Genomic DNA, 144,179 nt, shown 5'->3' on the forward strand with positions numbered 1-144,179 from the left:
CCAGCACCTCCCCGAGGGGGATCTCCTGCAAATTGTGGCCGGACCACTGGCAGCGCTGCTGGTAGCCAGCACACAGCAGCAGCGCAGGACCAGCAGCATAGCCCCTGCGCTGCAGACCCTCTCCCAGTTGGAGCGGCTGCATCCCATCTTGGTGATCTGGCGACGTTGGAGCTGTCCCACCAGCACCGATCGGGGGGAACCGCCGCGTGCTGGGGGACTAGGACAATGACCGGTGGCTGCAAAACCTCCGGATGACCCAGCAGACATCCAAAGAGCTGTGCCACTGGCTCGCCCCGCTCTCCAGCAGTGGGACCCCAGGATGCAGCTCACAGTCCCCCTGCATAAGAGGGTAGCCATTGCCCTCTGGAAACCTGCCATCCCAAACAGCACCTGCTCCATTGGACATCAGTTTGGGGTGGGCAAGGCCACTGTCAGGGCACTCCTGATGGAGGTAAGCCAGGATGGGGACACATATCCCACATGGGGGGGCGCCCAGTGAGGGGTGGCCCTATACAGGGTTGGGCGGGGCAGCCCTGCATGGGGCCAAGGACCATCGGGCCACACACTCCTGGGTGCATCCCTCTGGTATGCCAGACAGGTCATTTGGGCAGTCAACACCCTCCTCCTCCGCCCATTGTTTACTATCAGAGACCTGAACATCACCCTGGCAGGCTTCGTGGACCTGGGGTTCCCCCCTGCTTTGGCTCACTGGACGGCATGCACATTTTGATCCATTCCTCGGAATGTAGCGCCCGGGCCATAATATAAAGAAAGGATTAGCACTCTGTGATCCTCCAGGCCCTTGTGGATGCTAACGGCCCATTCATGGACATCTAGGTGGGATGATCCAGCAAGGCCCATGATGCCTGAGTGCTCAGGAACTCGTGTCTCAGACTCAGAATGCAGGAGGCAACCTATCTCCACCCATGAAGCTCCCAGTAGGAGACCTCACCATGCCCCCCTGCATCGTGGCTCATGCCACGTACCCCTGGCATCCTGGCTCATGAGGCCCTACACTGGCTGCACCACCCACCTCCCAAGACCACTTTAATGTGCACCTGAACCATGTCAGGAGCTCCCTGGAGTGGGCGTTCAGATGGCTGAAGGGGCAATTTTAGAGGCATCCTCATGAGGCTGCAGGTCAGCATCCTGAACATGCTGGTGGTGGTCATGGCCGCTGCGCTCTCCACAATATCATGGAGAGCTAATGGGAGCCCTTTTTCCATGCCTGGGCTGCCGAGACTGCCACCGGGTATGACCAGCTGCCTGGTGTCTTGCACTGTGAGGTAGAAAGGGATGGGCTGTGCATCAGGGAGGCCTTGTGGGAGGCCTTCGACGGGGGCCTCCAACGACCCTCCCTACCCACCCACCTTCCCCACCCCACAAGAGGAACACAGGGTTGGGGTGCAAGAACGTGTATTTTCTTTGTGCAAAATAATCTTTAAGAACATGTCATCGTGTGAAACTATTTACATGAGGGAACTATGTACAACAGGGATTCTGGTGTGGCATTGGGATGGGGGACTGAACTTGGAGAGGGTGCTGGGATGAGGGGCTCACTCATGCACAGGGGTGGTGGCTGGGATCTGTGACAAATGCAGGCGCCCCTGCCACCCCAGATCCAGAGACCCCTGTGGAGCAGGGATGGGCTGTAACTACAGGGGGGCGGACAGTTGTGTGGAAGGGGTGCGACAATATTGGGAACAGCAGGGGGCATGGAAGGAGTTGCAGGGGTCAGCTCATCCTTGGTCACGCTGGCCACCAGCCACTCTGCCAGTGCCAGGTGGGTGGCAGGTGGCTGGGCCTGGAAGTCAGAGCCTGCAGTGGGGACTTCAGGGGAGGCTGCTGGAGGGGCTGTCGGGGGGCAGGGGGCGGCTGGTGTCGGGGGGAGGTTGGGTGAGGTGTGTGATGACCACCTCGGTAGGGGTCTCCAGGCAGTTGGCCATCAGCAGCCAGGTCTCCCATTCCCTTGCCAGACAATCTCACACCACAGCTGTCAGCTCCCGCAGGGGGCTGTATGTGTGGCTGCCTCTTCCTCCCCCCATGCGATGGCAGTTTCCAGGCTGGTGGTGACTCCGGTGGGGGGTCAGGCTGAGGTGGGGTGCTGGCCTCCTGGACTCACTGCCTGAGGGCTGGTCACATTGGGCCCTGGGTTGGCTCCGGGATGGTAGGCCTGTGGAGACAGATGGGGATAGGGGAACAGCCCCATCAGTCATGCATCTTGATCCTGTGGCTCTGGGTCCCCGCTCTCTTCCCACATTGCCAGGTGGTCTGGGGGCCCCATGGGATACTGGTTGCAGGAGGGTCCCCATATGGTGCGGCTGGAGCGAGATTTGCTGTGCCCCTCTATACCCTTCATGGGTGAGTACCCTGCGGAGCTAGGCAGGGCTGTAGACAATGTGCATCGGCTGGAAACGTGGCCCCCGCTGCCTGTGCCAGGGGCATGCTGCTCCTCCCTGGGCCCTGGGGCATTCTGAACACCCAGTGGCTACCTGCAGGTACCTCCACACACCTGGGGGACACCTGGCTGGATTGGTCCCAGCTTGACGGCTCAGAAGGGAGAGTGATGACGAGATTCTCACTGCTGGAACCATCATCATCACTCCCTGGCTCGGTCCCCTAGTCTCTTGGGTGGGGGATGGTGTCTCTAAAGGGTCCTGGCTCCTCAGCAGTCACCACCCCAGCTCCATCTCCTCCTCTGGCTCCGGTGGGGGTCCAGTGGTGTCTATCACATATGTGGGGGCTGGACCTCCTTGGGCCCCAGGAGCTGGTGGAGCTGCTCATAATGGGGGCAATGGGTGGGCCGTGCTCCTGAGCACCTGTGGGAGTCCCTTGACTGGAAGTACAGCTCCTGGAGCTTCTTGACTTTAATCCAGATGCCCTCCCCAGTCTGAACAGGGTTCCTCTGGGAGACAAGCCCCCTTGCCAGGCGCCCGTAGGCATCGTCATTGCGGTGCCATAACCACATCTGCAGCAGGACCTCCTTGTTCCCCCACAGGGAGAGAAGGTCCTGCACTTCTGTGTCACTCCATGAGGGGCCACTCTTGGGACACCGCTTCGCTAGCTGCTGAGATCCCGCAGGGGACTTGCTGGTGGTCTCTGTGGGCTCAGAGCGCTCTGGGGGGCATGGTGCCAGGGCTGGCTGGGGGTGCAGGTGGCAGCTGTGGCTAGTGGTCCCCCTGCTTATGGCACACTCTCAGCTTCCTGCCTGGGAATTCCAGTGAGCTGTTTCCTGTCAGGTGTTCGGCAGGGACCATAGACCCCTGCCTGGGCTGTCCAGAGTGTCTCCATCCTCTCGGGGCTGCCTCCTTGGCGGACCTCTTACTTCGAAATTGTGAGTGCCGAACACCTACACAGGTCCATTCCTGGGAAGGGAGTAGTGCCTTCAGAGTTAGCCTCCCTTACTTTGAAGTTAACTTCGAAGTAAGGAGAGGTGTGTGTAGATGCTCTGTATGCTAGCCCCTTACTTTGAAGTAAGTTTTTAGTGTAGACACAGCCTGAGAGTAAACCTCAGAAAGAAGGGTTTAAGCTGGTGGGATGGGAAGATAATGAAAGCAGTTGGTTGGGAGCCTAAGTGTTCCCTTCCCCTAAATGTTCCTTACCCCTTTTTACTGCTAATTTCTACCCCAAACCGCCTGTGAAAACAGAAGAACCCTGTAAGAGTTGCTTGTGTAATTCTGCTGCACATGTAAGAAATCATTGTCCAGAACTGAAAACAGGCCAGCCACAAAAAAGGTGATGTGCATGCTACTGTCCTTAGCACAGAAACCTGTTGGTCACTTGTCATTTATCATATTGGTTTTGAGAGATTAGCCTCTGAAAAGCCAGACATGGAGCACAGTAAGTTTCTCAGGATTAATGGCAAGGAATGCTTAGGGTGGAATGATACAGGAACACATATTTCTCTGGTTAAGCAGAATGTGTCCCCAGATGCCAGATACCTAGTCATATGCCAGATATTTTGGAGCATAAGCTTTCATGGGCAAAGACCCGCTTCATCAGAGGACTTCATGTAGTTCTTGAGGATACAGACTAACCCGGCTACCTCTCTGATACTAGTCATAGGATAGAGATTCTAGTTGTGGACAGAATCAGATTCTTTATGCCACTAGTTAGAACTCATGTGGCGTGGGAAGATATGGAAAGTGTTTTGACTGTGGGGATGATGGATTGTCTCCCTGGTGGACATGCTTACTGCTAATGATGTTTTGCAGGTAGCTCAGGTTGTTAAGATGTTTGCTAGCAGCAAAAAGGGAGTATTATGCTGGGACTTTAAAGCAGCAATGGGGAACCCAAGCTACAGAGTGGACTGCATGAGTAGGGTTCCCATATCTGAACATTTAAAAAAGAGGACACCCCTGAGAAGTAGTGTATCTGTATCAGGATCTACCAACTCACCTTGTATTAATGTACTAGATAAACAATAACACATTAATACAACTTGAGTTGGTAGATATTGATACAGTTACACTCCCTCTCAGGGGTGTCTTCTTTTTCAAAAGGTGAAAGATGGTAATCCTACACATGAATGGCCCTCCACCTCAGTGGGCTGCAAGGTTTGTAACCAAGATAGTCTCCCAGGACAGGGTAAGTTTGCTAACTGTGCTTATGTATCTAGATTTGCAGCGTATGCTGAGTGACCTATAGCTAGAGTCCTGAAAATCTAGGGATATCCATGGGTATCCCCACCGATGGGTGAGGATGCAGATATTAGTGGATCATTTGTGCAGATGCAGCTACAAATTTTGTATCCAGGGCTCTAAGCATATTGGTGTGCTGCTTAGATACAGAGGGAGTGCCAGGCTCTCAAAATTAATGTTGTATGTAATCAACATGCACCTCAGTTCACATCACATGCCCTTGCTTTATGTGTGTGTCACTTTGGTAACAGGAAAAAATGGTCGGAAAAAACTATGCAGACCTTCCAGGATTTTCCTGATGATCTAACAATTGTTCAGTTGCTCAAATTATGAGCCTTTTGTTACTTAATTACCCTGTTCCTCTCTCTTTATAAACACACTGTCTGGTCCAAAGATGAACTGTTGCAGTTAAGAGCTGCCTCTGGAGCTAGGACATGCACTTTGAGCAGACCTCAAGTATCAAATCCAGGGATTCTAACTTTAGGAGGGCTACAGACCCCTCTTAGTTACTCATAAATGGCATCCTTGCTACCCAAGCAGCAGGTTCAGAGAGGAGACTGTGAAATTAACTTCTTGGACTGCAGCCACACTGCTGACTTCTTGAAGGAGAGAAAAGAGGGTGATGGGAGGTACCCTAATCTGAGGTCTGGTTTTCCAGGGCACCATTATTTGACTTTGTAGAAACTGACTGTCTCTTTTTCAGACCAGATATAGATTCTACTGAGGAGGAGGGTGCTTGTGGGCATGCAAATGACCTTGCTGGCAGGTGACAGAGAGCAACTGAAGAAATGTTGGCAGAAACAGAAACATTTTATCAAAGATTAGACAGAGAAAACAGATCATAACCCCCTCGGAAAACGGGGCAGGGAGTGTCCCAGTGCTGGAAGTGGCGAATATAAGGTAGTGTAAAGAAGGGAGATGGATTTTATTATTTTTTTTTGAAAATGTACAGTCCTAGGGTTGGGAGACAGCTCCACAAATAGTCAGCCAATATGCAGATCCCACTGGACCCTTACCTCACTGAATCCTGAGTTACCAACATCCCAGACATATGCTCCGATTAAAAAGCCAGGCACGTGGGAATGCTGGAGGGAAAGAAAAGCTAATAACTGATTACATGCACAAGTTGTGGAGCCAGTTAAATGACACACCAATTCATGAACAAACCAAACCGAAAACTAGACTGCCTGAAAAGGAGTTGTCCGATAAAAAATATTTGTAAATACTCATCTGTGATTTAAAAAAATTGTACTAATGCTTATATCCATGGCTATCACATTCCATGGATGTGGATGCAGATATCTGTGGATTATTTCTGCAGATGCAGCTATAAATTTTATATCCACATAGGGCTCTAACCATGTTGGTGCTTTGATTGGATGCAGAGGGAGTGCAAGACACAGTATGGACAATTTGGGGGGAAAAGCCTTTGGACATGCTAGGAATGGTAATTGATAACACCTATAATGTTAGGAAATCTTAGGTAATGCTGTTTCCCAGCTACTACCTGTGAACAGACATAAATTTCATCATGGTAGAGAAACCATAATAAATCTGGTCTGCTGTGTGGAAAGGGAAACAAAAGCACACTACCTCATGGCTTTGATGGCTGGTTTTCAAGCTATCTGCATATTGGAAAACATTAATGTCTACATTGAGTTAACACTAGTTGGGAAAGCGGAAGTATCAACTAAGATACATATAGATGCTTTATATCAACACAGAGAAAAGCAAACTTGAAACCCTTTGAGATCCTAGACCAAGGTTTCCCAACCTGTGGGTCCTGACCCAAACATGAGTCACCATTACATTTCAGAAGGGTCATTGGTTGTTACTGAAATGTATTGTCAGCTTGGAGTCATCCACTGCTAGTTCGTGATCCGCACCCAGGCATGCATTCAGCACATATTTCTCACCCAAGGCCGTGTCTACACTAGCCAAAAACTTCGAAATGGCCATGCAAATGGCCATTTCGAAGTTTACTAATGAAGCACTGAAATACATATTCAGTACTTCATTAGCATGCGGGCGGCCGCGGCTCTTCAAAATTGATGTGGCTCGCCGCCGTGCGGCTTGTCCAAACAGGTCTCCTTTTCGAAAGGCCCCACCTACTTCGAAGTCCCCTTTTTCCCATCTGCTCATAGGAATAAGGGGACTTCAAAGTAGGCGGAGTCCTTTCGAAAAGGAGCCCTGTCTGGACGAGCTGCATGGTGGCGAGGCATGGTGAATGGAGGTCAATTTCGAAGTGCCACGGCTGCCCACATGTTAATGAAGCGCTGAATATGTATTTCAGTGCTTCCTTAGTAAACTTCGAAATGGCCATTTGCATGGCCATTTCGAAGTTTTTGGCTAGTGTAGACATAGCCCAAGGGATTTATAAATAAGGATTTACAGTTCTGTAAGAGTCATACAAGCCTCTCTCTAGCTAAATGCTATGAAGGTAATTGCAAAATGCTATGATATAACAACACCCAGCAGCACTTGCCTGGGCTAGCATTTTCCAGGTGCAAGAACTGAAGGTATAAAATAAACAATGATGGCATCATCTAATGATCTTACTCCTCCCCCACCTACATTGAAAGCAACAAGAACTCTGGCACAAAAAGACTCAAACTGAGGAAAATGGTTCCAGACTGAAAAGGGAAGCCTGAATGTTCATGACTGTAAGGTATGTGCAACAGCCTGTGGGATGCAAACCACTCTCTCCCACCTGCTTGATTCAAATACTGATTAGTCATGGGAAGTTTAGGATAATCAGCATGCATATTTTTCATTCTCTTTTTTAAACAATTTCTGGCCTTTATACCTATCACTTAACATCTATCTTTCTGTAGTTACAAACTTTTTTCGCCATTTTAACTTTGCCAGTGCATTTGTCTGGAGTGCTTCGGAAATCTGTTCAGGTTACAAAGGCGCTGCTTGTCCATCTGGAGTACCTCATATCAAAGGAGGAAGTTGACATAATAGGCATCTCAGAAACATGGTGGAATGAGGACAATCAGTGGGACACTATCATACCGGGATATAAATTATATCGGAAAGACAGAACAGGTCATGCGGGTGGCGGAGTGGTACTATATGTGAAGGATAATATAGAATCAAATGAAGTAAAAATCCTAAAGGAATCAAAATGTTCCATAGAATCATTATGGATAACAATTCATTCCTCTAATATGAATATGGCATTAGGAATATATTACCGACCACCTAACCAGGACAGTGATAGTGATGCTGAAATGATAAGGGAGATTAGAGAGGCTATCAAAATAAAAAACACAGTAATAATCGGAGATTTCAATTATCCCCATATTGATTGGGTGCATGTCACCTCAGGACGGGATTCAGAGATTAAATTTCTTGATGCCTTAAATGACTGCTTCTTGGAGCAGCTAGTACAGGAACCCACAAGGGGAGAGTCGATTCTCGATCTAGTCTTGACTGGAACGCAGGATCTGGTCCAAGAGGTAACTGTTATTGGACCGCTTGGAAATAGTGACCACAATATAATAACTTTTAATATTCCTGTGTTGGGAAGAACACCGCAGCGGTCAAACACTCTGGCATTTAATTTCAAAAAGGGGAATTACACTAAAATGAGGAAGCTAGTTAAACAGAAACTAAAAGGTAGAGTAATTAAACTAAAATCCCTGGAAGCTGCATGGAAACTGTTTAAAGACACCATACTAGAGGCCCAACTTAAATGTATACCCCAAATAAAAAAACACAGTAAGAGACCTAACAAAGAACCACCATGGCTTAACAGCCATGTTAAAAAGGCAGTGAGAGAGAAAAGGGCAGCTTTTAAAAAGTGGAAGTCAAATCCTAGTGAGGAAAATAGGAAGGAACATAAACACTCCCAAATTAAGTGTCATAATGTAGTGAGAAAAGCCAAAAAAGAGTTTGAGGAACAGCTAGCCAAAAATTCAAAAAACGATAGTAAAATGTTTTTTAAATACATTAGAAGCAGGAAGCCTGCTAAAAAAGCAGTGGGGCCCTTGGATGATAAAGATATAAAAGGAGTGATCAGGGAAGACAGTGCCATTGCGGAGCAATTAAATGATTTCTTTGCTTCAGTCTTCACGGCTGAGGATGTTACAGAGGTTCCTAAATCTGAGCCAGACTTTTTAGGTGACAAATCTGAGGAACTCACTCAGATTGAAGTGACATTAGAGGAGGTTTTGGAATTAATTGATAAGCTAAATAGTAACAAGTCTCCAGGACCGGACGGCATTCACCCAAGGGTTCTGAAAGAACTCAAATGTGAAATTGCGGAGTTATTAACAGTGGTTTGTAACCTATCCTTTAAATCCACTTTGGTACCAAATGACTGGAAGACGGCCAATATAACACCAATATTTAAAAAAGGCTCTAGAGGAGATCCTGGCAATTATAGACCGATAAGTTTAACATCAGTACCAGGCAAATTAGTAGAAACACTAGTAAAGAGTAAAATTGCAAGGCACATAGAAGAGAACGAATTGTTGGGCAAAAGTCAGCATGGTTTCTGCAGAGGGAAGTCGTGTCTAACTAATCTACTAGAATTCTTTGAAGGGGTTAATAAACATGCGGACAAGGGGCACCCAGTGGACATAATATACCTAGATTTCCAGAAGGCCTTTGACACGGTCCCACACCAAAGGCTTTTATGTAAATTAGGTGGTCATGGGATAGGAGGAAAGGTCCTTTCATGGATCGGGAATTGGTTAAAAGACAGAAAACAAAGGGTGGGAATAAATGGTAAATTTTCACAATGGAGGAGGGTAACTAGTGGTGTTCCCCAGGGGTCAGTCCTGGGACTGATCCTGTTCAACTTGTTCATCAATGATCTAGAAAATGGTATAAGCAGTGAGGTGGCAAAGTTTGCAGATGACACCAAGTTGTTCAGGACAGTCAAAAGCAAAAGGGATTGTGAAGAACTACAAAAAGATCTCAGCAAACTGAGTGATTGGGCAGCAAAATGGCAAATGAAATTTAATGTGGGTAAGTGTAAGGTAATGCATGTTGGAAAAAATAACCCAAATTACACGTACTACATGATGGGGTCAAATTTAGCTACGACAGATCAGGAAAGGGATCTTGGAGTTATAGTGGATAGTTCTCTGAAGACATCCATGCAGTGTGCAGCGGCAGTTAGTAAGGCAAATAGGATGTTAGGAATTATTAAAAAAGGGATCAATAATAAGACAAAAGAGATCATACTTCCCCTATATAAAACTATGGTACGCCCACATCTCGAGTACTGCGTGCAGATGTGGTCTCCTCACCTCAAAAAAGATATATTGGCATTAGAAAAGGTTCAGAAAAGGGCGACTAAGATGATTAGGGGCTTGGAAAGGGTCCCATATTGGGAGAGGCTAGAGAGACTGGGACTTTTCAGTTTGGAAAAAAGGCGATTGAGGGGCGATATGATAGAGGTATATAAAATCATGAATGGTGTGGAGAAAGTGAATATAGAAAAATTATTTACCTTTTCCCATAATACAAGAACTAGGGGACACCAAATGAAATTGATGGGTAGTAGGTTCAAAACTAATAAAAGGAAATTTTTCTTCACACAGCGCACAGTCAACCTGTGGAACTCCTTGCCCGAGGAGGCTGTGAAGGCCAGGACTCTATTAGGGTTTAAAAAAGAGCTTGATAAATTTTTGCAGGTTAGGTCCATAAATGGCTATTAGCCAGGGATAAAGTATGGTGCCCCAGCCTTCATAACAAGGGCAGGAGATGGATGGCAGGAGATAAATCACTTGATCATTGTCTTCTGTTCTCCTTCTCTGGGGCACCTGGCATTGGCCACCGTCGGCAGATGGGATGCTGGGCTCGATGGACCTTTGGTCTGACCCAGTATGGCCATTCTTATGTTCTTATGTTCTTATCTTCCTTGGACAAAGTGACGGACTAAATAATGATCTTGCACTGTTCAAGAGAAGATGTTGAGCAGTGGGTGGCAGTATATTTCTGAGGTGGGAGATTTGCTGGTGTTTCCATGTGCATAGTTCATGAATGGTTTGGTTCATGTAATTTAGCTGGCTGTGCCTCTGCAAGACAATGGCTGAGTGATCACAGTGCCTGGAGGGGGTTACCACTTGTCACTGGCAAAACACTGTGAGAGACTGGAAAGTTAAATGGTCCCATCATTTCAGGCCATATCCCAAGGCCCTTCTGGGTATCAGTCATCCTAACAATGAAGACGTATTTGCACTTTTGGTATCTATTGCTTTGGCAGAGTTTGGTGCCTCTCTGGATAAGTATTTCCCTCGTTCCTCATGAAAAACTCAGCAACTTTGAGGGGTTGTTTGAAAGCCAAAAGATAGGATGGGGAAAAATTTCTTTTAGAATATATTCCTCATCAAGTTTGCAATTGTTTGATGATGTCCAATATAGTGTTTAACACAGGGAGTAGTAGTGGCATTTGACAACTAGGTATGACACTTAGGTATAGATTCTCTGCCAACATCCCCAGCAGAGGAGCATAACTGATGGTCTGTGGCTGCTGCAGCTGCAACAGTTAGGGAGTAAAGTGGCCATGAAGCCTAGATCTAGCAACCAAGACCATCAGCATAGATCCATGTCTACTTCCCCTGCCAGACAGAGCCCACTCCTCACTCCAGCTTTTCATTATGCCCCTATCCAGTCTTTGTGCATGCTAACAATCTTATTGCACCCCACCAGGAGGCTGTGTCCCACAGTCTGGGAAACTCTGTGCTACAGAACATTGAGTCAGTAAATCATGGGACCCATTCTGCATTACGATAGCCGTGTCTACACGTGCACGCTACTTCGAAGTAGCGGCACTAACTTCGAAATAGTGCCCGTCACGGCTACACGTGTTGGGCGCTATTTCGAAGTTGAAATCGACGTTAGGCGGTGAGACGTCGAAGCCGCTAACCCCATGAGGGGATGGGAATAGCGCCCTACTTCGAAGTTGAACGTCGAAGTAGGGCACGTGTAGACGATCCACGTCCCGCAACATCGAAATAGCGGGGTCCGCCATGGCGGCCATCAGCTGAGGGGTTGAGAGACGCTCTCTCTCCAGCCCCTGCGGGGATCTATGGTGACCGTGTGCAGCAGCCCTTAGCCCAGGGCTTCTGGCTGCTGCTGCTGCAGCTGGGGATCCATGCTGCGTGCACAGGGTCTGCAACCAGTTGTCGGCTCTGTGGATCTTGTGTTGCTTAGTGCAACTGTGTCTGGGAGGGGCCCTTTAAGGGAGCAGCTTGCTGTTGAGTCCGCCCTGTGACCCTGTCTGCAGCTGTGCCTGGCACCCTTATTTCGATGTGTGCTACTTTGGCGTGTAGACGTTCCCTCGCAGCTCCTATTTCGATGTGGTGCTGCACAACGTCGAAGTAGAACGTCGACGTTGCCAGCCCTGGACGACATGTAGACGTTATTCATCGAAATAGCCTATTTCGATTTCTCCACATCGAAATAGGCTACTTCGAAGTAGGCTTCACGTGTAGACGTAGCTTATATTGTCTAATTTTACACACTTTCTAACACTGGAAGATAAGCATAATGGAGAGTGCTTACCCTTCACTTGACGAGAAAGGGTCAACCCCACAATTTGGGCAGAGGAAATCCCACCCCATTTTGTTCTGGGCATGCTCCCACTGCTGTTCCAGTGTAAAAGGGAGTAGTCTAACTCAGCCTAATCTGACCACCAAGAAGGAAGAATGCCTGGTGGAGACTCCAGCACAGAAGCTTCCACAGACCCTGACTGCCTGTGTCAGCAATCCCAAGAATAAGACCAGAGATCTGTTGCTGGCAGCCGACCAGCTGGAGTCAGAATCCCAGGGACCTAGTTGTGCTGAGGAACCTGGAGACACACTTGATATACAGATCAAGGCTTCAGAAGATAGGGTAGGAAATACCCCTTAGAGGGGGAACTAGGTGAAATCCAAGCAGGACAAAAGCAGGCTTCTCCAGTCCAGCAGTATCCATGCGCTTCCCTGCTCCGTGGATTCCTGCCCCACCACCTCCTATGCAGGTTGTCATGGCTCCTTCCCCACTCTAGCAAGATAAATGCAGAAGTGGGGGCCAGCAAAAGTACCTCCAAAACCTTATCTAACAGGTTTTGGTAAAAACTTTCCCCAAAAATCCTAAAAACCTTAGATTTTGGGATAAAATTCACTGCCACCACCCAAGTAATAATAAGGAAATCAGGGAGAGACTACTTGGGAAATCTCACCCCCAAAAGTAAAAACCAGGACACAAACATTAACCAATACCAGGTTAATAAAAAGAGAAAGACAGAACTTTTATTATGACAACAATATTCGTGTTGCAAGCCTCGTGACTAGATGGAAGAGTCATAAAGTAAAACACATGGGGAGTCTCCACCATGGGCCTAGAACTTAGTTACAAAGAGAGTAAAAGAACATTTCTAAAAAGTGCACAGACATCAGATCCCACTTCCCAAACCATAAAACAATAAAGACTAACGGATCTATCTAAACTTCCCCTACTTACAGAAGATTGGAGGGCCTGTTCTTGTAGGGAGATATTCTGTGTCTCTCCGTCATGGCTGGAAAGAAGAAGGAACAGAGAACAGAAGAAGGGAGGAGCCAAAATTCAATTCTTACCTACATTCCTATAGGCCAACCCCACCTGGCTAAGGAGGTTAACTCTTTTACTCCCAGGCTGCCGGCTAACCATCATGATCATGACACAGGTCCTTGGACTTTCATGCTTTGTCCTCTTGTTCAGAAGCCCAAGAGCCTTTCTCCTTGAGACTGGGCTGTTATTGAGGCAGGCTCCCCCCGAAGTATTGAGAGACCTAATTCTATTGAAGTTTAAAATTCTAGTGAATACTTAAAATCTTCTCAGGATGAGAAAACAGTTTCTCTCTTAGTTCAGTTTAAATTTCCCTTTATCTTTCTTCATTTGGCAGCTACATGAGAAGCCTGTTATCAGCCTCAGGTTTAAAGAAGATCATTAAATTGCAAACCTTTGTCTCAAATAGAAACCAAGGAAAGAGCTATAATCCTTGTCAGTTTGCCAGTCAGGGAGGAAACCACCCACAACTCTTGGCTGAACTTAGGCCCTCCAATTGCAGCTACTTAATGTTGTCTGAGAATCTCCCACTGTACAGAGAGTAGAGTGAATCAGTGCACACAGACTGGCATAGTCCCATCCCTATGAGTCTTGAAACTTCATATTTTCTTTTGTTAAACTCCCTAAATGCCAAATGTCCTTAAGCTATTCGATCTTCTGCAGCTCTTTGGAGCCTTAAATCTCCAAGGGATACACAATGACCTCACGCCATAGGATACTCTTTTCACCTGTTCAGTTTTGCTTGCAAACGTACAAAAATCTTATCAGACGATACTGACCAGTGGCCATGGAGTCACTTGCAGATTGATTGTGTATTTTTTCATGACAAACATCCAGCAATATTAGATCTTTGGCAATGTGCCACATCAGAACAATCAAATTCTTTACCTCACTAGGCAAGTCTCTTACAGCTCCGCACCTTCCTCTTAAAGGGAAGTTTGTATTGCACATAGTGCAGGTAAAAGGCATAATTGCTGCCTTTGACACATTCAAGCTCAAAGAGATTGCTCCACCTGCAGTCTTGATGTCTGTTCCAAAGAGGTGTATTGGAACTAATGCGGGGAAGCAACATCCTGTACACATCTGCGACTGAATAAGATTCACTACCAGGAAATATACATATATATGTACAGAGAGAGAGAGAGAGAGAGAGAAAATGGTCTCGTGGAGAAGATTACCAGGTCTCTTTCCAACTGTGCTGATTCTTGTATCCACTGCGAATATCTTCCTTGTGTTTTACACGAAGAGTGTAATACAAGAACTGAAAAAGGAAAGCCATAGACACTTTGAGGCTCGTTCCTCATCTTTTAGCCACGAAGATGCAGTAATTGAGCGGCTGGACCATTTGGAGATGCACATTCACAACATCTGTAAGTAAAATGCCTTGCTGTTCAGCAGCAGATTTAGAACACCTAAGTACACTAGAATTCCATCTCTGGGATCTTCTGCTCTGGAGGTACTTTTGTAGCACTTCAGAAGTACTTTATGTTTTCGTGTGTTTCTTAGGATTTGTCTGGACACATTTTCTCTGCAACATTCTGTTTTAAGAAAAGACTTGAGGATTTCTCTACCATATCTCCAGGGAATAGCCTCTCACTGATAGCTATTCTTACCTGCTTTACTTTCTAGGCTGCTATCATCAACAGCTCTTTTAGAACTGGACAAGGTTTCATCATTTAGGAATTAATAGACATATATGTTAGAAACATCAAGATTTGCTATGTTAGAAGGAAGCAATTAAGATGAAATATGAAACAGTTGGCAGAGCTGCTCATACCAGCAGATTAATCACAAGGGGAAAGAATTTCTTAGATTGTATTGTTATGTAAGAAATCTGTTGTGAGACATGTGCCTGTTTTGAAAGGAAGGGAGGTCTTTCCTCATTTTACCTAGCCTGTGCTGTCCTGGAAAGCAAAGGATTTGTATGTGAGAAGCCATAACCAGGTCCTATCTTTGTTCTTCTCAGTCCTTGAACTGGAAAATGCTGGCAATGGTGCTATGATACAGGTGAGTTGCTGAGACTGGTGATACATGCTGACTGACCTGTGTACAAAAGCAGCACCAAAGGAGAGCTAAAGGGAAGATTGTTCAACCCTGAGAACAAAGAATAGGTCAAGAAAAATCTAAGGGTCTGTCTCCACTGTACTTGGAGATGTAATTTTCAGCTTGGGTAGATATATCTGCAGCAGATTGACCAAGCATGCAAAACAGAGCAGTGCAGCTGCAGGAGGGGCTAGTCACCCTGAGCATGATCCCATCTGAAACTCTCAGTGCATATTTGGATGGCTAACCTTTCCTGCTGCTTATGTGTGTATGAATATGTGTTAGGGTAAATTTGTTTAATGTGAAATTTTAAAATGGCGGCCAGTAGGCTGTCAGTAAGGACTCCATTTTGTTTAAGATGACTCAGCAATTTACCTCAAAAGAAAAGGCGGGAAGAAAAGGCAGGAAAACCAGGGTCAGGTGACCTAGGGTCCCCCTGGTAACGATTGGTTATAGAAGGAGGTAGCACCATCCATCTTGGTCTCTCACTCTCCCCTGACACGTTGTGACTGGATTGTTGTAATATCAAAGGACAGTAAAATTCAAAACTAAATATACACATGCACTCTACTTGACATTGAGGGGTGTATATTGGTCCATTCTTCACATAAGTTCAGTTTTGTTATACAAGAAGTTATAAACTTACTTGCACACAGAAATAATTTCTTATAGGCATACACCACGCAGGACGACATGTCAAATATTAAAAAACTAAAAAAACTAAAAAAAAAGAAAAAGAAAGACATTGCGGGCTCGTCCATAGATCAGCCTGGCATCCCACTTAAAACCTACCTAATCTAACTCGTGGTATAAAATACTTTGGGTGGGGTCAGTCTGTGTAAATTCTTGTATATAAATATATGTTTATTTCATTATTTTTTTGACAACCGGATTGATAGTTAAGTTTACAGTATTGTTATGTTAGTAAGGTTAACTAAATTAAATAAATAGTTTTATAGTTTGGTGACTGCTGATGGGAATAAGGGGACTTCGAAGTAGGTGGGGTCCTTTCGAAAAGGAGCCCTGTCGGGATGAGCCGCGCAGCGGCGAGGCGCGTCAACTTCGAAGTGCCGCGGCCGCCCGCATGCTAATGAAGCGCTGAATATGCATTTCAGCGCTTCATTAGTAAACTTTGAAATGGCCATTTGCATGGCCATTTCGAAGTTTGGGGCTAGTGTAGATGTAGCCTGAGTTTGTTAAATAGCAATGTCGAAATAGAAAGAGCGCCACGGTTTTCTTGCTTGCCGTATGCTTTACAGATAGAGGTCCAAGAACATATGTGTCCTCTCCCCTGTAATAATGTCAACAAAGAAAGTTCTCCATTAAAACTTCAAATTAAGTACCAGTCTATTTTAGATGCTAAATTAATAATTTGGGTCACAGATGGTAGCTGTTATTATAAAGAGGGCCATCCACGCGCAGAGTGTGCTGCCTTCTGCCTGAGTTTGGGGAAGGTGCTGCAGGGCACTGTAAAACCATTAGGCTCAAGCGACTGAGTTGGTAGCAATACTAGCTGTCCTGCACTATAAAAATTTAACATCTAATAGTTGTATATGTTCTGACTCAAGTTGGGTGATTCAGGCATTATCTAAATGGCTACCAATTTAAAAAGCTAGAAACATGTGATCAGCAGATGGGCATCTTATAGCGCATACTAAATATTTATTGCATGCGTGGGACCTGGCACAAAACCAAGAAGGAGGTACTTATTTGTTTAAAGTAAAGGCACACAAAAAGGATATAGAAAAACTTTCAAATTAAAACAATCATGTTAATTTACCAACAAAAGAGGCAGCAATAAAGACCGAAGATTCTTGATGGACCTTATCCGATAAACAAGTAAGCAAAGTAAAATCAGGTCCAATAAAGAACATAAAATACCCAAATATTAAGGAACGGCAAAATAAAGACAAAGAGATTCAGCAATTATTAAAAAAGGCACCTTTAAAAATTATAAGATCTTTAAAGACAAATCAGGTCTAATAATGGCAATTAAAGATGATGTCAGAGCTCTTCCTCTAATCGTGTTCCCAACTTGTTTAAGGGGAGAATTAATTATAATAATACGTAACCAAGCACATTTTGGTGTGGATAAAACCATACAAAAAGTAATCAGTACTGCATGGTGGCCTAGCTTGGTACAGGATGTGATACGTTGCATCAATAATTGTCTAAAATGTGCAGCAAATAACCCAAATCCTCAGGTAAACAAGATTCCCTTAAGACATCAAACTATAGGAGGCCCTTGGACAAGACTGCAGGTAGACTACATTGGACCCTTACCTGTAACAGCTAAAGGACACAAGTATTGTTTGGTAGTAGTAAACTCCTTTACTAAGTGGGTGAAGACTTACCCTACTAAATCTAATACAGCTAACATTACCCCAAAATTTTTGTTGAAGAAGGTATTCTCAAGGTTCGGATTGCCTAAGATAATAGACTCCAATCAAGGTCCTCATTTTACGGGTTCTGTAGTAAAAGCATTATGCATAGGAGTAAAACAGGAATTTCATATAGCAGGTCATCCACAAAGTTCAGGACTGGTGGAACGTACCAATAAAGTGTTAAAAACAGCATTAAAAAAAGTAATAAATTGTCAAAAAAAAATTGGGACCATAAGCTTCCACTAATACTCATGGCATTAAGATCTGCGGTCGCATCACATGGGTATACCCCACATAAGGTAATAACTGGAAAATTAATAAGGCTTCCAGAACATTGGTGGTTGGAAGGAATACCCCCTAATAATTTTCAGCCTAAATTGCAACTCAAGCAGTAGATTAAAAAAATCTTAAAAAATATTACTAACATTCAATATAAGGTTGCAATACAGTTAAGAACTAATATTAAAAATATGAACCAAAGACTAAATCATGGGCTAACTAGTAAAAAATAAAAAATTTGGTGTTGTATAAATACTGTTCTAAAAAGGGTCACATTTTAAGTCCCAAATGGGTAGAACCAGTAAAAATTATAAACAAAGCAAGTCCTACAGTTTATAAGGTAAAAATCTGCATAAAAAATAAATTTCCAAATGGTTTCATGCCAGTCAGCTAAAACCATGGAAAGGGGCTAGTATTCTTAATAAGATGCAAAATGTAATAATGTAAACCTAATTAATGTCTTTCTATTTTCTCAAATTATAAAGTGCCCATACAGCCCTTGTCATCGGTTCTACTTAACAAATTATTATGTATATAGTTTAATATGTTTAAGGTTAAGTGTTGCTCTTATTGTAAACCCTGGTAATTACTATTTTTGTACCATCATTCCAGATCCAAATTTTTAAAAAAAATTACCAGTTAAAACATATGAAGATGATATATAGTTTCCTTCTCGTAATACAAAGGTACAAGGTCCCATATCCATTTATGCATATACAATTATGGGAAGGTGTGGACTTCAGTGGAAGGATAAAATAGGTAATAAAGCTCACTCAATTCTGGCAAACATGCCCAATGCCTGGAAAAAGACTATTCCTCCTCTAGGCAGCGTAGAGACAATTAGGTCTTCGTGTAAATGGGATCTAACAAATCCCAACATAACTAAATGCAAAGAAGGATTAGTGACAGACAGCCATAAACAATGTTCCTGCATTGACACCAATTTGCAGTATAAAATCCAGGAGGGGAATGTAAGCATTGCCATATATTCAAATGGGCAATTTTATTCTAAAACTCAATTAATAAGGTTACACACACCAGTAAAAAGTGTATTTATTAATCTAAAATGCAAAGATGGTTATCAACAGTGGTATAATGCTTCTGGGAAGGTAAATAGTTTATGCAGCTTAGTGGTTTCATATTAATAAAACAAGTTGTATAGGTTGGTTTAATACTACACTAAAAGTAAATTATTCTAAAATGTAAATTATTGCTGGAACATTTGGATCCTGATATCAAAACAGGTATTAATATTGCCAAAGCCATATAGCAGCAAAATAGAACCCATAGTCGTAAAACAAAATTCAAAAAGGTTAATCGTTGCACACCCACAGTATGCATTAAAAAAGATAACTGTAAACTTGCAACTTTCCATAAAGGATATACAGATGTGGTCCTTTAATAGCACCATTGTTGCAAGGATGGGATACATGGGTAAGGGATGTGTTATCTGCTGTAAAAAGGAAAAAACAAAATTTAAAAGCAAAAATTTTAGGTGGGGCAGGCACAGGACTGGAAATCATAAATACCTTAAATGCGAAGTCATTGGCCCAAAAATTAAGTAATATGGGCCATAAGCTGTCATCACTAAAAGAACCTTTGTCAGATTCCCTTAACAAAATAGCAAAATTCAATTATAAGTCTATTACCACTTTGGTAAATTGGTACCAAAATCAAGAGAGAGATTGAAATAAAATCATAAAGGCCATAAACAAATTTCAATATAATACTTCATGGGGGTTAAGATGCATCCAAATTCAATCGTGGTTACAATTTGTTATGCAAAATATTGTTAAATCAGGTTTCAAAAAAATTCTCCCATTAAAAATAAAAGGCTTAATTTTAAAAGATGTAACCCCTTTTAAAAAGAAACATCAAAATTTGTAAAAAATGGTAAACTTTAACTTTAATCCTAAATTGTCCCAAATTACTACCCACCTTCTAACTATAAAAAAGGCTAAGCCCCAATGAATTATTTTCAAAAGAGCCCCACCTACACCACTTTTTTCTTTCGAAAGAATCTCTTCTGAAAAAAGATTATGCAAATGAAGCACAAGATATGTAAATAGGTGCCTCATTTGCATTTTCAAATTCCCTCATTTGCATTCCTCTTTTGAAAGAAGAATGCAAGAGTGGGTACAACCTCTGTGTTTTAGCAGCTTTAAAGCATGAACTCTTTGCATCTCAACTTCTCCTGTCATTACATATTACCAGACATCCTTCCATAATTTCCCATAGCTTTGAAATTATAAACAGACAAAAAGCTTAAAACATATTACACAAAAAAGTTATTAAAAAGGTGCTTTCTACCAAGCTTTTTTATGAGCCAGAACAGCAGGGGTTAAACACTGCAGAGGGGATGGCGGACAGCCTATATTCCCATTAAATTCCTCTGAGTTTAAGTGCCTCATTGAAACCGTGAGTCACAACAATCACACCTCATCCAGAGAATGAAGAAGGTTTGCAGATTAAGATGGAAGCAACGAAAAATCCTTATTAATAATCTTGTTACAAGAATAACACTGTGCTCAAAGGTCAGAGAGCTTTAAGAAGGTACCTGACCTGAGAAATTTCAGTTTACTAATAAATACAGCTTGTAGGCTGGGTCTACATGTGCCCCTTCCTTTCGAAAGGGGCATGTTAATGAGTAGGTTCGAAATATGCTAATGAGGCGTTGCAATGAATATGCAGCACCTCATTAGTATAATGGCAGCTGCGGCGATTCGAAAGTGTGGCTTTTCAAATTGCGTGCCGCCCGTGGAGATGGGACCTTCTGAAAGACCCCCCCAAGTTTTCAAAAGCTCTTTTTCCTATTTGGTGATCGGAAGAAGGGCTTTTGAAAACTAGGGGGGGTCCTTTCGGAAGGTCCCATCTCCACGGGTGGCGCGATTTGAAAAGCCGCACTTTCAAATTGCCGCAGCCGCCATTATGTTAATGAGGTGCTGCATATTCATTGCAATGCCTCATTAGCATATTTTGAATGTGCTCATTAACATGCCCCTTTTGAAAGGAAGGGGCACATGTAGACCCAGCCGTAGTGAAAACATAAACAGAACCTGAGGGTGTGGCTAGGTCATTAAGAATTGACTGAAAGGTAAATGTGTTTCAGCCATCCCACCAGGCATCACCCACTGTGATTCATTTCCCTAGGGGACTCCTGGGAGACCTGATTTGAGTAACAGTTATCTCTTCTTCATCCACCCACCTGCCACACATTGGGGAAGCAGCAGAAGCAGCAGCCCCCCCATCCACCCCCAAAAAGTGAGCAAAACTTCTAAGCCAGCCAGGGAATCATGAAGACAGGAAGACCAACTGCTGGAAGGGGAGGGCCACAATTAAAAGGTTCCTACCTCAAAACTCAAGTGTCATACCCCACTCCCCAGTTTGTAGCCCAGTGTTTCTTCTTCGTCCCACAGTGAAGCTTAGGAGGAAAAGGGGGTGAGGGTGGACCCAGATCTGCTCCCCACTGACACACACCCAGATAGCAGGGTTACTCCAAATCCCAATCAGTCAGCATTCTCTCTCTCCTCCCACAAATGCCAGCCAGCCAGAACAGAGAGAATCTACTTACGCTTCTTCAACCCTCAGCCATCCACCCTCAGCCTCTTCTAGCATAGCCTACCCCACTCTCTTCCCATAGGGCTTCTGCAGGAGGACCCTCTGTCCCAGGGAGAATGGGGATCCCCTGCCCTGGGCATCCACCTTGCAGCTTCTCCCACCAGAGCAGAGACGGAGACTTACCTGAGACGGATTAAGTGCTGCTGTGCTCCCTCCTGGGTTTCCCTTCCTGACTGGCCTGCGGATAGAGTCAGATGAGTCTCTTTATGTGCACACCCTAGGCACATCACCTTGGGCAACAGCCTTGGTCACTAGGGATGGCAGATACCCCATAAATACTGTATTTGAATGAAAAAATGTTGATACAAGTATTTAAAAGCTATTGAAAAGGTTCTTCTTGGGCAGGGTCATTGTGCTTGTTGGTTTTTTGAAAAACATTGTCACTGCATGATGACTGGATAACAGCACGTGCAGCCGTGCTTCAGCAGATTGGAAGACTGGCTTGTGGGGTGAGGAAAGTAGTGAGTAACTAAATACTTTTGCAAATGGTAGGTGAGTAACATATACGGTATTTTCTAAAAAAATACTTAAGTGAAAGTACAAGTTTCATGAATGTTAGTTACTTGAATAAAGTACAAATCCTGAGAAAATGTACTTGGGCAGTGTGATGAAGTATTTCTTCTTTACACCTCTGCTAAGAAGAGATCAGGGATTTAGGACTGACGATACAGGAAATCCCTGTGCCTTAAATATTGAGTCTGTTCTGGTAAGGCAATGGTCTGAAGAAGTGGGTCTGTCCCACGAAAGCTCATCACCTAATAAATTATTGTGTTAGTCTTTAAAGTGCTACTGGACTGCTTTATTGTTTTGATAGGAAATCCCTGTGTCAGGAATTCATGCTAAGTGGGATTTTATTTGGAAGGGTGTCACAAGGTAGCTGGTCCCTGTGGATAGGATAAACATGGCTCCTCAGAACCAGAGCAGCTGAGTTCAGTCCAGCCAGTTAAAGAGGGCTGAACAACACCAGCACCCATAAGCTGTGTCTACACATGCACGCTACTTCGAAGTAGCGGCACTAACTTCGAAATAGCGTCCATCACAGCTACACGTGTTGGGCGCTATTTCGATGTTAACATCGACGTTAGGCGGCAAGACGTCGAAGCCACTAACCCCATGAGGGGATGGGAATAGCGCCCTACTTCGATGTTCAACGTCGAAGTAGGGACCGTGTAGTCATTGCGCTTCTCGCAACATCGAAATAGCGGGGTCCGCCATGGCGGCCATCAGCTGAGGGGTTGAGAGACGCTCTCTCTCCAGCCCCTGCGGGGCTCTATGGTCACCGTGTGCAGCAGCCCTTAGCCCAGGGCTTCTGGCTGCTGCTGCTGCAGCTGGGGATCCATGCTGCATGCACAGGGTCTGCAACCAGTTGTCGGCTCTGTGGATCTTGTGCTGTTTAGTGCAACTGTGTCTGGGAGGGGCCCTTTAAGGGAGTGGCTTGCTGTTGAGTCCGCCCTGTGACCCTGTCTGCAGCTGTGCCTGGCACCCTTATTTTGATGTGTGCTACTTTGGCATGTAGACGTTCCCTCGCTGCGCCTATTTCGATGTGGTGCTGCCCAACGTCAATGTTGAACATCGACGTTGCCAGCCCTGGAGGGCGTGTAGACGTTATTCATCGAAATAGCCTATTTCGATGTCGCCACATCAAAATAGGCTACTTCGATGTAGGCTTCACGTGTAGACGTAGCCATAAAGGGCTGCTGAGAAGCAGCTGGTAGATGGATGGAGACAAACAGTGCCATGGGGAGGGAAAGCAACACTGGAGTGGAGTGAGCCCCTTGGGGTGGAGTTGCTCCAATAAGGGAGCCAGAGTTAACTACAACTGCACTATTGCCAAGGAACAGGAGTGCCGGAGACCCTTCAGAGTAGTTGCCCTGAAGCCAAAGAGTAAAGAATGAGCTAAGACTCTGTTTGTTTGCTAATCTCCATCAAGGAAATAAACAGTCTTGCAAAAAGCTAGACAGGGCAGCATATGCTTGGCACTGAATAGACATCTGACCCAGTGACACGTGATACCAGAAGTTAGGTTGCCAAGCTGCCCTGGAATAAGGGGAAAGATGGAGGCAGTTAATGGCAGGATAGCAGCAGCAAACCAGGCCCTGCTGATACAAGTGATGGAAAACCAACAGAAACAGCGGGAGGCCCAGTTTGCTGCACAGCAGCAGAGGTGACAGGAACTTATCTCCAAAAACAGGACTGAACATAAAAAAGTGGAGGCTGAGCCACATCTGGTGACCCTGCTCCTGTTGGGACAGGGGCTGGTTGATCCCAGCCCTGTAGAAGCTTGGAACAGAAGATGATGCTGTGGTCACTTTCTGAACATTTGCCTAGGTGACAAAAGTAGTAGACTGTATGGTGTTGACTGGGGGTAGCTACATAGCACCTTCCTGGTGGGTGAGGTGCAGGCAGCTTACATAGCGGTAAGAGATAAGCCAGGGAACTCCAATCCAGTGGTGAAGGCTGCCATCCTGGACTGATTATGGCTGAATTCTGAGGCATATAGACACAGGTTGTGTGTAGTACCATTCCCACAAGGTGCCTGATGGCTGGAGCCCAGTAATTATTCTACCTTGTGACACTGAAGCTCTGCCCCGAGACAGTTCAGTGAAGAAAGTCTTGGATCAGATCATGTTGGAGCACTTACTGAAAGTTCTACGCAGGGGGACACAGAGCTGGCTTTAGTGGTGGAAGGGGTGGAAAAATCTGAAGCCGAATTTGATGAGAAAGGAGACAAGTGGCCAGGGCACTATTGTAAACAGAAGAATTCACTGGGGGAAGCTCACAGTGGAGAAAGACCCTGAGTGACCAAAACTCAGTGATACACAGGACCTAAAAAGGACACAGATAGCCACACAGTTAATTGCAGGTATTGGTGAGAGGGAACCAGAGGGTGCCGTGATTTGCTTTATGTGTAACCAGTCAGTCACAGTAAAACTGCAGGTAGCAGAAGTTAGGGTGTGGGAACAGTAGATGAGGGATTTTTAGACTCAACTTGTGGCTGCACACTCGTTTAGGAAGAACAAGTAAGGTAAGCAGCTTAGACCAGCTCCTCACTGAATCCATGGAAGGACTTGCATCTCTCCCACTGCAGAAGTTGAGCTGGTGTTTTGGGGTCAAAGAGCTGGATTGAGCACTGCCATGGGCAGAGAGGCCTGTCTTTGTCCACAGTTTTATGGTGAAACTGGATGGAGTTCCTAACTCTCAAACAACGAGGGCTAGAAAACCATCCCAGGATCAGAAGATTTGACATTTACTAGGAAAAGAAAGAAGAGAATTAGAGACTGGAGTAAAGATGGCAAAGGGAGACCAAGGGAGAGGTTGCAATCTTCCCTAAGGACTCGGGGATTAGCTTAGAAAGTATCATTGATCTGGAGGACAGGCTGGTTTGTACTTTCAGCAAGTTCGCAGATGACACTAAGTTGGGGGAAAGAGGTAGATACGCTGGAGGGTAGGGATAGGATCCAGCATAGCTTAAATAAATTATAGAGTTGGTCCAAAAATTTGTTGCTTAGCATGGACAAGTACACAGTCCTGTTCTTATGACTGAAGAATCCCAAACACTGCTCCAGCTTGCGGACTCACAGGTTAGGCAGCAGTTGTATAGAAAAAGCCTTGGGGATTACAGTAAATGAGAAGCTGGGTGAGAGTCATCAGTGTGTTCCTGTTGGCAAGAACACTAAGGCGTACTGGGCTGCATTAGTAGGAGCACTGCCAGGAGACTGAGGGAAGTGATTATTCCCATCTATTTGACACTGGGAAGGCCACATCTGGAGCAGCGTGTTCAGCTTTGGGTTCCCTACCACAGAAAGGATGTGGGCAAATTGGAGAGAGACCACCAGAAGTCAACAACAATGATCAGGGGCTGGAGCACATGACAGAGGACCAGGGAACTGGCCTTATTTAGTCTTCAGAAAAGTGAGCAGGAATTTGATAGCTACTTTTAACGACTTGAAGGGGGTTTACAAAGAGGATGGAGCCAATCTGTTCTCAGTAGTGGGAGATAACAGAACAAGAAGCAACAGTTTCAAGTTGCAATAGGGGAGATCTAGATTGGATATTAGGAAAATCTATTTTGATAGGAGCGTGGTGAGGCACTGGAATGGGCTGGCCAGAGAGGTGGTGGAATCTCCATCTTTAGAAGTTTTTAAGGCATGTCTTGACAAAGCCCTGGATGGAATTATTTTAATGGGATTGGTCCTGCTTTGAGCAGAGTACTGGACTAGGTGACCTCCTGAGGTCTCTTCCAACCCTAATCTTTGATGATTCTATATTAAGAGGTGGACAATGTAAGCACCTCATGGGGGAAAGTCATCACCCACCTGGTTAGCTCACGCTCAGGTGAAGTTTGAGGAGGAAAAGCAGCAATGCTTATCTTTGCAGGAAGAATTAATACAGGCCCATTTGAAGAAAACTCAGGAGGGTATCTCAGAGACCTAGATCAAGTCCCAGGCTCAGCAAGCTGTTGTAGACACCCACATGTGAACCCTGGCTTGGTGGGACACTGGGGGTCAGACACGAATGAAATCTCAAATGATCCGGGGGGACCCCAAATAAAATCCCAAATTCAACAGGGTACCACGCAGGCTGTGGCTGAAATACCGGTAAAACACACCTGCCTGAGGACACAGACAGGACTACACTACCAACAGAAAGAGGTCACCATTGCAAGGAAAAAGGTATCAAAGATGTCTTTTATAGTTCTCCTACAAAAGCCTGGTGAGCTCCTAGAACAACTGGAGTTAGTGGAAAGCAAACTGCAGAACCTCAAGTTCAAGAAAGAGCAACTGACTGCTGATCTGCAGTTCACGGAGGAGATCAGAGAATGTTTACTCCCCTTTGCTCATGAACTTGAGCCTGAAGTAGAGAATCCACATGCAGAGATGAAAAAGCCTATTTACAAAGTGACTCCAAAATCTAGGAGATAGAGATAAGATTGTGCAAGGACCACAGCATGGGACGTGTGGGAAACGATCACTGAAATGTTGATATTTGGGTAAATCACAAAGGGGAATATTTGGAAGGATTAAGAAAAACTGTCAGTCCCTGACAAGGTGTAAAGTAAATGCTGCTGCAGAATGTTGAGGCACAACAGTTTCTGCACTGAGTTTTGGGAGGCCACTCTGCAAGAAGGAAAATATATATAAATTTTTTCACCTGGAAAGGGGTGCAGGGAAAGTCACAGAGTACCTGGTCCTTGTGAACAGCCTAAACCCAGTGTTCTGGATGCAAGTGCATCCAGTTCAGCAAAATAAAGAGTGCTTGGCCTATAAAGGGCTGTTAGGATAGGTACGGAGACAGACAATCCTGGCTCGTGTTCCCTCTATTTTTTTCCACCCATGGGCAGAATAAATTCTGTTATGTGCTCCAAAGCACGTGTGGATGTGCACCTCCAAAAGAAACACATGCTGTCTATTGTGGGTGGTTGCGGGTGCTTTGCAACTCAGCTGAGTGGCACCTGAATCTCTCCTGGTTGGCCATCCAGGCACTCAACTCCCAGCCCCAGAGCCAGAGGGTAAGGAATGAGGGAAGATTGGTTTTTCTTTTGTTTGTTTGTTTGATTTGGTAACTTAACGTTAAGTAAATGAACCTCCTTGTGATAGATTGGGTGCAGCCGTGAAGGCTCTGTTAGCCGATGGCCAAGGATGTTTGGTGAGGTGCCAGCTATGCCCGTTTTATACCATCCGTGACTTTAACTGCTAGAGCTCAGAGCCCCTTCGCAGTGGGCAGTCAACACTGACTGACAGGTGCCCCAATGGCAGCACTAAGAGCCTTTCCACACCCGTGACTTTAACTGCTAGAGCTCAGAGCCCCTTCGCAGTGGGCAGTCAGGATTGACTGACAGGAGCCCCAAGAGTTTGCCCCGTGGAGGCGGCACAACTCAACGCTAGGCTCTTAGTACTCTCACCTAATGGCCAGGCTTTATAGCCAAAACGGCTGAGGTTCTTTAATTGTGTTGGCTGCTTTACAGTAAACCAGAGAAACAAGTCAGGCTTATGCACAAATGGTTACCAAAATTTATTAAACTAGATTCTAATCATGTGGTTACAAAATTGCTAGTGCCTACTTATTTAAATGTAGAGATGTTACACACACAAACAAGTTACAAAACTGAAGCCACCATCCCAAAGAAAGAAAACAAAGTATAGAGCTCTATTTCAAAATATGTGTACACTAAAGATAGGAGATCAGGTGTGGGTGCTTCTTACCCTCCTTGCATCTCTCGATTCCAGCGGTGCCAAGCCAGGATCGGTCACTCAATTCCGCGGAAAGACGAATAAGGGACAAGGCTCAGGGACCCTCTTAGCTACAGAAGCCTTGGGAGGCTGTCACTTACCTGACCAGCAGATAGATAGTGAAAAGCACTCAAAAACCATGGTGCTGTAGGTCCCATACTTATACCTCTGTACTCCTTTATTCTCTTTCTCCTTTCTTATGCAAAATTGGGGCTGGTCTGTCTGGGCGACGCCAGCTCTTGCAAGAGTAGTTTACACTTGCAAGGGAGAGAAACAGTAAGTTTCGACTACTGGACATTCCTTTTATTAAGGTAAATATTTTCCCACCTAGGATGTTGGTGTGCGTGCATCACGTTATTTAGTAGGGGCTAAGAGGCATGTCTGTCACAGCTTCTCTGTCTGCTGTGAGCCTAATCGTTGTATATGTTCCCAGAGGCACATTGTAGCAGCACACCTGTGCTTCTCACAGCTTCAAAGGCTGTGCTGGAATTTATGTTAAGTGCCCTGTTGTTTTGGCTCCCTTGTGTTCCCAGCAATGCTGGTCTGAGAGGGGGCTGGCTGTCTGGCTACAGGCTCTGAAGCTAGGGAGAAATCCATCCTTGTGACAAATGGGTACAGTCCTGTAGCCTTACCTAATGAGGTGTGGCACTGAAATCACCTGACTAAGTGCTGCAGTATCAGGCCTTGCAGTCAGTATGATGCCTACTCCCCTCTTCCCGCCCCAGCCACCGGCCTATCCTGTTCCATCATACTTGAAGCAATGGTGGGAATGGCAGAGCAGCCAGGGCGCTGCCAGCTGCCATGGTTTTATCGTCAACATGTTATCTAGAGCAACATTTCTCAAATGCAGCCAGCGGGGATTGGTGTCCTGTGGCACACGTTGCCTCCATGGGGCTTCCAGGGAGTGCCTCTGGAGTCATTTGGGGCCAGGGGCTACGTCTACACGTGCAGCCAACATCGAAATAGCTTATTTCGATGTTGCGACATCGAAATAGACTATTGCGATGAATAACGTCTACACGTCCTCCAGGGCCGGCAACGTCGATGTTCAACTTCGACGTTGCTCAGCCCAACATCGAAATAGGCGCAGCGAGGGAACGTCTACACGTCAAAGTAGCTCACATCGAAATAAGGGTGCCAGGCACAGCTGCAGACAGGGTCACAGGGCGGACTCAACAGCCAGCCGCTCCCTTAAAGGGCCCCTCCCAGACCCAGTTGCACTAAACAACACAAGATACACAGAGCTGACAACTGGTTGCAGACCCTGTGCCTGCAGCATAGATCCCCAGCTGCCGCAGAAGCAGCCAGAAGCCCTGGGCTAAGGGCTGCTGCCCACGGTGACCATAGAGCCCCGCAGGGGCTGGAGAGAGAGCATCTCTCAACCCCCCAGCTGATGGCCGCCATGGAGGACCCGGCAATTTCGACATTGCGGGACGCGGATCGTCTACACGGTCCCTACTTCGACGTTGAACGTCGAAGTAGGGCGCTATTCCTATCCGCTCATGGGGTTAGCGACTTCGACGTCTCGCCGCCTAACGTCGAAGTTAACTTCGAAATAGCGCCCGATGCGTGTAGACGCGACGGGCGCTATTTCGAAGTTGGTGCCGCTACTTCGAAGTAGCGTGCACGTGTAGACGCAGCTAGGGTGTGCAGTACTGGAGGTGACTGTCATCTGTAGAGGAGGGTCACCAGAGTACTCCCCTAGGCAGCTCCCCGACTCCCGCCTGCCCATGGCACAGGGAATTCTGAGGCCTGGGCTCTGCTAGAAGATTAGGCCAAATTTAACTGACTGAGGTTGGTGTTCTAAACAATCAGCTCACACGACAGGGTCTTCTCTGCTGACTTTAAAGGCTCCTAAGGTCAACCATTTTGTACTCCTGCTTTTCATGAGGAGTAATGCCAAAATTAACTCCACCGTCGACTTGAGGGTAGTGCAGATGGAACACTGTGAAATTCAATATTTTTGGCCTGCTGCAGGTGTCCCATAGTGCCCCAATGTGACCACTCTGGCTACCACTTTGAGCTCTGAGGATCTCCAGGTGTGCAGGAAATGGCCCAGAAAAGTTTGAATTTCATTTTCTGTTTGGCCAGTGTGGCGAGTGGAGAAGGCAGCATACCTCAACAGCACATCTGGCCGTGAATTGCCAGGGTTGCAGACTAGCTCCAGCACAGAGTGTGCAGGAGATCCTGGACCTTATTGCGGGGTGGTGGGGGGCAGTGGTGGGGGGAGATGAAGCTGTACTAGCAGAACTATGAAGCAGCAAAAGAAACACAGACGTCTATGGCAAGATCTCACAGGGTGTGGTGGAAAAAGGATACACCAGGGATGCCCAGCAGTGCCACGTGAAAATAAAGGAGCTCAGACAGGTGTACCAGATGACAAAGGAAGCAAACAGATGTTTTGGCTCATTGCTGCAAACATGACACTCCTATGAGCAGCTACATGGGACTGTAAGTGGGGGACCCAGCCAGCTTCCCCAAACAGTCCATGGCCACCTCCCAAGAGATTCCTCAGGCAGTCTCTGGCTACAGCAGGGAAGACATGGAGGAAGAGGAAGAAGACAACAAGGGTCAGCAGGTGAATGGAGCAGCTGACCTCACATACAGCCAGGTGATTTTTTTAACTTTGGACCTCATGCCCTCCTCCCAGAACATTTTGCAGCTGGACCCTGATGGCCGGGAGGGCACTTCTGGTGAGTTCTCATTTTTAATAATGCTACAAGGCACTGTAGCGGGTGCTGCATGCAGCCTGCCTCTGCCCCACCAACAACTTGTTAACGTGTGAGGACAGAGCAGCAATCCTCTCTTCACATCTTCATAAATCTCTTGGATGGATACTCTTTAATTCTTCTCATGAGGTTTCTGGGGAGACCTGCCTTATTATGACCTACACAATAGAACACCAAACCAGCAGTAAGTAATCTGAGAGCAATGCAGCATACTAACCAGCCTTCTGCCTGCATTCAGACAGCATCTGTTCCTTATCAAAGTGTATTATTCTAAGGAGGCTGCTATTTCTTTTTGCAACCCAGAGGAAGCAGGAGAAGGTGCATTAAGCTATGATAGTGCAAGCTGTTCTGTAAAGCCTGGATTATGCCCCTTCCTTGCCCTCCCTAGGTTTCTGGGGGCAGGGGGGAAGAGAAACTTTCATGGTCTTGACAAAGAGTGGGGGAAGCATACGGTGATCACAAGCACCACACACACAGCCCTGATGAGGAAAATGCAAGCCACACTGTCATGCCTTGCCACCCCCCAGGCTCCTTGGGGAAGGGAAACTTTCACCATCCCAGCCAAAGTAGGGGGTAAACGTGCAGCAATCATGACAGCCACACAGCCCCAATAACACAAGTCATACTTCCATGCCTGCCCCTTTTCTTTCCCTTTTCATTGGCCCCTGGGGAAAGGGAAACTCTTTAAGCTCCAGCAAAGCAGGGAGGGGAAACACACAGTGACTGTGACAGCCACAACCCTGGAAGACACCATGCCTCCATCCTGCTTGCAGCATGCACAGCTGCAGAAATTACTTTTGGCATCACAGGCTTGAAATCATGCTCCGATCTGTGCCTTACCATGACTGAAAGTGAACTGAGTCAAACAGGGTCCTTAAAATCTCTGTGTAGTATCTGGTGCACAGAGGATGCTTAAAAGTCAGAATTTGTCCTTGTGTATAACACATCCCAATTGTTTGCCACACAGGCTCTTTCCTGAAATTCCTTTGCATGTTGTAAAGCTTAGCTCATCTACAGTAAAATATCTCCCAAACGTCTGGCCTTCATTTGTGTTTTATTGCACTGTGCTCAACAATGGACTTTTTGACCACTGCTGCCTACCCTCCCAGAGCTACTAGACTGGCACAGATCCGAAGGAGAAAACAAACCTGCTAAGATTTGGTCCTAGAGCGCATGCAAGGACAGGGCACAGTTAAAAGCATGGAGGAGAACCACGCTGGAGGAGAGGAGAACAGATTGAAAGAAGAGAGCACTCAGAGCATGAAATCCTGACCCAGGATATGTTGAAGATGATGATGCAGCAAACGGAGCTCCTAAGGTGCCTGGTGCAGGAGCACAGTGCCCGACTGCAGCCCAGAATGAGTACTCGAGGGAAGCCATGCATTCCACTCCTAGCGATGCTTCTGAGAGTAGAAGGCTGACATTCCCCCACCAGAGTTAGTAAAATGCCTCTTGTCCTAGCTAACCCACCTCTGAAGCCTCTGCCATAAACTCCTTTACTGTGTGTTACATATTGTCCACTAAATAAAAATGATTAAGCTCTCAGAAACAGTGTCTTTATTGTTTGTGGTACCAAGGGGGAGGGTTTTGCAAGCCAGCACATGTCATACAGGGAACAGCTTCTTAACAGCAATAGGTGTGACTGTCTTGTCCCTGACTAGTCATTCATAAATCTGTTTTTCAAAGCCTCCCTGATTAGCAGTACCCCTCACTGCACTCTCCTTATTGTTCTGATGTCTGGCTGTTCATAATTAGTGGCCAGGTGGTCTGCCTCTGCCCTCCATCCTGGCATGACATGTTCTCATCTAGGGAGTGGAGCACACAGCAGGCTGCCACTATGATGGGAATGTTGCTTTAGCTGAGGTCTAACCAAGTGAGGAGGTTCACAACCCTGGGTTTTAAATGGCCAAATGAACATTCTACTACCATTCTGCACTTGCTCAGTTGGTAGTTGAGCAATTCCTTACTGTGGTTCAGGCTGTCTGCGTATGGCTTCAAGAGCCAATGGAGCAAGGGGTAAGCTGGATTCCCAGGATTACTGCTAGCAACTCCACCTCTCCAATGCTGATTTTCTAGTCTGGGAAGAAAGTCCCACTCTGCAGCTTTCTGATCAGACCAGTATTCCTAAAGATGCATCATTCACCTTTCCCAACCATTCCATTATCGATGTCAGTGATATGACCCTTGTGATGTCTGCAACATTACTGAGAAGTACCCCTTGCAGTTTAGGTGTTCTGTGGCAAGGTGGTCTGGTGCCAAGAAAGAGATGTGTGTTCTGTCTATCGCGCCACTGAAGTTAGGGAACCCCACCCTGGCAAAACCATCCACTTTGTCCTGCACGTTTCCAAGAGTCACAGTCCTTCACAGTAGAAGGGTATTAACTTGCCTTGTCTAGCTGGATGACAGCAGCACCCACTCTAGATGTGTCCACTGCGAATTGATTGCCCGCTGACTGGTAGCTGTCTGTCACTGTAAGCTTCCACAGAGCTATTACCACTCAGGTTTGAACTGTTAGAACTGGTCTCATTTTGGTATCACAGTGCTTCAGGGAAGGAGAAAGCAATTCACGAAGTTCCATGAATACGGCTTTATGCATGTGGAAGTTTTGTAGCCACTGCTGATCATCCCATACCTACAGAACAATGTGGTTCCATCAGTCTGAACTTATTTCATGCACCAGAACTGGCACTCCAGTGTGTACAAAGCACTGGGTGCAACCAGCATCTCCCCTGTTTCTTCTCTCCAGTGTTTCACATTTGTGTATGTCCATGTTCTCCTCAGAGTCTTCATCACTCTGAGGCTACATCTACACGTGCACGCTACATTGAAATAGCTTATTTTGATGTAGCGATATCGAAATAGTCTATTTCGATGAATAACGTCTACATGTCCTCCAGGGCTGGCAACGTCGACGTTCAACTTCGACGTTGGGCAGCACCACATCGAAATAGGCGCTGCGAGGGAACGTCTACACGCCAAAGTAGCACACATCGAAATAAGGGTGCCAGGAACAGCTGCAGACAGGGTCACAGGGTGGACTCAACAGCAAGTCGCTCCCTTAAAGGCCCCTCCCAGACACAGTTGCACTAAACAACACAAGATCCACAGAGCCGACAACTGGTTGCAGACCCTGTGCATGCAGCATGGATCCCCAGCTGCAGCAGCAGCAGCCAGAAGCCCTGGGCTAAGGGCTGCTGCACACGGTGACCATAGATCCCCGCAGGGGCTGGAGAGAGAGCATCTCTCAACCCCTCAGCTGATGGCCGCCATGGCGGACCCCGCTATTTCGATGTTGCGGGACGTGGATCGTCTACACGTGCCCTACTTCGACGTTCAACTTCGAAGTAGGGCGCTATTCCCATCCCCTCATGGGGTTAGCGACTTCGACGTCTCGCCGCCAAAAGTCGATTTCAACTTCGAAATAAAGCCCAACACGTGTAGCCGTGACGGGCGCTATTTCGAAGTTGGCGCCGCTACTTCGAAGTAGCGTGCACGTGTAGACACAGCCTGAAGGTTGCTTAGGCTCTGCACATATGGCAGCACAATGCATGAGGTGCTCATAATACTTGCCACAAAAGTTTGAAGAGGGATGGATTCCATGCTAGCTTTCCAATGGCGCCTGCATGGATAAAGGGCACAAAAACACTTTTTGCTGCTGCTTTCCAAAAGGAGAAGGAGGAGAGAAGTTCATTATAGGAGGCTGATGCCAAATGCCCAGAACCACACATGGCACTTTTTTGTCCATCAGACACTGAGAGCTTAACCCACAATGCAAGGGGGCAACAGGAACTGTGGGATAGGTACCTACAGGGCATTGCTGACAAAGTTGTATTTGTCTACCCCAATGGAGATGCATTCCATCAACTTCCTGTGCTACTGTGGACATGCACCTTTGACTTTACAAAATTGGTGTTAAAAACAGGGGGGGAGACAGCTTGGTGGTTTGTGCATTGGCCTGCTAAATACAGAGTTGTGAGCTCAATTCTTGAGATGGTCTGGGGCAAATAAATTTGTGTGTGTGTGTATATATATATATCTGTCAGGGATGGTACTTGGTCCTACCAAGAGGGCAGGGGACTGGACTCAATGACCACTCAAGTTCCCTTCCAGTTCTCTGAGATGTGTATCTCCATATATTATATTACTAAAAAATCAAGTTTAACAAATTTGACTTTATCTCCAAGTGTAGATGTACCCCGAGGCTCTGCAGGGGGCCAGTGAGTTCCCAACTCACTTCCTCTGCATGAGCTTTCACTTGAGGTCCAAGGGCAATAGGGATATAGAGATAGATTGGTGTTTCCCCTGCTTGCAGTTATGCTCTCTGTTTACATTTGCTCAGGGGTTCTGGGTTGTTGATTGGCAGCTCCCCAGCAAGGTGAGGGACTCCTGCTCTGTGACACACTCAGAGCAAAAGAATAGAAGCAAAATCCATGTATGCTGAATGGGGAGCTTTACTTCCTACCACATAAATAAATGACAATGATTTGGGTGTGCATATGTGTGTTTTGATTTGTTTTTTCCCTTAAAATTAATTACTTACTTTACTTTACAAACTGCCTTGTGGATTATCCTGGGAAGGAGCAAGGCTAAGGGAGTAAACCCTGACAGAAAATCCAGAGGGGAGTCCTAAGGCAGTTCTGTGCCAACTTCTGTCATTGACCCGGCAACTCCTGCAGCTGAGCTGGTACCAGATGTAGAGGTTATCCTCTCCTTTGGACTATATCAGTAAAGCCAAGAGGGGGACACTGGCGTCTGGGCAGCCCAGGGTCCCAAAAAATTGCCCAGGCTCATGCCTGGAGAGGTACTCCAGCATCGCTTAACAGTGTTGAACCAACACCGGAGGTAACAGATACCGGTTATAAGTTCTTGCTCGATTGGCGTAGAGAACGAGCACCAGGGATTGCCTTCAATGGTGGGAGAGATCATTGCATCTCAGTGGACAGTCACTGCCCACCTCAAGCCACCTCAAGCCACTGCCCAGCCAGAAGGGTACTGTCCCGCCACAGTTCACCTGCCTCACTGGGTGTGTGAGGCTTAAGGTTCCCAAACTTGACAAGTGACTGAAATTTGAGCACCAGGCAAACCAATAAGAAAATCAACAAGAAAAGGCAACCATCAAAGTTTTAAGCTTGCTTGCTGGAATGTGCGGACCATGCTGACCGGTTTGACTGAAGATCTTCAGGACATCAGCGACACCCGAAAGACCGCTGTCATAAATGAGGAACTGAAGAGACTCCAAGTTGACATTGCTTCTCTGCAAGAGACGCGACTCACAGATTCGGGATCTCTAAAGGAAAAGGACTACACCTTTTTCTGGCAGGGTAAAGCCCAAGATGAACCCAGGGAGCATGTTGTTGGCTTTGCCATCAGAAACACCCTTCTACAAATAGTGGAATTAGTTATGGGCAAATCAGAAAGACTCCTTCAGGTCATACTTCAAACTTGTGCCGGTCCTGTCCACCTGATCAGCGCTTACGCTCCAACCCTGTACGCCACACCAGAAGTAAAAGACAAGTTCTATGACATGCTTAGTGCTGCCATAGCGCAAATACCTGCTTGAGAACAACTCTACATTTTGGGTGACTTCAATGCAAGAGTTGGAGCCGATCGTGACTCATGGCCTTCCTGCTTAGGCCACTTCGGTGTTGGAAAAATGAATGAAAACGGACAGCGTCTTCTCGAACTTTGCATGTACCACAATCTGTGCATCACAAACACATTTTTCTGAACCAACCCACAGCACAGAGTGTCATGGAGACACCCATGCTCAAAACACTGGCATCAACTAGAGGTGGTCATCACTAGACGTGATAACCTCAAAAACGTCCTTCTGATACGCAGCTATCATAGTGCCAACTGAGATACAGACCACTCGCTAGTTTGCTCCAAACTCAAGGTGAGACCCAAGAAGCTGTACCACTCTAAACCAACTGGAAGTCCCCACATTGATGCCAGAAAGACAGCAAACTCAGAGAAAGCCAAAAAGTTCAGAGTGACCCTCGAGGAGAATCTGTGCAGCAGCCCTAGGGGTGCCAACGTGACATCCAGATGGCAGCATCTGAGGGATACAATGTACAACATGGCCTTGTTGGTGTTTGGAAGAGGAGCTAGAAACACAAATGACTGGTTCAAAGCTAACTCCGACGAGATGATTCCAGCCATCGAAAAGAAGCGCGCTGCACTCCTGGAGTACAAACGCTCACCGAGCCAGACTACCCTGCAAGCACTCAGAGCAGCCAGAAAAACAGTACAGCAGACAGCCAGGCACTGTGCCAACAACTACTGGCTCGAGCTATGCAGCAGCATCCAGACCAGTGCTGATTCTGGTAATCTCAGGGGAATGTACGAGGGCATCAAAAAGGCATTAGGACCCAACCAGAACAAGATGGCACCTCTGAAATCCAAATCTGGTGAAGTCATCACTGACAAAGCCAAACAGATGGAGTGCCGGGTCGAGCACTACTCCGAGCTGTACTCACACGAGAACATTGTGGTTGACGCAGCCCTCAATGCTGTCAAGCTCCTACCAGTAATGGACAAACTGGATCAGGAACCAACTGTGGACGAACTGAAGAAAGCCATTGACAGCATTGCAGTAGGAAAGGCCCCAGGCCAGGATGGTATACCACCAGAGGTAATCAAGTGTGCTGCGGACACCCTCCTGGAACCCCTACATGAGCTACTGTGCCTGTGCTGGAGAGAGGGAGAGGTTCCACAGGATATGCACGACGCTAACGTTGTAACCTTGTATAAGAACAAAGGAGACAGAAGCGACTGCAACAATTACCGTGGAATCTCCCTCCTAAGTATCACTGGTAAACTGTTTGATTACATCATCCTTGGCAGACTCCAGAAGATTGCTGAGAGGGTGTATCCTGAATCACAGTGCGGATTCCGTGCAGAGAGGTCTACTGTTGACATGGTCTTCTCTCTGAGGCAGCTGCAGGAGAAATGCAGGGAGCAGAGGAAGCCACTCTATATTGCCTTCATTGACCTAACCAAGGCCTTCGACTTGGTCAGCAGGGATGGAATGTTCACACTGCTCCACTAGATAGGCTGTTCGCCACGGTTACTCAAGATGATCCAGTCTTTCCACGAAGACATGAGAGGAACCATCCAATATGACGGCACGTTATCGGATATTTTCAGCATCAGGAGCGGCGTCAAACAAGGATGTGTCCTTGCTCTGACATTGTTTGGGATCTTCTTCGCACTCCTCCTGAAGCACGCCTTTGGATCTTCAACAGAAGGCATCTTTTTGCACACAAGATCTGAAGGGAAACTGTTTAATCTTGCAAGGCTGAAAGCTAAATCTAAGGTGCAGGAAGTCCTCATCAGAGATATGCTGTTTGCAAATGACGCTGCTGTAGTGTCACACACAGAAGACCGGCTTCAGAAACTGCTGCATCAGTTCTCCAAAGCATGCAAGGACTTCGGGCTTTCCATCAGCCTAAAGAAGACAAATGTACTTGATCAGGACGTTGCTGAACCTTCATCAATCAGCATTGACAACTATACCTTAGAGGTCATCCATGTGTTCGTTTACCTTGGGTCCACCATCACTGACACCCTGTCATTGGAGACTGAGCTAAATAGGAGGATCGGAAAAGCAGCCACAACTCTGTCCAGACTCAGCAAGAGAGTGTGGAATAACATCAAGTTGTACACCCACACCAAAATGCAAGTCTACAGAGCCTGCATCCTCAGCACCCTCCTTTATGGCAGTGAGTCTTGGACCCTGTACGCCTGCCAGGAAAAGAGGTTGAACGTCTTCCACTTGAGCTGCCTCAGGCGCATCCTTGGAATATCATGGAAGGACAGAGTGCCCAACACCGCCATCCTTGAGCAAGCTGGAATCCCAACCATGCACACCTTCCTCAGGCAGCGGCGGCTCTGCTGGCTTGTCCACGTCCACAGGTTGAATGATGGAAGGATCCCAAAATATATCCTGTATAGTGAGCTAGCCTCTGGCAAAAGACCTCCTGGACACTCCCAGTTGCGCTACAAAGATGTCTGCAAGAGGAACCTCAAGGAGGTAGACATCAAGCCGGACAGCTGGGAGGAGCTGGCAGACAATTGCAGCAGATGGAAGCAGGAACTACACACGGGCCTTCAGAAGGGTGAAATGAGGATCAGACAGCTAGCAGAGGAGAAGTGAGCCCACAGAAAGCACAGTAAGGACCTGCCAGACACCCATTACACATGCAACAGATGCAGCAAGGACTGTCACTTTCGTGTGGGCCTTCACAGTCACAGTCGACGCTGCAAATGAGGATCCCAAATGGAACTACGAAGGGCGCGATCCACAGTCTATGTAGACTGAAGGATGTTACTAGTACTACTACTACTTTAGGAAAAATTGTCAGAGTAGCCAGCAGTTAGAGCCGACAGCTGCACACTGATGCCACCAAAATATTCATTGTGAGAACCCATGGTCTAGACTTGTTCTGCAGTTTGATGGGCTTGTGTGTACCTGGGAGAGGGGATATAGACCAGGGATATACAGCACTGCGTCAGCCAGAGGTGAAAAGAGCCCTTAGGAAGCCCTGGGAGTGACTCAGTATTTGTGGTTTCCCTTTTTGTCCGTGCTTCTTCAGCTCTAATAAATATCACAGCCCAATGACCACATCACTCTTAGGGACAGAATATGATTTCAGTTCACCTGGGCACCTGCTGCTTTGAGTGACTCAGACAGTTGCTTTGTATAGGTATGAAAAGTAACAGGTGGTGTTTCAATGTTACATTGTTTTCTCTTGTCAATAGACCCTAAATACATTTTATTTTTAAGCAGCAAATTCCATGAAAAAGCACTTTCATAAAGAAAGAGTGAAACAGAAAGATGACGTAAAGCTGCCAGAGGAGTCAAAGGGTGAACTGCACCAGGCCGAGAAAGCAAAGGAGGAAGACAAGATGGAAAAGGAAAAGAAAGTTGTGCACAGAAAGCTGTTCCCAGATTCACAGCTGTTCAAGCGATGGGGTGAAGATTTAACAGAACAGCAACAAACCACCGCTCAGGATCTCTTCACTAAATATGGGTATAATGTTTATCTCAGTGACCGTCTGCCCCTGGATCGGCCTATTCCAGACACCAGATACCCCAGGTGCAGTATGAACCCCATATACATTGATAGACAGAGGTATGAATTTACATGTGTGTTATTTAAGGCCTCAAGCTGATGTGGAATGGAAGGTAATAAGGAATCCATGAGCAAATCTAGCTTTGTGCTACATTTTTTTTCATTCACTTCCTTCTGTATTTTACAAAAAGCAGTGGGTAATTCTCTATGCACACAAAATGCACGTTGCTGGTAGGAGAGTGTGCAAAAAATATAACAATGATACATAATGGCACGTGCAGGCCAGCTGAGAGGCATTTAGGGCCCCAGGGCAGCACAATCCTCTCCCTGAGACAGAGTCACAAGCCCCTCACCCCATCCCACCCAGGGAAACCCCAAGCACCCCCCCACTCAGAGCCCCCTCCCCAGTCTGTTGCAACCCCATTCTGCACCTGCCTGGAGGTGCACCCCTTGTCCTTCCCTATCTACCCACCATCAACCCTACCCAGCTCCACTGCCCAGCAGTCTTCTGCCAAGCTTGACTTTGTCCTCCTCTGCCCCCCGCAGCATGGTTCTGTTCCCCAGCCCTTCTGCGCCCAGCTAAGCCCCTACCTTCTCTGTCACCCCTCAGCCACAACCTGCCCAGGTCTGCCCCCACCAGGGGTTCTGTGCCCAACTCAGCCCCTTCCCCTCCCTGCCCCCCAACCCACTTTTGGCCCCCAGCTGTCCTGTGCCCCTCCCCACTTGCCTCCTTTCTTCCAACTGTCCCTGCCTACCTCTGCCTCCGACATCTTCCCTCTTTTTGCCCCCAAGTCCCATGTCCAGCTCTACGCCAGAGCTCGGTCCCTCTTTGTCTTCCCAGCTTGACTCTCCTGTCCCCACTCACTCATGTAATTTCAACCTCCAGGCCACCCTCCTACCCTACAGCTGCATGGACCCGAGCTCAGGGGCTCCCCACTGTCCAATCACACTGCTATGGCAGTGCTATTTAAAAGGGCCTGGGCAGGGATATAGCTGCTGTGATGGCAGTGACAGCCCTGCCCCCCACTTAAATCCACTGGGCCCCTATGCAATTGTCCCCTTTGCCCCCTCTGTCAGCGGGCCAGAGCGCAGGGAAAAATCAATATAGCATTCCAAAGGTCTTTGATCCTGTGCTATGTTTAAGCTCTAGCTGAGCTCTGGGAAATTGTCCCGTGCTCAGCCCCTGCTGATGGAAGAGGAAAGCTAAACAGGACAAGGAAGCTGTGTCACAGTTACACACAGCAGCCCATCTAGGGCACTTCCTGGCTGTTGGGCAATCTGAATTCCATGCCAGTGATCAACTGTGGGCTATCGTGCAAGCCACTGAGACCTTCTGGTTCTCCCTTTTCCCACATCATTGTCTATGTAAAAACTTAATACACCACATACCTATTTTGTAATGTGCTTGGGTTAAGAGATTAATGACTCAGCTCTAACTCTTTTGAACATTGGGAAAGTTCAGAGATGGAGCTAAATGAAAATCTTGACATCCAGTTCCTACCTCAAGAATGGGCCAAAACAAAGCAATGCTGAACAGCAGCAACAATTAATTAATTCTGTGCAAACTGGTTATGTGCATCTTTGGAAAAGAGATAAATGCTTTCTTACCTGCTTAGGGAAATCCTTCAGCTACCACCCCAGCACTTCACACTCATTATAACTTGATTACTTCACAGCTTTGGCCAGATGGGAAAGATTTGCATCCAAAGACCTAAACTGAGCCAGCTGAAGTGGGTCCCCAGTGTTCCCTCTAAATTTTTTCCATCCGTGAGAGGAATAAATTGTTATATGCACCAAGATGTGCGGATGTGCCCTACCAATAGAAACACTTTTCCTAATGTGAGTGGTTGTGGGAACTCTGCTAATCATCTGGGTTGCACCTGAATCTCTCCTGGGCAGCCATCCAGCTGGGCACAGCAAACAACTGAAATCTTCCTCCAAAAAAAGTAATGGAATGAAGAGTGCATAAACAATATAAGGTGCTGTGTTGTACTGCAAGTGACGGTATTTGAAGGATATAGAGGAACCAGTGAAGCCTGTTTTATGAAGGAGAAGGCTGCCAGGTTTGCATACAAAATAAGCCTCTTGTGTTGTCTTGTGGAGTTAGAAGGAAACGGTGCAGTCCGGGTTCTTAGAACTAAAACAGGATTGCGCGATGCTTTTTTTTCTAGAAAAAAGGGTGCTGGAACTTCCTGCAGCCCCAGACCATGCCCCCATCCCAAGCTTAACTCCCTCACATCCCCAAACTGCCCTGCCCGCCCCCAGACTTAACCCCCCACAATCCCAAATGACCCCGCTTGCCCCCAGACTTAACCCCCTTGCAGTCCCAAACTGCTCCCTTGCCCCCAAGGCTTAATCCCCCACCCCACAGCACCACCCCCTCTGTTCTCCCACAGGTTTAACCCCCTCACAGCCCAAAACTGCCCCTCTACCCCACAGGTTAACCCCGTCACAGCCCCAAACCACATCCCCTGCCCCCAGACTTAACTCCTTCACAGCCCCCGACTGACCCCCCCACCCCAGGCTTAACCCCTCTTAGCCCCAAACCATCCTTAGGCTTAACCCCTTGCATCCCCAAACCACCCTCCCCTCCACAACCCAGGATTCACTTACTTACCTAGGAGTTCCACGTGGTAGTGGCTACCATCTTCTCTTCACCATGGCTGTGTGGCTCCCCCCAGCCTTCCGACTCGCCCCATGTATAGCACGGCAGGGGCAGCTCCCAGCACCCTGCCATGATGAAAGAATAGGACTCGATTTAATTGGTTTAACAGATAGATGCCCTCTCCTGGCCATTATACCAATTAAATCGAGTCCTACTCTTTGAGTGTGGCAGGCAGGGAGCTGGAGGAGTGAACGGCAGCAGCACCAAGAACCACGTGCAGCTCAGAGCCACCCAGCTGGCTTCCAAAATGGTGGTGCCGGGAAAAAGGGTGCTGGGACTCCATTGCAGTGCATTCCACCAGAACAAAAGCCCTGGCAATTACATAGACAAAGGAGGGCAGTGTGTTCCTCTCTGCCTGTGTTGTGAAGCAAACTCTACACTGCTTCCAAGGTCTTCCTAGCTCAGTCTCCTTTTTTAACATGATATAAATGGACAGAGCCAGATTCTTGCTTCAGTTCCACCTGTGTAAATCTGCAGTAGCCGTTTGAGCCAAGCAGTGTTGATCCGAATTGACACTGGCATATCTGAGAGAAGACTATGGACCATATATGGTAGGTGTAGGATAATGTAAGATGCGACAAATGTATTAAATTTCAAGAAAACAAGTTGCAGGTAGAACTAAGAAATGTAATGCACATGATGCAATTAACACAGAAAGTTCAAGCAAGAGACTTTCAAGATGCAATCACACAGAAAGTGTCAGCTGCATGACTGCCCACTGTGCTTTTGAAAATCATCCTCCAGATGAGCAGGGGCTGAAAGAGTTTATAGTGTCCTCAAAGATGTCCAGACCTAGACACAACTGGCTACAGTGTCTCTGGTTACAGCTTATCATGCAGAAGACCAGGTGTCACTGGGCACACCTTAGGCTGTGTATATACTGCCCATTGCTGGTGCCAGCCTATAGGGCATATGAAACTGCAAAACTGCAGTCAACAGCAGGCTGTATCCATGCTCTGGTTCATAGCTATCAATGTCTGTGAAAGACTCTGGCAGAGAAAGGCGGGTGGGAAAGACTGAAAGTGCCAGAGACTTTCTCTGCTGCTGTAATCTTTCCATGTTAAAATCAAGTATTAAGGAAACCTAAAAGCAGAAAAAATATGTTGAGAAGGCAGTCCTGGAGGATAAAAGTATCTCCACCCTTATACCCTTCTATGCATGCATGAGGAACTTCACATTCCATTTCGACGTCTGCTCAAGCTCACTGACACATGCACATCTATGTGGGATTTATGTATGCCTGAAGAAATTTAGAATTAAAGCAAAATGGAATTACTCTGAATCTATTCAAACAGAGGTAAGAAATCAGTTCTTTAGATTTCACTGCCTGTGTTTAAACACTCACATTTTCCTCTGGCAATGAATACTTTCATTTCTGGAGTGGGACAAGATTTTTGCAATGCTCTCACCTTATGTTTACTAAAGACCAAGTCAGGGTTACACTTATATCGATTTTTTAAATACTGCCATTGAATCAAACAGGAACTGAGCTTTCTCCCAAACACACATGCTCATACACACCTATACTCATACACTTTATGCAAATGAAGAGTTGCACAAAGACAGCAAGAGGAGCCAGAGCATAATGGGTCCAGTGTGTTTGCCCACAGTCATGAGTCTGGGCTAGTGAACTGATCATAGGATCCACTGTCTCCACGCTCTTTTATTCTGTTGAACTGGTCAGCTCCTGTTGTGTGCATTGAATTCTTCTCTGTGTCATCACCGAGAAGCCCACCCACGTCTTGTTCTCACCAAGTTCTCCTTTGACCTTCGTGGTGCCTCTGTGTTTTCTTCAGTCATGCCCAGGGCAGAGTATATGAGACACCCCCTGGCTCTGGGTTCTATTGTTTTGCCATTCAGACACACACATACTCCCCTATTCGCACTCTCTTGCACATTATGGCATGTTACAAATTCCAACGGTTATACAAGTAATAACTGGAAGTTACAAAGCTTGCAGAAAGTTAAGAAACTTAAAAACTTTCACTTGCAATGACAGAAAGTTACAAAACTTATATCCACACATTATACTGGATTGGGTGGAGGCTTTTCACAAGGACCTGGTTCTCAGTTCTGCGAAAAGCCTCTTTACACAGAATTAGGCCTTAAAGGCTCTTTTTCATGGGTAGCCAGTATTCAGAACAAAGTATTCTCCACCTTGTACTAGTTGGGCTTAACTTCTGATTTGTGTCTTTTCAGGAATCCTGCTAATCTTCTTCTCATTTTACAGCTGCAAATCGAAAAAATATCCCCAAGATCTCCCAACACTTAGTGTTGTTCTCATATTTATGAATGAGGCAATGTCGATCATCTTACGTGCAATTACCAGCATTATTAACCGAACGCCTTCACATTTGCTGAAAGAAATCATCCTGGTAGACGATTACAGTTCAAATGGTAAGTGATACACCAAAGATGGAAACGTATTTGTTTGCTTCTGTGTGCTTCTTGCATATTAACTGAAAGCTATTGGCCCAATGGAGCAAGTTTTAAACAAAAAACACCAAGATGGTGGGAATGAGGAGAAATGAAGCCATGTAGCTGGGTAAGAGACAGCCACAAGGAGAATATGTTGGTTGTCTACAAGTGACTTGGAGGGTTTAGCCATTGAGAAGAAAGAGGATTTACTTTGTATGAAGTGTGCGTTCTGGAATTTCTCTGGGCCCAACATGTGCGGCAGAGTTCTTCGGTATTCAGTGACCAGTTAAAAATGTCCCAGCATAGCAGAGCTTCTGAAGCAGTGGTGGTGGGGCTCTGGGCCCTCTCAGACGGGTCATGGTTTCTGGCAGATGGGGTGGGATGGGGACTAGCTTTCCCCCGCTGGCCATTCAAGCAACAGTTTAAGGGCCTGTAGTGGCAGCAGCAGCAGGGAGCCCTGGGACTTTTTAAATTGCTGGGCCCTGTGGCAGCTGCCCTCTTCTCTCACTTCCCCTCCAGGGTGGCCTCTTCTGTTCCTTTATAAATATGCAAATCCCCAGTTCTTCTGATATCAGCCTTTAAGCTTCGAAGCATTCTAGTTCTATGCTTCCTATTAAACAAAAAGTCTTCAAGTGACACCACTGAAGTTAAGTGCAAAGTGCTTGTTTCTGCAGCAGCTTTATTATGTTAACATTTTTAGCCAACCCACTGGGACTTGCTGATAGCTGTCTAAACCTAAACTGCACTGGAAATGATGTAAACTCATGTTCACTGAATTGCAGTCCTATTGTCAGGCACTACTCTATCAGAAATCACATGTCTAGCAAAAACAGAGATAACACTCACCTGTTTAGCCATAGTACCTTACAGTAAGGCTATATCTGAAGTGAGAGAAATTATTTAGGACAAATACATAGTTTTATTTTTTTCCCCAGTCAGCATAGACAAATCTGTGCTGATGGTGCTTCACGGTGCTTGTTTTTCTTGTGCTATCAGTATGGCTTTTTTTGTTTGACTTGGCTTGTATTTCTGGCATAGGGAATAAGCCCTAACAGATTCCCCACTATTGCAGGACATTTGAAGACAGTATAAATGGTCTCTTATCCTTCTCTTAGATTTTTTTTTCAGTCATTAAAAGACCACCATGTAATCTTTTAAAACTAATTTTTCTGGCACAGTTCAGTAATCCTGCCTAGAACTGAAAACTTCCCTCGAATCAATGAAAACGGCTGGAACATGCTGTCCCAGCCAATAGCCTTAGTTGTTTTCGTCAGTGTGTCAACCTGAGCAACAGCTCTCGCAATCACAATCTACATTTTATGTGAGATTGTATAGGGTAGCTTTGCTTTTCAAACAGATCGATCTTTACAAGGCCTAGTTCTAGTCTTGTTCCACTGCATTTTTATCGCATGCCTAGAGTGTGTGTACCTCTGCAGAAACCAAACCTCTCCCAGTTTTGTACCAAATTACAAAGCAAGTGTCTGTAGCAGAAAAAAAAACGTTATCTTTGTATTTTCAGGGAGTTTTTTGCTAGGCTCTGCTGGGCTTTTTTCTGGACAGGTGGTAATTTGAAATAAGCCCTTAGAAGGAGGTCACAAGCCTCCTAAGCACAGATCCCAGGACCCAGACAGTCCCCTGCTGCAATCCCAGGCAGGAGAGCTCTACCCCGGTTCTCACTAGACCCCTCCCGAGCCTCCTAGCGGGAAGTGGCTGGCACGGAAGGGCGAGACCAAGGACAAGGCAGTGATGGATGAAAACAAAATAACTAGTTTATTAAGATAACACTATCAAGTAACAGACTATTTGTACTAAAACTTAACAACAACTACAGACTCACTATATACATTGTCTCCTTGGTGTGTTTCCTGGGTAGGTTTATAATTTTTATTTGACTGGAAGGCAAAACGGTAAATCGTTAATAAGGGGAAGGTAGAAGGAATGAGGATATTTTTAAATCCCTTCCCAAGACTTGATAGGTGGAGCAGGAGTGCTACTCCCCGCTTCCAACTGGGGGCAGGGTGCTGGCCTGCCCCAAAAAATTGGCCCCGGAGCTGGTCAAGGTTACTCCTCTTAATTTGTGGGAGGCCTCCTGTAACTCTCTATGGGGTTCAATAGTAATGTGTTCCCGAGAGGCCCTTTGGCTCTTTACGGGACACAGAGGGTCAACGGAATATGGGAGGCGGGGGGCTATGCCTTCACCCACAATTATGTATAGAGAAATATAGGTATAAAGAGTATGGAATAAAACCTTCCTCGTAAAGGAAACTATCACTAGAAATATATACTTAATGATGATAATAATAATAACGTTAACTAATTAATAAAATTAATAATTAAATGTGCCATGTAGTTTTCCTGGGCAAATAGGCCAGGCCCTGAGGGTCAGGCCCTCGGGTCCTGTACTAACCCCGTTGGGTTTAGTACACCGTAGGGGCACGACCCCTACTCTCCCACTGGGGGCCCCGATGTCCCAAGGGAATTTTTGTGTATGTGTGCAATGTTAGTCCAGATAGATAAGTTACGTGTCTTGGAGAGAGCTTTGAAGTCCAGTCTGGTAGAATAGGTCATATCCAGGTAGAGTGAAAAGCCGGTGGTCAAGATGGTGGCGCTGGTGAGGTGGGTGCAGAGGTGTTAAAGATGGTGGCCTCTGGGTTTGGCAGCCAGGAGCGCAGTACCTGCCTGACGGCGGGCCAGTTCGACACCTAGCTGCTGCCCCGCAGAGACCGCTTGCCGCCACTTGGGAGAGGAGCTGCTGCTTGAGGGCGCAGTTGCTGCTCGAGTCCAGTCAGCACCGCAGGTGTAGTGGAGGCGCTGAAGTGATTCAGCTCAAAGATGGTGATTTTAGCTGATCTTTGCCGCTCTGGGCTAGCTTAAGGGCTCGGCGGATGCAGCAGATGCAGCCAACTCCTCCCTATACAGGGGCACAGAGTCCTTGTCTGCACTCCCCAGGGCCACAGAATGGCCTGAGGCACCTGCTTATATGCAGGGAGTCCATACATAATTCATGATTCTAAATGAATATTCATGATTGTACCTGTGGTTTTTAATTAGGTCCTCTGGGGTGTGGAAGGTGCTAGAAGCTCCCACCTTTGCCCAATCAGAGGCCTAGAATTCAAACACCTTGTTATGAGTTCAGGTTACCGGGGAAACCAACTGACAAAAAGTGACCGTTGGTAATGCTGCCAAATGGCAGCCTGTGAGACTTTGGATTTTTCATGTGCCTGCACTGATTTTTCATAACCAAAGGTGTGTATTCCCTGGCCCACGGGGACGATAATGTCCTTAGATGTTATAAAATCATGGCAGGGTCCTCTTAGCAACAGCAGCAAATGGTACATGGCCAGTTTCAGCTAATACCCATATCCCATAAAAATATACATGAAACAAGGACAAGTGCAGAGGATCCCAGTCACTGCTACAGGCTGGGGACTATGATAGACAAGACGCAGCAGCAGGCTAAGCAGGCTAAGCAGCAGTTCTGCAGAAAAGGACCTGGGGACTAAGATAGACAAGACGCAGTCGACATACAGAGTGTCTGCCAGAGAGAATGTTGACTGCAGAGCCATGGGTTCTGCATTGCTAAAGAAACCTGACAGAATTCTGCTGACATGTTAAGCATCGGAGACTATTTGGCAAAACAACCATCTCTTCAAAAATCTCTCCCTTTATATGTCGTGGAAAATGTTCCCTTTCAACATATTTTTTTAAAATTATTCTGGGTCTGTTCGTAAGTGAAGGATTCCATCATTTTCTCTTCAATGACCAGTGAGTGTACAGATTCCAGTGTGCCCTATTTGCTGTATGAGACTCAGAGCAACAAGCCCATACATCTCCTTTCTTAGCTTCTGCCCCTGGGGTGGTGGGGCATTTACTAGGGGTGTGAATTATGGCATGGTTGGGCTCTTTCAGTTCTATTGTGTACTCTGCTGAGAGCTTTCCTATCCCTCAAAGGCATCCCCAAACTGTGCCTCAGTTGTTTTGGTCTCTGTCTCTCCAGTGAGTGCACCCTCTGAATGGGACTAAAGGTTTGCTATGTTCTTACCCAATAACGTGCTATTTTCTCCTGATATTATTGCAAGCTATATCTTTTCCAGTTTATTTACCCATACACAAAACTTGTGTATTCTGCTAGTGAGAGTTGGCTCACCATTGTAGAACCTTTGTTTTACAAGCTGAAAGGAACAGACATTCAATAAAACGGATTCCTCAGTATTGCAGGTCATTTGCAGGCAATAAAAGATATTGCCTCATTTCCCTTATCTCCAACGCTTTGGGACAGACAGACATGCAACACTGCAAATAGCTGTGTTCAACCTGTTCATCTTTCACTACCTGTGATTTCTTAAAGTGCTGGTAATGCTTTCTGGCAATGTGGCTTGTGAAAAGTATCCCGCTTCAATAGGTAAATGTCCCACTTGTCTGCAGGCTGACAGCCCAAGAGTCTTGTTTTGCAATGGTTTCTATTGTTCCTATGAAAATTTCAGCTGAGTTAGTTGTGCTGCCAATGTTGTCCTTGTCCATGCTATGCACCATAAGCGGGCAGTCGCAACATGGTGTGAGGTACTGCAGTGCTGGCACCTTGTGTTGGCTGTCAAAGGGCACGCAGCTCCATGTGCTGTTTTTGCAAGACGTTGAGTTTAAGCACCATGTGCCTTTCTGCCTCAAGTTTCTTTTCGTGTGCATCATGGGGTCTGCTCACCAAAGGTGGTGTCTTCTCTGGGCTGCTCTGAGGATTAGTTGATGCTGTGTCCAATGCCTGCTTTCTGCATCTTGCTGTACACTCTGCCTTCTCTTCCTGGCTTTGAGAGAGACAAGATGCTCTGTGTTCGTGGCTTAGCTTTCCAGTAAAGTTGCTTGTGTCCTCCCCTTCTGTGGTATCAAACTCTTCCAGAGTGAACTGTCCGAGGCATTCTGCCCTCCACTGCTTGATGTATATCACTTCTCCAGTGGCTGGTAGGGGATCTCAGACCTGCTATTTGCTCCAGGTTTCAGGCCAGCAACTTCTAGCCAGCACTCAAGGACAGTTCTATCCCAGACCTAGCTCCTTTTTCCCCTGAGCTTTTTCTTGCTTTATGGCTTTTCCTCTTTCCCTGGGTTTGACAGTTCCATTTTCTAGGGATTACCTATAGGTTACTTGACTCTATAACTCCAAACATACCTCCCATCTCCTAGGGAGTGACTGCCGACTACTTCCATGAAGGCCTTTTCTCCTGCCAACTTCCTAGCTTATAGAACCGTCACCTGTTCCTGCACAACTGATATTTCCCTAATTAGGGTCTTCTTTTCAGCCTTAATTCTTCCATCTTGCAGCCGAATAAGTTAATTGGTCCATCTGTCCTCCATTAACACCTTCAGGATAAGTGTTGGGTGAAACATCAGACTACAGTTGGTGTCTGACGCCTCTCTCACTATTATTTCCCATCGTTCCCTTTCCAGTGCAGAGTGGCTGAGTTTCTGCAAGGCTTAATCTTGGATCTCCCAGTATGTCTCTTCTACTTTAGTTCAGCTGCAAACTCTTCATAGTTTTACATTCTTTCAGGTTAAAAACATCTCTTCCCGATGTCTCATTTTCCATCGAATGAAGAACACCTCAGATTTCTGTGCTACAGCTTCTTACTTCGTCCTCTTTGTTTGCATTGAACACGGTTGTGATATACTTGATGCATTCAACCTTCTATTGTCAGAAATAAGGCTACTTTCTGTCTCCCTTTTCACAGGCCTTCATTGCTTGCCGATACACAGTGATTTAATTCCTTTCTGATTGACTTCCCTTTTCTTAGAGAGTTTTAACTCCGGTGGAGCTTTTAACTGCTTCAATCTTTCAGCCAGCTGTTTTTTTATTTTTTTTTTTCAATTTCTATTTGTTTCTGGCACCATGTGACATTCAGGTATTGCTCGGAGCTCAGAGTGCTTGAAAGAAATCCTCTGTATTTAGTGCTCAGTTGCCTCTGGGCCATCTCTGCACCCTGCAAATTGCCTGTGTTTGAAGCTAAAGGTACAGTTCCCAACACCATATGATATACTGGTAGATGGCTATAAGATGTAACCAAAAATGTGAAGATTTAAACTTATTATCAGGAGAAACCTCCTAGTACTGTACTTTAAGGAGGCTCTTACCTAGCCTGGAGAGGTAATCGATATCTCATAGCTCTTAAAAATTGACTGGGCGAAACATTAGAAAATCTAGTGTGGGGAGCAATCCTATACTGCGGTAATGGGGAGGGAGATGGACTGGATTATCCATAGATCTTTTCCAGGGTAATCATAGTTTCTTATGGTGGATACGGGACACCTGGTAAAATTATTCTGAGTTCAACAGCAATGAGTCAGAACTATGCAGTACAAATGTTAAGTTAACATCAAGTTGAGTTCTCATTAAAAAGAAAACAAAGCATACCTGGAGTCTTTTTCATTACCTTTTATTTTTAGTGTTTGCACAGGGAGAGGAGGTACTCATGCTCCAGCACACCTCTCTCATGGGGGGGATGGGAGTGGGAGTGGCTGACTGACCTGTCCCAGCCCTTCCTGCCTGGTGCTTTCCACTGCCTGGGTGGGCCTCCAGGATGGACTCATCCCTGTTGGTAGCTGGTACTATTTTTTTCTTGAGGCAACATGCGGTGGGCACGCAGGCTTATGGTCCTGTTCCCAAGATTTCTGTGAGAGTTCACACCGGAACATGGCCAGCAGCAGCCTTTCGGCACATTGCAGGATGGAAAGCATGAGAGCTGCTTCCAGATGGTGTGGGTGGGTGTGGGAAGTAGGGTTGACTTGGCCCATGTCTTTGCAGGGGTCATCTCTTCTCTTTCCTCCCCTCTCCCAAGCTCCCCTATGTGTAGAAGCAGCTTATCCCTTCCTGCCCATAGAAAGGCAGCTGGCACCTCCAAGCTGCTGGTGACGCCTGACATAACTCAGCCATCTCCTGTCCCTGGGTACAGTGCAGGCTGGAAGGGGTTAATCCCCAAGGATATGTCGCACACTGGGACCCAGGGAACCTGGCTGCAGGGGCTTCAGCCAATCCAGCCTGAGGTGGCTCAGCAGGGGAAGGTGCCTTGGAGACAGAGGAGACCCACACTGCCTGGGGGCAGGAAGTAGGCTGGGGCAGTGTGTGAAGAGGGTACTGAGCCCCTGTCTGGAGGGCTGCTGTGGAGACTGCAGGGTTGGGGACCTGACACAGAGATGCTTCTCTGCCCCACAGCAAAACTTTGCAGTCATTTCCTCCCCACCCAAGCAGAACTTAGCTGAGGGGCGGAGAAGCTTCCCCTTAACAGTGCTGTGCAGGGCTTTGGCGTATGCAGGATTTGGCTCCTCCTGGCCAGTGCCCAAAGATAGAGGGTCTTGAGTTTTTCATGGCTGCCTGCCATTGGGGGACGCTGGGGGTGGGGGTAATGAAGGAGCCTGCCAGCCAGATTGTTGGTGAGCTGAACGATCTGACTGGGGGCTGGTTCTCTGCACAGTGTGGGGAGTAGGACACAGGCTGTTGGGGACAGGAAGGGGAATATGGAGGAGTGGCAGGACGCTGGCAGGGGAGCAAGTAAAGGCTGATGTATGGGCAGCAGAGGTGACAAGTAAGCAGCCACCACTTGCCTGCACTCACCAACCACTGCAGCAAGTGGAAGTGGGGCAGGAGGTGAGGAAGATGGGCTGGCCAAGAGGAGGAACACAGCAGGGACTGTGTTGATAGACCAGCAGGGGGAACATCTGGCCTCACATCCTGCAAGTTTGCCCGATCTCCACCTTTGCACACCTGTCCCATTATCAGTCACTGGACACCCACCGCTCACCATTGGTGGGTGGGCAGCCGTTGAGGAAGGATCCACCCAGCAGTATGACCCAGCAGCACTGATGGGAGGGGAGAGACAGAAAATACTGGACAATTTGCCCATTTTTAAGAAAAAAGTTGGGACACCTGCAGGAGGGCTTAAATATGGGACTGTCCCTTTAAAAACAGGATATCTGGTCTCCCTATCTCTAGGTAGATCCTGTTTGTTTCTGCCTGTGGAGAAGGAAATAGTGACCCCGTGAACCAGGAGAGCACCTGCCTATTCATATTACATATATGTGTGCTTAACATTTTCCTGTTGGTATAATCTGTAAGGAGTGGTGAACTGTTGCTACAACTTCTATCAGTTAGACATCTAATTGCCCGCTTCTTGGCTGTGCTCCAGTTGTTAGAGGTATACTGGCTGGTATATGTGCCCATAATTGTTGTGGCTCCAGTTAAGTTTGGGCACAAAATTGTCGCCCATACAAGAGGAGTTCGGTTTGAAAATCAGGTCCACTAAGTGCTGGATGAACTGTTATCTTATGGAAGGGTTATTTCCTAAGGAATTCTTCAGAGTGTTTCTAATGATTATGGTTGAAGAAAGAAATCTGTATTGATGTTGGGGATGGGAGGAGATGAACAAGATGCTATTTATTTGGGCTTTTCTGTTTCCCAAAATCAATTATTTCCATTAATTTTTATTTAAAACCCCCTGAAATGTGCCATACTATTTTTAGAGGATCTAAAAGGACATTTGGATGAACAGCTCAAAAAATACAATGCAAAGCATTCCGGATTGCTAAAAATTGTGAGGCATCAAAAAAGAGAAGGCCTGACACAAGCTCGGATTTCAGGTTGGGAAGCGTCCACTGCCGATGTTGTTGCCATCTTGGATGCCCATATTGAAGTGAATATCGGATGGTAAGCTCATGAAGGAATTCTTTTCTGGGAGGGAGGACTCTGGCTGTAGATCTGAGATGCATGGATTTTCTTCTGCCTCACCCACGAATGCCATTCTGTTCCATATGGTAAGTAGAGGCAAACAGCCGGATGTTTACTTTTGATTGGAGACCAGACACACTGGTTTGAAAAAGAACTGGCATGTTCACATTAGTGATGCTGGTCAAATTCCAGAATAGGTTGTTTAGAAAAGAGCAGATAGGCAGCTCCCAGAGTCTTTGTACCTGAATTTGTGGACAGTGTTCTCTGTAAGCTGAGCGTTTGAGCGGCCACCCAGAAGAGATTCAAATGCTGCCCAGCTGATTAGCAGAGCACCCACAGGACCCATAGCCAGCAGCATGTGTTTGCACTGGTGGTGCACATCCACACACACTTCAGTGCACATAACAAAAATATTCTGCACACGGATGGAAAAAATGATAGGGAACATTGTTTGTGGGCTGGTTATCTCCCTTGTTGCTGTGCATATAACAGGACATCCAATCAGAACTTATACAGATTGTTTTCTTTCAATGCCAAAGTCCTGATCTAGTCCAGTTTGGGTACCTCTAAAGAGCAACTTTTAAATAGGATTTTAACCAAACTAATGTGTGTCTGTCTATTTAGCGTTGCTTATTATTATGAATTAATGACTGCACGGCTCATTACAAAGATAACCGAGACAAGGTCCCAGTTAGCAGGCGCTTACAATCTATTTTATCTTAGTGCATAGATTGAACCTATCCGGCACTCTACAGACTGGCAACTTCAGTCATCCAGCATGATTTTAGTTAGGCAAATGTTGAATTATCATGGGTGTAGCCAAGTTTCCTGTGGTCTTATAAAGGCTGTTTACAGCCACCAGTCTTGGCTCACACTGTTCTGTGCTGTTATTTAGATCCAGTTTTTCCTAAATATCTCCTAAGAGCCCAGTAAGCAGTGGAAGTGTTGGTAATACTACTAGACGATATTGACCTCCTGTGGTCCAGCAAATTATCTGATTCAGCACCAGTCCCAATGGTGCCAGACTAGAAAGGTTCCACCTGTTTTTACCCTCCCTTTCTGCACCAACTGTCTCTAATGTACCTTTACCCTGGTTTGTCAAGTTCGGTCCTCGGCCACTCCCCCTACATTGCCTCACTTCCTGGGCAGGCAGCATTTCATCTCTGAAACTGTGTTGCATCTCATATCCTAACATACCATAAACACTGACTTTTGTTTTTGCCCCTGGGTACTTTTGAAGGTGTTTTTGTTGGGAGGGGGGCACTTTGTCAGTTTTGAGGGGAGGCATTTTCAGCACAGAATCATGGAATCATAGAACACAAGGACTGGAAGGGACCTCGAGAGGTGATCGAGTCTAGCTGCCTGCCCTCATGGCAGGACCAATTACTGTCTAGACCATCCCTGATAGACATTTATCTAACCTGTTCTCAAGTATCTCCAGTGATGGAGATTCCACAACCTCCCTTGGCAATTTATTCCAGTGTTTAACCACCTTGACAGTTCGGAACGTTTTCCTAATGTCCAACCTAAACCTCCCTTGGTGGAGTTTAAGCCCATTGCTTCTTATTCTGTCCTCAGAGGCCAAGAAGAACAAGTTTTCTCCCTCCTCCTTATGACACTCTTTTAGATACCTGAAAACCGCTATCATATCCTGCCTCAATCTTCTTTTTTCCAAACTAAACAAACCCAGTTCTTTCAGCCTTTCTTCATAGGTCATATTTTCTAGACCTTTGATCATTCTTGTTGCTCTTTTCTGGACCCTCTCCAATTTCTCTACATCTTTCTTGAACTGCGGTGCCCAGAACTGGACACAATACTCCAAATGAGGCCTAACCAGTGCAGAGTAGAGCTGAAGAATGTCTTCTCATGTCTTGCTCACAACACACTTGTTAATGCATCCCAGAATCATGTTTGCTTTTTTTGCAACAACATCACGCTGTTGACTCATATTTAGCTTGTGGTCCACTATGACCCCTAGATCCCTTTCTTCCATAGTCTTTCCTAGACAGTTGAGTGGAGCACTTCGCATTTGTATTTATTAAACTTCATCCTTTTTACCTCAGACAATTTGTCTAATTATTCCAAATCATTTTGAATTATGACTCTATCCTCCAAAGAAGTTGCAACTCCTCCCAGCTTGGTATCTTCTGGAAACTTAATAAGCATACTTTTTTGCCAATATTTAAAGCATTGATGAAGATATTGAACAAAACTGGTCCCAAAACAGACCCCTGTGGAACCTCACTTGTTATACCTTTCCAGCAGGATTGAGAACCATTAATAACTACTCTCTGAGTATGGTTATCCAGCCAGTTTTGCACCCACCTTAGAGTAGCCCCATCTAAGTTGTATTAGCCTAGTTTATTGATAAGAATATCATGCAAGACCATATCAAATGCCTTACTAAAGTCTAGGTGTACCACATCCACGACTTCTCCCTTTTCCACAAGGCTTGTTATCCTATCATAGAAAGTTATCAGATTGTTTTGACATGATTTATTCTTTACAAATCTATGCTGGCTGTTCCCTATCACCTTACCACCTTCCAAGTGTTTGCAGATGATTTCCTTGTTTACTTGTTCCATTATCTTTCCTGGCACAGAAGTTAAACTGACTGGTCTGTAGTTTCCTGCATTGTTCTTATTCCCCTTTTTATAGGTGGGCACTATATTTACCCTTTTCCAGTCTTCCAGAATCTCTCCTATCTCCCATGATTTTCCAAAGATGATAGCTAAAGACTCAGATACTTCCTCTATTAGCTCCGTGAGTATTCTAGGATGCATTTCATCAGGGCCTGGTGACTTACAGACATCTAACTTTTCTAAGTGATTTTTAACTTGTTCTTTTTTTATTTTATCTTCTAAACCTACCCCTTTCCCACTAGCATTCACTATGTTAGGCGTTCCTTCTTCAGACTTCTTGGTGAAGCCCGAAACAAAGAAGTCATTAAGCATCTCTGCCATTTCCAAGTTCCCTGTTATGGTTTCTCCCACCTCACTGAGCAAGGGGCCTACCCTGTCCTTGGTCTTCCTCTTGCTTCTAGTGTATTTATAAAAAGTCTTCTTGTTTCCCTTTATGCCTGTAGCTAGTTTGAGCTCATTTTGTGCTTTTGCCTTTCTAATCTTGCCCCTGCATTCCTGTGTTGTTTGCCCGTATTCATCCTTTGTAATTTGTCCTAGTTTCCATTTTTTCTATGATTCCTTTTTTATTTTGAGATCATGCAAGATCTCCTGGTCAAGCCAAGGCAGTCTTTTGCCATGTTTTCTATCTTTCCTACACAGTGGAATAGCTTGCTTTTGGGCCCTTAATAATGTCCCTTTGAAAAACTGCCTAATCTCCTCAGTTGTTTCTCTCCTCAGGCCTGCTTCCCCTGGGACCTTACCTACCAGCTCTGAGTTTACCAAAATCCACCTTCCTGAAATCCATTGTCTCTATTTTGCTGTTCTCCCTTCTACCCTTCCTTAGAATTGTGAACTTGATGATTTCATGATCACTTTCGCCCAAGCTGCCTTTCACTTTCAAATTCGCAGTCAGTTTCTCCCTATTTGTTAAAATCAAATCTAGAACAGCTTCCCCTCGGTAGCTTTTTCAACCTTCTGAAATAAAAAGTTGTCTCCAATGAAGTCCAAGAACTTATTGGATAGTCTGTTCTCTGCTGTGTTAGTTTCCCATCATATATCTAGATAGTTGAAGTCCCCCATCACCACCAAATCCTAGGCCCATGATGATTTTGTTAGTTGTTTGAAAAATAGCCTCACCCACCTCTTCCGCCTGAGTAGGTGGCCAGTAGTAGACTCCTAGCAGGACATCACCCTTGTTTTTTACTCCTTTTAGCCTAACCCAGAGACTCTCAACACATCTGTTTCCTAAGTCCATCTCCACCTCAGTCCAAGTGTGTACATTTTTAATATATAAGGTAACACCTCCTCTCTTTTCCCCATCTATCCTTCCTAAGTCAGCTGTACCCCAATGTTCCAATCATGTGTATTATCCCACCAAGTTTCTGTGATGACAATGATGTCATAGTTGCATTTATTTATTAGCACTTACAGTTCTTCCTGCTTATTATGCATACTTCTTGCATTTAATATCCGTTAGTCTATAAGGTGCCACAGGACTTCTTGTTGTTCTTGAAGATACAAACTAACACAGCTACCTCTGTGATATGTGACATTTGTATATAGGCATCTAAGATATTGATTTGATCTTGCCTCCCAGTTTTGCCCTGACCCTCCTTTTACTCTGCCATTATAGCCCATGCTCCCTCTTGTTTCCAACCCATCTCCCAGGTCTCCATGTTCTCCATTTACCCATGGGCTTTGCTCCCCTGTCCCCATTGAACCTATACATATATTTATACACTTTTGTTTTCTGGTTATTGAATGTCTGTCACTGCTACCGTTAGTATTTTAATTATGATTGATTTGTTATGAACTACACATTTATGTTACTGTCTGTCCCATTGGTGACTGGAGATAATTTTTAAATCTTCTGAAACTGGAGAATGAATTCAGCATGGCACAGGCACAGTGAGAACTATTCTTATATATTGGAGTACTCTAGAATATGACTCCAAGATCTCTTTCTTGATGGGTAACAGCTAATTTGTCATCATTTTGTATCTATGTGGGATTATATTTGGCCACTTGAAATGCTTTCATTTAACATTGTAAGTCATCTACCATTTTGTTGCCAAGTCACCCTGTTTTGTGAGATCCCTTTGTAACTTTTTGCTGTGTGTTTTAGATTTGCAGAATGACTCAGGGTAGTCATCATTTGGAAACTTTGCTAACTCACTGTTAACCCCTATATGCAGACCATTTATAAGTAGGGTGAACAGGAGTGGTCCAGGTACATACCCGTACGGCACATGACTGCTCACCTCTCTCCACTGTTTTCTATCTCTTAAGGAGAGTACCTGGAAAAGCTTTCACTGTCATCTAATTATTCTTAATTTAATGACAAGCCTTTTCTATCATAATCATCCTGCCTTTGTTTATAATATACTCCCCACCCCAAAGGTGGAAGTTGTTAGCAGCACAGAACTCATCACATTCCATACTCACTCTCTGGTCCTGAGCCTCCAGTACTTTTATAAAGTAGATGCTTGAGTCTGGGAATATGTATGGGGTCAGCGCCCAGGCAAACTTCTCGAGATCAAGATGGCTTTGTTCATCACAGATAGTAGAATAAGGGACAGTGCCTCTTTGTTGTAGTTTTTATTGCAATAGCAATTAGTGGCCCCAATCAAGGATCAGGGCCCCTTTATGCTAGGTGCTGTGCACATACAATGAAAAGAAGTCCCTTGATCTCAAGAGTTTACAATATAAATCTATGGCAAGAGATAACAGAGGGGTATGAGGGACAGGCAAGGTAATGGAGAGATGATTATGGCTAGTGCAATTAGCAATGGTCACATGCATGTAGTATTGAGATGGCCTGGGAGAAAGCCTATGGCTGTCAGAGATGAAGTTGGTCATACAACCTGCCATTGCTTGGTAATGCTGAGACAGGAGCCAGGGTTTCAATAATCTCTTTGATCCCCGTTTGAAGAACTGGGCTGTACTTGTCAGCACTCAGATGTGTAAGATAGTTCAGTAAGTCTATACTCACTGCAAGGTGAAATAAATGTATTTGTTCATTCATCTTAGGGCTGAGCCTATTCTGTCTCGAATCAAGGAGGATCGTACTGTTATCATATCACCAGTATTTGACAATATTCACTTTGATGACTTTAAGCTTCTTGAGTATTCTGTGGCTGCAGATGGATTTGACTGGGCACTCTGGTGCCTCTATGAACCATTACCTAAAGAATGGTACGATCTCAAGGACGAAACAGCTCCAGTCCGGTAGGTCTGAATGCTATTTTTGAGGGAAGAAACACCTCAGATATCTGACCTGTTTCCAGGCTCACCTTTACAACTAACAAGATAGGTCTTTCTCACAGGTATGAAAACAAAGAAGCAGTCCAGTAGCACTTTAAAGACTAACAAAATAATTTATTAGGTGATGAGCTTTCATGGGACAGACCCACTTCTTCAGATCATAGCCATACCAGAACACACTGTAGTATGTATGTAGTCTGTTCTGGTATGGGTATGGTCTGAAGAAGTGGGTCTGTCCCATGAAAGCTCATCACCTAATAAATTATTTTGTTAGTCCTTAAAGTGCTACTGGACTGCTTCTTTGTTTTGATAGTATATAGACTAGCACGGCTTTCTCTCCGTTACTATTTCACAGTATGAGTGAAATATCTGCAAATTCAGGAGAGTTGAAACTATTGGTTTGGATCCGAAAGCTGTGTGCTCTTCTAACATTAGAGATCTCGTGTTATCCCAGGTGGTCTGTGTAGACGACTGGAATCCATGCTGTCCTGCATTCTAATTCTGGTCCCAACATTTCTCCCCCTACAATCTTGGGCAAAGCATTTAATCTGTCTATCCAAATTACCCTCTCTATATAAATGGGTAATATTAACCTACTGTCAGAGCTGAGAGTTAGCTATATATCTAACAATTCTCTAAGGCAGGGGTGAGGAAACCTTTTATGTCAGGCCTCACTTTTCATCCCTGCAATTAGCAGGGCCCCCGAACCTGTCTAATGTAATCCAAATCAATGGAAATTTCAGTTATGTTCATATGAAAAAAACCCATTTGACACATGTAAGAAAATAGGTCTGTAGAATGTAAAAACTTCATTAATAGGTATATAAACGTGAATAAATGGTCATAAAAGAGTAACATATTTCAACATTTTTAATGAGATGGATGAACCTGAGACCTAGCAGCCAATCATGCTACACCCCCCTTTTGAAATTTCATGCCCCCCCAGTGGGCCTGACCCCCCACTTTGCTCACCCCTGCTCTAAGCATATGTCTACACTTGTGTTAGATGTGTCTGGCTGGCCCATTCCAGCAGACTTGGACTTAGGCTAAGGGGCAATTTAGTTACAGTGTGCAGACATTATGGCTTGGACAGCAGTCTGAGCTCTGGTTCCCTCTCACCTCATCAGGTTTTAGAGCCTGGAGTACAGCCCCAACCTGAATATCTACACACAATTAAACAAGCCCTTTCTCAAGCCGTTAGCATGAGTCAGCTGGCATGGGCCAGCCAGTACAGGTCAGCCACAGGTTTAAGTGCAGTGTAGACCTACTCTGTCTGCCTGAGTGCAACCTCTCCAAATAAGAGGCCCTCTGCCTTCACCTCCTTGTGGTGGAATCTTACAATTCTCCCATCCTGACAGGACAACCAAACAGGCCTCTTCAGACCCACTGACTCCTCAGCAGGCCCAACTGGGTCCAAGACTTACAATACTTCCCTTTGGAAGCTGTGCCTAGTCTGAGTAGAAGCTGAAACAACCTTTTTTAAAGTTTCATCTTAGCAGCAGGACCCTAACATAACATGAAAAGGGTTTTGACACAACAGTCTAATGAATACCAGTTTTATCTATACCTGGGGTAGCCCTAGCTTGTCCAAACACCCCATTTCTGGGCTAGGGTTCAGTCTACTTCTCCACAGTCCTTTTATGTCTCTTATAGTTGGTCAAAACAAGCTATATGTCTAACTGGGAGGCTTTGAAGTAACACCACAGTTAATAACCCTTGGCATTTGCTGAGGAACTTTCACCTGGGCCTTTGCTGAAATTTAGCACCTTATAGCCAGGAAGCAAACAGTATTACAACAATCACAGACATAGAGCATTCATGATAGAGGAGATATCTTCCATGTCCTTCACTCCTATCTTACTTGTGGTGCTGTGAACATTCCCTTCCTAAAGTACTGCATTTTGCAGATGAAAGGCATTATGTACAAAGTAGGCAGTACAAATAAACTGTTACGGGGCATTTACCATCTATATTTGACATCGTATTAAGGCATGCTGCCTATGTGTGCTGCTAACATAACCTCACCCTGAGTAAATCAATTAGACACTCAGACCCTTTGTTAATAGGTAAATACCTATATCTACAAGGATGGGCAGAACTTTGCATTCTACGCATTATAGAAATGTCCACTGTAAATATAGGGAAGTGGTGGTAAAAAAGAGATGGGAAGAAACCCAATCTAGCTAAAAAAGCTATTATTAAGGATCCCCAAACTATCACAAACAAAACAAGAATTGAACCAATAGTCTGACATTGAATAGGAAATGCAGAAGAATGTAGTTAAATTTCAAATGATTGTTTATTCCTCTTCCTGTTTACTTCACAGTTATTTCTCTTTCCCAGGAGCCCATCTATTATGGGGATACTTGCAGCCCACAGAGTGTTTCTGGGTGAGATTGGGGTTCTGGATGGCGGAATGCATATATACGGAGGAGAAAATGTGGAGCTTGGCCTGCGGGTACGTTTAATTCTTCTCTTATCAAATAAGCAGCACCAATGGGGGATCAGGTTTTCAAAAGAACTCGGGGCCAGATTTTCATGTGTTCAAGATTGACAGTTGTGCTCAGTTTTTCATTGGGGTATGCAAATGAAATGGGCTGATTTTCAAAAGCCCTGAGTATCTAGTAACTATTATTGTGACACACATGGGCGGACATTATAAAGGCTTCAGCACCTGACATGCTGGGGCCTTGTCTGCATAGCCGTTTACTGTGCAGGAAGGCAGGTTGTGAATCTAGAGCTTGCTGTGGTACACCATCCCACACAGGTACTGCTAGGGACTGTTGGAACTTGGGGTGTGTAGCTTGGCATGTTATGTTTTCAAGTAGTCAAGCCACATGCCGTGACTGTCATTGTAGTATAGCTGTGTCCACATGGGGTGTTGTGGCATGGCAAGCTGGTGCATGATAAAGCCACACCCTGACTTGTCACAAAGTAATTTGCCATGTAGATACGTTAGGAGCCATTTGAACGCAGGCAAGATGTCCTTGTTTTGATGCCTGAAAAAGGAAGTTAATGTAATGGGTACTTGCTACCCATGGGCTGTGGTGACCCCACAGCTTGGGGAGGCAAGCCCCACAGTCCAACTCGTTCTGCCCGAGGTCTCTTCTCTTCCCCTACCCCTTCAGACACGCATACAATGGGACCACTGGCCCCCAGCCCAGGATAGTGTGGCCCTGGAGCTTTGGGGTGTGGTTGCAGACTCCCCTTCCCTGGAGCTCTGGGGAACCAGTGGGCAGTGTGGCTTCAGCCCCGCTCCCCCCAGCTATTTTCCCCAGCCTCTGCCACCCACAGCGGCAGGCTGGGGAAGGGCTACTGGTGCTCTCCAGTGAAGTGTGGGTGGCAGCAGGTGAAGCAGTTTGGAAAGGCCTTGCCTTCCCTGGCCTGTGCTACCTGCCACCCATGTTGTTATTCTCACAGCAGAACTAGATTAACAGTTCATGTTTTAGTCTCAAAAGTGGGAAGCATCAGTGCAATGGCCATGAAGTTCACAAGTCCACCTTTCCTATTTTCTGAACTCACTGGCAAGGTCTGAGTTTGCACTGGGTTATTTATTGTAACACAGTTTCCTAATTCATCAAATATGGCTGTAGCATTCAGGCTGGACAATATTATTGTAGGTTTTAGTACAGTTATAGAGGAGACAGCAAAAAACATGCACAAAGAAATGTGGAGGACAGGTGATGGCTGAATGGTGGGAAGAAGTTTGGTGGAGAGGACAATGCATATCAGGAGGATCACAAAAAAAAAACCCACCAAAAACAATGACAAGTAAGGGATGAATTTCACATAAAGTGTATTTACTCTGGTGTCTTTACTGCCACAATAAAATCATAAAGAACATTGCTAAGGTTATATCATTCTATGTCCCCTAATAACATATGTAAGCAAAGATAACCAGTGTAAATTTGACAGGCTTGGAAGCTGAAACAAGACAGAAACCCATCTGCCATGTGAAATATTACTGAACCAGCAGATGTACCTGAAGTTGCTCAGGTCCTTGTGGACAGGTTGTTAGTGTGTGTGTGTGTGTGTGTGCACACGTGCGTGTGTAGAGCTGCAGGAATCAGAGCATAAGGCTGGGAGATGGGGGGTCAGGGCAGAGGGTGGGGGGCTAAGGACAGAGGGTGGGGAGTTGTGGGGGGTCAGGGTGTAGGAATCAGGGCAGGAGATGAGAGGTATGGGGAGCTCAGGGGTCAGGATGCAGGGGTGAGGTCAGGGGCATGAGGTTGGAGGGCTGGAGTCAGGGCAGGGGTGGGGGCTCAGAGTAGGGGTGAGGGTGAAGGAGCATGGGCAGGAAGCTGGGAGGTTTGGGGGTCTGAGGCAGGGGGTGTTGGAAGGTGCTGGAGAGAGGGTGGGGGTGGAGAGTTCAGGGCACAGGGCTTGGTGTATGGGGGAGACTCAGGGCTGGGAGGTGCAGGAAAGAGGGCTCCTCCACAGACACTGGGACTGCACTCCCCAGAGTGTGGCTTCTGCCTGTGGGCCATCCCTGCGCTCCAGCTCCCCCTACCCCAGCCCCCACAAGCTGTCTGGGGAGGACAGGGCTCTGAGAGTTGGCCCTACCATCTAACTGCTCCCACAGCCCGCAGCCTCTCTGGGGGAGCGAAGTGGCAGCCCTGGCCTCCAGCTGCCCACCCTAGCCAGCAGCTTGTCTGGGAGTGAGGCAAATCACTGTGGGCCAGCCCTGCCCCGAGTCTGCTTTGGGGAGAGGGAGCAAGCCTTCACGGGCAGGCCCTGGCCTTGCAATGCCCCCCAACCAGCTTTGCAGTCTGTTGTGGGGGAGGCTTTGGGGGTCTCTAGCAGCTTTGCCTCAGCTCACAGCCAGTCTGGGGAGGCATGGGGGAGGCTCCAGGGGCCAATCTCTCTAATCTGACACTCCATCAACATCTGTAATCTGGCTTGATTTTAGTTAGATTGACAACCACCTACCATGGGTGTGGCCAAGTTTCCCACGGCCCCATAAAGTTTGTTTACAGCCACCAGACCTGTCTCTCAGTGTTCTGTGCTGTTATTTAGTTGTCTTCTAAGTGCCCAGTAAGCAGTGTAACCATTGGCAATGTACTAGAAAATATTGCCCTTATGTTATCTGGTAAATTCTCTCCGGCACCAGTCAGGTCCCAAGGGCGTTGGATGAGAACGTTTCTACCTGTAATAAAATTTCAGACACATTTATTTATTTATTGACTTTCATCTGCCAGCCTGCAAAGAAAACTTCCCCTTTCCTTGTATTCAATGTCCCCTCCTCTCAGCTAAACACTGATGCTAGATTTATAAACCATCCCTTGGTGTCTAGTTAAAGTTCAGTGGCAGAAGCCCGAATATGTTGCGCACGGTGATTAAACTAGAAGAAGGATAGTCCAGTCATAACCTTGAGAGCCTGGGGTGAGAGAGAGCTCAGGTGTGTTCCCAGGTTTGCCACAGAATTCCTGTGTGACCTTGGGCAATTCCCTTACCCTTCTTGTGCCTCAGTTCCCCATATGTAAAATAAGGATAACATCAATGCGCTGCTTTACAGAGGTGGCGTAAGGATATATACATTAGAGATTTTGAGGTGCCCATTGTTACCATGACAACAGCTGCCATTAGCATCTAATTTATAGGCAGAAAATATTTTGTCTTACTCAGCAAGAACTCCTGCAGTGACTGAAGTGACAGCATTGATTTCCTGTGAAGAGAATCCCAGGCAGTTTTCTGTGGCAAGAGAGGCAGGAGCTGTATCTCAAGGACTCTAGTGTGATGTATGAGAAGAACAAATGTGGTAGATTCTGGGTACTCAGGATCCACCTAGGGAAAAGATCAGATTGATATGAGATGAACTCCTTTTCCATTTTAATACATGTAGGCCCCATTCGTTGTTGCTCTAATACACTCACACTTCATTTAAAGCATCACCATGTCAGAATGGAAGCACTGTATCTCTTCTCCAAGCTGGTATATTTGCATAAGGTACAGGGGAACAGTGAATCAGGTCTATTAAATACATTTTTATTCAGAAAATTGACTTCAAAAACAGTATTATAGGGCTCCTTTGGTATTGCCCTTCAGTGATTTCTTGTATCAAATGTACTCAGTTTTTAGCAGGCTGCCGGCAAGCAGCAATCCAGCCAACAGCAGGAAGCAACAGTGGTGATTGGGAGAGACTGAAAATATGGTACAATTGTCAGAAAAGAAATGGGACACTTGCAGGAGGACTTACATACCAGACTGTCGCTTTAAAAATTGGATGGCTAGTCATGCTAGTTCTGCAGGGCCTAGAAGAGCTGAAAACTTCACTTACGCAGAAAAGGCAGGAGAAATGACTCCGAATGCCTGGAGCGAGCAGGTCTGCTGAGTAAAGTGGTGCAAGTCGTAGTCGCTTGTGTAGAGCACAGTCATGTTAACCACTCATGACAAAAGCCAAATCCAAATGCACATTCACTGGAACTCCTGCTTTACTCCTACAGGCTTGGCAGTGTGGGGGGAAAGTAGAAGTTTTGCCCTGTTCAAGAGTTGCTCACCTGGAAAGAGCACACAAGCCCTACTTGCTGGACTTGAGCATTGCAATGAAACGTAATGCCCTGAGAGTGGCCGAAGTGTGGATGGATGACTATAAATACATGGTTTATTTTGCATGGAATCTTCCTATTGAGGTGTGTATGTTTGTTCGGGTATTTAAAATTTGTTTCTTTCAGTTGAGATGCCCATCTTTATGGGAGCAAATGGCTAAAAGCTAAACTGGCCAAGAGATCATAATGAGGCCAGCTGTAGCTAACAGGCATTTGTGAACTCTGTCTCGTAGCCTACAGGCTATCCTGCTTACTTGCCTATAGATCTTTCCTCATATGTTTTTATGATTTTGATCATTTGTTTTCTTAATAGGTCTGTATTAGAGTTATTTTACACTGGTTTAGTTAATTAGATGTTAATGAAAACAAAATTGCTTGAATGAAAAAGCACCTATTCTCTCAATTAATTCATTAATACCGCCATAATATGTTATTCCGTAAGCATCCACCTTCTACAGTCATCCATACAGTCTTCCAGGCAAACAAAATCTTAATTGCTAATGCAAACAGTAATCAGAGATTTTTAAAAGCAGTAACAGAGAGGGAGCCATGCTAGTCTACATACTATCAATAGAAAAAAGCAGTCCAGTAGCCCTTTAAAGACCAACAAAATAATTTATTAGGTGATGAGCTTTCATGGGACAGACCCACTTCTTCAGACCATAGCCATACCAGAAGAGACTCAACATTTAAGACAGAGAGAACCAAAAGTAATCAAGGTTGACAAATCAGAAAAATTTATTATTATTATTATTATTATTGATCACCTTGATAATAATTTTTCTGATCTGGCAACCTTGATTATTATTTTCAGTTCTCTGTGCCTCAAATATTGAGTCTGTTCCGGTACGGCTGTGGTCTGAAGAAGTGGGTCTGTCCCACGAAAACTCATCACCTAATAAATTATTTTGTTAGTCTTTAAAGTGCTACTGGACTGCTTTTTTGTTCTAAAAGCAGATTTTAGAAATTCTTTATAACATTAAGAAGCAACAAAATGAGGGAGAGGAGAAGTCCATTTTCCCTTTTTTCTCTTTCCCACCCCTTCCTTTTTCAGGTCACTTTTAAAAGTAGTCTGAAAAAAATGTGGTATTTTTACAGAATCACGGAATAGACTATGGTGATGTTTCTTCCAGAAAGGAGCTGAGAGAAAAACTAAACTGTAAGAGCTTTGACTGGTACATAAAGAACGTTTATCCTAATTTAATACCTTTGACCAACATTGTTGCCTATGGAACAGTAAGTATTGTGCATGTCCACTGTACAGATGCATAGTTAGTATCTCCAGTACCATGAGGGTTGTTGAAGGCAGTTTCTTCTATATTCCTGATTAATCTAACCTGGGTTTCACGTGTGAATTGGTCATATTCAGATATTTTTTCCTAGCTGGTTTTAGAGATATTTAAAGTGAGCGTTGTATTTCTGTAAAACATTCTGCATTATGCTGTATCTGAACTGTGCCCACTGTTTACAAGTAGAAACAATAAAATAGCATATGAAGTTATTAGACACATTATTGCCCAACATAAGAATGCTCATAGAGCAGGGAAGCACAATGCATAAAATTCTCCCTGTGACTGTCTCCAGCATGCAAAAGAATATTATGCAGATACTCACAGAAAATAAAAGTTCAACAATGTACTCATTGTCCACTGTACTACTATAAATAAAGGGAGGACATTATCTTTTACTTCCCCATTTCAGAGTTGTTTTAATTTAGACTGGAACAATAATCATGAATATCCTGATAGAGGGGAAATTTTTAGCCAAAGAAGAGTAAAATATGAAGAATTTAAAAGAAACAATTATCAAATTAAAAACACTGCATCCATCATATTTTCAAAACTCCTCGGGCTGAGCTGGGCAAATGCAGATTCTGCTAAATGCACACTCAAATACATGCAACCCTTTGTTTTGTGTGTGATGAAACACAATTGTTTTAAAAAATTCAGTCAAATGCAAAATTTGTTTTGGTCATGTGAAAGGGTTGAACTCACATCTTATGGGTGTGCCTGCACTATCTCTTTGCTTACGATGGCTCTTTGATGACTCAGCCCTCTGACCAAATCACTTGTACTTGTTATCTTTGTACAAAATAAATCACACCGTTTCCTGGATACAAGGCCAACAGTGCCTCTCTTGGTGGCCTCTTTAATATCTCTCAAGTTTGTTCCCACTCTGGAATAGAGTGATGCCCCCAGGGCTTCATTCCTGGAGGCAGTATCTTCACCCGCTTAGGAACCTTCTGGTTCCATCTCTTTGGCTGTGTCACTGTAATCTAATTCACCCCTTCTGGGATGCCTTCAGTTCCTGTCCGCTTCCTCCAAGGGATAATGGGTGGTTTTGGCCTGAAAGGGGGCAGCCAAGCCCTCTACTCTGAGGCCTAGATAGCAGACGTCTGTTGTGTCCATTCCACTGCTGCTCTATTTCCCTGGGCCACGTTCCCCGCAGCTCTGTGCTGTCTTCACTCTTACCTCAGGGCTTTGTCCTGTTTGGGGTGAGCTCTGCACACTGAGCTGTCCACGGAATGGCTACTCTTTCAGGCAGTCAACCATCCAGTCTTCATTCCTCAAGCTCTACACAACTGCTGCTCTGTTCGGCAGTTCATTTCATATGGTTCTCTTGGCCCCTGTTTGGCTGCTGCTCCTGCAGTCACTTTAGCCTGCTTACAGGACCTCTCCACTGTCCTTTTTGCTGGAATGGGGTGTGACAGGACCTCAAGATCTCAGGGCCTAGTCCACCCCATCTCACACCTTTCTCCTCAGACAAATTTAAGGCTGGGGCATTTCCCCAAAACTGAGTCAATCCCCTGTTTACTGCAGTTCTCCCTCTGGCCTATCTCACACAAGAATAGTCCTTGTCTTGGTTTCTCAGGGTTTTCCTGCCTGGAGAGATTTGCCACTCTCACTGCAGTTGGTTAGGTTGTCTCTTCCAGGCCTCTGTGCCTGGAAAGATTTTTAAAAGTCTTCACCCCATTCAGTCGGGGTTTCCTCCCAGCACTTTGTATCCAGAGAGCTATTCACAGTAGTCTTTGGACTTTTTCTTAGGTTGTTTCTCTGCTAGAGCTCATTACCCATGTACCTCTCATGGTAATCTCTGCCCTTGATTCTCAGGGTCTCCTGCTCAGGTCTTTCTGCTTGAAGAGGGCTTGGCAGTCCATTGTGGGTCTGCTCCCTCAACTGTGTCTGCCTGGAGAGCTCTTCACAGTTCTCACCCTCTGAAACAGGGTTCCCTTTCCCCTGGGCTATTTTCCCGGAGAGCTATTAAAATCTTTACTTTTTTCCATCAGGGTTCCCTCACAGATCTGTTTTACCTGGAGAGAGGTTGGCCATCTCCCTTCTCCTGTTAGTCAGGGGTCCTTTCAGGACATTCAGGATTCCTTGTCCAGAGAGACTTGTCCATGGTTTAGGCTCTGCCCTGGCGACTCCGGGAGTCTCCCCCATGCCTTTCTTTCTGGAGAGCTGTCCCATTACTCCAGAAAGTCATGGTTCCTCTCAGACCGCTTTGTTTTTGTCTGAAGAGGTTTTCATTGTTCATGCTTTTGGGAAGCTCCTTCTGTTTGGAGCCAACTTTGCTCAAAAGTGACCAAAGCTACCCTTTAGCCTGTGTTCTTTAACCAAGGAAGAACTTCTTTCTTGGCTGACACTAGGAAAATAATTGGGTGCTTGACAATACCCCTGTCTTCCTCAGACAAATATGAGGTTACCACAACTTGTTGGACTCCTTTCTGTAGGGAGCCCATACATTGCTCATAGCTCTGCACAGTCATAATTTACCACGTGTGGCCCATTCAGATTGTCAACATCTTTTGCTGCATGTAGGTTGGTTAACAGAGATGGGATTTCCACAGAAATCCTTATTATGGTCTTCTGGGGTGTGTCTACACTTGCATTTCTCTTTCAAAAGAGGCATACAAATGAGGTAAATCGACAATGCAAATGAGGCATAAATTGCATATTTGACACCTCATTTGCATATTCTAATTTCAAAAGAGCTTCTTTTGAAAGAAGAAAGCCCGTGTAGATGCTGCTCTTTCGAAAGTAAACCCCGTCTTCAAAAGAATCCTTCTTCCCACTAAATAAAGGGAAGAAGGATTCTTTCGAAGATGGGGTTTACTTTCGAATGAGCAGCACCTACACTGGCTTTCTTCTTTTCAAAGAAGCTCTTTCGAAATTAGAACATGCAAATGAGGTGCTGAATGCACAAATTTATATCTCATTTGCATTTTTGATCTACCTCATTTGCGTACCTCTTTTGAAAGAGAAATGCAAGTGTAGACACACCCCTGATGTGGAGAGGAGTCCTTCTGGATGGATTTACATATACATCCTTTCACATTAAGAGTCTCTCTGTCTAGGTTGAGATTCCTTCCCAGGTTGCCAAAGTCCAGTGACTATACTGTTTCCCCCACTGTTTTCAGTATGTAGCCTGGCTACACCCGCTTGGGTTGTTTGTGCACTTACACTGTGGTGTGAACAATGTTTAGCATCTTAGGACCATATTTGCTCCCTTTTACCTCTGAGAAGAGTTCTTCTCATTAGCAGAGGTCTGGTCGTGGCCTCACTCAGTCACCACCTCTAGATTCTGGAATGTTAGAGCCATGGTTAGTCAGCTTCCTGCTTCAGCATGTAGATTTATACTTTGGACAAGGACCTCTTCTGTCTCTAGTTGCCTTGATCCTAACTGAACCTTGAGCATATTCTGGAGCCTAGACATCTCCTTTTCCAGCAGAAAGGATTGCTGTTCCCCCATCTCCTTCTCTACTCTGAAGCAGGCCATCTTTTACTCCCACTTTACTGCTTGTCTGAAGATCCTGCTCCTGCATAAAGCAGATCTCTTCTACCTCTTGCTGGTATTGACGACCTGGGTCTGTAGTTGCAGGATCTTGGCCCAGTTCTGAACGACAATAGCAACCTTCTCTTCCAGCTCACTGCAGTTCCTTATTGCACAGGTTTCCTGTGTAGCTGAGGGGGCTATGAACATTATTGCAGCCTCCGTAGTGCATGGGATCTTGCTTCTTCATTAGACTGCTACCTGCTGCTTTGAGCAGGTCTTTGGATGCCTTGCCCATCAGCTAGCCCACTGGTATCCAGACAAGCCTGCTGGCACTCTGTCTCTGTGCTCACCATCTTATTGTGATTTTCCAGACATATCTCAGTGCCTTGGTCCTGCCCACCTACAGAGATGGGGACCATTTGTTTGGTCTCCGTCTCTAGCTCCTTCTCCTGTTTGGTAAGAAGATTCTCTAAGGACTGCCAGGCCCTTTCTAGACCCAGTTTCTGTTGTTGGCTTTCTTTCACTGCTCTGCTCAACGAGAGGGTTTCTCTCTCTTGCTCCTGTACCTCCATTTTGGTACAGGCCTACTGGTCTCTGCAGTAGGCAGAGTATTTTCTCTCCAATGTGAGTAGATGATTCAGTTTCTTCTCTCTGCCTCTTAGGCTGGAGACTTCTTCCTCCATATCTCAGTTTGGCTTACCTACTTCACAGGCTTCCAGCCCACTGTCTCCCTAATTCGTGGGGTCTTGCTCACAAGATGGATGCATTTGGCTATCCTTGGACACTTATTTACATTCCATGGCCAGGACCAATTTTATCTTCTCAAGATTGGATGTAATCTGCTCAGTCTCTTCCAGTTTTTCAGACGGCACTTTCACTGCCTTTAAACATGCTCATTCAGTGCCTTGGATTCTGGGTCTCATAAGCCTTCAGGCTGTTATTTAGTCCACCCTACAGAGCATTCATCTGATTCTGCATGTTGTAGAGGTGTCTGGCCCCCAACACAGAACCCTGTATCAGTTCCAGCAACACCATAAGTACATTCCCCTTGTTCTCTTCCCTCTGGACAGAGACTGGAGGCTGGATCTTGCTGTCAAAGAAAGAGATGTTGAAGCTCCAAGACTGTGTTTCCATTTCTACTGCATGAAACACAGCCTTGCTTTCTTCTCCAGCCCAAGCTTTCCAATTACAAGGCAGCCTGGGCCTACACTAATACAGAGCCGCCTTCCCAACTTACACTTTTGATTGTGTCAATACCTTCTTATGTGGCCTATTTCCCCATAATGGGAACAAATTGTTCCCTGGCTCTGTTGCATGTGCGGTGAGCTCTCTACACTGAGCTCTCCACAGCACTGGTGCTCTTCCATCCAGATAGCCTATCCTCCAGTCTTCTCTTCTTGAGGTTTACACAGCAACTAACCGCTGTTCTGTTCTGTAGTTCCTTTTATATGGCCCTCTTGGCCATTGACTGGCTGCTTCCACTAAAACCACTCCAGTCTACTGGGAGGATCTCTCTATTACTCTCTTTCTCAGGTGGGCTGTGGCAGGACCACAAGGCTTCCACCGGTGGGTCTCAGTGCCTAGTCCACACCATCACAGGTCAAAAATACACCTCCAGAAATTTCCGTGGAAAAGACCGAACCCCTTCTGTTAGCAACGCAACTGTGATGCAGTTTTTATGGCACTGCTATTTGATTATAGTGTGTCAGTGAAAATCTGTGTTCTAGCACTGAGGTGTTATCTACATTATTGAGCCTTTGCCTGAACCCCTAAGGGAGATGTTCCTTACAGTGATAGAATGAGTTCTTTTGCCAGTGTAGATAAGCTGCTTCCCTCAGTGGCATTAGCTAAGCTAAGTACTCTTTGGTCAGAATAGTTGTGTCCGCACAGCGCAATCTGCTGGAATAGCTACTTTGGCTGCTGGATGTGATTATTTTTTTGTTATTTAGAACTATGACAGCAAAACTTCGTAGTGTAGAAAGAGCTCAGGTTTTTTCTCTGATGTAAAGGCACTAGAAAAGCATTTAGATTTGCATCTCATGTTTTCCTGGGATGAAGTCAACTCTAAAACTGTCTTGTGGTTTCTTCTTCTAAATCCATTATGTGCTCTCCTTTTAGTTCGGCTCTGGGGCAGATCTGAAAACTGGTATAGGTCTGAGTAAAGCCTATAAAAACAGTGGTGGAAACAGCTAGATGTGATAATTATTCAATGTCTCAATTTGTTTCTTTTATCTCTATAGATGAAAAACACTATAAATGAGAACATCTGCATAGATCAAGGCCCTGTCCCTGGAAACACTCCAATAATGTATGGCTGTCATGCTTACTCACCACAGGTAGCACAAACAAGTTATTTCACTGCAATCAGAAATCATCTGTCAGCCTTTGATGTGTATTCTTTGCTAGACAATGAAATAGACTCCTTAAAATTGTTCTTCATGTGCTATCCTTTAGGAAGACTAAATTTTACTTTAAAATGGCAAATCAGAAATGAATGGCAGGAAATTCATAGATTTTAAGGTCAGAGGGACCATCATGATCTGCATGATTGCCTGCTAGGGCAGATTCCTTCCTGGTCTAAATACCTTAAGTGAGTTACATCTTTAGGTGGGAGGTGACCTCACTTGCCACCTTCCCTTCCTCCACACATAGATTGGGAATCATTGTGGGCATTGGTTTCAGCCAAGAGGCAAAGGATTGAACAGGATGCAGAGTGACCTCTTCACTTCTTGTTCTACCACTAGGAGGGAATTGAGTGATTATAGTTCCACCATAATAATCTACCTCTTTTCCATGACCAGAAGTGAATAGGAATGAGGTCACAGCCCTAGAGGGTCAAACTGGCTTTGGTTTAGCTTCCATGACATCAGTGAATTTGGCCCCATTTACCTGATGTTAGTCAGTTTCACAAATGTCTGGTATCCTCCTTTGGGATTTCATCAGTGTCTTAGCTCACCTCCTCCACTGTAATGTTCCCTTTCAGCATTTGTTTTACCTCAGCACTGGAGAAATATATATAGGAGGCCTACGATCTCGACAGAATACGGTAGATCGGTGCCTAACTGACCCTGCCACAGGGGACCTCCCATTTATAGAGCAATGTAAGGAGGCTGTGAAAAAGGGACTGAACATGCACTGGGAGTTTAATCAGGTAAGTGAGTTTCTGTGTCCCTATGTTTCAATGGCATCTTTCATCCTAAAGGAGCCTCAAATGTTTTACACACAAGAGGATACATTTTTATATGGGGAAACCTCATCTATAGGATTTTCACATACAAGTCAAGGCACCAAGTTGAAATAATTGGAAACAGCAGGGGTCTACTTCTCAGGGATCTGGACCTAGCTAACCCAAACTCTGTTTATCTTTCACTGTCCCAACAAAACACCCAGTATCCTTAGGGACAACACAGTAGGACAGACCCAGACTCTGACCATCACACACTGGGATCAGGACGTTCTCAGCAGCAGGAGCCTATCTGTGGAACCGTTTGTGAGGGGAGTGAAGAGTGATGTGATAAAACCTTCACCCAGGGAAGACAATTATTACAAAGGCAAAACAGTCCTACCTAAGCAAAGCCATATGCCTTTGCTCTAGAAAAATACCTTTTGATTTAGGATTCGAGTTCCTTAATTTTGAACAGTACTTAAGTACTTCAGTGGTAGTTGGCAGAAAATCATTAGATAGACAGATCCAAGGTCTGATCATAGGGCCTCCCTCTGCTTCTTTTGGATCTGGTCTCAGACACTCTGGGCAGATACCACTGAGATGGGTGGTATAAGAATATAGGCAGGGAGGGGGAGAAGAGCCTGGTGGAAATTTGACAGCTTCTTGGCAGAGGGAACTGAGGCCAGTCAGTACTCAGGCCAACCTGTCTTTGCTCCCCAGAGTTTTCCTACAAAAGTTCTGTAGTTGCCAGCCTCTTATCACCATCACCTTCACTCCCCACCAAGCTAACCTGCTCCCAGGGTAAAATATTTTGAAACATTGTGGACCACCCACCTCAGATTTGCTGGAATATTTCAAAAGAGTGTGTCTACAAATAAATGCCATTTCCACAAAAGTGGCATGCTAATACAGGGATCGAAATATGCTAATGAGGCACGGATGCAAATTCCCTGTGCCTCATTAGTATAACATTACATGATTTGGAGTCCGGAAGACTGTTCTTCTGGACTCCAAAATGCCGTTTAGAAGCGCAGCCCTGGGAGGATGGGGGGGGCTTCCGGAAGGAAGTCCTCCTTCTGGAGAACCCTTCTTCCCAAAAATTTTCAGGAAGAAGGGGCCTCCAGAAGACGGACTTCCTTCCAGAAGCCCCCTGGCGCCCGCACTTCTACATGGCGTTTTGGAGTCCGGAAGAGTGGTCTTCCGGACTCCAAATCACATGACATTATGCTAATGAGGCACAGGGAATTTGCTTCTGTGCCTCATTAGTATATTTCGCTCCCTGTATTAGTGTGCCACTTCCAAAGGAAGTGGCCTGTGTAGAAATGCCCAAAATGTGTATTGAAATAGCGCTCAGCTTTTCTGAAATAGAGCTCCACACACAATAGAGCCTATTTCGGATTAGAGCTACTGGAAACATTATAGCTTATTTCAAAATAGCCTGTATTCCCTCTATTCCCTGTCTATATAGCACCTATTCTGAAATATCTATTTTGGAATAGACACTACTCCTCATAGAATGAGGCTTACAGAATGTGAAATCAGCCATCCACTATTTCAATATGATTTCAAAATAGCAGTTTTGCTGTGTAGACGCTCACAAAGTTATTTTGGAATAGTGGCTGTTATTCCAAAATATCTTTGCTGTGTGTGCACACCCTTAGGGACAAAGAGATTTATTAGGCCATAAGCTTTTGTAGGTAAAGCACACTTCATCAGAGGGGTTGGAGTGGAAATTACCTCAGTAGGAGTATATATTAGAATAACAAAAGAAGTACTAGTCAAGTGTAGGACCAGCGTTAATGAATCTAAGCAAGTCAGCATTGGTGTGTCTCCTTTGTAGCATTGTTGTAGGGATCTGAATATCAAGGCTACGTCTACACGTGCACGCTACATCAAAATAGCTTATTTCGATGTGGCGACATCGAAATAAGCTATTTCGATGAATAACGTCTACACGTCCTCCAGGGCTGGCAACGTCGATGTTCAACTTCGACGTTGGGCAGCACCACATCGAAATAGGCGCTGTGAGGGAATGTCTACACACCAAAGTAGCACACATCGAAATAAGGGTGCCAGGAACAGCTGCAGACAGGGTCACAGGGTGGACTCAACAGCAAGCCGCTCCCTTAAAGGGCCCCTCCCAGACACAGTTGCACTAAACAACACAAGATCCACAGAGCCGACAACTGGTTGCAGACCCTGTGCATGCAGCATGGATCCCCAGCTGCTGCAGCAGCAGCCAGAAGCCCTGGGCTAAGGGCTGCTGCACACAGTGACCATAGATCCCCGCAGGGGCTGGAGAGAGAGCGTCTCTCAACCCCTCAGCTGATGGCTGCCATGCCGGACCTCGCTATTTCGATGTTGCGGGATGCGGATCGTCTACACGTGCCCTACTTCGACGTTCTACTTCGAAGTAGGGCGCTATTCCCATCCCCTCATGGGGTTAGCGACTTCGACGTCTCGCCGCCTAACGTCGATTTCAACTTCGAAATAGTGCCCAACACGTGTAGCCATGACGGGCACTATTTCGAAGCTGGCGCTGTTACTTCAAAGTAGCATTCATGTGTAGACACGGCCCAAGAGTGTTAACCTGTTAAGATCCTTATTCAATTCTAAATTGATTTCCTGCACTTTACAAGTATGTCTTTTTGGCACTCAGTTCTCAAATGCTTGTCTCATGCTTCTTTTATTTTGTAGGGATCATCTGTAATAAACAAGAAAACTAAGAGATGCCTTGAAATTGTAAGGGACAATCCCTCTTCATCTTACAGACTTGTAATACAGAGCTGCACTGGACAAAAATGGAATATGCAACACACAGTTAATGGCTGGGGCAAGAAAGAGGCTCTAAAATAGCTTATTTATTTCAACGAACTTTGTCTTTTAAGTATTGACTCTAGGAAGTGGGGAAGTTGGGATGACTAGGAAAACATATTGTTAAGAGGTTTCCAAAGAAAGGAAAAACTTCTGTTAAAAAAAAGTGCTGCAGCGTTTTTTTCTCTGTTGTTAGGTACATTATACAACGGAGATTATCTCAGGTAGACACTAAAACATTTTGGGGAACACATTACTGGTGTGGAGGAATGCATGATCTGAACTATGGGAGAATATGGGCACATAAACTGGAGGGTGATGGACACATGTTCCATGGGTAGACAGTTTTTGATAAATTGCTAGTCAGTGAGGGCAACTAGAACCAAAGACTGGATGAGAGAAGATTGATTCTGTGTAGACCACTCGGGAGAGTTTAAAATTTCTGTGGCAGAGGGTAAATTAAGGAAATGCAAACAGAGATGTTATAAAGGATGTTAGAAAGTAATTATTCTCCAGATCTGAAGAAGTGGGTCTGTCCCATGAAAACTTGTCACCTAATAAATAATATTGTTTGTCTTTAAGCTGCTGAAGGACTGCTTTTTTGTTTTGTGAAGATACAGACAAAACTCACAGAGCATCTACACACAAAATGTGTTTTATGGACAGAAACCGTTGACAAAAAAACATGTAGATGCTCCCTGGGGCACTTTTGTTGACAGAGCAGATCAAAAGATTGATACGCTTTTATGTGTAGACACGATCTGTTGACAGAAGTTTTGTTGTAACATCTCTTCTGACAATAACTTCAATAGACAGATGCTTTTAGTGTAGATTATAAAGAATGTGTTATTCTGAGGTGTCCAGCACCTTGTTCCTGTTGACTTTACTTAGAAAGACAGGTGTTCATGACCTCTCAAAGTCACAACTAAGGTATTGGTTTCTTCAAGAGAGGGAGCCTAATTAAGCCTCCCAAATAAGTGGACCGTTTTCTTAAAAATGTTGAGCTCCCAGTGAAATCAATGATTTACTTGTAATGACTCCTCCTTCTTTTGAAAATCTTAGTTGAGGCCTTTAAATGATGCCTCTATCCTGCCTTTTATGTTCAAGGGGCCATCAGCGAATGTGAAATCAGCTTGGTCTTCATATGCTCATCTAATCTGTTAACCCGTGCAGCCCTGGATTAGTGATTTAGTGGCTTCTGGGAGCTCTTTGTCAAAACCCTGCTGCCAAGTTGAGGTGAAGGGTCAGGTGACTTGCCTGCCCTCAATAGTGTGACTCCCATTCAGTGGATACTGCCAAACCATCTTTGTCATAAGAGACACATGCTTGGGGTTCATAAAACTACTTCTGAAAATGGAAACAGAAAATGTTTGCTTTTCAAATGGACCAATGGATTACTCCAGATTGTAGGTGTTTTCCAAGTATTCTTGCAACAGAATTTTTGTTATACCCATTTTCTCTTCTCTTTTCTATATACTGGCCCATTTTTCAGAAATACAGTAAAGGACAGTTCAGTAGGTTTGTTTGACACATGCAGTTGCCACCCTTTTTGGATAGGGAATGAGTAAATGTATTTGAATAAGTGGTTTCCATATTTCCTCATCCCAGTACACAATGTTGATTTCAATGTAATTGGGCTCCCCTGTCAGGTGTGGATGTGTTCTGTAGACAGAGGTTCTGTTGAGAAATATCTGTCGATCTGGGCTTGCGCTGGCCACACCCATGGCTGCTGCAGCTTCTGCAGCACGTCATCTCTGCTGTCTTTCTCCTCCTCCTCCTTGAGCCTGACCCCTCCCATGAGGAGGATGCCATCATCGCTGCCACCTTACTGCGATGGCACCCGCACTCCTGAGTCACCAGGAGTTTCTGGTGCTACACCACCCACTCGGACTGGTGGGACAGGCTGGTGATGGGCAAGTGGGATGACCAGTGCTGGCACCAGAATTTCTGAATGTGGAAGGACACTTTTCTGGAGCTATGTGCTTGGCTCACCCCCAGCCTCCTCAGGGAGGACACCCACCTCTGGCTCGCCATCTCCCTGGAGAAGAGGATAGCCATTGCACTCTGGAAGCTGGCTACCCTCAACGGATACCAATCCATCAGGAACCAGTTTGGTGTGGGGAGGTCCACTGTTGGCACCATCCTCATGCAGGTAAGGCACTCCCAGGCTGCAGGACCTGTCCAGGGGGGGTGAGGTCTTGGCCTAGGGGGACCTTCGGGAAGCCTGGTGTGTGACAGGGCAATGGGAAGGGGGGAAGCCCCATCCCCAGGGCACTGTGCTGTCCCACCCCCTCACAGCTCTGCTGCACAGCGGGTGACCTCCCAGGACGGGCCTGAAGGTCTGGGGTGGGCCAAAGGGGATGGGTATCACCCAGAGGCCAAGGGCCCAACCATCCCAGTCCCTCACACATGTGCCCCACCTCCTCCCACCATAGGTCATGAGGGCCATCAACTCTCTGATGCTGTGGAGGCTCATCTGCCTGGACAATGTAGATGCTGCAGTGGCTGAATTTGAGGCCCTGGAGTTCCACCACTACTTTGAGGCCATTGATGGGACCTACATTCCTATCTGTGCCCTGGTCCACAGTACAGCATGCTTCATCAATAGGGAGGGATACCTAGGGTGTCGTGCTGCAGGCCCTGGTGGGTGGACCACTGTGGGCACTTCATCGCTGTGTACGTTGGGCGGCCCAGCCAGACACATGATGCAAGGGTGTTACAGAACTCCGGCCTCTTCTGGAGGATGGAGAAGGGCACCTTTGTCCCATGCCAGGTGTTCTTCCTTTGGGATATAGACATGCCTCTTTGCACGGCGAGGCACGCCACCTACCCTCTATTGCCCTGGTTCATGAAGCCCTATACTGGACACCTGGACCTCACCCAGGAACTCTTTGAAAGGCATGCCTCAACCAGGCCTGTTTGCTCATGAAGCATGAATTTGGTCATCTAAAGGCCTGGTTCAGTGATTTACTCACACTCCTGGACATTGGGAGGGCAATGTACCTCCAGTAGTGGGGACCTGCCATGCCTTCCACAATCTTCTGGAAGGGAAGGGGGAGGCCTTGCTCCTGCCGGTGGGCCCGCCTGCTGGCTGTGCCTGTGAGGATCTTGGTGCAGCCCCAATTCACCCAGTCCAATGAGACTGGCTGTGCATCGGAGAGGCCCAGCAGAAGCTGTTCTCCCAGGCACCACAATAACCTTCTCCCCGCCTCGGGAGCACACCTTGTGGGGGTTTTAGGATAGCTGCCCCACCCCATGCCCCCCTTGGCCCCTCCCTTCACCCACCCTTCCCTTCATGGCCCCTCCCCAACAATGTGTGTGCAAAAAGACAAGAAAAAGAACTGTGCACAGAGTGACAAAGTGCAGTTGTGGTGAACTATGTACAGTGTGGTTGGGGCTTGGGACAGGGGGTGGCAGGCCTCATTATAGGCAAGGGGTTGTGGCCTGGCCCTGCAGGGGAGCAGGAACTCTAGCTGTCCTGGCCATGGGATCCCCTCCCGCCGCATGTTCGGGGTCCCCATCGGGGTTAAGCAGGGGCTGGTGGTGCAGGGAGGTGTGGGCAGGGAGGGGCTGTGGCAGGGTCAGGCTCTGCTGTGGGGTCAGGCATGGCTAGGGGAGTGGGGAGGGCCTGTGGGGCAGAGGTGTGGCTGGGGACAGGATCCATCGACTGAGGTCCAGGAAAGCAGGGGGGAGGCCTGGTGGTGGGGAAGGTTGGCAGGAGGAGGGAGTGGGGGCAGCTGGGAGAGGAGGAGCGATGAGTGGGCAGAGGGAGACGGTGCAGTTGGCTGGGACAGTAGGTCCCACCAGCCAGCAGTGGCACTGTCCAGGCAGGACATCAGCTGGTCCCATGCCCATGCCTGCCACTCCCAGTCCTGTGCTCACTAAGCCTCTTCAGCTCACAGCCACTGCTTCATGATGTCGGCGACCTGCCCAAGGGCCCCCTGGTCCTCCTTGCCCTGGTGATGAGCCTTCCATCCACGGGGTTGCCCACACCACCATGGACCTGCCCTGCTCCATGGTGTCGGTGGTCCTGTGGGGGAGCTCAGCTCCGACTCTGGTTCCATGCCCAGCTCCGGCTCTGGCTCATTCTGGGGGATGGCTGGCCCTGGCAAAGAGATGGAGCCATCCCGCCCCACTGCCAGTCCAGCTGGAGGGGAGACAAGGAGGTGAGATAACTCCTTCCCTCCACATGGCTCATGGGGCCCTCCCACTCCCTTCACCCACCACATGAATGCAGCCAGAGGCACTGTCTATGGGTATGGGTGTTGCCTGTGTCTTGCAGGCATGCCTGAAAGCATGAGGTCTATGGTCCCTGGTAGTTTGTCTGGGGTTGGGCCCTTTCCCATGTGGTTAGCCCATCCCCAGACATGTCAGGGACAGGCAGGCTCCCCTCTCCGTCCCACCCCTGGGTCCCTGGGGCCCTGTCAGTCTCCCACGGTGCTGTCAGTGGGCCAGGGCCTGTGCCCTGCAGCTGTGTGGTCAGACTGGGTGGACCATGGTGCCTTGAGCACATGTGCAGGTGCTGGGTTCAAGCGTGGGATCCCGCCAAAACTGACCTGGTGGGGATTGTGGCATGCCCACCCTTGCCTACTCCCCCTGGCCCCCAGGTGTGTATTCTATGGGGTACTCACAAGCACAGACCTTGAAAAGGTCTAGTGAGGCCCTAGAGGTGTCCTGGCTGGAGGAGAAGCCTGACTCCAGGCTGATGACCAGGGTCCCTTCACTGGCTAGGGAGTCAGTGTTGCCCTTGCCATCAGGCTGCTCTGTCCAGGAAGCTCATGGGACTGGAGGTGTCCTCTGCCCTAAGGAGCTTGTATAGCTCACAATAATAGGGGAAGCTGGGCCATCATGTCCCTGAGTGATGGACATCATCCCAAGCCCAGGGATAGCCCTGCTGGAGTTCTTTGATTTTTGCCTGGACCTGCTCCATGGCTCGCGCCAGGTGTCCTCAGTCTGCCAGGATTGTAGTGACCCAGCTGTAGCCTGATGTTCCTCCTCTTGGCAGCCAGGTCCAGCAGGACTGTCTCCTCAGCCCAGAGGCTGATCAGGTCTTGGATCTCAGGGTCCGTCCAGGATGGGTCACACCTCCTCCTGGCCAGGGGTGTGTTCTGGGGCTCCTCTCCCTGCTCCTTGGTGGGCTGGGTAGTGCCATTGCCGTGGAGTGGCTGCTGGGAGTGGCTCTGAGCAGGCTGCAGGCACGCACACTGGTTGGACTGCTCACACACTTCCTTCTTCTTAGTATGGGGTTTCCAGGGCACCGTACCTTTAAGGGTGGCTGAAGGAGCAGAGCATAGAGTTCTGCTTGTGGTGGACAGCGTGTCTCCTGGCTCCAGGTGGCCGATGCCATGGAGGACTTCTCTGTCGACAGAAGAGCATCTTCACTATTTTTTTTTGATGACAGAATCTGTCAACAGAGGCACTATGCCTCATACGAGCAAGAGAGAGAACTGCTGGGAAAACTGCTGTGTTCAGTCGACAGATTCTAGACAGTTTGTAGTGTGGACACTCCCTAGCTTGATTGTTCATGCATGGAAATTCTATCCAGAGATATTCTTTAGTACGGATTGAATTATTTAAGATTTTTACTTTATTTGATTCTATGCTGCCTTTCATATATGGTGCCACTCCCCCACCAGCAGTGGGTCTGTCCCATGAAAGCTCATCAATGAATAGATCATTTTGTTAGTCTTTTTCACATTTTGGCCGTGTCTGTGCTAGCCCCAAACTTCTAAATGGCCACGCAAATGGCCATTTTGAAGTTTACTAATGAAGCGCTGAAATGCATATTCAGCGCTTCATTAGCATGCGGGCGGCCGCGGCGCTTCAAAATTGACGCGGCACGCCGCCGTGCGGCTCGTCCAGACGGGGCTCCTTTTCGAAAGGACCCCACCTACTTCAAAGTCCCCTTATTCCCATGAGCAGATAGGAAGAAAGGGACTTTGAAGTAGGCGGGGTCCTTTCGAAAAGGAGCCCCGTTGGGACGAGCTGCACGACGGCGAGCCGCGTCAATTTCGAAGTGCCGTGGCCGCCCGCGTGCTAATGAAGCGCTGAATATGCATTTCAGCACTTCATTAGTAAACTTCGAAATGGCCATTTGCATGGCCATTTTGAAGTTTGGGGCTAGTGTAGACGTAGCCTTCTGCTTCTTTGGTTTGTTATAGTCCTAGTCTGTCATTCCTATTTGTACTCTCATATTATTACATTCCATTGATTATTTATTCCCCATCCGCCACGTTTCTACAATCTCTATTATCTCACTATAGTCATGTAATGCCAGGCACCGCAGTTCATGCCAACTTTGAGTTTGTACTGGGATTGCCTTGTTTGCACCCTTATCTGGCTATTGTTTGTTTCTTGAAATGATAAAGGCACCAAGGTAAAATTTTTAGTTTTAACCATTTATTCTCTACTAGACCATTTCGGTTAGTATGTGTTGTTGTTTGGCCTCCACATTTGGTCCCCTTCTTTACTCAGGTTTGGTGCCTTCTTTACTTTGGTTCTCTTTTAGCAGGAGGGTGGGAAAGGTAAAGGACAAGGAACTGGCTAATCTCCCTGGCAACAGAGGGTTATATAAGGCCAACACTTCAATCAGACAGGGCTGTCCATTCTAGAGTCAGTCAATGAGCCTGCACAGGGGTAGCTCACCTACTGGTAGGCTAGTACCATTGTCATCTTCAGATACTTGTTATCCTGGTACATTATTTGTAATATCCTGATGGAGCTTATTTCCACTCCGGACAGCAGCCCATCAGCCGTCCCTCTCAGGTCCAGGATCTACATACTGGTACTTAGGATGTGCAGGAAAGAAGGAAGAACAGCTTGAAGAAACTCTACATATTTCCATCTCCAGAATCTGCCCCCACCCACACCAGTGTCTCATGCTCCTGTCCTGCCAGTGCAGTGTATTCCTCCTGGCAGTGTAGAGATGGGACAGTGCAACCCCTGAGATCTTGATCTGCTGCCTATTTATCATGGCTTCCACCCCACTGTGTAGTTTCATCTTGTTAATGTACTTTGCTTTCACCTCAACTTTTTTCAGCTCTTAGTTATGGAACAGGGAGTTATGAAAACTAGTAAAACCCCAGGACAGGGTTAATAGAATTGGTGACCATGCTGGGCACCCCCTCACCCTTTCTCTGATTGTTATTTATTATTGACTCCTACTGTTAATCAGCAATTTAGGTGTTGCATAGGTGGGATAGCACTCTGGGGGCTTGTCTACACTACCACCTTCCTTTAAAGGAAGGATGGTAATTAGGGTGTTGGGAGTTTACTAATGAAGCGCTGCCCTGCATAGGCAGCACTTCATTAAGCAAATTCCCCCCCGTGGCATCTTCAAAGTTTTAAGCTTCAAAGTATCGGCACGCGTCTAGCCGCAGCTCACCCCCTGGTACTTCGAAGTGCTGGGGCAACTTCAAAGTCCCTTTACTCCTGAAAACTTTGAGGAGTAAAGGGACTTTGAAGTTGCCCCGGCACTTCGAGGTACCAGCGGGTGAGGGGCAGCTGGACTTCGAAGTTGCCGTGGGGGGAATTTGCTTAATGAAGTGCTGCCTACGCACCGCAGCAGTTCATTAGTAAACTCCCAACACCCTAATTACCAGCCTCCCTTCGAAGGAAGGCGGTAGTGTAGACAAGCCCTGGGTGTGCTGGGGGTTACCAGGGGGTAGGCTTTGTGTACCAGTAGCTAGGTTGTTGTTGCATCCTGCTCTGGCCTATGTGCTGCAAGCTCTCTGCCTACCTTATACTAGGGAGGCCTACCAGCTTGTGTGCCAGGGATGGTTGTTAAGCCACCTAGCCTGCTTGGCCTGAACCTTGTCCAGGAGGGGTGGTTTAAGGACAGCCTTGTGTGTGCTGTAACAGGGAAAGGACTACCCTTCTCCCCTTGGTGTGGCTTGTGTGGACCCTTGAGTGTATGGCAACCCAGGGCTTGCAGCAGTCTTGGTCTGCTGGTATGAAGCTTGGGAAAGTCTTGAGGTGTATTGGGAGGGCAAGCCAGTAAACTTCACCCAGCTGCAGGGTAGACTGCCATCCAGCCCAGTCTTGCAGATGGTGGCAGCACTGTGATTTTTAGGAGCAGGTCCAGTCTGTCTGGACTTAGTGGTGGGACTTAACCCAGCCTGCAAATCAATACCATCACTGGGAAAGCCAACAGCTTCCAGCACACATTGGCCACTGTTGGATGCATTTTGATGGCTACTCCTAGCAGAGAGGTCACCCATAGTGGGCTCTGAGTCCTAGGTCCTCCATTAGTGTGGGAGGACAGTGTGTCACAGAGATGAGCACAGGGACGTACGAAGCCTCAGGTCAGCTCCTGCAGCCAATGCAATTTCACTTTAATATTGTGTTCATTTATTTGGGAAAGAAAAGCCCCCTGAGCAGTGGATCTGCTTGAGGAGAGGGACCCATTCACCTCCCTGTCACAGCAATGGGAGAAATTTGCCCAAGAGAAGCCCAGACCCAATAAGAAAGTTGAAAAGAGGGCTTTAAGATATGGATAGTACTAGGTTTGTGTAGAGCTAGACAAGCTTGGTGCTGCACAGGCATCAAAAGTATTCAAGTTAGAAAACCAGGTCAAAGCCTAAGGAATGGAAATTGACAACTTGAATAGCAGGGTGGAGGGTCTTGAGCCTGAGAAGGGGACAGACTTGTCCCAGATAAGTCTTGCAGAGCTCTCAGGGCAGGACCTTCTATGAACTTCTGTGAAAGACAGAAAAAGAACTCCACTAATTTAGGTACCCAGCAAGAGGAGTGGCAGGCTGCCCCTCGTGTACTTAAGAAGGAAGTGCGTTCAATCCAGAGCCAACAGGCGGCACACTCTGATTTCCGGTAGTGAATTGAGGCACCAATGAAAGCAACAGTGCACCAGAGCTCCTTGGTACAGACCATCGCCAGAAACATAAGACAGATACAAGCAGCAGTCTCAGCGGCTCACTAGCAACTCAGTTCCATTGTGAGTCTTTTACACAATCATGGGCAAGACAGGCAGTTATGAGACAGTTGTCAGCACCACCCAAAGAGAGTTGCCAGGAGGAAACTAAGAGATCAATAGCCCCTATTGCTAGCACTAGGATCAAGTTATGGACCAGGGTCAACTTGAGCAATGGTGACCAGACATGAAAGTAAAGCTTACATGCCTAAACAAGATGGAGCAGCAGGCAAAACTGTGGGGCTCTTAACACAGGAGACAGATTAGTGGGTGAATGCCCATAGTCTTTCTGGCATTGACAAGGAAGACATTGCCTCCCTTACACATGAATGCATGACAGGGGAAGACTTCAGTGCCCTTCCTGGATATCTGCAAGCATCCAAAGTTGATGCCTGCCTGCAGCTGCATGAGGGAGTCCTCAGTCTTATTTCTCATACCAAGACCCAATCGCGAGACATTACTCTGAAGACCAAAGGCCAAACAAGTACCCAGGAAAGTATTTAACTTTCAAGAGCCTCACAGAGTGGCTTGCTGGAGTTTTATTTTATGATGCATTCAAGTTTCCAGAGGCAGCTCTGTGAGGTTTCACCCCTACTCTCAAATCACAGTCAGAACACTGAAAGCTTCTTGATGGACACCTAAGAAATCCATCCCTGGGACCATGGGGGGAAAAGTATGAATGGTGACAGAGAGGGGGAAAAGAAGGAAAAGGGGTTCCCAAAAGATTCATGCCAGCTACTGTCAAAGAATTAAGAACCCTGTAATGCTTCTGCATGATGAAGGTAATACACAGAGCAACCTGCACAGTAATGAGCAAAAGGCTTCCACAACTTGTTTTGGAAACAACTCCTTGAACGTGAAAAAAAAGAGGCCGTCAGCAGAGGGGCCAGTGAGGAACTGTTGCACAGGGTTGTTCTGCATGAAAAGAGTCAGAAGCCAATGGGAGGAGGCAGCCTTCCACCTGTTATGACAGGACTGGACTTCCCCTCCTTCCCCAGAAAAGACACAGATAGAACGTAGCAGCTGGATCCCTGTGGAGGGAGAGTTCAAGGGAGAGAGTGGGTCAGTTTATGCTTATAGACGCTGGTGCCCGTGTCAGTTTTGTGTTCAGATGCTGAAGCCAAGGTAAAAGAACTCCCAATCCTGGAGAAGATAATCCTGGAAGGGTTTAATGGAGGGACTAGGGGGGTGTCATTCACCAAACCCATCAATACACCATGCACACTAGTTGGACAAGAGCTACCCAGGGCTGTCCTTAGGATTTATGGGGCCTTACACAGAATTGTTTAACTGGAGCCCCATTGACTGCAATGTGTCGCTGGGGCACAGCTGCTGAACAAAACCTGTTTGGGTCCAGTTTGCTCCATGCCAGCCTGCCTGCTTAACCACCCCACAGACAGAGCTCCCTCAGCTACTGGCCTTACCCGGTCCCCCCCAGCCCATGCACAGAGCAAGGCTAGGTGAGCAGAGCATGCCTGCTGTGACTCATTGCCATGCTCCCCTTCTTCCTGGAGGTTCCAGAGCAGTTTCTCTGCCCACCACCTACCTGTTGCTAGCTGATTGTTGCAGGGCCAGTGCCACTGACATTTTGCTCAGTCCTGCAGGGAGCAGGTAGGTTTACAATACTTGATCTCTCCAAGGTATTCTTCTCCATCCCCATCCATCCAGTATCATGGCACAAAGTCAGTATACCTTAAGTAGAGTCCCCAAGGGCTACACAATGCATCCTCTGTCTGTCACAGTTTCATCTCTAGAATGTATAGTGACATGGAAGGCAGAAGCTGGATTCTTAGTTATGTAGATCACATCTTGATTACAAATACTACCAAGGATGAAAATCTAGAAATTTTTGACGCTGTATTAGAGAAGGTCCAGTCTACACGGTTCATCATCAGCCCTGTAAAACCCCTGCTGGGCTTACCAAATGTAACATATGTATCAGGCTGAGAGCAGAAGGTAGATGCCTTCATGAACAGAAGGTAAGCCTCATGTGTAAGGAAGCTTCAGCCTTACCGTCGTTCTAACGTTTTAACAAATTTACAAGGGAATTCATCGAGGGCTGAGCTAGCAAAGTCCCTAGACGTTCTGCTTCACAAGAAGCAGAAAGGCAATAGAAACAGCAACATCAAGAAGCTTAGCTGTGCCCCTGAGCAAGCCCTTGCTGAGGCTAGCACTATTACATACCCCAAACCCGATCTGCCTTATTATCTACAGCTGGTCACATGCAAGGAAGGCATTAGTGCCATCTTACTTGACAACCAAGGCAATGGAGCATGGCCCATTGACTAGGGGTCTTGAACCCTCTGTGATGTAGATACACAGTTTAATGCATGTAAAAAGGAGCTGCTGGCACTGGCGTGAGCATTTGGTCACTAGCACTACCTGGTCAGTATAGCTCCAGTGATTCTGAAGACTGTTCATTCCCCTTTGAAGTATGTCCTAGTAGGCTGCAGAAACAAGGGACACATCTTGAGCCCAAAGGTTTCCAATTGGACACTCCGCCTGGTAAAGAGAGACATTAAAATTCAAAGATCTCAAATCAGTCTGTTGCCTTATGCCATCCTAACTGAGAAACAAGCCCATGAATGCCCATTACTGGCTCAGGAGCCACAGGTTAGAGATTATCAATCAAGGCTGAGAAAAAACTTTCAACAAATAAGAGATCTGAAGTTAACTATCTAGCTGATTAATGGGAATTCTTATGATAAAGATGGCAAACCCCATACAAGTTATTCAGCATTGCAAGCAATGTTCCAGAAGACCCTACAAGAATTGCTGGAGACCTTACTTAGAATAGGCGGTTGAGACAGTGGCGGTGCTGGTGGTGCTTCATGAGAAGGATTCAAGGGCTGATGTATTTGCATCTTCTCTGGCTCCAGTGGGTGGTGGGAATCGTTTGATGCACTTTGGGTCCAAGGGGAAATGAAGACCACCAATGGAAAACCAATCAAACATGCAAAATAACTTCTTTTTGTGAGGGAGATAGCATCTGCCTGCTCAGATGATACCTACCTTTGTAAGTGAGGATACACCAAAAGGATTATACTGAAATCTCAAAGCTTAATAATATAGTAGATCACCCAGCTAGAGAAGTGGCTCTACTTGGAGAGAAGCGATTGTAAACCCACACTGAGGAGAAGGTAATGAAAATTGAACCTACAGAACATGACTTAGCAAAACACAGACATAAAGGAGCTACAAAATAAAGACCCATAGATCCAAGTCTTATCAAAGAGGAGGAACATCAAGGCCTCAGCATCTCCCAGAATAAGAAAGGTTTTTTCATGTTCATCAAGAAAGATATTGAAGACATAAAATGTGTCTTAGTGATGCCATCTTGCCTTCAAAGGGAAATGATCAGATTGGTCTGAAGCCAAGCCCATTCTGTGCATTAAAAACAGTACATTGAATAGCACTTATAGCATGGCAGCCATATTTCCTGAAAGGTGTGACCAGCTATATGCAAACATGTCTTGCCAGGGCAGACAAAACAGGTAAAAAAGTAATCAAAGGGTCTCTGCAGCACCAACCCTGTTGGAGGACTTTGGCTCCATCTGCCTGTGGACTACATTAGAGCACTACCCTGCACAGGATGAGGAAATAAATTTTGTCTGGTTGTGGTTGACGCATTCCCCAAACGGGTGGAAGCATTCCTGACTGAGAACAGCAACACATCAGCCACTGCCGGGTACTACTCAAACAACCGTTGCCATATTTAGCCTCCCTGAAATGACTGATTTAGACCAAGGGCCCTATTCTGTGCAGGAGGTAATGCAGGCCATGTGTCAGGCCACGGGAATCAAACAGCAGCTCCATACAGCAGCACATCTGCAACATTCTGATCTTGTAGAGAAGAGCAACCAAACTGAAAACAGCATTGCACAAGGTTATGGGCAATCAGGGTAAGGATTGGTACCTTGTTGCTTCTGGTCCTGATGGCAGTAAGATCTGCAGTTGCTTCCTATGGCTTTACTCCTCACAAAGTGATTGTGGAAAAACCAACGCATACATCTGACCATCGGTGGGTGGTCGTCATCCCCATTAAGGGGTATCAGCTGCAGGAGCTGGTAGATCAGTAAACCTATCAGCCTTGATTTACAAATTTCCGATTTATGAATTTTTGCTACAATGAACCCTGTTAATTTTATACCTATTTTTCAATTTCCGAACACCATTTTCACTACAACGAAGAACCAACCTTCATCTGAGCATCCACGGTACAGCCATTGCTCCACCAGCAGCTCCATTTTTGATTTATGAATTTTCACCTTACAAACAGTTTTCATTGAATGACTTACATGCATAAATCAAGTGATAGATTGAAGAAGCTCCTTAATCACATCAGTGCTGTGCCACATCAAGTAGCTCTGCAACCTAAGGCCAGTGCCGAAGCTATGGGTGGAAGGCTTGGAAGATCTCAGGGTAAAAAAGGTAAGAGGTTAAATTGGTTTTGAGCCAGCCAAATAAAAGACTGGAGAGGGGCTAATCATAAGTCAAATATCAAAATGTAATGCTTGTTTGTTTGTTCAAACAATAGGAGATTCTTCCCATCAGTCACCTGCTGTGGCTAATAACTTCGGCAAGTGGAATGTATTGAATGGCTACTGTAAATAAAGGGACTGTAAATAAAGGAGCTTTGCGACCGGGTGCTGGCAAACAGGGTGTGTGCTAACAGGAGGGAGTTTGGAGAGGCTCTCCTGGAGGAGGAGAAGGAAGGAGCAAACTAAAGCACCTTGGGGTAAGTGGCTGCTTATATTTGGAGGTTTTGGGCTTGTGTGTTTGTTTGGAGTTTGGAGTTTGTTTGTTTGGAGTGCTGAGCTGAGTGTGTGTGTTTGTTTGTTTGAAAGGCCGTGTGCTCAGGCAGGCAGGCAGGCAGTTGGAAGCTGATTAGGTTTGAATTGAAACACCGTGTGCTGATTGGCTGAGCTGTAGGCAGAGGGAGGAGCTATCAGGGAGGCCGAGCACTTAAACCCTGCTAGTAAGCGACCAGGGAGCTTTGCGACCGGGTGCTGGCAAACAGGGTGTGTGCTAACAGGAGGGAGTTTGGAGAGGGGAGTTTAGAGGGGGAGCTTGGAGGGAGCCAGTGACTTCTGTTGCCCTTAAACTAAATCCTTTATAACAACCTCTATCTGAAACATTTAATTAACCCTCATATATAACTAGAGTAGGAAATGGAGGCAGAAGCCCAGCAGCAGAGTGGGGGCTATCCTGTTTATTGTGTCGAGTGCAGTATGTATGACTACCTACCCTGTGGGCGGGTGGCGTATGTGTGCGCTCGATGCAAGGAGCTCCTGGCCCTCAGAGACCGAGTGCGTGCTTTGGAGGCCAGGGTGGCTGAACTGGAGGAGCTAAGGAAGGCAGAGGTGTTTGTGGATGAGACTTTCCGGGACATAGTAGGGCTGTCCCACCTCCAATCTGACAGTCCTGAGGCTGTTACGGAGGATGAAAGGCTCAGGGAAGGAGAGCAGTCAAGGGGAGCAGAGGGAAACCATCCCGTAGTTGGGACCCTCCTTCCAGAGGGTGATGTTGTATCCTCTCGTGCCGAGGATACTTCTCCGGGGGAGGGAGCGCCAGCTGTTAGGAAGAAGCAGGTTTTAGTAGTGGGGGATTCGATCATTAGAAATATAGATAGTTGGGTTTGTGATGACCGGGAGAACCGTATGGTGACTTGCCTGCCTGGTGCGAAGGTTGCGGATCTCTCGAGGCATCTAGACAGACTTATGGGCAGTGCTGGGGAGGAGCCGGTCGTCGTGGTACATGTTGGTACCAATGACATAGGGAAGGGTAGAAGAGATGTTCTGGAGGCCAAATTTAGGTTACTAGGAAAGAGACTGAAATCCAGAACATCTTTGGTGGCATTCTCTGAAATGCTTCCAGTTCCACGCGCAGGGCCAGATAGACAGGCAGAACTTCAGAGTCTCAATGCGTGGATGAGACGATGGTGTAGGGAGGAGGGGTTTAGATTTATTAGGAACTGGGGACACTTTTGGGGTAGGGGGAGCCTATACAGGAAGGATGGGCTCCACCTAAATCAAGGTGGATCCAGACTGCTGGCATTAAACATTAAAAAGGACATAGAGCAGTTTTTAAACTAAGAGGTGGGGGAAAGCCGATTGGTGCGGGGGAGCACCTGGATCGGACGGAGACTTCTCTTACACGAGGCTCCATAGACAGGGATTCCCTAGAAGTTAGTCAGATAGGGAACGTGGGAAATAATATATGGGCAAGATCAGATGTAAAACAATCATGCATAAAAAAATCCACCGTGTCTGTGAAAGGCGGACATATAAATAGTGGTAGTTTTCTAACATGCTTTTACACTAATGCTAGGAGTCTGTCTAATAAGATGGGTGAACTGGAGTACCTCATATCAAAGGAGGAAGTTGACATAATAGGCATCTCAGAAACATGGTGGAATGAGGACAATCAGTGGGACACTATCATACCGGGATATAAATTATATCGGAAAGACAGAACAGGTCGTGCGGGTGGCGGAGTGGTACTATATGTGAAGGATAATATAGAATCAAATGAAGTAAAAATCCTAAAGGAATCAAAATGTTCCATAGAATCATTATGGATAACAATTCATTTCTCTAATATGAATATGGCATTAGGAATATATTACCGACCACCTAACCAGGACAGTGATAGTGATGCTGAAATGTTAAGGGAGATTAGAGAGGCTATCAAAATAAAAAACACAGTAATAATAGGAGATTTCAATTATCCCCATATTGATTGGGTGCATGTCACCTCAGGACGGGATTCAGAGATTAAATTTCTTGATGCCTTAAATGACTGCTTCTTGGAGCAGCTAGTACAGGAACCCACAAGGGGAGAGTCGGTTCTCGATCTAGTCTTAACTGGAACGCAGGATCTGGTCCAAGAGGTAACTGTTACTGGACCGCTTGGAAATAGTGACCACAATATAATAACTTTTAATATTCCTGTGTTGGGAAGAACACCGCAGCGGTCAAACACTCTGGCATTTAATTTCAAAAAGGGGAATTACACTAAAATGAGGAAGCTAGTTAAACAGAAACTAAAAGGTAGAGTAATTAAACTAAAATCCCTGGAAGCTGCATGGAAACTGTTTAAAGACACCATACTAGAGGCCCAACTTAAATGTATACCCCAAATAAAAAAACACAGTAAGAGACCTAACAAAGAACCACCATGGCTAAACAGCCATGTTAAAAAGGCAGTGAGAGAGAAAAGGGCAGCTTTTAAAAAGTGGAAGTCAAATCCTAGTGAGGAAAATAGAAAGGAACATAAACACTCCCAAATTAACTGTCATAATGTAGTAAGAAAAGCCAAAAAAGAGTTTGAGGAACAGCTAGCCAAAAATTCAAAAAACAATAGTAAAATGTTTTTTAAATACATTAGAAGCAGGAAGCCTGCTAAAAAAGCAGTGGGGCCCTTGGATGATAAAGATATAAAAGGAGCGATCAAGGAAGACAGTGCCATTGCGGAGCGATTAAATGATTTCTTTGCTTCAGTCTTCACGGCTGAAGATGTTACAGAGGTTCCTAAATCTGAGCCAGCCTTTTTAGGCGACAAATCTGAGGAACTCACTCAGATTGAAGTGACATTAGAGGAGGTTTTGGAATTAATTGATAAGCTGAATAGTAACAAGTCTCCAGGACCAGATGGCATTCACCCAAGGGTTCTGAAAGAACTCAAATGTGAAATTGCGGAGTTATTAACAGTGGTTTGTAACCTATCCTTTAAATCCACTTTGGTACCAAATGACTGGAAGACGGCCAATATAACACCAATATTTAAAAAAGGCTCTAGAGGAGATCCTGGCAATTATAGACCGATAAGTTTAACATCAGTACCAGGTAAATTAGTAGAAACACTAGTAAAGAGTAAAATTGCAAGGCACATAGAAGAGCACGAATTGTTGGGCAAAAGTCAGCATGGTTTCTGCAGAGGGAAGTCGTGTCTGTCTAATCTATTAGAATTCTTTGAAGGGGTTAACAAACATGCGGACAAGGGGCACCCAGTGGACATAATATACCTAGATTTCCAGAAAGCCTTTGACACGGTCCCACACCAAAGGCTTTTATGTAAATTAGGTGGTCATGGGATAGGAGGAAAGGTCCTTTCATGGATCGGAAATTGGTTAAAAGACAGAAAACAAAGGGTTGGAATAAATGGTAAATTTTCACAATGGAGGGGGGTAACTAGTGGTGTTCCCCAGGGCTCAGTCCTGGGACCGATCCTGTTCAACTTGTTCATCAATGATCTAGAAAATGAGGTAAGCAGTGAGGTGGCAAAGTTTGCAGATGACACCAAGTTGTTCAGGACAGTCAAAAGCAAAAGGGATTGTGAAGAACTACAAGGAGATCTCAGCAAACTGAGTGATTGGGCAGCAAAATGGCAAATGAAATTTAATGTGGGTAAGTGTAAGGTAATGCATGTTGGAAAAAATAACCCAAATTACACGTACTACATGATGGGGTCAAATTTAGCTACGACAGATCAGGAAAGGGATCTTGGAGTTATAGTGGATAGTTCTCTGAAGACATCCACGCAGTGTGCAGCGGCAGTTAGTAAGGCAAATAGGATGTTAGGAATTATTAAAAAAGGGATCGATAATAAGACAAAAGATATCATACTTCCCCTATATAAAACTATGGTACGCCCACATCTCGAGTACTGCGTGCAGATGTGGTCTCCTCACCTCAAAAAAGATATATTGGCATTAGAAAAGGTTCAGAAAAGGGCGACTAAGATGATTAGGGGCTTGGAAAGGGTCCCATATGGGGAGAGGCTAGAGAGACTGGGACTTTTCAGTTTGGAAAAGAGGCGATTGAGGGGCGATATGATAGAGGTATATAAAATCATGAATGGTGTGGAGAAAGTGAATATAGAAAAATTATTTACCTTTTCCCATAATACAAGAACTAGGGGACACCAAATGAAATTGATGGGTAGTAGGTTCAAAACTAATAAAAGGAAATTTTTCTTCACACAGCGCACAGTCAACCTGTGGAACTCCTTGCCCGAGGAGGCTGTGAAGGCCAGGACTCTATTAGGGTTTAAAAAAGAGCTTGATAAATTTTTGCAGGTCAGGTCCATAAATGGCTATTAGCCAGGGATAAAGTATGGTGCCCTAGCCTTCATAACAAGGGCAGGAGATGGATGGCAGGAGATAAATCACTTGTCTTCTGTTCTCCTTCTCTGGGGCACCTCGCATTGGCCACCGTCGGCAGATGGGATGCTGGGCTTGATGGACCTTTGGTCTGACCCAGTATGGCCATTCTTATGTTCTTATGTTCTTATGACCGTTATTTTTGTAATGTTAATCCTCTAAGGGGCACCAGTGGCACAGAATGGTTAAGTAAAGCATCAGCCATTTGGAAATTGTCTCATGGGCCAACCTGGGCCAGTGATAGAGGCTCCATAATGATTTTTGTGTACAAGCGAGAAGATAATTGTGTCCTCTGTGCAAAAGTGGATAGAAAATCTAACATGGCATTAGTTCCTCTTGAAAGATCTCAGTCAGATCTTCGGTGACAAGCAGTGAGATTTGGCAAAAGCTGTATGTGGAAGCTTTCTGATGACCACATAGCTGGGTGTTGTTGGGCCTTCCAACTAAAAGTCCATTCAAGTGTATCCGTATGGCCTCAAATTTAACTGCTAAGGTCAAGGAAGGTACTATATAAGTAAAAATGTAAGTAAACGTTTATTTTTATGTGTTATACATAATTGTTAGGGTTCATATCCTCACTAGATCTCAGATTATAAGATTAAACTGCAATAGTTACATACCATCGCACTGAAATATATCCTTCTATTTGAATAATTCTGGTTTATCTCCAAGCTTGGTTGGATTATTTGCAAGTTGTTATGGGAATCTATACATATAGGTGTCAGCTAAGGACTCTGGCGTTTGTTATCTGGCCAGGATATTAGGGTAAACCAGCATATCTCTGTAACTCCGCTACGCCAGCCGTATAACAGTCAGATGGGCCATGTGGGGGTCAAGAATGACTTTAAAAGACCGTTCATTATTATATAAAAATTAAAAACAGGAGAAATGTAGAACTTTAAAGACTAACAAAATGATTTATTCAGTGATGAGCTTTCATAGGATAGACCCACTTCATCAGATCGATTTCATTTGGGTCCTGGATGAAAAAGAATTTAAAAACAGATTACAGGGAGAAAGTTATGAACTGGAATTCATATTCGAATTTGACACATTAACACGTGGTATGAATAGAGACATCAATTGCCTCATGCATTACAAGGACTGCTTCCCTTCCTTTGATGCTTGTAATTATCTCAGGCAGGGCACTTAACATCCCCCATCCCCCTGTCACCTACTTCAGTACCATGTACCTGATTTGTCAGTTTTTATTGCTTTTTTTGGGTGGGGGCATCCTCTGTAATTATAAATGTCAGTCTGTACTGGAAATGAGATTGATCGCATGAAGGGGGTCTGTCCCACAAAAGCTCATCACTGAATAAATAATTTTGTTAGTCATCACAGTGCTACATTTCTGCTGTTTTGTTTTGTTGGAGCACAGACTAACATGGCTACCCCTCTGCTACTGTTAATTATTTTGTTAGTTACAGCTTCAAACAGGTAGTACTTGCTGTGCAAACATTGATAGGCACACCCTAATCGTATCTCTTGCATCAAGCCATAGGATGGGTTGGAATATATGCATAAACAGTATAACCCAACACTGTAGTAGGAACAAAAGGGGTCTGTTAGCTAAGGTGTTGGGTGGAGTTGGAGCAGGACTGGAAGCAGGCAATGCAGCAAACACCAGTGGTTTACCCCAGAAAATTAGCTATGACATGGCCTCTCTATTTCAACCCTTCACCTTATTCCTGAATTCTATCAGTGTACTCAGCTTTGGAATAACATGCATTATATCCTCCTGGTATGCTGCCTTGGAACAAGTTCTGAAGACTAGAGTGGAAGTACTACAGGAAAACTTTGCCGGTCACTCAGATGCAGACATGGCTTCAAGGTTGCTGGCAGGTCCCTAAGATTCTCAAGGCAGGTCCCTAAGAAAATATCCCCTAGAGAAATTAGAAACCTAATGTTAAGGGATGTAATGCCTTTTGAGAAAAAAACATCATGCTTTGTGGAAACTAATGATTTCTTTTTTTTATTTTGATGCAGGTTTAGTAGGGTGACTGCTTTTGTGTGGAGTATTAGCAAAGCCAATGTAAAATGAATCTAATCTCTTAGACCTCTGGCAAAAAACAAACATTCATGTAGCACCTTAAAGACTAACAATTTTATTTATTAGGTAATTAACTTTTGTGGCTCAGACCCAATCTATCAGGGATTGGGGAGAGCGGGGTGGCGGGAAGGAGAAGGAGAAGAAGACAATGGAAGTGGGCATGGGGGGAGTCCCATATCATGACTAGGGCCTGTGGAAGAAGTAAATTAAATTCAGCGGGATGGGGGCCATTCCTATGAACATCAAAGGTGGGGAAATTGCCCTTGTAATGCATTAGATAATTGAGAGTTCTGTTAAGCCACAGGTGTTCTGTAATTTTGAGCCTACTATGAAGTAGCTGGCTTCTGAGTATTTGTCTGGGTCTGTCAATCTGTTTCTTTACTTTTCCCAGTGGATAGTTAAGTTTTATGAATGCTTTGTAAAGATCTCATAGTTTTTTGTCCCTGTTAGTGGGATTGGAACAGATACGGTTGCATTTTAGGGCTTGGCTGTAAAGAATGTATTGTGTGATGTGTCCTGGATGGAAGTCAGAGGAATGTGGGTAAGAATAGTAGTCGATGGGTTTCTGGTACAGGGTAGTATAAATTCGACCATCATTGATTTATACTACAGTGTCCAGGAAAAGGATGAATTCCGATTCAGATGTCTCCCTTTGTAGATTTACGACCCATAATTAAAGGAGCTTCCAGATTTTATAAAGCTCTAGCAATAGTTGTGAGAAATCATGCTCAGGATAACCAGATTACCTATCAGACCTTACTTGGGAATATGCTTAAGGACCTATGAGAATGTGGGGAGGATGAGATAACACAACAGGCATCACAACCCAAAGCTAAGGTATAGAGCCCGACAGGAGATCCCGGGGTAAGAAAGGGGGCTTTAAACCCAAATGAGAAATAACCCCGGAGGAAAAGGAACTAAGAACCAAATTATGGAGGCAGAATCTAGATCTGGGATACCCCAGAGACCTGCGGCATGGGATGCCAACTGGAAAGTTAAAAATCTTGGCAACCTCAAAGGGCATTGAGCAGGGGAAAACAGCAGTAATGCCTAGTGCTCCTCCCAGCTCAGACACCCCTCACTCACCACTGTGGCAGCAATTACAAGAGCTGATGCCCATAATTGAAAATGACCAGGGAAACTGAGTAGCGGGGGTCAAACCTCCCTCTGCATAAATGAACTTAAACTGGCAGAGGAGGGAAATACCAGCAACGACCCCCGGATCCTAGTAACAGTAAACGATAAAACTACCGTGTCTTTCCTGGTAGACACTGGAGCCCAATTGTCCATGATTAAAAGAGAAAACTTTCTTGGTCCTCCACCTTCTGATCAGAGAAATGTGCTAGTCACAGGGGTAAATGGCACTATTGTGTCCTATCCCCTGGTTAAAGTGAAATTGGATATTCCCTTGAATCCCTACAGACAGCCCCGGAAGCATGAAGTAATACTTGGGAATGTTAATATCCTTGGCATGGATATTCTGAGGGGCAAGGAGGGGATCATTGACAGGGAAAGGTGGGCATTTGGAGCTGGCTGTAAACCTAGCACAACAGTTCTGGATGAGGGGAAAGCTCCCCTCTGTCATGTAAACCTGCTAGCCCAAGCTCCTCCCCTCCCCCCATCAGCTGTGACTAATGTAAAGCAGTATAATGTCCCAGCTGAAGCTATGGCTCCTGTAACAGAATTGATTAAAGACCTAGAGAAAAGGGGAATATTAATTCGGACACACTCCCCGTACAATTCACCAGTGTGGCCAGTAAAGAAGCCTAATGGCAAACGGAGGCTCACTGTAGACTACCGCAAACTAAATAGCAATACTGGGTCCTAACTGCAGCAGTTCCCAGTATAGTAGACGTGAATAACATACAAACCTGGAACAAACAGTGGCTAGTTGTACTGGATGTAAAGGACATGTTTTTCATGGTCCCCCTACAGCCCGCAGATCAGGACAGATTTGCTTTCTCCTGGAAAGGTGTCCAATATACTTTCACTAGGATGCCACAGGGATTCAAACGTTCACTCACAATATGCCACAGTGTATTATCAAAAGTCCTAGATGATTTGACCATGCCACATAATGTCCAAATCTTACAGTACATTGACAACGTTTTGATTGGTGGGGATTCATGTGAGGAAGTACAGGAAGCCATGGACAGGGTAAAGACAGCGCTAGAAAACCTTGGATTAGATTTACCTCTGGATAAGTGCCAAGGTCCCTCCCATAGGTGAAATTCCTAGGCACTGTCTGGATGGGAGGGCGAAGGTCGGTGCCTGACGAAACTGTAAAGGAGCTCAGCCAGGCACCAGCACCCGAGGACAAGGCTCAACTGAGACTGATTCTAGGAACTTTGGGGTTTTGGAAAAAACATGTGCCAGGCTTTGCTGTAATTGCCTGGCCATTATACAATCTGCTAAAGAAAAGTGCCACTTGGGAATGGACCTCCACTCACGAGGAGGAATTAAGGCAATTGATAAGTGAAATTCATACTTATCAAGCCCTGGGTCCAATCCACCCTGATGCTCCATGTCATTTGTATCTTACTGTAGGAATCACAGGAATGTCTTATGCCCTATGGCAAGAGAGTGACACTGCACCGCAATGCCCCATTCAATTCAGTTCAAAGTCATGGCAGGGGTCGCAGGCAAATTACAGTCCATATGAGAAAGTGCTCCTGGCAGCCTACACGGCTTTAAGGGAAAGTGAGGAACTGACTCAAACTCAAAACATAACTATTCACACCCCTCTTCCAGTTATTAAACCCATATTGGAAGGAAAGGAGATACCACCACGTGTGGCACAGAAGATGACAATTCAAAGGTGGGCACTGTATATACACCACAGGGTAGGTGGTGCAGACACTGCACAAAACCCCACCATGATTAAAGAATCTGTATGGAAGGTGGGCATGCCCGATGAATACCACCTACCCCCACAACTGTCTCCTATCTGAGACGCAGCTCCAATTAACCCCTCTCACCCTGAGGGCATATGGTTCACTGATGGGAGTGCTAAATTAGTTAAGGGACAATGGAAGGGAAAGGCTGCAGCTGTGCCCGCAGATAACTCCACCACACCCTTAATGACTGAGATTGACGGGTCTGCCCAACTTGCAGAGCTGGTAGCAATTAAACTTGCTTGCGAAGCTGGGGCCAGTACTATATACACTGATTCATACACTGTATGGGCAGGCACCACCCAGTGGATAACTAACTGGAAAAATAATAACTGGGAAATAGCAGGAAAACCAGTATGGGGACTGGAATATTGGAAGTGGCTTTATAATCATGCCACCCAGCAGCCCCTAAGCATAGGGCATGTGTCAGCCCACCAAAAGAATAACACTCCAGCTGCACAGCTGAACAATCTGGCTGATGCAGCAGCCCAGATCTTTACCACCCAAGGAGACTGGGAACATTTATACGTCTGGTTACATGAAACTCTGGGACATACAGGGAGTGAGGAACTGGTACGGCAAGCCCATACGAGGGGGTGGCCTATTACCCACCAGCAAGCCAGAGACCTGGTACAAGCCTGTGCTCTCTGTACTGTAACCAGAAAACACATAACAGAAGGACAATGATTTGCCAGACTAAGAGATGGAAAGACACTGTGGGCAACCTGGCAAGTCGATTACATTGGCCCATTACCCACCACTAGACGAGGGTGGACATACATCTTAACTGGGGTAGAAGTCATTTCAGGAATTGGTTTTGCTTACCCAACTCGATTAGCAACAGCAGTGTCAACCATTATGGGACTAAACTGCCTAACAGCAATCGTCCCAATACCCCGAGAAATCCAATCAGACAATGGCTCACACTTTAAGAATAAACTTGTGCAAGAGTGGGCCCTCCAGAAAGGAGTTCAATGGGTCTTTCATCTCCTGTACTGACCCCAATCCAACGGCATAACTGAACGATGCAATGGGCTACTAAAGCACCACCTACAGCCCACAGACAGTACATGGGAGAGCAGACTAGACACTATAGTGCAACGACTGAACAATCGGCAAACCCCTACGGGTAGCCCGATAAGTAAAGGATTTTTCCCCACAGGAAGAGCTTCTCTGACTCAAACATTGCTCAAGGATTCTAAGTATACACCTGGAGACACTGTTGTGGGTAAACACCCTAGCGTGGGTACACAAACGTGTCCTCCAGTCATGCAGAGGAAAAGGTGTATGGACCACCTTGGACTCTGGAAAGGTGCCAATAACAATGACTGAGGCTTGGATTGTATCCAAGAGCGGTTGAACTTGTGTTCTCTTCCAGGGGAGATAAAAGCAATTACTACCTCAAACAGATATACCTCAAGGACTCTTATCTTACCTGTGTAGCAGACCTCAATCTGGACAACAGCATGACACTCACACTTGTTATGGTGCTACTGGCAATCCAAGCAGTCTCCGCCGTACCCGAACATCCCCTCAAGAACGTTATCCAGACCATCACCTCGGCTGCTGGTGCCATGAACTGCTGGATGTGTACCCTGTTAAACTCCTCCACAGGACTGGGAGTCGAATTTGTTCCCCTAAACCTAAATGACTGGTGGAATAAGAGTGAGATCTTCAGGTGGGGACCAACCTGGTTTAACGGCGGCAACAACCTTCAAAATGACTCTGGGAAGGGACAAAGGAGGGGCGCAGATGCTGGCAACCTACGGTATGGGGCCAGCCATTAGAGTATGTAACTGGAACCTCTAAAGAAATGTATTCTATCTGTTTTGAAAATGGTAATGGTAGTGGACCTCACCTAAGGTGGCTGGAGAAACAACAATGCACTCACATTTTGGCTTTCAATGACAAACTGGGAATTTGGAACATTTATCCAAATTCAGGCAGTACAACCCATCAGGGACACTTAACTTGATGGGGACTTCTTGTGAATATCTCCCTTGGAGGCACACCTGTACATAATAATGTTACCATTGTTCCCCTGAATTTTAGCCAGTATCCCGAGGGGAAAACCTGGCATAATAATTCTTTGTATATAATTCCTACTACTGGACAAATATATAACCCAACACTCGTAATCAGTAATACTTTACTTCCAAACCAGTGTGCTAACCCAAATCTTTTTCCCATGGACCAGGTCCTACAGGACTTTCTGCTTATTTTATATTGCACAACCACCAATAACAGTCATTGCATCACTCACCTTACCCCCAAACAAGAACCCACGGGACAAGGGTGGTATAAGGGACCCTACTCTCCTATCCTAAAGAAGGAGCCAGGACTATTTTTCATCTGTGGAAGCAAAGCCTATAAGTACCTCCCTGTAAACTGGAGAGGACGGTGCTCATTAGGGCATGCTGTTCCTGGAGGACTTACTGTGCACTCTCACATTACAGCTCCAGGTGTCACTAATCTTGGTAGCTTCCTGCATCGCTCACCAAGGAAAGTTTCCATGAACCCCCTTATAGAACACCCCATGGGCTTCCACCAATTTACCTGTGCATTTCTGCCCTGACTAGGGGTAGCCGAGCTAGAGAAGGCAATAGTAAATGTATCGGGGCAGGCAGAAGAAGCACTTAACCACACTGCAGATGCCCGAGGCTTGCTTAATGAGCAAATTCAATCAGTAGCTCACTTTGCTCTGCAAAACAGAATAGCCTTAGATGCAGTCCTAGCTCAGCAGGTAGGGGTATGTGCGGTGATTAACCAATCTTGCTGCTTTTATGTAAATCATTCAGGGAAAATTGAACAAGATGTTGTTGCAATAAAAGGTGCAATCAAGATTTTGCATGTTGTCACTGATGGACAAGCTTCATGGCTAGATTGGCTAGCCCAACAATTGGGACTCTCATTAACTCCTTTTCTTCATTCTATTATAACCACTCTGTTAACCATTCTAATTGTTGTAATCACTTGTTGCGTTATTTTGTGCATTGTTAAACGTGTAGTTAATGTAGCTATATCCTCTCCGCGTGTCTGATATATGGCATTGGCAAGTGATCCTGATCAATCCCTTGACTGTAAATCACCTTATCAGGCCATCCTATGGGCCAATTTTAGCTTCCTCCAAGGAGGGCAAGAGGTGCTGGCATCACCACCACCTTGTGTGCTGGGACACAGTGAGGCGTATTAAGGGGGTGGAATGTAGCCAGACAGAGCCCCCCCACCTTTTGCTATACTCCATCTTGCTTCCCTTAGGTGCTTCAGGCATGAAAGGGTTAAAAGGAATGGCCCTGTCTTGGAATGCCCGAGAGCGCAGATGTAGTTATCTCCTAGCACAAGTCTTTGATGCTCCAGAGCAAGAGCCAGACTGACCCTGAATGGGCCGAAACTAGACAACAAAGAAAAATGGACTAACAAACTGCCAGGGCCTTGGGCTGCCCTTGACTGGTACTGGTGATACCGGTGATGAATACGCCCACAAGGTCCCAGACGGAGGAATCTCTGGCCCATTAAGAAAAAATGCCCTAAATTGTTAAATTGTCTCCACCTCACAGGTGCTAACTAAGCCCTTGAACTCCCCATGAGAACCAGCATTATGGGATGATTTAATTCAATTGGCACCCTTTTAGATAAGGAAGAAGCGTACGTGACCGAAGAGGTATCAGAGGAGGGTCTGGCAGACCCCTTTTTGAGCTCCAATTATATTTTCCTGCCGGACAGGAGGGTTACTGTCTCCCGAGGTCCCAGGGGACGCCCGCCTCCTCAAAAAAAAGGGAAAACGACTTATTTCCAAGGGATTGAGAGAAGACTGGCCACGCCATATTGGTAACGCAGGGGTGAGAATAAGACCTGCTAGGTCTTTTACCTTTTGCTTTTGCGCGCATTTAACAAGTATAGATCTATGAATTAAAGAGTATGCTAGCTATTTGTAATTAAAGTATAAACCTTGTAACATTGTGACCACAAGAGCTTAAGTCGTTAGTTAAATGAACATAGTAATTGATGAAGTGGTAACCTGACTCCTCCTGTTACTGTGCAAACTGAACACAAAACAAAGAGCCCAGCTGCTTTCAGCTGTAATAGCCTGGTCGCCAGTGAAATGTGCTGAGAGCCAGCGTTGAGTTGTGCTGCCTCCACGGAGCAGGCTCTTGGGGCACCATCAGCCAACCCTGGCTGCCCGCTGAGAAGGGATTTTATCCTAGCAGTTAAAGTCTCGGGTGTAGGAGGCTCTCAATGCAACCTTGGAGCACCCGTCAGCCAACCCTGGCTGCCCACTGCGAAGGAACTCTGTTCTAGCAGTAAAATACTCGGGTGTTTAGGACCCCAGGGCATCCGTCAGCCTGCCCGGGCGACCCGCTGCGAAGGGACTCTGTCCTAGCAGTTGAAATCTCCGATGAAAACAAGGGCATAGTTGGTATCTCACCTGACCGTTGGCTAACAGGAATCAAAAGGAAACCAACAAATAAGAGTGTCTTGTACATCATACATCCTTCCTGTATAAGACATCTTCCTGATAAAGGACGATAAAATTTGTAATACAGTCACCATCCTACTCCGGAACACTCTCATCAGACAACAGCTGTAATTTAGCATAATTTTAGTTGTGGTATGTGTGGACAAGTGTGTGTGTGTGTGTGTGTGTGGGTGGGTGGGTGTGGACAGGTTTCTCTTGGTCCCATAAAGTTTGTTTACAGCCATCAGTCCTGGCTGTCAGTGCTCTGTGCTCTTATTCAGCTGTAATTTACCCATACGTGGCTTCTAAGAGCCCAGTAAGCAGTGGAAATGTTGGTAATGTGCTAGACCATCATTTCCCAAACTAATCCTACCACAGAACCCCTTTGGGCTTGGAATATATTGATGGAATGCATACATGTTGGTCAGGGTGCTAAAGGACTTCATAGTGAAAAATTGCCAAACATAATGCTTGTCATGCCGCAATGCCGAACGTAATGCTGAACATAAAGAGTACTTTTTAGATGTCTTTTATTTTAAAAAGAACATGAAATTACAAGAGAAAATCATCTGAAAGAACAGTTAGCAACCACATAATTAAGTGTAAAAATTAAAAAAATAAGGACAAACCCCCAACAAAACATTCGTATAACAGACAAAAGAAGGATTCTTCATCTTGTTCTTTAGTACAAAAAATGGAAAGTACAATATTGTTCTAAAAAGGACTGTCCTTCCTTAAATGTTGAAACATATTTTTACGAAAAAAAAACAAGTTAGGTATAGAAAATGTTTTTAAAGTTTTTGTTTTTAAAAAATTGTTGTTTTTACTGAGAACTACTGGAAAATAAAAATTAGTAATGTTTGAAAGTTTTTTTTTAAATGGGAAGAGTGTTTTTGCATACTTTGATCATAAATCTGCTTAATGTTAAGAATGATGCTTCAGGATTGGATCCTTCTATCAGGTACAGCATCACATGATTTCTCTGAATACGGCATGTTGAAACAATCCAAATTGACTCTGATTGTTTCAGCACGAGTCACAGAACTATACTATTATGAATGCATTATAAATATTACCATACCTACAATCTAAATACTATTCAAATACCGTAGTATTATAGTAAAATAGAAAAGTATAGTGAAGTAGTAAATACTTCATATTTAATGTTTTAGAAGGAAAAATATTGCGAGGATTAATTTTTTGTCACAGAACACTTGTTCACACCGTGCAGAACAGTGTTCTGTGAATATATTCTGTGAACACAGTTTGGGAAACACTGTGCTGGATAATATTGATCTCCTGTAAGCTGTCAAATTCTCTCATTCTGTACTAGTCAGTCCCAAGGGTGCCAGACGAGAGATATTCAACCTGTATATACATTATTTGAGATATCTCAAACAGGAGTTATCTTTACAATGTATTCTCAAAGTTATACATTCTGCCATAAAAGTGGACCTCTTTGAGGTTCCTATTTGGGGGAAGGGAGGCGGAATCCAACATTAACAAAGAATTCTGCATACAGCTCTATTGAAACAGATGCTTTATAAGCATCCTATAGTTGTCTTCCAAGAAGGGCTATCACTCCAAAAGGGCTCCTGCTTGGAATCATGCTGAGCTTCTGGACCTCCCAACTGCAGGGGGAGGGGGAATCCGGGAAGAGCAGAGGCTGATGGGACAATTTCCTCATTCCCAGAAACCAGTGCCATAACTAGCTGCTTTTGCACCTGAGGCAAGAATATAAAATTGTACCCCTTCATTTTTACATATTCATAGTAGTTATTTCATAGAAAAGAAGAAAATATATAAGTAAATAATACAATATTTATTTTATTATAGTTGAGATTTGCATAAACAATCAATTAATATATATCTTAATACATATAATATAATCTATACATATAATCCATATATAAATGTATATAATTATAAAATGTCACCATGTCAGGTCCATTAGGCATTTGTTTATAATTGTACTTTGCATGCTTTTAATGAGGCAAATTCATCAATAATTGAAATGAAGTTAATATTATTTGCTACCTCATGTTCTGATGACAAGATGGACCTGACCCATGGATGCTCAAAAGTAGTTCTTAATTAATTTTAGTTTACTAAAACTTCTTTTAAAAGAAGCCACAGTCACCGGAAAGCAGAGAAATATTCGCAAGGTGATTTCCAAATCTGGATAAGATCTGGACAAATTATATTAATGAATTAACTGTAGATGGTCTAAACTAGTCAGAGATAAAATGTTTGGCAACAGTGCTAAAGACTGATGTTTAAAACTCTGAGGGTGCGTCTACACTTGCATTCCTCTTTTGAAAGAGGTATGCAAAAGAGGAAAATCAAAAATGTAAATTAGGTAGGAATTTGCATATTTGGCACCTCATTTACATATTCTAATTTCAAAAGAGCTTCTTTCGAAAGAAAAAGCCAGTGTAGATGCTGCTGTTTTGAAAGTAAACCCCATCTTTGAAAGACTCCTTCTTCCCATGTCTGCTTTCTTTGTTTTGATAGAATACAGACTAACACAGCTACCTCTCTGTCACTTTTCCTTTCATGTGTGTCTCTCGGGGCCCTTGTTTCCCTTTGCATCTCTGTCAAGGGCCTGAAGGGGAGTGAATTTAAGAAAACTCCATGTTGAAGAAGGAGGGCAGAGTTGGGCAGCCTGAGCCATAATACAGTGTCAAGAGGAAGAAAATATATCCATCAATATGTGGTCTGTGCTGCCTCTTAGAGGCTTCATAACGCTGTGATTGGAATAGGAAAGGTGACTAGAATGGCTTCAAAATGAAGAAACCAACAGGAGCAGGTCACCTGGGGAAGTTGTGGAATTCCTGTTTTTAAAGTTTATGAACAGGTTAGAATCCTGCCTCAGCTTGGTGGGGTGGGCTAGATTACCTCCCAAGATCCTTTCCACCTTGCACCGTTTTTTGATTGGCACAAACTGGCCCCAACATTTCAGGCCCAGCTAGACCACTAGAGAGAATGACCTATTTCCTGCACCTAAAGTTGGCCTTTCAGGTCAAGACCGATGTACATTGGCTGAGAAAACCTACATTGTTACTGCTGTGATGCTTTTAAAAGTTATAATGAGGATTTTTTGTAAACACTGTGACAAGATAAGGCTGAGAGGGGGTAAGAACAAGAGGGAAAAGCAGGGCAGGCAAACAGGCATAGCGTGAGCAGCTGGGGAGGAAGCCATCCTGGGTCAGTTGGGGCCAGCTGGTCTCACTTAGGCTTGCTTTTAAAAGAACCCTTGCCCAGTTGGCAGGGGGAAGAGAGAGAGTGAGCCAAGCTGAGCGGAGCAAAGCAAAACAAAACAAAGCAAAGCAAAGCAAAGCAAAGCAAAGCAAAAGGAGTTTTCTAGAGGCACCAAGAGGAGGAGAGGAGTGCTTAGCCACAAGGAGTTAAAGCCATGCCCAGGAGGCCCTGAGATTTGGCATAAGGCCAAACGGGCTGAACACCCAGGAGAAGCCAAGCCAGAAGCGGGGGGACAGGCTGCTGCTACTACTACTGCTACTGCCACGGTCACTACCTGGAGGAGGTACAGTGGGGGGAGGAATCGTCTGAGGAAGTGGCCCAGGGAAGAGCTACGGTGCTCACAATGAGGGGAGACCTCCCCCACCACCATCAGCCACACGGGGTCCCTGGGTCAGAACCTGGAGTGAGTGGGTGGGCCCGGGTTCCCCCCAGTCCACTATCCTCCCCGCTTTCCCTGTCTCAAGGGCAGCGGTGACCTGGCCGTAAGAGTGGACTAAACAGGAGCCTGGAATCTGGGAGCCAGGTCAGCCTTGCCACACGTGGTGGCAGTGGTGGGATCGCAGTGCTGCTGTGAGACCCTGCAGCAGATCCACCGAGAGGAATTCAAAGAAAAAAGAGATGGAGGACGTGGTAAAAGCCCTCATACAAGCCACTACAGCACAGCAGGAGGCCACCCCAGCATATGCAGCCACCCAGAAGGAGGACCTGCGGTTCCAGCAGGAGACTAACCAGCTGCTCATGAGCCAGGGAGCCCAGGAACGAGCCACCCTCAGAGAGGTCGTAACACAGCTGCAAGACCTGACTGCCTGGGTACATGGCCTAGACGGGACTAGACCCTTGTGGGCTAGCAACTACCTCGAGAAAATGACAGGGGAGGACGACATAGAAGCATACCTTTCGTCCTTTGAGAGGACGGCCATACAGGAAGGCTAGCTCCGAGACCAATGGGCCAGCATCCTGGCCCCATTCCTCTGTGGAGAGGCCCAGGCCTACTTTGACCTACCAAAGGGGGTGGCTGCAGATTACGCCCAGCTGAAGGCCGAGATCCTGGCCCAGACTGCAGTGACAACAGACGTCAGAGCCCAGAGGTTCCACGAATGGAAGTACCAGGAGGGAAAAGCGCCAAGGGCCCAGCTGTTCACTTTAACCCACCTGGCCCCAAGATGGCTACGGCCTGAGACTCATGGCCCAGAGAAGATCCTGGAAACCATTGTGTTGGACTGGTACATGAGGGGGCTACCTCTGGACCTTTGGGGATGGGTCTGCCAGAATGACCCATCCTCGTACGACGAAGTGGTGGCTCTTGTGCAGAGACAGTCAACAACCTGAGCTCTCACACGACCCCTTGTGGAGGAAGCCCGGTGGAGCAAGCGGGCCCCTCCTACTCCCTGGGCCCAGCCAATAGACCCCCTAGGCAGGGTTGGGGGCAGGAGAAAGGAGAGGGAGGGGCATCCGGATGTCCCCAGAGGACATGAGGGGCCAGAGAAGGAGGATCTGGGGGTGTGACCTAGCAGCCGCAAGGGAAGGTGGATGCTCCATGCAGGATATAAGTGTTATGCATGTGGGGAACTGGGGCACACAGCAATCCACTGCCCAAATGTGGACAAACCCATGCAATGCCACTTTGGGAATCTGGGGGGACTCTGCAGCCTGATAGATGTGGTGGGAATTGCAATGGCCCCCCCACCAGTATACCCAGCCAGTGCAAATGAATGGTGTGGAGACTATGACTTTGGTGGACTCGGGGAGTGCCCTTACATTAGTCTCAGGGCAGCTGGTAGGGCAAGACCAGCTTACCCAAGCCAAATGCACAGGGATATCCTGTGTGCATGGGGATGCGTGTTATTACCCAGTCATCCCTGTGCAAATGGAGCTCCAAGGAAACACCACAAGAGTGACAGCAGGGGTGGTACTAAGGCTCCCCTACCTAGTGGTGATTGGGTGGGACTTCCCTGGCTTCACCAATCTGTTGCCTGCGGAGGGAGGGAAAGTAGAAGCGTCACCCCCCCCCATTCTTCCATGAGTTCTCCCAGGACCTCTTTGCTGCACCTGGGAAACCACGGAAGCCGAGGCATGCGAGGAGGGCAGTCAAACAGCTGGATACCCGAATCCTGCCCCAGAATGAGGGACCAGCCCTGGTGGGGGAAGAGGCTGAACCTGGAGGGAGGAGAGCGACTCAAGGGATAGAGGATCCCGAGGCTGGGCCCAGTACTATGGGGGTCCCGGGCTCAGAAGAAGAGGGAGCTTTTGAGGATATCGGGTCCTCCCTCCCAAACTTTGCGCGGGAACAGGCCGAAGACCCGGTGTACCGAAACATACGTCAGGAGGTAGTGAAGGTGAATGGGGTACCTGTGGAGGAAAAAGCCAAAGGACAGGGACCATACTATATAATTAGGGGAGACCTACTATACTGTATACAGGACCAGCCAGTGCAGCAACGTCTGGTGCCCAAAGACATTGGAGGGTAGTAATGGATTTAGCCCATAGCCATCTGTTTGGGGGTCACCTTGGGGTTGAGAAGACCCTAAACCGGATCTCGCGGGGGTTCTTTTGGCCCGGGGTATACGTAGAAGTCCAGCGTTTCTGTGCCTCCTGCCCTGAGTGCCAGCTGCATGGATGGCAGCCGCATTTGAGAGTCCCGTTGGTGCCCCTATCCATTATTGAGATCCCCTTTGAGTGGATAGCCATGGATCTAGTTGGCCCACTGGAGAGGTTAGCCCGAGGACACCAATACATCTTGGTAGTCCTGGACTATGCCACCCGATACCCAGAGATGGTACCCTTGCTGAATGCTCACTCAGAGTCCATTGCGAAGGAGCTAGTACAGATCTCCTCCAGAGTCGGAATCCTCTGGGAGATATTAACGGACCAAGGTACACCCTTCGTCTCCAAACTCATGGAAGATTTGTGCGCATTGCTCCACATCCGAGCCCTGATCATGTCGGTATACCATCCACAGACAGATGGCCTTGTTGAACGGTTCAATCGCACCCTCAAAAGCATGATTTGCCAGGTAGTGAGCCAGGATGGGAGAGACTGGGACTCCCTGCTCCCATACCTAATGTTTGCAATCCAGGAGGTTCCCCAGGCCTCCACAGGGTCCTCTCTGTTCAAGCTATTGTAAGGGGGAAACCCCCGAGGCATCCTGGACCTCGCCAAACAGACCTGGGAGGAGCAGCCGATCCATGGGCACAATATCATTGAGCACATGCTCCAGATGAAGGACTGGATCGACAAGACTTATGCCCATTGTCTGGGAGCACCTGGAACAGGCCCAAGAAGCCCAGCGGGCATGTTATAACTGACAGGCTACTGTCCGGAAATTCAATGTGGAGGACCGGGTGATGGTGTTGGTCCCAACGGCTGAGACCAAACTCCTAGCCCAGTGGCAGGCCCCTACGAGGTAACTGAAGCCATTGGGGAGGTAAACTACAAGATATGACAATGAGGTCATCAGAAGATTGAGCAGGTCTACCATATTAACTTACTACAACCTTGGTGGGACCGGGAAGACCAGTTGGCTGCCCTGAGCATGTTGGCACCAGAGGAAGACCAGGGGGCAGGTGGGAATCTCCCCGGAGCTAAACACCGACCAACAGGGGGAGGTCCTCAACATGTTGAAACGACACGCAGACGTGTTTTCAGCAAACCCTGGACGAACCACAGAGGTGGAACACCACATTGTCACTGACCCAGGGGTAAGGGTGCATGTGAGGCCTTACGAGCTGCGTCTACACGTGCACGCTACTTCGAAGTAGCGGCGCCAACTTCGAAATAGCGCCCGTCACGTCAACACACGTCGGGCGCTATTTCGAAGTTAACTTCGACGTTAGGCGGCAAGACATCGAAGTCGCTAACCTCATGAGGAGATAGGAATAGCGCCCTACTTCGACGTTCAACGTCGAAGTAGGGACAGTGTAGACGATCCGCGTCCCGCAATGTCGAAATTGCCGGGTCCTCCATGGCGGCCATCAGCTGGGGGGTTGAGAGACGCTCTCTCCAGCCCCTCAGCTCACTGGTGGCCGCGTGGAGCGGCCCCTTAAAGGTCCCCTCCCCCGCCCTGACTGCAGGAGGCTGAGGCAACGTGCAGGCTCCTGCCTGCACACGCGGCGAGCCTGCACAGTCCTCAGCCCCTGACACCGGCCATGGCTGCCCAGCAGCTCCCCCAGCGCCCCCAGGGGACCCCCCCAAGGGCAGCCAGGGCAGCCAGCCCAGCCAGAGGGCCACGCAGTCTGGGAAGCGGCAGCGGGGCCCCTCTTGGATGGAGGCCGAGATGCGGGACCTGCTGGGGCTCTGGAGCGAGGAGGAGGTGCTCCAGGTAATGGGGAGCAAGAGGCGGAACGCGGATGCGTTCGCTCGGCTGGCTGACGGCCTGGCTGCACGGGGTTACCCTGCCCGCACTCCTGACCATGTCCGCAGTAAGGTCAAGGAGCTGCGGCAGGGTTACGCCCGGGCCCGGGATGCGGCCACCCGATCTGGGGCCGCCCCCGTCACTTGCCCCTTTTACAGGGAGCTCAGGGACATCCTGGGCTCCCGGCACACCTCCTCCCCTCCAGCCACCCTTGACACCTCGGCTGACGAGCCCGAGCAGGCCCTGCAGCCGGACTCCGCCCCGGAGGCAAGCCCCGCACCCTGGGGCCCCCCCCTGGAGGCCATCCCCGGGACATCGCGGCAGGAGGAGGAGGAGGAGGAGGAGGAGGGGCTCCTCCTCCGCAGAATCCAGCCTGCAGATCCTCCTCCTGCCATCCCGGAGCAGCAACAGGGCCTCCAACCCCCGGGGATCTCCGGACTGTGGGAGCGGACCCACAGGTAGGTACCCCTCTCTGGTGGACACCCCGGGGCTGGAGGGGCGGGGGAAACAGAGATGTGTCCAGGGCCCCCCACACGCTCACATGGCCATGGCCCCAAGGACACCAGGGCCATGGCCCTCACAGCACTGCAGCCATCAGCCCGTGCCCCCCGCCACCCTGCATGACAGTGCCATGCCCCATCCCCTGGCCAGGGGGGAGCGGAACCTCGAGGGGCCCCCGGGCGGAGGGGGTGGGACACCCCGCAGCAGCAGCATGTGATGGAGTGGGGGGAGTGCCAAAGGGAGACTCAGGCTACATATGAGCCACCAGAGCCAAGGAGCTCCCAGGGCCAAAGGAGGATCCTGGCGCTACAGCTGGCAGGTGACACCTCTGCCCTGAGCAAACAGGAGGGAGGAGCCAAGCTGGCTTGGAATTGGGGGTCGAGGGCGGGGGCCACAGGTAGAGGCTAGGGGAAGGGAGAGCTGCTAGGCAGCCAGCCAGAGGAGGGGGAAAGCTGCATCCCAGAGGGGCCCCCCTTGGGGTCTTCTCCCCACGACGGGTTGGAAGGACTGTCTCTTCCAACAGCTGGTGCTGACACTCCTGCCAGAAACTGGCCATCTGTGGCCTAAGAAAGCTCTCCTGCTGTCACACCCTGCGGGGTGAAGTGAGAGTCGCTCCCACCAGGGGACGGGGTGCAGGGCAGGGGGACCCCTGAACCCCATCCATCACAGCAGCATCTCCCGGGGACGGGGATGGGGAACCTGCAGCACAGGGCGGGGGGGACAAAGGCCACGGCTCGGGGCCCACACTAACGCCTGTCTCCATTCTTCTTTCCCCCTCCTCTCCTGTGTCCTGCACCTGCACCTGCACCATCCGAAGGACCGGAAGAGAGCGCCGGCGAGGCCTCAGTTGTCCCGGAGAGCCCTCCGGGACCCTCGCTCCAGGGCAGCCCCTCGGCTGAGGAACGACCGGCCCCGCGGAGGGCCAGACGGCGGACCCCGCGCCTGCTACCGGCGACGGCCATGGACCCCCAGCTGCTGGCCATCCTCCGCCGGCAGCTGGAGGTGTCGGAGCAGCACCTCCGGCTGCAGGAGCGGGCGCTGGCCTGGCGCAGGGAGGCATGGGGGGCCTATATGGAGACCATCAACCGGCTGGTTGACTCCCTGGCCCCCCGTGCCGCGCCGGCCGAGCCACCGCCCGCCATGCCCACTCCTGCAGCCCCACCACCAGCTGCTCCAGCCGTTGCCAGGCCGTCCGCCGTCGCCCCACCACCTCCCCGCGAGGGACACCGCGCCGAGGGACCCCTGGAGCCACCTGAGACTCGCCGGCGCCGCTACCTTCCGGTGGAGCCCGCTCCCACCCAGCCGTGGACCAGACTGCAGGCCCGGCGGAGCTCCCAGCCGGGCATGCCCACTGCTGGGCTGTAGGGGCGAGGGGCCCGGGACGTGGCCCCCCCCCTTGTTGGACATAGTTTTTGGGGGACTGGTTTCTGTTGATTTTGACCCTGTTTGCCCCGTCCCCCACCCTGTAAATAGTTCTCCCCGTTCTCCTCCCTGCTTTTCTTTTTTGTTGATGGCGCACAGTTCTTTGATTTGTTGTTGTATATTGTTTTATTTGTGCACATCTTGCTTTTGTTGAACGTTTGTCCCTCCTTTTTGGTTTCTGTTTCACATATATATTTATTTAAAAAAAAAAAAAATTCGTTAAGACAAAAAAAACATTTACGTTCACCCACAAGTTCGTGCTGTCATTTCTCCTGGACAAGTGGGGGGGGGGCGGTGGGGTGCTCCATGGTGTGGGCGTTGGGGCAGGAGTGTGGGGGAGGAAGGGGCGGGCAGTAGGGGGCCTGGGCAGAGTTCACCCCGCAGCCTGTTGCTCGAAGTGGGCCCGCAGGGCCTCCCGGACCCGGGTCCCCTCTGGGTCCACCTGCCGACTGGGGGCAGCAGGTGGCTGCACGTGTGCCCTGCCGGCCTCGGCGGCCCAGCCCTGAAGAAAGCTCTCCCCCTTGCTCTCCATGAGGTTGTGCAGGGCGCAGCAGGCACCCACAATCTGGGGGATGTTGTTGGGGCTGGCATCCAGGCGGGTCAGGAGACATCGCCAGCGTCCCTTGAGGCGGCCAAATGAGCGCTCCACCACCTGGCGCGCACGGTTCAGGCGCTCGTTGAAGCGCTTCTGGCTGGCGGAGAGGTGGCCCATGTAGGGGTGCATGAGCCACGGCCGGAGGGGGTAGGCCTCATCCGCGATGATGCAGAAGGGCATGGTGGTGTCCCCCAGAGGGATCTCCCGCTGGGGGATGTAGGTCCCCGCCTCCAGCCGGCGGCACAGGCCCGAGTTCCGGAAAACCCGGGCGTCGTGGGTGCTGCCAGGCCAGCCCACGTAAATGTCCTGGAACCGTCCCCGGCTGTCCACCAAGGCCTGCAGGACGACTGAATGGTAGCCCTTCCGATTGAGGTATCGGCCTCCACTGTGGTGCAGGGCGCGGATGGGGATGTGAGTCCCATCCAGAGCCCCGAAGCAGTTGGGGAAGCCCAGGGTGGCAAAGGCGGCGACAGTGGCATGTGGGTCCCCCAGCCTCACGAGCCTGTGCAGGAGCATGGTGTTGATGGCACGCACGACCTGCAGAGAAAGCACATGGGACAGCCCCAATGAGGGGTGAGCAGGGTGTGCGTGGCCCTGCCCTGCCCTGCCCTGGCCCCCCTGCCCTGCCCTGCCCTACCCTGCCCTACCCTGCCCTGCCCTGGCCCCCCTGCCCTGCCCTGCCCTGCCCCCCCTGCCCTGCCCTGCCCTGGCCCCCCTGCCCTGCCCTGCCCTACCCTGCCCTGCCCTGGCCCCCCTGCCCTGGCCTGGCCTCCCCCTGTGGGTTCTCTTACCTCCATGAAGAGAGCCCCGACGGTGGCCTTTCCGACACCAAACTGCTGCCCCATGGATCGGTAGCTGTCCGGAGTGGCCAGCTTCCAGACAGCGATGCCGACCCGTTTCTCCACAGGGAGGGCACGCCGCATGGCGGTGTCCCAGTGCCTGAGTGCGGGGGTGAGCCACTGGCACAGCTCCAGGAATGTCTGGCAGGTCATCCTGAAGTTCCTGAGCCAGTGGTCGTCGTCCCACTCCCCAAGCACCAGCCGCTCCCACCAGTCGGTGCTGGTGGGGTAGCTCCACAGCCGCCGGCGTGTGAGGTGGGGGGGGGGGCGGGGTGCTGCAGGGGTAGGGGCTGAGCCCCGCTGCCCTGGGGGCATCTCCTTCCCTGGGGCAAGAAGGTGCTCAGCTGCCCCCAACATGGCATGAGCCAGGGCAAGCCCTGCTCCTGCCGGGAGGGCTGGGTGGAACTCTAGCTGCTGCTCCTGCTGCTGCTGCTGCTGCTGGGGGTCCATGACTGCGGCGCTCGGGGTCTGTGTGCCTATATGGCTCCTCAGACCGCGTGCTGTGCAGGCTGAGTGTATGTGGGAGGGGCCCTTTAAGGGAGCGGCTAGCTGTTGCCCCGGAAGCGCTAGTCCGCCCGTAGACCCTGTGTGCAGCTGTGCCTGGCATCCCTATTTCGATGTGTGCTACTTTGACGTGTAGACGTTCCCTTGCTGCACCTATTTCGATGTTGGGCTGAGCAACGTCGAAGTTGAACATCGACGTTGCCGGCCCTGGAGGACGTGTAGACGTTATTCATCGAAATAGACTATTTCGATGTTGGGTGCACGTGTAGACGTAGCCACGGACTCCCAGAGGTGAAACGAGAGGAGGTCCAAAGGGAGGGGCAGAGGATGCTGGAACTGGGAGTTATTGAGGAGTGTCATAGCCAGTGGTCCAGCCTGATAGTCTTAATTCCTAAGCCAGATAGTAGCCTTCAGTTTTGTAATGATTTCAGAAAGCTAAGCGAAGTGTCCAAATTTGATGCATACACCATTCCCCGTACTGATGACGGGTTCATGTAATCAAGAGCTAATCTGATTTAAATTAAATGCAAGCATAAATAAAATAGATTTTCAGTAAGCTCCTTGATTTCAAAAGAGCAAACTTAAAAAAAATGGGAAGCAGTTAGGAAAATGGACTAAACTGAGGAACTCAAGGATGAAAGGAGGAGACCCCCCGACCCAAACCTCCACAGCTGACCAAAGCTTCCTGTCTCAATGGGATCCCACTTCAATCTGAATGAAATGTGGATCCAGCTGAGTAGGAGTTCTCATCTTCCCACTGAACGTGAATTTCAAAGGAGGTGGGCCACGCTCAGGACTAAACTTCTTCACAATCACCTGTCAGCCCTGCTGGGCAGCTACCAAATGAACCAGCTCAGACCCCATGGACTGAACAGTGTGATCAGCAGCCAGTGTCCTGAAACCCCTGTCCTCCAGATGAGGCCCTATGGCCTCAGTGCTCCCTCAGAAGCTGACCTGATTTTGGTCGCAAGGGCCAGGTTCAGGTAAAGGTTCTAATAATCAGATTGTTCCAGAATTTCAATCTCCAGAGGGGGCAACACTCTGAACTTGTTTCAGCCTGATCATAAGTTTCCATAGAGAGCGGTCTGAGATGGCTTATAAGGATGAATGGTTCAGGCTGGACTGCTATTAGGAACAGTCTCCAACAGCCAGAGATGGGACAAAAGATGCGGAGAGCTCTGGGTTACTACAGAGAATTCTTTCCTATGTTTCTGCATGGTGGGTCTCATGCACACGCTTCCGGTCTGATTTATTGCCATATGAACTGAGGAAGGAATTTTCCCCCAAGTAAGGTTGGTAGATAAGATGAAGATTAATCACATTGATCTACAGTGTGAGGCATGGGTTACCTGACAGAATGAGCTAGAACAAATGGATTCTCTGTAATATGCCCTTTAAAATTGTCATCTGAGGATTTCACTATCTCAGTCAAAGGTCTCAGTCCTGTTCCTTGAGCAGGTGGGTGATGTGCTCTAGCCTGTGATGTGAAAGGGCTACTGCAGGGGGGAACTGAGCAGCTCTGTAAGTTGTCTCTGAGGAGGCCAGAACTGGAATAAATAAAAGAGGGTTCTGCCAGGCTGGAATCAAGGAAAGAAACCATATTCTCGGTAGTGGGGTGGGGTTACTGAAGACTGAGTAGCAGGGGATGCCATGGCACAAAACTGAGATGAGCTAGCAGCAGCAGAAGTGAATGCAGGAGTGGAATGACTTAAATATCAGAACTGACAGCAGTGTATGGCGAAAGCTTGCATTGCCAGCCCTCCTCTTTGTGTATGAGTATGAAACAGGAACGATTGTCATGTAAAAAATTAGTAAATGAACATAAAAGCAAAACCATTGCAGTTGCTTTGGAGCTGTAATACCCTTTATTATTAGTTCTGTCTGTGGAATCGCTTGCATAGCCACTGAAAACAGCCACAGCAAACTTGCGTTCGTCTCTAAAATAAGAAAGTGGGTGAGCCAGAGATGGCAGCAAGGCCTGTTAGTGAGGTGGCCCAGTCACACTGCTGTGGGGGGGACTCTCCGTCTGGTCTTGGTCTTGAGTGCACAGGTGTGCCTGTCTATCGGTTGCATCGGTCAGTGCCGCAGCAAATGGCCTTCACTGCAGACCCCCCCATGGTCTTCATGACTTCACACTCATATGTTGAGGAGCATCGCTTAGCATATTTAGCTGAGAGAGAGAAAGAGAGGGAGAGGGAATAAATCCAGGGATTTTGTAACTGGGCATACTTCAGTGACGTCACCTCTTACTTTCACTTCACCTTCTGCTTCTCCACATTTTGCACTCAGGCACAACCAACCACCTTTCTTCTCACACTTAAGACAGCCTCTGGCAACAGAAGTCACTGTCGACAGAGAAACCTCTGCAATACCTCTTGTTGACGGATTGCATCTACACAGAAAAGCAGCTTGAAAGAGCAATCTATCAACAGAGAGCAGCCAGACTGCCCGGCCCTCTCTCAACAGAATGGCTGGCCAGAAGCTGTGCAAACAGGGCTGTCTGGGGAACTGGAAGCCCTCTCTATCGACAGACATGTCTACATGGGCACTCTCTTGGCATAACTCTGTCAACAGAAGCATTATACCTGATCAGGGAGAGGTATAACACTGCTGGCTGAACAACTGGGTTTTGTCATCAAATTTAACAGAGCACTTTAACCATGTAGATGCTCTGGGGGTTTTGCTGACAAAAGCCCAGTTTTGTTGACAGAACCTGCCCTTGCAGATATAGCCATAGCAGTTACCCAGCTATTCTTCTTCTGACTATAAAGGGTAGGGTTGTGCTGGACACTCAGGCTACGTCTACACGTGCACCCAACTTCGAAATAGCTTATTTCGATGTTGCGACATCGAAATAGACTATTTCGATGAATAACGTCTACACGTCCTCCAGGGCTGGCAACGTCGATGTTCAACTTCGACGTTGCTCAGCCCAACATCGAAATAGGCACAGCGAGGGAACGTCTACACGCCAAAGTAGCACACATCGAAATAAGGGAGCCAGGCACAGCTGCAGACAGGGTCACGGGGCGGACTCAACAGCAAGTCGCTCCCTTAAAGGGCCCCTCCCAGACACACTTTCATTAAACAGTGCAAGATACACAGAGCCAACAACTAGTTGCAGACCCTGTATATGCAGCACGGACCCCCAGCTGCAGCAGCAGCAGCCAGAAGCCCTGGGCTAAGGGCTGCTGCCCACGGTGACCACAGAGCCCCGCAAGGGCTGGAGAGAGAGTATCTCTCAACCCCCCAGCTGATGGCCGCCATGGAGGACCCCGCTATTCGATGTTGCGGGACGCGGATCGTCTACACGTCCCTACTTCGATGTTGAACGTCGAAGTAGGGCGCTATTCCCATCCCCTCATGGGGTTAGCGACTTCGACGTCTCGCCGCCTAACGTCGATTTCAACTTCGAAATAGCGCCCGACACGTGTAGACGTGACGGGCGCTATTTCGAAGTTACTGCCGCTACTTCGAAGTAGCGTGCACGTGTAGACGCAGCTTCAGTGTTAATTCTCTTCAGGCCCTTCCCACATTCTGTCATGCTTGGGGAGCTGGGTCAAAGGCCTAGACCTGTCCCACTCTGGCTGCTGTACTTTATCTGCATTAAACTTTAAATGTGCATTTTGATATTAATCTGAGATATCTGTGATCTTGGCCTGTTCCCTGGACTCTTTCCTCCTTACCAGTGAGAGGGAAGAACATGGTAATGCATTGATTCTTGTCATCCCTGCATTTTTGAGTGGTGAAGCATCTTCCTCCATTAGGGCAATGATAACACTCCAGAGACACAACAGCTGAAGAAGACAAGAGACAAAGTACAGAGGCGGAACAGGATAATGACCAGGCTGCCTTTTTTCACACATGAGTGCTGGAAAAGCAAGGCCTTTACACCTATTTTTCTTTGTTGAGGACAGGTAGATGGGACAGAGAGGTGGCCCTGAATTAGGGTACAGGCTTCGAACTTATGAGCTGTGGGTTTGTTTCCCTGGTGTTCCACAGACTTCCTATGTGACTTCAGACTTAGTAACACTATTTTTCAGTTTGCCATCTGTAAAATGGGAATAATAGCACTACCTTACTTCTAAGGGATGTTGTGAAGGTAAAAACGTTCAGGATTGTGAGGTGATCAGATACTATGGTAATGGGATGATTAAAAGTAGCATAGCTAAATATCTAGCTCTAGAAAGAGGCAGATAATGGCAGGAGGAGGGTGGATCAATCTCTGATCTTGTCTATGCTTCCCTGTACCTCTGGTGGCACACTGACAGAAGTGGCATCAGTCTCTTCATCTGCCGGGGGGTGGAGTTGAGCGAAATGTAAACTCAAGGGCCTACATGTGGGTGCACACACTTATTTTTTTTAACAATAACTGTTTCTCCAGCCACCCAGCTCTGAACTTCAGAGCTGTGTACCCAGTCAGCTGCCTCTGATCTCCAGATGCCTGGCTCTTCAGGCAGTGCTGCTAGCAGCAGCAACAGCACAAAAATGAAAATGGCAACACCATTGCGCTCTCACCTCTGCATAAGGTTTGATCTTTGAACTGGGAGGGATGGCGATGAGTGACTAAGACAAATTGTTGGGGTGGCTACAGGCACAGCAAGATTTCTTGGGTGTTTATAGCCATGCTCACCAGTGAAAGGCTGTGGCAGGGTGGGAGACAGCTGGGAAAGGCTCTGGCACCTCTCTGCTGCTGGAGCCTCTCCCCATTGTAGACTTCTTACCAGATATCCCGCTAGCAGAGTCTTTGCCTGTGGCAGGGAAAACTGCATCGTGTAGAGCCAGCGGGACAATAATATGGAGGAATGGCAGTACAGGGGAGGATGAGTTATGGCTCAGGTGAGTAGAGAGCTGTGCAGTATACACACACTAGGGTTCAGGGCGAATGCTCTACTCACGTAAGCAGTGTCTCACGGCCTGCGCTGCTGTGCATAGCTGTGCTAGCTGGGCACACAGCACCTGTACCCTACACCCTGCTGTCACTACCTTTTGTCCAACATTTCCCTCCTGAGGTTTCATATTGACCAAAAGGGCCAGTGAGGAGAACATGAAGGATGGTGAAAAGCAATGGAGGCTTTAAGAGTGGAGGACTCACCTTGTGCCATCAGCGCTAGGGCGAGCACACACACGACCAGGTTCCTCATTTTGTGTGGAAAGGCTTTGAACAGCCACCTGGGGAAGAGAGGGAGCAGTCACCAGAATACATTAGCAGGTTGCCTATGCAAAGTCAGCACATCTCAGAGCAGAGGGGAGGGTCTCCCTTATTAGGCAGTGCTGGCCTGCTATTCTGGAACCATGTTCACCTCAGATACAATAGGATATCGAAATCAGAGGCAGCAGTTCAGAGAAAGAGCCAGAAAACCCACCAGGGCTGAGGGACTGACCACTGAGGAAAACTCAGGAATGCTGAATACACAGAGGTGGGGCAAGTGATGACAAAGGGCTGGGTGGGGATAACAATCTTTACACCACTGAAAGTGCAAAGAACTGGAAGGGAGTTTAGCAGGGAGCATAAAGCACCTGACTAGAAGTGACAGGGGAAAGTTAAGATGACTATTTTGTACTTTAATTTTCATTTCTCTTCTGTTTTAAGTGTGTTACCTGAGTTATAAGGGCTTTGTCCTCAGGATGTTGGTGGTTTGGAACCTGGCTAGATACCACTCTTGCAGTGCACAGGGTGCTGTTGATTTTGTCAACCTCAGGTTGTCTCACAAAGTATCACAACTGAGCCAATGCAATTCAGCAGTGGTGGCTGGTAAACATAAGGGGACCCTAGGATACATTGCCTGAATAGTCCCACAAGCTGCCCACAATGAAGCACTCTTGTGCCTGTAAAACGGACAGTCTAGGTCACGCTAGAGTTAGTGCCCAGTTTGAAAATGACCACAACATCTGGCCTAGGCTGCTGGAGTTGCTGCTGTCAATTTGGGATGCTGAGCGCAGTACAGGTTTTCATGATCAGCCCCTTATATCAAAACCATAAGCGTTCTCTAAACTTCCCTGGAAGCTGTTCAGCTGTGATGAGACTTATAAACTCCTCATTACAGGCGATGGTTTAAAATGAGCTGAACTGCTCAACAAGCCCATATTTTGGCATCTGGAGGTAAGTCAGGTGATTCTGGAATGTGTCCTACTGATTAGGATGAGACCGGGTGGTTCCTCATCATCAAAGAAAGGATGGTAGGGCACTAGGGGTAGGAGACTCAGAAGACAGGTAGGTTGGGAGTTCTTCTTTCTGTGTCAGAAACATCTGGTATCCTGGGACTGTACCTGAAGAGACAGGGCAGCTGGGGGTAAGGAGACTCCTGAAACAGGCCTGGGAGAACAAGAGTGCCAGAGAAGAAGCAGTGAGGGCCAGTGGGTGTGAGAGGAACTGAGCCCCTGTGGGGAAAGTTCAGGAAGGCAGCAGTTTGTAATGAAGTGAGGAAGAATTTGGCAGAGCCTGGGGAAGAGGCAAAGAGGTTGTGGAAGACAGAGCCCGGCAGACCTGCTGATGGATGGGCAAAAGGTGCAACTGCCCCAGGGCCCAGTAATTGTAAGGAACCTGGGACTCTTGGCCACTGCCGCTGCTATGACAGTAATGGCGGCAGCATCCAGGAGCCTCAGGCCCTTTAAATCATCCCCAGAGCACCATCCAGGGGACACTGGGCAGCTCTAAGGGCTAGGATGGGCATGCCACAGTCTGGGCCCCACCCTTTCTACTCAAGGTTCTACCCATTCTGATGGTGCTGAGTTGAGCCCATCCACTTGGCTCAGGGCGCCGGTGAGGTTGTTGGCTCCCCTGTGGCCTGGGAAGGGGGAAAGAGTTTTGACTTTGCCTTGGAAGGGGTGAGTGTAACCTGCCCATCCAAGTCCAATGGAGATGGATGAGCTAGAAGGACTACCCAGCTGGGTCTTGCCATGAAGACCTTTTTCCATGAGGGTGTATCTGCCAGTTCTGTTTTTCAAGTTCTAGTAGGTCACCGTCTTGTCTTTCAAAGCCTTGCCAAACCTCACTCCTCCCCCTCAGACCTTCAATGGAAATCCACCAATGCAACTACTACATTTACATAGCATGTGAATGGCTCTCACAGTGCACCTTCATTTCCTCAACCTGTGCATAAGGGCCTATCTTTTGAAATATGGAGATCTAAATATATTAATGCACTTGGATACATGTGGGCTGAGATTCTGAGGTGTTGAGCACCCCAAGCACAGAACTTACTGAGTTCAACTTTAGTTGGAGCAGCTCAGCGTCTCTGAAAATCTGCCACATTGTAGTTAATTGCTCAGCTTTGAGGCCGCACACTTAAAATGTTAGTCTTATATGACCTGACCTGTTCTGTTTGTAAAACTCCTTGCAACAGCGACTATGGACCAGATTTCTTAAGGTGATTTAGATGGCTAAAGAGTAGCTATTGCACTAGGTGCCTATCTGCATATTTAAGAGCTTAAATACCTTTTAAAAACCCAACATTAGTTGTCATCTACTCATACACAATGTAAAGCACCAAGCATGCTGTGTCTGCTAAGTAACTTCCTTGTGAACCCCTCTTCTCAAGAAGAGTTGGAAGAAACTTCAGTAAAACTAGGGAACCCATAACTGACTGTCAGACTCAGGTCACAAACACAGTATAGATTAAAATGATTTTCATGAAACTGGAATTTGGTCGAGTCTAATCGTTAATGCTCTGTTTCACATTCTATTCATGCTGATAATTGGAGCAAGGAAAAAAGATCTCACATACCTGGTTTATAGCAGCAGCACAGTGGGATCTGTTTTGTTGCTGCTGTACGGCGCTGCTTGCTTATATACTTCCCCGTGTCTCCCCCTCTGCTCTGCTTCCACCCACGGTATATGGAATTTCCCGCATTTGTTGACTTAGTTTGAAAATCTGTTTGCACAGGGAGAACAGAGGAGGGAACAAGTTTTATGACCTGTGCTAACTTTGTGTTGAAACACTTGCTTTTGCAAAGGACATATGGGAGCTCTTGCACAAGACAGAAAGTACTCAGTGTCTCCTCCAGACTGAGGGGGAAATGGGCAGGGAACCTAGGATTGCTGGAGTAAACAAAAGAAAACTCTCTAAAAGGTGCTTCCCCCCTGAGTAAATCTATGGCACATGCTTAAGGATCAAAACCACCCTTTCTTTTCTTAGTCCTGACTAGCATCATGTCTAGATTTAAAAGGTGGATTCTCCAGACCACGATGCATCACTTGACCGGTTCTCCAGGGGCCTCAGTGCTGGGGGCATCTCAGCTGCACCAGGGACCAGGTGCAGTCCAAAGTTAAAGAGCTGAGGCTGGTGTAAACACTGCCAGCTGCTCGGGAGCACCTCACACCTGGTGCCCCCACTATGAGGAGTTGGACCACCACCCAGGGCCCAAGCAGGCACCACCCCCTGAGCACCTCGTTGTGGTGTAGTGTAGCTGTAGCCTCTGTGTTGAAGCAAATCCAGAACCCTGTGTGTTCACACCCTGTCATGTTAGAAACCACATTTTCACATAGAAGTATACAGACTACATAGACTTCCCAGAATTCCTTGCAGTGCTCCTAGGCTTGCTGCATTCTGGGCAATTTTAATAGGAGATGATGGGGTAAATCTTAGAGGTCAAGAGAGTAGTGGGAACCAGGATCAAACTTGCATCATCCCACTTGTGCCCTGGTACCGTTTTGAATACTTTCAGAATGGCTGAAACAAACATAAACACTGGGCTCCAGTCCCTTACTAACTGGGAACAGCAGATTTTGTTGTACTGGGGAGGCCTCAGTGAGGCTTCTGCAGCAACCCACTAACCCCAGCAGGATTTTTACAGGACATGGAATGTTGGAGGCCGAGGTGATGGATTCCTTGCACATGTCTGTTTAATCTTTGTACAGGTAAATTACAGCTAAGTACAGTAAACTCTTTCCTATCGGGAATTTTATCATCCAGAACTCTCAAATGACTGGCATTTTAACCATAAGTAAATTTTCGTTGTGTTTTCCATAAGTACCGTATAGTGAAAGTGAATACAAATAAATACAGCAAACACAGTAGACGTGTTAGTCTGGATCTGTAACAGCAACGAAGGGTCCTGTGGCACCTTATAGACTAACAGAAAAGTTTTGAGCATGAGCTTTCATGAGCACAGACTCACTTCATCAGATTTCCATGACCAGCATCTGATGAAATGAGCCTGTGCTCACGAAAGCTCATGCTCAAAGCTTTTCTGTTAGTCTATAAGGTGCCACAGGACCCTTCGTTGCTGTATACTGTATTTGGTGAACTCCACTGGAGAGGACATTGCTTTGGGAGCTGGCCCATGAGCATACAATGGTGGGACCTGGCAGTTATTCAGGCTGGAGACAACCAGCAGTGGCTTCACAATGCTGCGGGGCACTTTCCTGAGCTGTGTGCTGAGCTGACTGTTACACTACTGTATAGCACAGCAGGAGGCTGAGAGGCCCTCTCAACCTGGCAATGACCATTTGGAAGTGGGCCAGCCTAGGCTGCGACCGGTCAGTGTGGAACCAGCTTGCTAGGGAGATCTGCAGAGCAGAGTGTTGTGGTGGAGGTGTGTATGTGCGACTAAGTCATGTGACCAAGGGACAAAGTGCAGCAGGTCACAGGAGAGTTTGAACAGTTAGTGTTCCCCATTAGTTAGGGAGCTGTTGATGGGACCCTCCTTCCTAACATCCATCTCCTTGCCTTGAGGTTTAGCAGTCAGAAGGGCCATCCCTTCACAGTTAAGCAATGCTCAAATTACATGCAGGCCAGCCTCATGGCAGCAAGCAGTACCTCACTCCTGTTTTATGCCAGAACAAGATCAGAATCAAGCTGAGAAGCTTTGACATAGGTGCTGAGTTTTTCTCTGTGATCACATCTCCACAAGAAAATAAAATCAGGCTGCCTCCCCACTCCCATTTTCCTTAGAAGAATAAGGAGCTCTACCTGGGCTTTTGCCGATCATGGTTCCCTTGAGTTCAGCAGACTTACTGCAGATGTGCTCTGGAATTTACGAAGGCAAAACTAGATCCGTTTATTTTTCCCCCCATAAGAATAACAATACCACACTCTCTGACTGGGGCTTTTGGTATTCTCCTTCTTTATCTTTTCCCATCACCATTTTTTCTGCCTGTGTATTGTAGTTCAGAAGATGAAGCATGTCGTTGTGTTGATCTCTCTACTCTGTCATCTTCAAGTTCAAACTGGTTTTTAAATAATCAAATCCCTATTAAGTTCTCTTTTGAAAGTCTCTTACCTGTGGCGTGAGGTTTATCTCGGCATATCCGGTTTTCTGATGCATTGAGTCTTGCAACCTACTCAGAACAGAACATATGCTGCTATAATTGGGGGTTATATAAACTGAGCATGATAACAGGAAGCAGAAAGGCTGTGGAAACTAATGCATTTCTAAAAAATCATTCACTTTTTGTCCAGATTTTGCAAACCCATAGTCATTTGTCATGCAGTGCTGCACAGTGTGGGTATTGGCCGCAAAACTGAACTCTTTCATAATAGCATTTTGTTAATGTATCCCAGAAAACAACTAAGCATGTGAAACAAATGTGAATGCTCATATTGGTTACTTTTCCACCTATTAATTATGTGCACTTAGGTACCCACGATATTTTCCTCCTGGAACCATCCTCTAATAAAGATAAAAAAATGCTTGTACTGCAGACCAGATACAGTCTACCTAAACTGTTGTAAAACTGGTTCTGTAGTTTCACAGGAGACGTTATTGTGCCCAGAATGACCACAGCTGGCTCGAAACTGAAATATATTTCCAATAAGAGGGAAGACTGATTTTTTTTTATTTTTTTCACTTTTTGAAAGAAAGGCTCATTGTTGCCATCAGTCACATATACTACTCCCACTTAGGTCAATCAGAGTTGCCCTAGTGGAACTGAAGGAAGATCTTTATATCATACGGATGTGTTTATTTATTACCAATTAGAACTACTCACAATATTCCAAATCATGACAAATACAAAGCTCTTTTAAAAAGTTTTGCAAAGATTTCCAGCAACTCAACTCCATTTAATGCTGTGATGACTCTGTCAAGCAGGCAACTACTCTTCCCACCAGCCCTTTTCTTGATGACTGGATGCCAGCACAGCTGGATGCTTACAAAGCGAAAATGTCCTGAATTTGTTCTTCAGAGTCTGTAAAGGCTCTGGAGGCTGGGAGAAGGGAACAACCTCAGTATGGATGCAAAAATAACAAATTTCATTCGTAAGTCATTAAGTGTGCCTGTTCTACTGAAGTTTAGAATGTATTTACCTTCACTTAGGCTACGTCTACACGTGCACCCAACTTCGAAATAGCTTATTTCGATGTTGCGACATCGAAATAGACTATTTCGATGAATAACGTCTACACGTCCTCCAGGGCTGGCAACGTCGATGTTCAACTTCGACGTTGCTCAGCCCAACATCGAAATAGGCACAGCGAGGGAACGTCTACACGCCAAAGTAGCACACATCGAAATAAGGGAGCCAGGCACAGCTGCAGACAGGGTCACGGGGCGGACTCAACAGCAAGTCGCTCCCTTAAAGGGCCCCTCCCAGACACACTTTCATTAAACAGTGCAAGATACACAGAGCCAACAACTAGTTGCAGACCCTGTATATGCAGCACGGACCCCCAGCTGCAGCAGCAGCAGCCAGAAGCCCTGGGCTAAGGGCTGCTGCCCACGGTGACCACAGAGCCCCGCAAGGGCTGGAGAGAGAGTATCTCTCAACCCCCCAGCTGATGGCTGCCATGGAGGACCCCGCTATTTCGATGTTGCGGGACGCGGATCGTCTACACGTCCCTACTTCGATGTTGAACGTCGAAGTAGGGCGCTATTCCCATCCCCTCATGGGGTTAGCGACTTCGACGTCTCGCCGCCTAACGTCGATTTCAACTTCGAAATAGCGCCCAACACGTGTAGACGTGACGGGCGCTATTTCGAAGTTAGTGCCGCTACTTCGAAGTAGCGTGCACGTGTAGACGCAGCTTTACATACAGAGGGCACTTATTTTAAAAGTACCTAAAGCATGTCTATTTTATTTCATTATATTCAAAGTAACCCAAGGAATTCTGGCAGGGTTCAGCTTTCTGTCACAGCAGAGACAAACACATGTGAAGATGACTACCCCTCGTCAGAGACAGATTAAGATTTATGAGGACCCTGGGCAAAAAAGAACATTGGGGCCTCCGCATCACCTGCCATTGGACTCCCCTCCCTGTGCTTCTTGTCCTACCCATGCCACACTCCCTGGCTTCTCCAGACCTAGGGCCATGGTTCAATTGTGCAATTGCCAGTGCAAACATAACCTTACAGGGCAGGCCCACCGATGGAGGGTGGGGGAAAGGGTGCATCAAGATGTCAGTTCCCTGGGCCTTGGCAATTCAAAGAGGTCCAGGGCTCCTGGCCACCACCGATGCTACTGCAGCAGTGTTAGTGGGTGGAGCCCTGGGGTCTTTAAATTGCTGCTGGAGCACTGCGCTTACTGCCCCAGCCCCATGCCTTCCCAGGGCCCTGTGGAGACTGTCAGTGCCCCTGTTAGTGGGCTACAAATGAGTGGAATGAGACATAAAAAGGATGTAAGTAGTGTATGATTGACCTGTCCCCAACACCTAGTGTGGACCAAAAGACTTCAGGATCAGGCCATATTTGCATAAACATCTGCGCTGCCTAGGTCTGCATTTCTCCAAGGCAGCCACTGTGGTCTCATGCAATCACCAGGGGGTTTTCATGTGGCCCCAGGCTACTTGGGTGCCAACACCCAGCTGTAGCCACAGTATTTTGGGCACTGATCCCTAGCTCTGTCCAGATGGCCCTGACCGGTGGTCAGGCTGATGGAGCTTCAGGCTCCAATCCCTGACTGCCCATTGGCAGGCTTTGATCCCTGGCTCTGCACACATGGTGACTACCCCTAGCTGCAGGTTCTGAACCTCATCTCCAGTGGCTGATCCCAGGTGCTAGCCCTGGATGCAGACCACTAGACCCAGCCCTGGACATCAGCCACTAGCTCTGACTGCGGGGCAGCAGGCTCCGAACCTGAGCTCTGGGGGGTACTGGCCCTGGGCAGCAATCCCCAAGAGCAGCTGCCAACCCACACCCCAGCTTCAGTGGCAGCTCCCCACCCTGACTGCTGACCCTGGATGCTGGCCCTGGCTGTTGACCCTTAGCCTTGGCTGTGCTTTAGTGGGTGCCCATGCTGGGCTCCATTGGGCACTGGTCCTAAATGTATGTTCCATTCCTGGCTCACCCTGTGACCACTGCTTCCCTTAAGGAATGGTTATTCTTTACATCAGTATCCCTCAGGTAACTTCTACCCTTTCCTCATGCTGGTAAGGTGGTGGCCAGGAAAGCACGTGCTGTGTGGAGTGGGTTGATGAGAAGGATAGGTTTCAGGCTCAGTAGCTTCTTCATGCTACCTGAACCAAGTGCTGGGTGTAATTTCGGGCTAAGGCAACAACAGATTCTCCTTCTGTGATCACAGATTAACCCAGGAATAATATGCAGAAAAATGAGGAATTGCGTTGCTGCAGATACAGACTAACACAGCTAGCCCTCTGAGACTTTTTACTAAGAAACCAGAAAGTGGATATGTGAGATTGTTTTTATCCTTGCTTCAATTATGAGCATGAATAGAACAGGAAACGGAGCGTTAATGATTAGACTCAATCAGATTCCAGCTTCATGAAACTCAGTCTAGCGTATACTGTGTTTAGCCTGACAGTCAGTTATGGGTTCTCTGGTTTTACTGAAGTTTGAGTGTCCTCCAACTCTTCTTGAGAGCTGGGGTTCACAAGTATGTTATTTAGCACCTACAACATGCTTGGTGCTTTACAATGTGTATTAGTAGATATAAAATAATGCCGGGTCTGAAAAGATATTTAAGCACCTAAATATGTAGATGGGCACCCAGAACAATACCTGTTTTATAGGCGCCTAATGTCAATCTAAGAAGTCAGGTCCATAGTTTCTGTCCCAAGGAGTTTTATGTGCAAAATAGTTCAGGTCACATACACTAACAATTTAAGTACAAGTATCAAAGAGGTAGCTGTGTTAGTCTGTATCTTCAGAAACAACAAGAAGTCCTGTGGCACCTTATAGACTAACAGATATTTTGTAGCATAAGCTTTCGTGGGCAAAGACCCACTTTGTCAGATTCTTGACTACAGGAGAGAATAAAAGCAACAAATAACCAGCTCAGACATAATTTTCAAACCTCCAAAACCAAAAACAATAAATCTTACCTGACTACCTAAACTTTTCCCTACTCACACTTTCTGATGAGCCCATGGACTCTGTTCTTGAAGAGTACATTTCTTCCTCTCTTTTCTCATTTTCTCACGAAGGAAGGGTGCTACTGAGGGTTTCAGTTTCAGGTCTGAATTTTTCCTCTAGATCCTATTGGATCTTTAGCACTTTCCCCCAAATCCTCTCTCTCAGAGGCAGGTTAGCTTAACCCTTTCCTACTTCTCCAGGTAAGATTAGATTTTCCTTTGCAGCTCCCATTCTTAACACCCTTATATGTACGGCCAGAGGAAATGAAGATGCATTGTAAGAGGCACTAATAATTTTTTAGCTGCTTTGGTGAACTTCCATTGAAACTATGAGGGGGAGGAGTGAGTTTTATCTGAGCTCTGAAAGACAACACTGATTTTTTAGTAAATAAGAAACAGGCGTGTCAGACACACCCTCATGGAGCAGCTCCTCATGGCAAGACGCAGCTTTGCTGCTCCTTTAGTTCAACCCTCCTCCACTGGATTTGGGCAGGCAGGTAACACTCTCCCCTTCCAGGACAAAGTGAAAACTTCTCTACTCTTCCCAGGTTCAGTGCTCTACAACCTCTTTCCTCCTTTCCCAGTTTCTGAGTTCTTTCTCACTTCATCACTCACTGCGGCTTTCCTGGACTTTCACCACAGAGGCCCAGCTCGTGTCAACCCACTGACCCTCACTCCTCTGGAATTCTTTCCTCCAAGACCCATTTCTGGAGCCTCTTTCTCCCCAGATGCCCTTTTCCTTCGGGGACAGTCCTGGTATACCAGCTTCTTCCAACAGGCAATTCTGTTGTTTGGTTTTCATAGAAAAAAAATTTCCACCTATATGTCTCCCGAGTCTCTTCTCCCTAGTGCCCTTAGGCCTTTATTTACATGAACTACCTAGTCTGGTTCTTCCTTGCCAGATCCACTCCACAATTATATCACTACTCCAGGTACCACAAAATGGGGTAGTTGGACTCCTCAGCTCCTCTTAAAATGTGTATTTTATAAACCTCCTCAGAAGGCAGATTACAAAGTGGTTGAATACCTGCTGGTGGGTGTTTAGAGAATGCCTGTAACTTTATTATGACGGCCAGCTTGTGGAAACCTTTCCTCAGCTCAGCATCCCTAGTTGACAGAAGCAGCTGTAACAGCCTACACCAGCCATTTTGATCATATTGAAAATGGAGCACTTCCTTTAGTGTGACTTTAGCATGTCATGTGGCCAAACACAAGAGTGCTTCACCATGAGTAGATTGTGGGACAATTCTGGCAATGTATCTGTAGGATGGAAATTTTTGAAGCAGGTTATGGTTTGTGCCAAAGACCCCCTATTCGAATCCTAAAGTCTGGAGTAGGTCTATAAACCTATAGTTCAGAAACCCAGTTACTATGAGCGGAGAGATACCTAGCTGCCCCCGCCACCCCGCCCAACCTCACTCACCAGACCCAGGGAAGGTTGTCCCAGCTCAGGCGGGACCTTGGAGTCTGAAGGGAGGGATAGTTACCTCAGCAACTACATTCCAAAGAGAGGCCCCGCATATGAGAACCTAGTTATGGTGTTTTCTCCTCTGCCATCCCAGACTTGTACTGAAAACAAATATGTTATTGCTTTATGCTGTTAATATCTTTTGCTTCAACCCTCTAGATAAGCACATCTTTGCTCTTGTAGATGCATCATCCATCCAATTAGACACATAGAGGTTATTGCATGTCTGCTTTGTTTAAATAACTTGTTAGGAAAAACACCTGTACTAGAGATAAGCTGTACTATAAGGTATGGGCGGGGATACTCGGAAACCTTTTTAGATTACTTGCTTATTGTGCTCATTTCATCTTGCTGCTAAAACCTATCCAGGCTTGGGTAACACCCATGCCATCTTTTTCCCTCGGCCGCTAATAATCTAGGTAATCCATTGTAATCTCTTGTCTGGCAGTGCTCCACTGAGTCCTGATGGGCCAAGTGGCACTCCACCTCTGCTGTGTGTAATAAACCCTTCTGCTTGCTTCATACACGGTGTCAAGACTTTGTTCCAACAGTATCCTAGGGTCATCTAAAGTTTTTCAACTACCAAGACTGAACTGCACTGGCTCAGCTCTGTTATTCTGTGAGACAGCCTGAGGTGGACTGAACCAACAGTGCCCTATGCACTGCAGGAATGGCACCTAGTCAGATACTGAACAGTCAAGGTCCTGGGTCAAAGACCTTTAACAGTTATTTAGTTAAAATTACACAAGGCGAACACAAACTAAAACAAAGACAGTCACCAGATCTTTCCCCCCTCAACTGTCATTATGGCCATTTATGCTCCTTACTAAGCTTCCTTATACCTCCATGGCATTGGTGCTTTCAGTTGTGTAAATCTTGTTACCGTGTGCCCTACCCAGCTTTTTGTCATCATTACTCCAGCTCTGTGTACTCAGCAGTTTTGAGCTTTCCTCAGTGGTCAGTCCCTCAGTCCCGGTGGTTTTAGTGACACTTCTCTGAACTGTTGTCACCAACGCCTTCTGTAGCTGAGGTGAGCACAGTTCCAGAATGGCAGGCCAAAGCTGTCTAGTAAAGGAATCCCACCCCTCTGCTCTGAGATGTGCTGACTTTCCATAAGCAACCCACTAATTGGTTCACATTTTAAAAAAAAAAAATTATAGCTGTCTCCCAGTGCCAGCTCCCCAGACTGACTGCTCCCTCTCTTCCCCAGGTGTCTGTTTAAAGCCTTTTCACACAAAATGAGGAACCTCATCGTGTGTGCGCTCGCCCTAACGCTGATGGCACAAGGTGAGTCCCCCACTCATAAAGCCTCCATTGCTTCTCACCATCCTTCATGTTCTCCTCACTGGCCCTTTTGGTCAATATGAAGCCTTAGAAGCAAAAAGTTGGGACAAAGGGTAGTGACAGCAGGGTGTAGGGTACAGGCGCTGCGTGACCAGCTAGCACAGCTATGCACAGCAGTGCTGGCTGTAAGACACTGCTTATGTGAGTAGAGTGTGCTTCCTGAAACCTAGGGTGTGTATCCTGCATAGCTCGCTACTCACTCAAACCATGACGACCCCTTCTTTGTACTGCCATTCCTAAATATTATTGTCCCACTGGCTCTGTGCTATGCAGCTTTTTCCTACAGGGAAAGGGCTTATTTGCAGGTATTGCAGTGGGGAAAGTCTTCAGCAGCAGAGAGGAGACAGAACTTTTCTCCACTACTTCCCTCCTGCCAGAGCCTTTCCCTGCTGCAGGTACTACTCATACTCCATATGAACTATGGACAGGCATAGACAAAGTCAGACAGTGATCCACCCTTCTCCTGGCCTACCAAGGCTGGCTGTTTCTAGAGCTAGATATCATTTATGTTATTTAAAATCTTCCGATTACCATAATATCTGATCTCATCACAATTTTTATTGATTTTACCTTCATAGCACCCCCCCGCGCCCAGAGACAGGACTATGAAAATATCCCCATTATACAGATAGGGAACTGAGACATAGAGTCGCTAAACCTAAGTCACACAGGAAGTCTGTGGCACACCTGGGGAAAGAGCTTATGGCTCAGGTGTGCCAAGCTCATACCTTTCTTGCTTGCCCATCATTCTGTTCTATCTACCTTGCTCCCACAAAAAAAATAGGTGGGAAGGCCTTGCCTTTCCATCACTACTAAGTGAAAAAGGCACATTGTCTGTTATCATAATCACCTGCTGTGTTTTGTCTCCTTCAGCCATTGTGTCTCTGGAGTGTTATCATTGCCCTAATGGAGGAAGATGCTTCACCACTCAAGAATACATGGATGACCAGGATCAATTTATTACCATGTTCTTCCCTTTCAATGGTAAAGAGGATAGAGTCAGCGGGACAGGTTGGCATTATAGATACCTCAGATTATTGTGGTACACTCCTAAGTATATAGCAGCTACATTGTATGTATGCCCAGTCACATGTAAGCTCTCCTACCATGGATGAGTCTGGGAGAGGTCCGAAGAGAATTAGCATTGCGTGTTCAGCCCAACCCTGCCTACTGTACGCAGGAGGAGAGCTGCTGGATAACCACTATGATACCACAGGAAGCATTGAGGTGTGAAGATGGGAAACAAACAGATCAACAAGGGAAGGGAGAAGATCAACAGAGAGAAGTAGCAAGGAAATGGATGAGCAGGAAGGGGAGAAAAGAGGAGCAGAGGAAGGGTGTAAAAGAAATAAGAAAGGTGGAGGAGCAGAAGGTGACAAGGGAATAAGAGGTGAGCTCACCCAAGTATGCCCAGTCACAAAATCCCTGGAGTTATTTCATCTTCCTTTCTCTTATTCTCTCTCTCAGCTAAATATGCTAAGCGGTGCTCCTCCACCTATGAATGTGCAATCATGAAGGCCATGGGAGGCTCTGCAGTGAAAGCCATTTGCTGTGGCACTGACTGGTGCAACTGATAGAATGGAGCTTCTGCGCACGCAAGGCCAACACCAGAAAGTGCTTCCCCTCCCGCAGAATGACCTCCTCACAGATGGGACTTGCTGCTGTCTCTCTCTCTCTCTCATGCATACACATACTTTATTTTTCTCTGAGAGAAGAACACAAGGGCTACATCTACACGTGAAGCCTACATCGAAATAGGCTATTTCGATGAATAACGTCTACACATCCTCCAGGGCTGGCAACGTCGATGTTCAACTTCGACGTTGCGCAGCACAACATCTAAATAGGCACTGCGAGGGAACGTCTACACGCCAAAGTAGCACACATCGAAATAGGGATGCCAGGCACAGCTGCAGATAGGGTCACAGGGCGGACTAGCGCTTCCGGGGCAACAGCTAGCCGCTCCCTTAAAGGGCCCCTCCCACATACACTCAGCCTGCACAGCACGCAGTCTGAGGAGCCATAGGCACACAGACCCCAGGCGACACAGGCATGGACCCCCAGCAGCAGCAGCAGCAGCAGCAGCCAGAGGTCCACCTAGCCCTCCCGGCAGGAGCAGGGCTTGCCCTGATCCATGCCATGCGGGAGGCAGCTGAACACCTCCTTGCTACACCGGAGGAGGAGCTGCCCCCAGGGCAGCAGGGCTCAACCTCCAACCCTGCAGCACCCCGCCCCCACCCCCGCCTCACACGCCAGCGGCTGTGTAGCTACCCCACCAGTACCGACTGGTGGGAGCGGCTGGTGCTTGAGGAGTGGGACGACGACCGCTGGCTCAGGAACTTCAGGATGAGCCGGCAGACATTTATGGAGCTGTGCCAGTGGCTCACCCCTGCACTCAGGCACCAGGACACCGCCATGCGGCGTGCCCTCCCTGTGGAGAAATGGGTCGGCATCGCTGTCTGGAAGCTGGCCACTCCAGACAGCTACCGATCCGTGGGGCAGCAGTTTGGTGTCGGCAAGGCCACCATCGGGGCTGTCCTCATGGAGGTAAGAGAACCCACGGGGGGAGGGCAGGGCAGGGGACGAGGCCCCGGGCAGAGGAGGGCAGGGGAGGGGAGGGCAGGGCAGGGCAGAGGAGGGCAGAGGAGGGCAGGGCAGGGGAGGGGAGGGGAGGGGAGAGCACGACAGGGGCAGGGAGGGGAGGGCAGGGCAGGGCAGGGCAGGGCCACGCACACCCTGCTCACCCCTCATTGGTGCTGTCCCATGTGCTTTCCCTGCAGGTTGTGCGTGCCATCAATGCCATGCTCCTGCACAGGCTCGTGAGGCTGGGGGACCCAGATGCCACCATGGCGGCCTTTGCCACCCTGGGCTTCCCCAATTGCTTCGGGGCTCTGGATGGGACTCACATCCCCATCTGCGCCCCACATCACAGTGGAGGACGCTACATGAATCGCAAGGGCTACCATTCTGTGGTCCTCCAGGCCTTGGTGGACAGCCAGGGCCGTTTCCAGGACATTTATGTGGGCTGGCCTGGCAGCACCCATGACACCCGGGTTTTCCGGAACTCGGGCCTGTGCTGCCGGCTGGAGGCTGGGACCTACATCCCCCAGCGGGAGATCCCTGTGGGGGACACCACCATGCCCCTCTGCGTCATCGCAGATGCGGCATACCCCCTCCGGCCCTGGCTCATGCACCCGTACACAGGCCATCTCTCCGCTAGCCAGGAGCGCTTCAACCAGCTCCTGAACCACGTGCGCCAGGTGGTGGAGCGCTCATTTGGCAGCCTGAAAGGACGCTGGAGATGTCTCCTGACCCGCCTGGATGTGGGCCCCAACAACATCCCCCAGATTGTGGGTGCCTGCTGCGCCCTGTACAATTTGGTGGAGAGCAAGGTGGAGGCCTTTTTCCAGGGCTGGGCTGTGGAGGCCAGCAGGGCCGACGTGCAGCCACCCGCTGCCCCCAGTCGGCATGTGGACCCCGAAGGTGACCCGGGTCCGGGAGGCCCTGCGGGCCCACTTTGATGATGAGGCCGCGGGGTGAACTCTGCCAGGCCCCCCACTGCCCACCCCTTCCTCCACCACACTCCCTGCCTCAACGCCCACACCATGGAGCACCCAACTGCACCCCCGCCTCCCACTTTTCCTGGACAAATGACAGCACGCACTTGTGGCTGAACTTAAACTGCTTTTTCTTTTAGAACTTTTTTTTTAACTATAAATAAAACAAGAACAAACTATATACAACGTGTGGAACCAAAGTAATATGTACAAATAAAACAATAGTAATAAAAAAGTTTGTTCACTAACAAAAAGAAAACCAGGGATGATAAAGGGGAGAACTATTTACATGGGGGGGACAGGGCAAACGGGGGGCACAAATTAATAAGTCCCAACTATATACAAGGGGGGGCCACGTCCCGGGACCCTCGCCCCTAAAGTCCGGCACTGGGCGTGGGCGGCCGGGAGCCCCGCCGCGGCTGCAGCCCTGTCCGGGGCTGGCTGGGGGCGGGGCAAACCGGAAGATATGCCTGGCGAGTCTCAGCTGGCTCCAGGGGTCCCTTGGCGGTCTGGCCCTCGGCGGTGGGTGGCGGAGCGACAGTGGACGGGACGGCGACGTGCGGAGCAGCTGGTGGTGCGGCGGGTGGAGCAGGCAGGGCGGGCGCTGCGGCGGCCGGCGCGGCATGGGGGGCCAGGTAGTCCACCAGGAGGTTGAAAGTCTCCATGTAGGCCCCCCATGCCTCTTGGCGCCAGGCCAGCTCCCGCTCCTGCAGGTGCAGGTGGCGTTGCTCCACCCGCAGGTGCTGCTCCACGACCTCCAGCTGCCGACGGTGGATGGCCAGCAGCTGGGGGTCCGTCGCCGTCGGCTGGTGGTGGCGCGGGGTCCGCCGTCTAGCCCGCTGTGGGGCCGGTCGGTCCTCGGCCGAGGGACTTGCCTGGAGCGATGGCCCCGGAGAGGTCTCTGGGACCACTGATGCCTCTCCGGAGCTCTCTTCCGGTCCTTCCGATGGTGCAGGTGCGGGACACAGGAGAGGAGGGGGGGAAGAAGAATGGAGACAGGCGTAAGTGTGGTCCCCGAGCCGTGGCCTTTCTCCCCCCAGCCCTGTGCTGCAGGTTCCCCATCCCCGGGAGATGCTGCTGTGATGGATGGGGTTCAGGGATCCCCCTGCACTGCACCCCATCCCCTGGTGGGAGCGACTCTCACTTCACTCCGCAGGGTCTGACAGGAGAGGTTTCTTAGGCCACAGATGCCCAGTTTCTCCCAGGAGTGACAGCACCAGCTGTCAGAAGAGACAGTCCTTCCAACCCGTCCTGGGGAGAAGACCCCAAGGGGTGCCCCTCTGGGATGCAGCTTTCCCCCTCCTCAGGCTGGCTGCCTTCCAGCTCTCCCTTCCCCTAGCCTCTACCTGTGGCCCCCACCTTCCCCCCCCCAATTCAAAGCCAGCTCGGCTCCTCCCTCCTCTTTGTTCAGGGCAGAGGTGTCACATGCCAGCTGTAGCCCCACGATCATCCTTTGCCCCTGGGAGCTATTCGGCTCTTGTAGCTCATATCTAGCCTGAGTCTCCCTTTTGCACTCCCCCCACTCCATCACATGCTGCTGCTGCTGCTGCTGCTGTTGCTGCAGCTGCTGCAGCTGCTGCTGCGGGGTGTCCCACCCCCTCCTCCCGGGGGCCCCTTGAGGTTCCGCTCCCCCCTGCCCCGGGGATGGGGCATGGCACTGTCGTGCGGGGTGGCGGGGGGGCAGGGGCTGATGCACTGCTGTGAGGGACATGGCCCTGCTGTCCTTGGGGCCATGGCCATGTGAGCATGTGGGGGGCCCTGGACACATATCTATTACCCCCGCCCCTCAAGCCCAGGGTTGTACACCAGAGGGGGGTACATACCTGTCGGTCCACTCCCACGGTCCGGAGATCCCCGGGGGGCGGAGGCCCGGCTGCTGCTCTGGGATGGCAGGAGGAGGATCTGCAGCCCGGATTCTGCGGAGGAGGAGCCCCCCTCCTCCTCCTCCTCCTGCCGCGATGGCCCGGGGGTGGGCTCCGGGGGGGGCCCCCGGGGTGTGGGGCTTACCTCCAGGGTGGACTCCGGCTGAAGGGCCTGCTGGGGCTCGTCGGCCGAAGTATCAAGGGTGGCCGGAGGGGAGGAGGTGTGCCGGGGGCCCAGGATGTCCCTGAGCTCCCTGTAAAAGGGGCAAGTGATGGGGGCGGCCCCAGATCGGCTGGCCGCATCCTGGGCCCGGGAGTAACCCTGCCGCAGCTCCTTCACCTTACTCCTGACGTGATCAGGAGTGCGGGCAGGGTGACCCCGGGCAGCCAGGCTGTCGGCCAGCCGAGCGAATGCATCTGCGTTCCGCCTCTTGCTCCCCATTACCTGGAGCACCTCCTCCTCGCTCCAGAGGCCCAGCAGGTTCCGCAGCTCGGCCTCCGTCCAGGAGGGGTCCCGCTGCCGCTTGCCAGCCTGGCTGCCCGCCTGGCTGGGCTGGCTGCCCTGGCTCCCCTTGGGGGGGTCCCCTGGGGGCGCTGGGGGGGGCTGCCGGGCGGCTATTGAGGGTCCTGTGGCTGCTGAGGGACGTGCAGGCTGGCCGCGTGTCTGGTCTGCTGCCTGCACGTTCCCTCAGCTTCCTGCACAGGAAGGGAGGGGGAGGGGACCTTTAAGGGGCCGCTCCACGCGGCCACCATTGAGCTGAGGGGCTGGAGACAGCGTCTGTCAACCCCTCAGCTGATGGCCGCCATGGAGGACCCCACAATTTCGACGTTGCGGGATGCGCAACGACTACACGGTCCCCACTTTGACGTTGAACGTCGAAGTAGGGCGCTATTCCTATCCCCTCATGGGGTTAGCGACTTCGACGTCTCACCGCCTAACGTCGAAGTTAACTTCGAAATAGCGCCCGATGCGTGTAGCCGTGACGGGCGCTATTTCGAAGTTAGTGCCGCTACTTCGAAGTAGCGTGCACGTGTAGACACGGCTAAGTTGGATGTGGATGTTTTCAGCAGCTGTACTAGTGACTCTGTGGACAGCATTAATAATAAAGGATATTGCAGACCCAAATCAGCTACAATTGCTTTGGCTTTATGTCCATTTACTAATATTTTCATAATATGACAATCTTTCCAGTTTAATTATTGAACATATCCGAGGACTGGTAATGCTGGCAACTGACAGGTGGTACAAGCTCTTCCCATACACAACTTTGTCAATCTGACCTGTAGTACACCTATCATTCCATTCTGTGGCTCACTTATATTTCTGCCGTCTCATCTCACTCCTGCACCAGAGGATCTCATGCTACATAGTCCAGTCTGCAATAACTTGGATATGGCTACCCCCAGTAGAGAGCTGTTTATTCCCCTCAGCCCTGTCCTGCCTCCACTCCCCATCTTACTATTCCATCCCTGGGCTTCCCACACAGCTTGGCCAATGCCCTCATTCTTTATCAAGAGTACCCCTCACACATTACTGCACATCATTCACCCATTCCTGTAAGTCCTCAAATCTGGATTCAAAAGACCAAGCTACAGAGAATCTATTTGCTCTGAGTCAAACTAACTAATGACCCATGCCCCACTCTGCAGAGTCTCTGCCAGCCTGACAAGTGGAAAATTCCTTCCTGACCTCATATGGAAATAAGTTAGACTGGGAGCATGTGGATGAGACCAACTAGCCAGATATCTGGGAAGGAATTGTCTGCAGGAAGTCAGAGCAGAGTTGTAACTTGTGCAAAATTACCTGGTGACCCTTAAGTGAACGGCCACACTCAGGCATGTTAGGGTGAATTGCATGGGCACTTGAACAACGCGCAGAGGTACGTGGGGTGGAGGCAGGGTCCAGAGACCCTTTTAAAATGTTACAGGGAAATATGCCTCAGCACAAACAGGCTATACCACTAACCCCACAACAAGAACTGAGGAACCAAGTGAATTGGGCAAGTCTAAATCAGTCAGCAATGGAATTTACTGAATTGCTTGCAGACTGCACTATCTGCAGCCTTCCCCGCCCCACCCCGTCTAAAATTGACAAACAGGAAAAAACAGTACAGGAAAGATCCATGGCCTCTGATCTAGCTGCCCAGAGGGCCTGCTGCATACCTTGAAAGGAAAAAATAAGCATGAGATGTATGGTTGTGTAAAATGGAGATGGGGGCTGAGAGGGGCTGCAGGTGAAGAGAAGCAGAAGCAACCAGGATATGATGTGCCAGGCCTTGGGTGGAGCCAGCAAATGGCAGGACCATAAAGGGGGGCAAAAACGTAAGGAGGGAGAGGAACTCCTGAGTCCTGAAGAGACCGGATGCTGTCTGCAACAAGGACTGATCACCCTTCACTGCTCCTCCCGCCTGCTCGCGAGTTAAACAAAGTAGTTCATGAATACCTGTTGGCACCACAAAGAAATTTGTAACAGTATAGCTTAGATAGCCAGGTGCAGTGTTTTGTTGTTTTGTTCCTGTACCTGCTCAGCTGCGTAAGTAAAAGTTAGCATTTGCATTTTTATCTCTGGTTTTCCTTTTAGTACCCTGCCATAAATAGGTGTGTTACTTGTGTATGTCTTCAGTTTCATGAGCCTGTAAGGGTCACTTGTAAGGCTGAGGCAAAGACGCCCCAGAACGCCTGAAAGGGCTTTGACCCAATGACCAGGAAGTTCTGAAAGCAAGCTGCCTCAGCTGGGAAGCGTGGTCCGCTGAACCTCCCTGTTCTACAGGACAGTTTGTTTGTATCTGTACGTCACACTCTCCTATTAACCCTTAAGCTCCTGTTAGTAGTGTGGTGTAAGCCACAGCTATAATTACATCAGTTTCATAACAGCAAAATCAATCCCAGTGGTGCAGATCATCACCAAGAAGCAGCCCTCCTTTTTTTTCCCATTTCAACACTTCACCCACCTCTGACCTCCACCCTTATTTAGGACTTGGAGCACAGCATATTTGCTCCTCATAACTAAACATATCAGCACTTGGGGCCATCAATCATATTTACTCCCCTTAGAGATGATGTGCTGGAGGCAAATGACCCTCTAGTTTCCTGCTTGCCATTTGACACAAGAGGACTTGCAACCAGAAATATCAGGACAAAAGCCAGAGAATCACACCAACAGTATATAATTGGGGATTCCCTTCTAAGAAGAACAGACAGACACGTCACCAGAACTGATCTGGAGATCAAAAAAGTGTGCTGTCTGCCAAGAAATAGTATATGGGATGTGGACTTGAGGCTGAGCTAGTTCTGAGCTATCTAGAAAAGTTAGATGTGCACAAGTCCATGGGTCTGGATTTAATGTACCCCAGGTACTGAGGGAATTGGCAGAGGTCATTGCTGAACCTTTGGCCATTATTCTTGAAGACCCTTGGAGATCAGGGGAGATACCGGATGACTGGAAGAAGGCAAACGTAGTGCCCATCTTTAAAAAAAGGAAAGAAGGACAACCCAGAGAACTATAGACCCATCAGCCTTACCTCAATCCCTGGGGAAATAATGGAGGGAATCCTCAAGGAATCCGGTTTGGAGCACTTGGAAGAGGGGAAAGTGACCAAAAGTAGCCAACATGGATTCACCAGGGGCAAGTCCTGCCTGACCAATCTGATTAGCTTCTATGATGAGGTAACAAGCTCTGTGGACATGGGGAAGTCAGTGGATGTGATATACCTTGACTTCAGCAAGGCTTTTGATACGGTCTCCCACAACATTCTTGTCCATAAGTTAAGGAAATATGGATTGGATCCTTGGACTATAAGATGGATAAAAAGCTGGCTTGATGGTCGGGCCCAACAGGTAGTGGTCAATGGCTCAATATCTGGATGGCAGTCTGTTTCAAGCAGAGTGCCGCAAGGCTTGGTTCTGGGGCTGGTGTTATTCAACATCTTTATTGATGACCTGGATGAGGGACTGGATGAACCCTCAGCAAGTTTGCAGATGACACAAAACTAGGGAGAGATGTAGATTCGTTGGAGGGTAGAGAGAGAATCCAGAGGCACCTGGATAAATTGGAGGACTGGGCCAAAAGAAATCTGATGTGGTTCAATAAGGAGAAGTGTAGAGTCCTGCACCTGGGGTGGAAGAATCCCAAGCATTGTTACAGGTTGGGGACCGACTGGCTCAGCAGCAGTACAATGGAAAGGGACCTAAGGGTTATGGTGGATGAAAGACTGGACATGAGTAAACAGTGTGCCCTTGAAGCCAATAAGGCTAATGGCATACTAGTGTGCATTAGGAGGAACATTTCAAGCAGATCTAGAGAAGTAGCTATTCCTCTTTATTTGGCACTGGTGAGGCCACATATCGTGTTCAGTTTTGGGCCCCCCAGTATAAAAAGGGTGTGGATTTGCTGGAGCAGGTTCAGCAAAGGGCAACGAAAATGATTAAGGGTCTGGAGCACAAGACCTATGAGGGTAGGCTGAGGGATTTGGGCTTGTTTAGGTTACAGAAGAGAAGACTTAAAGGTGATTTAATAGCAGCCTTCAACTTCCTGAAGGGGAGCTCTAAAAAGGAGAGTGAGAAACTGTTCTCAGTGGTGTTAGATGGCAGAACAAGAAGTAATGGTCTGAAGTTGAAGAGGGAGAGGTATAGGTTAGATATTAGGAAAAAACTACTTCACCAGGAGGGTGGTGAAGCATTGGAATGCGTTGCCTAGAGAGGTGGTGGTTTCTCCATCCCTTGAGGTTTTTAAGTCCTGGCTGGACAAGGTCCTGGCTGGGATGACTTAGTGGGGGTTGACCCTGTTTGAATCAGGGGGCTGGACTAGATGACCTCCTGAGGTCCCTTCCAGCCCTGTGATTCTGTGATTCTGATGAGGATCCTAGTGACGAATCCACTGGTTGTCCTTCATGTGGGAACAAATGATACAGATAGATTCTCACTGGAATTTATTAAGTGATACTGTACTGGGCTGGGGAAGATGCTTAAAGAAACTGAGGATCAGGTGATCGTTAGTGGGATTCTACCACTTCATACAGAAGCATAGTGAAGGTGGAAACAAGTTTATGATGATCAACAGATGGCTCAGTCAGTGGAGTTATAAGGAGGGTGTTAGGATGTTTGACCCCTGGGAGGCTTTCATGGACAGAGGACTGTTCAGATGGGATGGATTCCACTTGAGTAGGGAGGGAAATAGTTTTCTGGGATAGAGGTTGGCACAACTGCTTAAAAGAGCTTTAAAACCGGAACTTGGAGGAGATGGTTGAAAGATGATCATGTGATGTCCACATTGGATTCTAACATTGAGTGGAAGGAAAATCAAGTAATAAAGGATGCAGGAGTGGAGAAAGAAACAGTAGTGGGTTGGAGAATGGTCATTTAGAAGAATGATAGTGCCGATACCAATAAAGCTAATGGTCAGTAGGCAATTCTGGCAGTAGAATAACTATGCCCAGTTGGGTGATGACTATAGGTGAAGCCATGAAGCAAAAATTAAGATGTTTTATCACCACTGCAAGGAACCTGGATAACAAAATGGAGGAATTAAAAACCCTGGTACAGGAAGTGAAACTAGATGTTATGGGGATATCAGAAATATGGTGGAATGGAAGTCATTACTGGAGTTACAGGTATCGAAGGGTATATACTGTTTAGAAAAGACAGAAATAAAGGCAAAGATGGTGGACTGGATTTATATGTTAATAATGGAGTGAGGCTGTAAAGAAATTAGAAGTGATGGAATGGATAACACAAAAGTCTATTTCAGTCAAAATCACCTTGCAAAAGAAAGCTACTACAGGTTGAACATCTCTAGTCTGGCAGGCCCTCATCTAGCAATGTCCATAATCTGGCATGATTTTAGTTAGCCAGACAGTCACTTATCCTGGGTATGGACAAGTTTCCTGTGGTCCCATTAAGTCTGTTTACAGCCACCAGTCCTGGCTCTCAGTGGTCTGTGCTGTGATTTAGCTGTAATTTACCTCTAAATATCTTCTACAACCCCAGTAAGCAGTGGCAATGTTGCTAGACAATATTGACCTCCCATGGTCCGGCAAATTCTTATTTGGCACCAGTCAGGTCCCATGAGTGCCAGACTAGAGAGGTTCAACTTGTAGGGGTTCCCCTGGGATAGTGTTTGTGGAATTAATTAATTACAAATACTACTAGGAATCCTGTGATTATCAGAGATTTTAATTTTACAGATATCACTTCTAGGACAAGTGTTACCAATAATAAT

The 144,179-nt window shown here is 47.4% G+C and overlaps 2 protein-coding genes across 2 annotated transcripts; one reads left to right on the top strand and one right to left on the bottom strand.

Moving 5' to 3' along the window:
- Window positions 1-14,343: 14,343 nt before the first annotated feature.
- On the top strand, window positions 14,344-77,061 carry GALNT8 (polypeptide N-acetylgalactosaminyltransferase 8). Its single transcript, XM_074983656.1, has 11 exons — window positions 14,344-14,557; window positions 39,262-39,571; window positions 44,443-44,609; window positions 53,130-53,313; window positions 58,986-59,183; window positions 61,563-61,677; window positions 65,663-65,848; window positions 66,863-67,000; window positions 72,778-72,873; window positions 73,521-73,688; window positions 76,401-77,061. Exons 1-11 carry the CDS (start codon window positions 14,344-14,346, stop codon window positions 76,557-76,559), a joined length of 1,935 nt encoding a protein of 644 aa, XP_074839757.1. The 3' UTR covers window positions 76,560-77,061.
- Window positions 77,062-117,324: 40,263 nt separating this feature from the next.
- Window positions 117,325-125,811, bottom strand: LOC142007118 (CD59A glycoprotein-like). The gene is made up of 5 exons (XM_074983657.1): window positions 125,707-125,811; window positions 123,210-123,356; window positions 120,578-120,654; window positions 119,169-119,279; window positions 117,325-117,652 (listed from the first exon to the last, which is right to left on the bottom strand). The coding sequence occupies exons 3-5, from the start codon at window positions 120,624-120,626 to the stop codon at window positions 117,543-117,545; spliced, it is 270 nt and encodes an 89-aa protein (XP_074839758.1). The 5' UTR covers window positions 120,627-120,654; window positions 123,210-123,356; window positions 125,707-125,811; the 3' UTR covers window positions 117,325-117,542.
- Window positions 125,812-144,179: the final 18,368 nt, after the last annotated feature.

The sequence above is a fragment of the Carettochelys insculpta genome, chromosome 1 (genome assembly GCF_033958435.1).
Source record: "Carettochelys insculpta isolate YL-2023 chromosome 1, ASM3395843v1, whole genome shotgun sequence".
In the NCBI taxonomy this organism is placed as follows: Eukaryota; Metazoa; Chordata; order Testudines; family Carettochelyidae; genus Carettochelys; species Carettochelys insculpta.

What these genes read in the sequence shown, in the direction of transcription:
- GALNT8 (XM_074983656.1), top strand. Translation starts at nt 14,344, where the DNA reads ATGGTCTCGTGGAGAAGATTACCAGGTCTCTTTCCAACTGTGCTGATT. An exon ending in CCAGACACCAGATACCCCAG is followed by an intron (nt 39,572 to 44,442) that starts GTGCAGTATGAA and finishes CTCATTTTACAG; the next exon opens with CTGCAAATCGAAAAAATATC. An exon ending in ACATTGTTGCCTATGGAACA is followed by an intron (nt 67,001 to 72,777) that starts GTAAGTATTGTG and finishes TTATCTCTATAG; the next exon opens with ATGAAAAACACTATAAATGA.
- LOC142007118 (XM_074983657.1), bottom strand. Translation starts at nt 120,626, where the DNA reads ATGAGGAACCTGGTCGTGTGTGTGCTCGCCCTAGCGCTGATGGCACAA. An exon ending in CCTAGCGCTGATGGCACAAG is followed by an intron (nt 119,280 to 120,577) that starts GTGAGTCCTCCA and finishes TGTCTTCTTCAG; the next exon opens with CTGTTGTGTCTCTGGAGTGT. An exon ending in CATGTTCTTCCCTCTCACTG is followed by an intron (nt 117,653 to 119,168) that starts GTAAGGAGGAAA and finishes TCTCTCTCTCAG; the next exon opens with CTAAATATGCTAAGCGATGC.